The sequence below is a fragment of the Mustela putorius genome, unplaced genomic scaffold (genome assembly GCF_011764305.1).
Source record: "Mustela putorius furo isolate JIRA1106 unplaced genomic scaffold, ASM1176430v1.1 tig00000738_pilon_pilon_pilon, whole genome shotgun sequence".
Classification (NCBI taxonomy): Eukaryota; Metazoa; Chordata; class Mammalia; order Carnivora; family Mustelidae; genus Mustela; species Mustela putorius.
In genome coordinates, this window is record NW_025421463.1 from 4,239,788 (window position 1) to 4,353,482 (window position 113,695).

Genomic DNA, 113,695 nt, shown 5'->3' on the forward strand with positions numbered 1-113,695 from the left:
GACATTTAACTGACGGAGCCACACAGGCGCCCCTGTAGGACAGATTTTTAACATTTAAACACACTGTCCTAAGGGCAAGGAGGGCAAGAACCTGGAGATGTGTCTACTTACTTCCTTCTCACAATGATCCTGAAAGCTTGGTTTTATTTATCTGGGGGTGTAGATATTTATTTATTTGAGAATGGGTAGGGGTTGGGGCAGAGAGAGAGGGAAAGAAAAGACTCTCTGCTGAGCAAGGAGCCCTAGGCGGGGCTTGTTCTTAGGACCCTGAGATCATGACCTGAGCTGAAATCAAGAGTCAGATGCTGGGGCACCTGGGTGGCTCAGTGGGTTAAAGCCTCTGCCTTCAGCTCGGGTCATGATCCGGGGTCCTGGGACCAAGTCCCACATCTGGCTCTCTGCTCAGCGGGGAGCCTGCTTCCCTCTCCCTCTCTCTCTGCCTATCTCCCTGCCTACTTGTGATCTCTGTCTGCCAAATAAATAAAGAAATCTTTTTTTTTTTTAAATGAAAAGCAGCGTCCAGAGATCCTTGGACTTACTGCAGAGCAGGATTTGCTGAAAATGAAGATATCTAATCCCCGGCTCTCAAAAGATTCTAATTCAGGGGTGCCTGGGTGGCTCAGTCACTGGGCGTCTGCTTTCAGCTCAGGTTATTATCCCGGGGTCCTGGGATCGAGCCCCACATCGGGGCTTGTGTGCCTTCTCTCACTGTACCTCTCTCTGTCAAATAAATGAATAAAATACTTAAAAAAAAAACATTCTGATTCAGCATTTCTAACAAGCACCCCTTAGGGATTCTGATATTTCGTGGGAATTCAATCCCTGGGTCACCTGGGATAGACCCAAGATCGTGGGTTAAAGGCAGCTTCCCTGGAGATTTGGGGAAGTTGGGCGCCGGCATTTGGAAGACCAAGCTGGGTGGGAGTCCCAGCTCCCACCTCTTGCGGGCTGGGTGACTGTGGGCAATCTCACATCATCAACTTCCTCACTTGTAAATAAGGATAAGAATATCTGATAAATATACCCCCTGCACAATTTACAGTGAACCGCTCTTGACAATGGATCAGATTAGCCACCACTTGTTACCATCACCTCCGTGTTGTGGAGGAGGATGCTGAGGCCAGCTGGATCCCCACATCTTGCCTCAAATGAACTAGCTGGCCAGTGAAGTATCCCACCATCGCAAGTGGCCCGTAAAGGAACACATATCCTTTTCCTTTTCTTTTTTCCAAAAGATTTTATTTATTTATTTGACAGAGAGAGAGAGACAGCGAGAGAGGGAGGGAACACAAGCAGGGGGAGTGGGAGAGGGAGAAGCAGGTTTGAGCAGGGAGCCTGATGTGGAGCTCGATCCCAGGGTCCTGGGATCATGACCTGAGCCCAAGGCAAACACTCAACCCATTGAGCCACCCAGGCAACACCCTTAACTTTATTCTTTTTTTTTTTTTTAAGATTTTATTTATTTATTTGACAGACAGAGATCACAAGCAGGCAGAACAGCGGGGGTGGGGAGGTGGGAGCAGGCTCCCCTGAGCAGAGAGCCCAATGGGAGGGGCGTGGGGAGGGCTTGATCCCAGGACCCTGGAATCATGACCTGAGCCAAAGGCAGTTGCTTAACCAACTGAGCCACCCAGGTGCCCCCTTAACTTTATTCTTAATGCTTTTTTCATCTATACTATTTTTTAAAAATTCCTGTAAGTATTTATTAAAAAATTATTTCCAGATGCCTGGGTGGTTCAACGGGTTAAGCGACCGCCTTTGGCTCAGGTCATGATCCTGGAGTCCCAGGATTGGGCCCCACATGGGGCTCCCAGGTGAGTGGGGAGTCTGCTTCTCCCTCTGACCTTCTCCCCTCTTACGCTCTCTCTCACTCTCTCTCAAATAAATAAATAAGATCTTAAATAAATAAATTCTTTTGTTCCAGGCGCCCTGGAACAAAAGAATTTTTTTTTTTTTTTTGGAACAAAAGAATTTTTAAAGGAGAAAATAATTTACCAAAAGCATTTGGTATCAGGAAACTCCCCAGAAACATGAGGCCACAATTTAAGCTCCTCCACAGACAACATTCTTTTCTGTCTCACTCACCCTCGGATTCCAAGAGCCAGAACAGTGCCTGGTACATAGTAAATACTTGATTACTATTTGTGGGGGGAATGAATTATTTTAATTATGGTTATTTATCAAAGTTTAAAAAGGTCATGTAGGGGCACCTGGGTGGCTCAGTGGACTGAAGCCTCTGCCTACAGCTCAGGTCATGATCCCAGGGTCCTGGGATTGAGCCCCGCATCAGGCTCTCTGCTCAGCGGGGAGCCTATTCCCCCACCCCCCGCCTCCTTCTCTGCCTACTTGTGATCTCTCTATGTCTGTCAAATAAATAAAAATAAAATCTTAAAAAATTAAAAAAAAAATTAAAAGATCATGTATTCTGATGGGGAGCCCTGGGTTTGAACCGGGGGAGAATGTGGTTTGAGTGGTCTTTAACAGAATCATCTGTTAGCAGCAACTTCCCACCAGGGGAGCTGACCCTTGAGGGTGAGGGGGCAGACGACTCTGCAATGCTGGGAAGCCAGGCCCACCACCTTTCTCTCGGAGCCCTAAGCAAGCACCAGGACCCTGAAGGATCTTGGGAATTTCTCTCCACATTCCTCACATGTCCGGCATAATTCAGGCATTTGTCTTTGATCTCACTAAATGGCAAGTCTGCAGACTTAGTAGCTCTTAGTACCAGTATAAATATTGTTATTTATACCATTTACAATTAGTAATTAAGTTTGTTTCCAGGCACCACAATGGAATTTAAAACACTCAGTTAAAGTAAACCAAACTAATCAGAGGCAGCCTGCTTTTCTCTTCAGAACATCCTTTAAAAACAAAAGAACAAGAAGCTGCAAAGAGACAGAAAGGTCTCAAACATTCTCCTTTCCCCTTATACCCACCTCACACTCACAGAATGAATTGTTTTGCATGTGTGTTGAAAAGGACCCCAGAGGGGCGCCTGGGTGGCTCAGTGGGTTAAGCTGCTGCCTTCGGCTCAGGTCATGATCTCAGAGTCCTGGGATCGAGTCCCGCATCGGGCTCTCTGCTTGGCAGAGAGCCTGCTTCCCTCTCTCTCTCTCTCTCTGGCTGCCTCTCCGTCTACTTGTGATTTCTCTCTGTCAAATTAATAAATAAAATCTTTAAAAAAAAAAAAAAAAAGAAAAGGACCCCAGAGATCTGGCTTCTGCTCTTTTTTATCTTGGGGTACCTGGCTGACTCATTTGGTAGAGCAAGCTACTCTTGATTACTGGGATCATGAGTTCAAGCCCCACGCTGGGCATAGAGCTTACTTAAAACAAACAAAAAGACCTACTGTCTCTTGTCTAAATTACTGTGTAATTTGGGCAGGTCACCTAACCTCTCTGGTCCTCAATTCTTTGAAGTGTTGAAGATAGGCGTGGCCTGAGATGGCTCTGTCCATCTGTCAAAGGCTTTGATTCCATTTACTAGGCACAGCAAACTAGCTCTCAGGTGATACCTTGAAAAGGAGAGAGAGTGAGTTGCAGAAAGAGAAGGGATGACAACTGCGTTGCTTGGAAACACTGATGGCTCTGGACTCCTCTGACACTGTGTACCATTGTGTAACCTCCTTCTCCCAGTCTTCCCATTTTAAAGTGGTTTAAGACAGAATCTAGTTTCAGGAGTAACAAACAGAATCTGGATTGCTAAGGGGTGATGTTGGGCTGTTTTGGTGATTTTGAGTATAGAACATGAACATGTTCAGACAGAACATTTACTCTCCCCCAGGCTCTCATTACTTCCCAATACCTCTTTAGCCCTTGAAGGCTGTTGTTTCCTTTTCTCTCCCTTTCAATTAAGTAGAATGCACACCCCGCGTGGGGCTTGGACTCACTATCCTGAGATCAAGAGTCGCATGCTCTATGGACTGGACCGAGCTAGCCAGGCACCCTGAAGGCCATTGTTTCTGCTAAGAATTCCCTTCCAAACCTGAAAATCTTATGACGCATCAGTTAGGGGAGGGCAGGGAAGATCACCTAAGATGTTCTACCATCTGCCCTCCTGGGAGGTCTCTGTCAGAAGGTCAAGGAAGGCCTCAAAAAGAAAAACTGGAAAAGGGAGGCTGGGGATCACCCCAAGGAAAATCCAGACTGATTTGATCAGTGCTAGCTGTAATCGGCACAGGAATAGCATCAGGCCTAATTGGGAGCATCTCAGCCTTCTCAGATGATGACTCATTTTAAGCAAACATCCAGTGACCCTGACTGGAATCCAGCTCAAATGAGGGAACGTGAAGCACTTACGACAAGTGAATCCCGGAAAAGATGCTGCCAAGTTGGGTACAGTACCTGCCCCAAAGCTCTCCCAGGTTGACAAGGACGCTGCCAATAATATTATTAATGTTGTGAAAAAGCTCTCAGAGCTGCAAATCAGCCACTGTGGGGACTTGAAGCTTGCTATAGGGCCTAGAGGAAGGTGACTCATTCTGGACAGAGTGATGTAGAAAAGCTTCCCGGAGGAGATGGTATTTGCCATGGGCCTTATAGGCAGAATAGGAGAGGATGGGTGGAAAGAGGACCCACATCTCAGGAGTGGTGCGAACCAGGGTATAGAGCTTGTTTTCTCATCTCTCTGCTGGAAGGGGTGGCAATGATGCCCGCTTCCTTTGCGGTTGTAAAGATTAAATTAAGTGTGTGTGAAAAGATCTGGCACATAATATATTTAACTTTCAATTGCAGGTAAAGCAAAAATCATGTGCGTGGGCCAAGTTGTGAGAGGTGACTTTGGAGAAGGCTGCATATGTTGATGGTGATTATCTCTGGGTGCTAGAGTTTCTCGGGTAATGTTTACTTTTCTCTTTATCCTGTTCTATGTTGGTTGAAGTATTTATAGCAAACACATGTTATTTATATAATGGATAAAATGTTCTTTGCGAAAAGAAAAAAAGAAAAGCTATTTGTGTTCTGATACCTAAAAAATTAAAACCTAGGGGAAAGTAGCAGAACCGTTCAAAGAACCCCCCCCCCCCCATACCCCCTCACCCAGGTTCACTTATTTTGAACATCAGGCCACATGCGCGTGCGCTCTCTCTAAGTATATATACATTTTTGAACTATTGGTAAGTCAGTTGCTGATACCACACCCCTAATTATTTAAGCATACATTCCCAAGAACAGGGGCAGCCTCTTACATAACCCAGCACAATAATAACAATCAATAAATTAAAAAAAAAAGATTTCATTTATTTATTTGAGAGAGTGAGAGAGAGATGAGAGGGGAGAAGGTCAGAGGGAGAAGCAGACTTCCCGCAGAGCTGGGAGCCCAATGCGGGGCTCAATCCCAGGACTCTGAGATCACGACCTGATCCGAAGGCAGTGGCGCAACCAACTCCGCCACCCCGGCGCCCAACCATCAATAACTTGAACACTGACACAATGCTATCATCTAATATGCAGTCAGGTTTTGCTAAATTGTCTCCATATTGGCCTTTAAAGTAATTTCCTCCCCAGCCCAGGATCCAGTCCACGACCCCTGTTTGCGTTTAGTTGTCATGTCTTTTTTAGTCTCCTTAAATCTGCAACATTTCCTCAGATTTTCTTAGTCTTTCATGACACAGACATTCTTGCAAGAGTACAGAGCGGTTATTCTAACTGAAGCGGAAGAAACTGTAACTCCGTTGGGTTTGGCAGATGTTTCCTCAGGATTAGGTTAATCTTCCGCATTGCTGACTGCACGGTCCCATGCGTCCTTCTCAGTGCATCACTTCAGCAGGTGTGCAATGGACGTCAGTTTGTCATGTTACTAATGTTAACGGGCACCATTTAGTTAAGATGGTGTCCCAGGGGGCGCCTGGGCGGCTCAGTGGGTTAAAGCCTCTGCCTTCGGCTCAGGTCATGATCCCAGGGTTCTGGGATCAAGCCCCGCATTAGGCTCTCTGCTCAGCGGGGAGTCTGTTTCCTCCTCTCTCTCTCTGCCTGCCTCTCTGCCTGCTTGTGATCTCTGTCAAATAAATAAATAAAATCTTAAAAAAAAAAAAAAAGATGGTGTCCCAGGTTCTCTAACATAGGATAGCCATTTCCCCTTTTTAATTATCAAACAACTTGCGGCTATTTATGTGAAACCCTTCGAATGGCCTTTCAATTTCATGGGATTAAAAAGATGAGGCTTTCCTTTGAGGAAACGGATGCGTATTTCTTGCTGAACAGATCCAACAGCTCGCCTTCGGGACTACTAGTCTTTTGTCTATAAAGATAGGTGAGCGTGAACCTTTCCGGAAAGGCTGAGTCGCCTGGACCGCAAGGCTTGACGGGAATTGTAGTCTCTCTGGGCGCCCGAGGTTACACGCCGCCCTGTGGCCTCCTGGAGAAAGAGCCAGAAGCCGAAAAGGGAGGGCGCAGAGGGAGAGGGCGGTGGCGCGCTGGGACGCGGTGCATCACGGGACTGGTAGTTCGTAGGCGCACTCCTGCCGCGGACACCGCCCCCCGCGCAGGAAAACTCGACTACCATACCCGATAGGCCACGCGCGCGGGGGGAGGGGAAACCCGGCCGGGGCCTCGAACAAATCAAATCGAAGGAAAGAAACTGCCGGCTTTCAAAAATCCTCCTCCTCCGCCATCATCCGCCGCCGTGCGGGGAGCAGGTGGTGTCGGAGACGGGAGTGGCGAGAACTGCCGAGAGAGCTGACGGAAGAGTGGGCCGGGTATCGGGACCCGTGGGCTCGGAGGCGGCGACCCCGACCTGACCTGACCCGGACCCTAAATCATTTCCCGCCCCCGCCGGGCGGACGCGCGCGCTCAGGTCGTCCCACGCGACGGCGCCGCCTGTTTACGGTAAGGGTCGGGGTCCCTTTCCTTTTCCCGTCACCTGCCTCGGATGGGGGCGGGGGGGCGGCGCGTCCTTGCATCTGGGCGAGGAAGGTGTGGCGCTTCCGTGCGCCTTCTGGGTGTCTTCGCGGCCTTATCCCCTCCGCTTCCACGGCCAAGCGCGGAGGGGCTGAGAGAGGGGGTGCTGGGGGGGGGGGCACAGGCCCTTTTCCCAGATCGGGGAACTGAGGCTTGGAGAGGGCGTCTGGCGCAGTTGCCAGCAGTGGCGCCTCTTGTTGGCGTCGGTGACAACTGGGGGCGGTGCGCGTCCTCCGGGGATCCCGGATGGGGCTCCCGCGCCTCCCGCCTGTCATTTGAGGCCCGCACACGCGCGTCGCTCCCCTTTCGCCGCCTCCCCATAGCCCCACGCCCGCGGAGGGCCTGGGCTGGCGCCGTAGCCCCTGAGATCGCCATGAGTCACTGCCGACGCTTCGCAGAAACGGTAGATGTGCACCCGAGAAAATAAGCGACTTTCGTGCCCGAAAAGGAGAGGACCGTTTGTGTATTTACTGATCCTTTGCAGACCTAGGGCGAATCAAGCACCTCTCTGTGCTTCGTTTTGGCAGTCTTCAAAGTGCGTGTTGTGTCCGTATGGGACTGAGGAACAGGCCCTTTTCTAGCTGAGAAGTTCTGTGTTCCAGTAGGAGCATACCTGGGAGCCCCACCACCATTTCTCTTGCCTCAAATTGGCCTACCCAGAACTGCACGTGATGGCGGGGTTTCAGACTCATGTTTATTTAGTGTCATCTCTTCGTTTTTGGATCACCTTCCAGATGCCAGGCCTTAGGTTGCATTTAAGTGATCCTGTCAAAACGTCTGTCAGTGCCTGCTTTTCTCTGTTAAAAACCCACCAGTGGCTCTCCTTTTCACTCAGAGTAAAAGCCACACTTTTTAAATGGCCTTTGTGACTCTGGCCTCTTGCTAATTCTCTCTTCTCATTTCTTGCTTTGTTTCTCCTTCCCTCTCTGCCTTCCAACATCCCCCGCCTCCTTGCAATTCCTCTAATCTCCTCTCTTCCCCCCAACCAAGAGCCTTTGCTTTTGCTATTTGGTTTGCAGGAATGCTCTTCCTTCAGATACCTGCCTGGCCCAGACCTTGATATCCTTCAAGTCTTTGTTTCTTTCCTAATAATATCTTCTTTGGCCATTCTGATTTGTTTTTTAAGTAGGCTCTATGCCCATTGTGGAGCCCAACATGGGGCTTGAACTCATGACCCTGAGATCAAGACCTGAACTGAGGTCAATAGTCGGGGTCGCTTAACCAACTGAGCCACCAGGCACTCCTCTAACCAATCTGTTTTAAATTGCAACCCCCAGAAAACTCCTTTCCGTCTTCTCTATTTGTTTTTCTTCTTATCATTGTTTTAAGATACTACGTATCTTGTGGAGAACACATGTTCTAAGGGGTGCATGGCTGGCTCAGTTGTTAGAGCTTGGGACTCTTGATCTTGGTGTTGTGGGTTTAGACCTTACATTGGGCATAGCGATTACTTAAAAAATAAAATTTTAAGAGGTGCCTGCATGGCTCAGTCATTGGGTGTCTGCCTTCGGCTTAGGTCATGATCCCAGAGTCCTGGGATGGGCCTGCTCAGTGGGAAGCCTGCTTCTCCCTCTCTCACTCCCCCTGCTTGTGTTCCCTCTCGTTGGGTCTGTCAAATAAATGAATAAAATCTTTAAAATAAGTAAATATCCCCCTCTCTCTGCCTGCCTCTCTGCCTACTTGTGATCTTTCTCTCTGTCAAATAAATAAATAAATAAAATCTTTAAAAAGAGAGAAAGAACACTTATTTTAAGAAGGCACTCTTTTTTTCATTCACTGCTGTGCTCTGGTATCTGGAACAAGTATAGAACATAGTAGTACACAATAAATGTTTGTTGAATATATGAAAAGACGCCTCGTTACCCAGAAGAATAATTCATGCTTCCTGGTAAAGATAGACAAACCAGGGTGATCCGGGTTAAGTTAAAGAGAAGAAGGTGGGAAGCTGGCTGTCGGAAGCCCAGAGGACGCCTGGGGGGAATGAGAGGATTGGGGGCCGTCACAGTCGTATCTTAAGGATGAATAGATTGGGAAAGAACATGTTCTGGATAAGAAGAAGTCTCTATGGGTCAAGTTGTGTCCCCCATATCCATCTTCCTTGGTGTACCCTGATTACCTGCCTTTTCCTCTTTAGGAAAATGGAATGGTCCTTTCTGCCAGTGTGCTGAGTTCTGCCAGGCTGGAAGCTCCTTTCTTTAGGAACTCTGCCCTTGATCTATTGTGATGGTGGCTGTTGTGATGTAGAAACCGCTGGTCTCCTAGGAACCCCTGAGGTTTGGCTGCCATGGGTTGCCCAGTCTCCTGGCCAAGGTTGAAACTGGCTGTGCAGTGGGCTGACCCCTGTGCCCCACGCCCAGAGACATGCCAGCGTGGGTGGTGGGGCATTTCCTGGGATGGATGACCTGGATCCCATAGCCATCTTAGTTCTGTTTGAGGAAGGGGACCCTCAAACAGAGAGTAGCCAAGATGATCAGGCAGGTGTGTGCTTGGGGCTCTTTGCTGCTATTGGTCAGGGACTCAACTGCCATTCACAAGGGACCCAGAAAACGGGCAACTCACATGGCTCTGCTTGGTGTCCCAGCTGGGGCATTTGGGCAGGGGAGGAGTTAAAGTAAGGTAGTGACTTTCCAGAGGCTAAAATGTGATTTTACTACATTCTTGCCACTTTCTCCACCTTTCCAGAATTGTTCTTTCCCTAATGCTATTTTCATTTCTCCCAATAGTTTAGCTGTTGGAATCTTCATAGTGGGGGAAGGGGGTTCAAAACCCTGTTCTGCCCTGTCCTTCTCAGCTGGGGGGCCCCAGGAGACTCTCTCTCTATCTCTCTCTTTTTTTAATATATATTTTACTTATTTATTTATTAGAGAGAGAGACACACACACATACACAGTAAGAGAGGGAACACAAGCCGGGGGTGGGGTGCAGAGGGAGAAGCAGGCTTTCCGCCAAGCGGGGAACTCGATATGGGGCTTGATCCCAGGAACCAGAGCTGAAGGCAGACACTTGACGGAGCCACCAGGGCGCCCTGACTCCTCTCTTTTAGTGAAACTTTGTCCTGCTCAGTTTGCAGATTTCCAGGGGAGCCCAGCAACGTGGCCAGCATGGCCTCTGAAGACATTGCCAAGCTAGCAGAGACGCTTGCCAAAACCCAGGTGGCCGGGGGACAGCTGAGCTTCAAGGGCAAGAGCCTCAAACTCAACACTGCAGAAGATGGTGAGTCCGCGCATGGGCTGGCCCAGGGGAGGAAAGGGAGTGTGCTAACGACTACTTACTCTACTTGTGCTCAGGCTTATTTAGCTACATTATCACATTGTTTGTTCTAGTAGCTCTGTGAGATATCGCTTGGCCTATCTAACAGTGAGGCTCAGAGATGATGTGTCCACAAGCACGTACAGGCTTCCTTGCTGGTCGTCGTGTTTTTGGAGGCCATCCTCGCTGGTGACAGCTTAGGTTGGCAAGTGGGAAAGGATAGTAAACGATGAGGGGCCACGACAGCCTCAGGATATCGCCCCTGATGTCTTCAGACCTTTACCACCATGGTCCCCGGGCTGGGAGTACTGGTTGCCCTCCCCAGAGGTAGGGCCCTCTTGGAGGTCTGGTCCAGGTACCTGAATGCCCTTGGGAGAGGGATGGATGTTCTTGTCTGTGTAGAGGAATGAGGACTGGAGGGAATTAGGAACAAGAACACAGGCCCTGCCTTTTCATCCCTAGCCAGAGCCTGGCTAACACTCCTCAACCCGGAATCCGCTGGCGTTTGGAAGTGAAGGCGCCTATGTCAGTACCTGCGAGGCCTCTTGAGGTTCGAGTCCAACCAGGGAAACTGGTCTGGGCTTGCCTGGTTGTCAGGGAGTGTAGGCAGGCTTGTTGCCCTGCACTGGCTCGGAAGCCACTTGAGTCCTTGGGTTGGTGGGAGTGTGGCCATGCACATTCTTAATATCTCTAGAAGGCCTTAAAATTTATAGAGCTCCCCTGAGCTCTTGTCACTTTTGATCATGCACCATCCTTGGGGGAGGGAGGTGGAAATGTTACCATTTTATAAAGAAGGAAAAACAATTAGGAAGACCTAACTTGCCCAAGGTCATACAGCTGGTACATAGCAGAGCCAGGATTTTAACAGAGGTCTAGCTGAATTTCTGTTCCTGTGTTTCTCAGTGGACATTCAGCTCAGTTCAGGAAACACGAATTTGCTATGAAATGCCACTCGGTGAATGCCGAGTCGGCAGGCTCAAGTGCCATGCAGATGGAATCTCGTTTTATTTTCCTAAACGTCCTTGAGGTGAGTTTCATCCCCAGTTTGTAGGTTGGAAAATGAAAGCCCAGGGAAGTGAGAGATAGGACTTGCCTAAGGGCTCAGGTAGAAGCGGTGGAGCTGGGATTTGAGCTCAAGCCTGTCTAGCCTTAAAATCCGGGCAGATCACCACTTCACCGGCGCGGGCTGGACCTGCCGCCTCCATTTTGTAGGTCACCAGGGATGCCCAGCTACAGTCCCAGCCTCTGAGGAGCTTCTGCCCGGGAGTAGGGAGGGACGGGCTCAGAGAGCTGCCGGGGTGCGGCCGAGGGTGAAGGCTATTCTGAGTGACGTGAACAGAAAGCTGTGGGAAGCTCGGCGAGGGAGAGGGCTCATGTCTGGTTTCAGAGGGCCCTGGAAGTCTCCGTGGATGAGGTCGGGTGTGGACTGTTCTTAAGAGGGGAAAGGGCACTAGAGGCCGGAGAACCACGGGAGTGCGGCACGGGAGCTGAGACACACAGGGTGGGCTTGGGACAGAAGAAATCAGGATGCCAGAGGGAGTCCAGTGCAGAGGCCCTTGGATGCTGTGTGCGGGAGCCTGGCGGCTGAGTCCTGGTTCCAGAAAGGGCCTCCGTCTTGGCTGTGAGTGAGCCGGCCCAGTCAGGAGAGGGCACAGGCCTGTGTGAGGAAGCCGCGAAACTGATGATGAGAACAAGGCTCTTTTCTCTCCCCAGTAAGTCATTTAAGGACCAAAGAAAGGTCTTTCTGCTTCTCCTTGGCTACGTGGTGAACACCTGGAACCTGTCACTGTGTGAGGCTGTGGAGGCTGAGAGCAGGCTCTGCCGCCCGGCCTCCTGACCGCTGGTCTGGACAGCGCAGCCCTGGCCGCTGTTTGAGTCCCACACCTGGGCACGTGGGGGGCTCATCATGAAGCGTCCGCCTTCGGCTCAGGTCATGATCCTGGGGTCTTGGGATCGAGCCCCACATCAGGCTTCCTGCTTGGTGGGGAGCCTGCTTCTCTCTCTTGCACTCCCCCTGTTTGTGTTCCCTCTCTCGCTGTCTCTCTTTTTCTGTCAAATAAGGAAAAAAAAAAAAGAACCCCATTTGTATTGAAAACAAGTGAGAGAGGCCAGCCAGTGGTGACCTCCGCCTTCCCGTCCCTTCGCGTCCCGTGTTGATGCTTTTTCTTCCAGATCGAGTTGTACCTGTCACTCTCCCCAGGGCTGAACCCTCCATGCTAGCATTACTCGTACAGTAGAAGTCTTCCCTCGGGGCCCTGGCATCTCTGCTGCCTGGCGCTTCAGGACTGCCCAGACGTCCCCGTGAGCAGCTGTCCCCCCTCCTTGTTTGGCTGGCTGGTCTCCGGCTGTTGGGGGGGCTCCGTTTGAGAGCAAGTGGTCCGAGGGGCTGAGACATGATTTCAGCCCTCGTGCCAGCTACAGAGGACACCTGAGCACCTGGGGACCCGGCGCAGGGGAGGGATTGAGGGGGTGCGGTTGGGGGGGAGCGCTGCATAAAGTCCATGGTTGTGTGCCAAAGCAAGGATTTGGAGAGGAGCACATGGGTAGAGTTTCAGAAGACCAGTCTGAAACGTAGTTCTACCCTTTTCCTGAATTTCTGGGCAGAGATGCTTCATTCCTTTAAACCTCAGCTTCCCCTTCTAGAAAGTGGGAGGCTCATACCTGTCCAGCCTTCTGGTTGTGAAATGAGAAAAGGAAAATGAGTGCTGGTCACCACCTTCTGGCTGTGTAACCTCAGTAGGCGTGTACGTGCTCTCTGTGTCTCCGCGTACTCCGTTGTGAAATAGACGGAGCAGTGACTAGACGGTGTGGGGGGGGAGGAGGCTGAGCATTCCTCTCTGCGGGGCACAGCAGTGAGTGGAGGCAAAGTCCCTGCTTTCATGAGCTGGAGCTCATGGCCCAGTGAGGAGGGGCTTATGAACCCAGTCTCCATGTAATGATAAGTCATCACTCCGGAGAGTGTAAAATGGTAGCAGGCAGTGTCTGCGGGGAGACCAGGGCTGTGAAACCTGCCAAGCAGGATCTGACCTACCTGGGATGTATAGCAGCGCTTCCTGGGGAGGTGCTGCTGGCTGCTGGCGGCCTCAGCCTGGGGAGGGAGGTGTGTGCGCAGACCCCACCGGGACAGCTTGTCTGCGAGCTCCTTACAGGTTGCAAATCACCACCTTTCTGAAACCCTCTCTGTGGCCTTTGTCACCTAAAGGGTCAAGTCCAACTTTTCTCTCCTGTGCACATCTCCATCTCTTCCCCACCACCTTACCCCACTCTGTCTTGTGCCAGCCAGGCTAGATGGGTTTTGTCTCATGCATCTTGTGTGTTCTCGTTTAGGTTTTAAAATTAATACGTGCTCATTATAGAATATAGAAAGATTGAAAGAAGGCAAAAAACCCTTACCTTCATTATCTCACACCCCAGGATACAACTACTTTTAATTTTGGTGCGTTTTTTTCCTAGCTTTTTTTTCCTAGCTTTTTTCTAACCATAGCTGAGTTCCTTCTTTTTTTTCTCTCTTTCTTTCTTTCACAATTTGGATCATAATTAGAGATACTTTTTTTTCTTTTTTTTTTAAGGTTTTGTTCGTGTGTTTGACAGACAGCATGAGAGGGAACATAAGCAGGGGGAGTGGGAGAGGGAGAAGCAGGCTCACTGCTGCGCAGGGAGCCAGATGCGGGGCTCGATCCCAGTACCCCGGGATTATGACCTGAGCTGAAGACAGATGCCCAACAACTGTGCCACCCAGGCGCCCCAATTAAAGATACTTTAAAAGCTGCTTTATAACCTGATGTTAAGAATAAATTGAGCGGTTCATGAAAAAGCACAGACACAGCCATAATTGCAGCATCTAGAGATAAAACTGTTTTAACATTGGGTTTCTATCCTTTTAGAGCTTGTGGGATGTGTGTGTGTGCGCGTGCACGTGTATGTGCATGTGTAAGGTAGAATATATAGCATTTTATTTTTTTATTTTTATTTATGTTTTTTAATAGGTATAACATTTTGAAAGTGTGATCAGACCAAACACCCATGGAAAACTTCATTTCTCACTTGACACTGTGACATGAATATTTTCCAAGTCGGGCAAACACCTGTGGCACCATTCATAATGACGTCAGTAAAACTGTGTAATTTACTCTGGTGAATTAACCTTTTCATCATAACAAAAACGACACAGTAGTGAACGCCCCACACATGAATCATCTAACACTGAGAGCCTTTCTGTTACTGTACCTGCTGGAGTCTCACCTGGATGCTGTTTCCCTGCTTGGCCTCGTGCACTCCCTGTGCAGGAAGGCTCTGCCCACGCCACCATAGGGTGCCCCAAGCCCCTTCTTCGGCCCATGCAGCCAGCTTCTTTCTTCCTTTGGCTTCCAAGCCTTCCACCCCAGCCTGTTTGAGTACTCCGTACAGAGGAATTTTCTTTTTAGTCACGTCCCCTGCTGGACCGCGAGCCTGCCTGGTTCTCCTTTGTAAGCCAGGACCCGGCACACGGCAGGCCTATTACTGCTGTTGGAATTGTGAGTGAAGAGGTCGTGGCCGGAGTCTGTTCTGCCTCAGTTGTTCGTGAATCCCAAAATCTCAGTTTCTGTTCTTTGGTCCTTCACAGCCAAAGACGTGATTAAAGAGATTGAAGACTTTGATGGTTTAGAGGCTCTGCGCCTGGAGGGCAACACGGTGGGCGTGGAGGCGGCCAGGGTCATCGCCAAGGCCTTGGAGAAGAAGTCAGAGTTGAAGGTGAGGTCCGCATGGTGAGCAGGCCCAGAATGGTTGGGGCCAAGCTTCCACTCACGCCACCACAGCCCCTGCCTATGTCCAGACCCTCCTAGGTCCTGCCTTGTTGGTGGTCACTATAAACAGCTCTCCTTGCTCTGGACTTCCCAGAGCACAGTCCTGGCCAGGGGCCCTCTCCCTGTGTGATGCGTCCATTCGGATCCCCCGGTGACAGACAGGAGCGTCAGAGGTTCCTCGGGTAACACGCGTGAAAGATGAATGGGGAAGAAGCAGAACCGGACAGGGCGAGCCTGCAGCTAGCACTGCAGATTTGGCATCTGTGAGGAGGGAAGGGCCCAGATTTGGGCCGCCAGTGCCTTGGACAATGGGGCCTTTCTGGCAAGCACTGAGTTTTCCTAGCCGGGAGCTCCAGAGCAAACTGCCTATAGAAGAGTCACGTGTTGGGCCGAAGTGGCCAGGCCTCCGCTCAGCGGCTGGGGCTGGGGTGGTTGGGAAGGTGCTGTGCTCCTCATGCTCAACGGCGGGTTCTTTCTTAAAGGTTAGACCCAAGTGGTGCTCCCCTTTGGCCGGCACAGGGTTCCTTCTGTTCCATTCCTAAAGGGGGTCCCACTAAACAGCAGTCCCTCGAGATGCTCAGTGAGAAGAGTTGGGGTTTCAGGTGTTTCAAATGTCATGGGGGAGTCCCTGTGTGCTCTCCGCTCCCGGGAACCCCGGCGTGCAGAGGTATGGGCGGGGGACCCCCTTTTCTGGCTGCAGATGGTGCTCAGTGCACGCAGGACACGTGTCCTCAGGCCTTGGGGCACCCCAGATGAGAAAGACTGGGTATGTTTGTAAGTAAGTCAGGGGAACGGAGGCTCGGGGGAGCTGAGTAAACAGCCCAAGATCCTCGTACTGGTCAGTAAGCCGCGTGGCACACTCCGGAGTCTGCTGCTCTTTCCTGGCCCCGCTGCAGCGGCTGAAGGGAAGGGGTGCAGGGCGAGGGTATGTGGCGTGGATCTGCCCAGTGCGGCCCTGGAGCTGGCTCGTGCGGCGGCCCTTACCATTCGTTTTCTCAGGAGGATCATGGTCCTAGCTTAGTAGCTAGGGCAGTGGTGCGTCTTCTCTTCTGCCCACGGCCTGTCGTTTCCCTGAGCAGACACGGGGACATCTTCCTAGGAATAAAGACCCTCCGCACTGGCCAGTGAAGGGCAGGAACGGAGGAGATGTGGCTCCGGGCTGGAGCTGGCGTTTGTCATCGGAGGGTCTGGGTTCAAGCCCCGGTACCGCCACCTTGTGTTCTGTGGCCTTGCACCAAGTTCCGCTCTGAGTCTGGGCTCCTTGATGAAGCCATTTTCTTCCCTGTGAGGTTGCTGTGGTGAGCAGATGCAGGCTTGTGACACATGCATTTTGTGTCACCTCGTGCAGGCCCAGGGCCTTGAGTCACCCTGCCCCCGCTGGGTCAGGGCCAGGGCAGGTGGGAGCTACCCTTGACCCCAGTAATGCTCGCCAGGGTGCTGGGGCACGAGAAGATGCTCCGTCTCCTGTTGGAACACAGGCGCAAGCTAGGTCTTGACGGATGAGAGAGGTGAGGTCCACAGCCACACGGGTCAGGAGGGGCTGGGACTGGGCCCAGATGACAGCCCAGCCTCATCGCTCTGCAGTAACCACTCTCATTTAGAGACTGTTGGGGCCAAATGCTGTATTGCAGAGATGGGATCCTGGGGGTCCAAGATGGGGAGTGGTGAGTGGCAGGCCTGGAGTCAGGTTAAGTCAGAATTGGAACCTCATCCTTGTGCCCCCAAGCCCCATGCAGACCGTTGGCCCATCAGAGCCGGGTTGGGGAAGCTTCTGGGTGAGAGGCCAGTTGTTCGGGGTTCCAGTGCTCAGGCTCTGGCTGCCTGTCCTGGCCCTGAGCACCTGCATGCTGGTGTATCTGACTGAGCAGACCCATGTAGACTGTCCCCTAAGTCTCCATGTGTGTTGGTGATTTGCTTTACTGGAGGCCTCGAGAATTCTACAGAAATCGGTTTGCCTGGTACTTAAGGTTGGATTTAGTTTATACATTCCAAGGACCGGATTTTCAGGGGAAAGTTGCTTTCTCTGGCTTCCATCATTCCGAGATTCCCAGGAGAGGCTGGAGTTGCCACAATTGGAGGGTAGGGCTGGGTACTTAGAGACCAAATTCCGCTGACCTGCGTCATCTCACAGTCTAGCCATAGGGCCACCACCTTTGTGGCCTTACCCAATACTTTCTTTAAATCAGCTCACTTTGATGTAATTCAAAAGCAAACCTGATCCCTTCTGTAAATGGAAGATGGTATTCTTTACCATAAAAGTAACAAAGTAGCATTATTAAATTCTTGTCACCTAAAGGTTGTCACCTAAACCTTATGGGCATGAGGCCTGCTCACGCTTTGTTCAAAACGCAGACAAGGGGCGCCTGCGTGGCTCAGTTGTTGAGCATCTGCCTTTGGCTCAGGTCATGATCCCAGGGTCCTGGGATCGAGCTCTGCCTAGGTTTTCTTGCTTGTTGGGGAGCCTACTTTACCCCCGCCACTCCCCCTGCTTGTGTTCCCTCACTGGCTGTCTCTCTCTGTCAAATAAATAAAATCTTTAAAACAAAACAAAACAAAACAAAGAAACAAAAAAAGGCACTCGAGCCAGAAGTGGAGAGGTAGGCAAGATCCACCAGCCCCAAAGCAAGACCGCCCTCTGGAGGTAATCAGGAGGGCTGGAAAGAGTCTTGGGGGGCTCCTAGCTGGCTCAGGCAGTAGAGCAGGAGACTTTTTTTTTTTTTTAAGACTTTACTTATTTTTTGACAGGCAGAGATCACAAGTAGGCATAGGCAGGCAGAGAGAGAAGGGAGGAGGAAGCAGGCTCCCTGCTAAGCAGAGAGCCCGATGTGGGGCTCCATCCCAGGACCTCCACATCATGACCCGAGCCAAAGGCAGAGGCTTTAACCCTCTGAGCCACCCAGGTGCCCCGAGCAGGAGACTCTTGATCTCAGGATCATGAGTGTGAACCCCATGTTGGGCAGAGAGATTACTTTAAAAAAGCCTTGAAAAACGAGTAACTTCCTCGCTGCTGGTTCCTTGTATTGCTTGCTTACCACTTCTGCCACTCAAATCCTGTCCCCTGTCGCTTGGGCCCAGTGTATGGGAAACTGGTTTTAGAAACGGAGTCTGGCATATTGGCCCTGGCCCTGCCCCTGGCCTGCTTGGGGCCTGGGGCCAGTCTCTTCCTTCTCAGCCTGGTTTCCCTCCTAGAAAATGAGAGGGTTGGGCAGATCAGGGTTTTCCCCACACTTCTGTTGAGCCCTGTGTGGCCTTTGGGGCCTCCAGGTGCCCCCAGCTTCAGCCAGAGCTGGACCAGCCTTTTGCTGAGGAAACCCAGCTTCAGAAGTATTGTCAGGCTCAGCAGCCCGTGGCCGCATGGGTGCGGCGTCGCCTGCAGGCCACCTCTGCGAGCCTCCACTGACTCCTCTCTTCCTTCTCCTTCCAAAGCGATGCCACTGGAGCGACATGTTCACCGGGAGGCTGCGGTCCGAGATCCCGCCAGCTCTGGTAGGTGCACTGGGCCGCCATTCCCCTCCTCTGGGCACCGTGACCCCTTTGGTACCTCCCAGGTCTGTTTTCACACCTTGTTCACACCGTGGGGGACTGAGACGCTGAATGGAAGCCTGGCAAGTGCAGCGTCTGCCCGTGTCCTGACAGACAGGTGGATGTCCAGGCCGTGACAGAGCCAGAGGTTAGGGGCCAGTCCTCTGGGGACGCGAGGCCCAGTCACAGGCAGTGCAGCAGAGCCCCGGGGTCCTGGGGTTCATTCCCGAGCTTTGTGGCTTGACTCCACTGTGACTCTCACTCCCTCCACTCTTCTGTCTCTTACCTTTGCACTGCTCGTTCCTTCGCTTCTCACAGTGGGTGGCTTCCATCCACTCTGCTTTCCATTTCCCCATTCCTGGGACTCGGCTTGGCTTGGGTCCGGTTCCCAGCCTGGGGTTGGGTGGGTGGGTCAGGAGGGGGCGTCACTGAGCAGATTGTGGCTGGCCTGGGGCTCAAGGAGAGAGGCAGGTGATAGATAGCCTTTCAGTAACACGGGGCCCAGCCTTCAGGGTGAGGTTCTTGGCCAATTATTGGTATGAATGTCTGTTACTAGGTCTCTCACCCTGGTTGTGCTGGGCCTGCCTTCTTAGACCTCCATGCCTCTAGCCAGCACTGTGGTTCCCGAGGTGCCCAGGGACTCCCTTCGTTTCTAAATCACCTTAGCCTGGGGGCACCTGGCTGATTCCAACGGTAGAGCAAATGGCTCCATCTTCAGGTCAAGTTCAAGCCCCACCTTGGACATAGAGCTTCCATTTGAATGACTGAATGAGTAATGTATTAATAAGCTAATAGTTAGTATAATGATGATGATGATGATGATGATGCACCTCAGTCCAGTGAACAATTAAGGGTCATTCAGGGAGTGATAGGTGCCCTAAATGGGGACCCCAGAGGGAGGGCTCCTCTGTTGGGGGATTGAGGAAGCCCTTTGGGAGCCGGTTCCATTAGTTACCGGCCTCAAAGGGTGACCAAGAACAGGTGAGGGGAGGATTTGGGGGTTTATAAGAAGGATTTAAAGTTAGAAGAGGGGGTGAAGAAGATGCACTTGGGAGACAGGAACTGTGGGCCCCACACGCATCGTTTTACCTGATTTTTAACATTTAAATTTTTCCATCTTTGAGAGAGGGTTTTTTTTGTTTGTTTGTTTTTGTTTTAAGATTTTATTTGACAGAGAGATAAGGAGGGAACAGAAGCAGGGGGAATGAGAGAGGGAGAAGCAGGCTCCCTGCAGAGCAGGGATCCCGATACGGGGCTCGATCCCAGGACCCTGGGGTCATGACCTGAACTGAAGGCAGATGCTTGGCGACTGAGCCATCCAGGTGCCCCTGAGGGAGGTATTCTTACCTCCGTATTACCGATGACCAGAGTGAATCTTAGAAAGGGGGAAAGAGAATTTGGGGTCAGAGAAGGGCCGGAGCCGCAGGGAAGGTAGGGCAAACAGAGAGGCTTCTGCAGCTCTGGCAGCTGGAGGGCAGGCGGCCAGTGGGGCCAGGTGACAGGGGCTGGGCTTTCTGTGCACAGGGGCGGCCAGAGAATGGCCCTCCGTTGCTAAGGCCGTAGTGGAGAGGGTACTGGAAAGTACCCCTGCTTTCTTGTTTGTGGCTGAGGCAGGAAGAGTGTCTCTGCTCCCTGACTCTGTCCACTGGGAATCCCGTGTAGGATGCACGCCCAGGGCCACCTGTCCTCACCTGTCTCTCGTGGGGAACTGTAGGTATCCCCCGCCCAGCAGGTTGCCAGGAGAGCATAGCATCCTGCCATGTTGGCCTTGGGCTGCGGCTTGGAGATAAGCAGCCATCTGCGCACTCACCACCAGGAACCCTGGGGGCATCAGCGGGGCCTGTCTTCTTGCTGCACGTGCCCTGAAGTGCAGGCCTCCTTCCCTCTGTGGGACCTAGAACCGACCTGAGGCTGTTTCCTCTCTTCTGTCCCCCACAACCCTGGCCAGCCAGCTCCCTCCTCTGCTGCCTGGATCACTGCCTCCCACTCCTGGGCGGGCTCTCGGCCGCCAGTCTGCCCTCAGGTTTGGGGGATGTGTCTTCGGTAGCCCTCCCCCCCACATCAAAGCCCTCAGAGCTCTCAGGCTCAGGTTCACCGTCCTTGTCCTGCATCCAGGACTCTAGCCTCATGTGGTTCCTCTCTTCCTTCCAGCATCAGCCTCTTGGGGAGGCCACTGCTTGTCTCCAGACACGCAGTGGGCTGCCTCACGCTTATGTCTCTCTGTTCACGTTTGCACCGTTGGCTGGAATCTCATGCCCGGTTGACTGACTCTCATTCAGCCTGAGCTCAAGCGCCACCTCTGCTAGGAAGTGTTCTCTGACCACCTCCCTGCATACCAGACCACGCCCCACCTGAACTGGGAGCCTTCTTCAGAGTTTCTGGTCCCGGGTGTAACATAGGGACAGTCTGTACTGAAATGGTCTGTGTCTCTGCCTGGGTGCCCGCTGAGGGCAGGGGGGACCGGGCATAGAAGCTTCCTCCGGGAGGTGTCCATGAAACTGAGCCGAACCTTCTCTGTGTCCAGACCTCACTAGGAGAGGGACTCATCACCGCCGGGGCGCAGCTGGTGGAGCTGGACCTGAGCGACAACGCCTTCGGGCCTGATGGGGTGCGAGGCTTTGAGGCCCTGCTCAAGAGCTCCGCCTGCTTCACCCTCCACGAGCTCAAGCTCAACAACTGTGGCATGGGCATCGGCGGCGGCAAGGTGGGTGCGGCGGGCCCTCCGCCACGTCCCCTCCCTCCCTCCCTGCCTGCCTGCTCCCCTGCTGCGTTGGAGCAGGAAGTAAGTGCCTGTGGCCGCCATCTGGGAGGGCCGGCCCGGTGCTTTTCTCTCCAGAGGAGCAAGGCCTCAAAGGCAGCAGTCTGTGGCCAGTGGGGAGAGGAGGTGGAGGCTTGGAGGGTGGGGTTGCCTAGCAACCATCCCCAGTTCTCACGTTGTCTTGGCAACACGGAGGCAATGTCTGCTGGCTCTGCAGAGCGCCGGGCTGGGGCATCCCAGACCTGCTGTGCCCTCGGAACGGCGTGCAGAGCCACGTGAGGCCCGGCATGTACGTGGGGGAGAGAGCCCAGGAAGAGAAACCGCTTAGGCCTGGGCACAGCTCAGGACTGGGCCTTGCCCGAGGTGCCTCCCCCACCCTGCCAGCCGGTCAGCTGGTCTGTGTGGAAAGGTGTCTCTTCTCTTCCCAGAGCCTGCACTGAGGGAGCCCAGCCTAGCTGGTTCTCTTTTGTCGTTCATTCTGGCTGCTTTAGGCCCAGACGCTAGAAAGGCCAGTTCCCATCCTCCATATCCGCACTCAGCATTCTGCTCGTTCTGACCAAAAGGAGAAAAAGGCTGGGACACGGGGACCTACAGCGACTGGGAACGTCTTCTCTCTGAAGATGGCTTAAATGCATTACCCTGATTCTCCCACCCCCACCAAGAAGGGGGTGATGCTATTCCTATTTTTCTACCTGAGTGGATTTGGGGTTAGAAATCTTGGGTCAAGTCCCCAGATGGCGTCGCTGGGGTGGGACTGAGGGATTTAAACCTGCTTTCGTGCCCGTTAGAGCAGCAAGAGGAGCCGGTGTTGTGCTCCTGGTGCCCCAGCCTGAGGAGCCAGAGCGGCCTCCCCTGCAAGCGGCGCCTGCTGCCTCTTGCCCCACGGGAGGAAAGGCCGGCTCAGTCAGCCCCACGCCCCCCACCCCCGTCTAATTGGGCAATAAGCTGTGCACGTGTGTGAAGACGTTAAAATGTTGGCATCAGCACAGAAAATAGGTCCAGCCCACCCTAGAGCAGGGTGTGCTGAGGGAGCTGGAGACATGCCTGGGAAGTGCCCCAGCTTTGCCATCAGCTCTCGTCTGCCTCGTGGCCAGCCACGGGACCTGAGGCTCCTAGAGCTGCCTAGGAGTGTGGCATGGCGCGGGGACAAAGACTGAACCTTGTGGCCAGGGGAGCCTCCCTGGCAGCCCAGCTCCACTCTGGGTTTTTTTTGTTTGTTTGTTTGTTTTTTATTTTTTATTTATTTATTTTTTTAAAGATTTTATTTATTTATCAGTGAGAGAGAGGGGGAGAGAGCGAGCACAGGCAGACAGAATGGCAGCAGAGGCAGAGGGAGAAGCAGGCTCCCTACTGAGCAAGGAGCCTGATGTGGGACTCGATCCCAGGATGCTGGAATCATGACCTGAGCTGAAGGCAGCTGCTTAACCAACTGAGCCACCCAGGCGTCCCTGTTTTTTGTTTTTTTAAAGATTTTATTTATCTATTTGACAGGGATCGCAAGTAGGCAGAGAGGCAGGCAGAGAGAGAGAGGAGGAGGCAGGCTCCCCGCTGAGCAGAGAGCCTGATGCAGGGCTCGATCCCAGGACCCTGAGATCCTGACCTGAGCCGAAGGCAGAGGCTTTAACCCACTGAGCCACCCAGGCGCCCCATGTGTTTGTTTGTTTTTTTATTTAAAGATTTTATTTATTTATCTGACAAAGAACACAAGTAGGGAGAGCAGCTGGGAGAGGGAGAGGGAGAAGCAGGCTCTCCGCTGAGCAGGGAGCCCAATGCGGGGCTCCATCCTGGGACCCTGGGAGGATGACCAGAGCCGAAGGCAGATGCTTCACTGACTGAGACACGCAGGTGCCCCCCACTCTGGTATTTGTTTTTTTTTTTTTAAAGATTTTATTTATTTGACAGATAGAGATCACAAGTAGACAGAGAGGCAGGCAGAGAGAGAGAGAGAGAGAAGCAGGCTCCCTGCTGAGCAGAGAGGCTGATGCGGGACTCGATCCCAGGACCCTGAGATCATGACCTGAGCTGAAGGCAGCGGCTTAACCCACTGAGCCACCCAGGCACCCCCCCACTCTGGTATTTGACTTGTACTTGTCTTTACCGCCCATACTCTGATTCAGTGAGACCCTCTTGTCGCATCTTGTGGGTGCTGGCCTTGCTGACCTGTGTCTCCTGTGAGCTGCTAGCGCCAAGGTCTCCCGGTCCCGCGGAAGCTAGTCCCTCCCGCTGGAATGTGTTCACTGTGGCCTGTGTGCCACATACACGGAACGGCAGGGGCCCGAAGGACTCACTGGGAGTGAGATGTATCCCTGTGCTGGGAGCTCTTCAGACCCAGAGTCTCCCGGTTGGACTCTAGTAGGTGCTGTGGCCTTACCATGGTGGTCTCAGAAGGAACCAGGGAGAATGGGATCCCCTGGGGCAGCTGGTTCCTGCCTCCTCAGAGATTTCTTAGGAGGCTGGTTACAGCAGAAGTCCAGTCTTGAGCCTGTGCACAGCCCACCGGGAGTCGGGCTGGTGGTCACTCTTCTGGCCCTCCCTGCCCCCAGAGACGGGGAGCTGTGCAGTCAGGCCGATGCAGCCGTCAGTTGGGGCTCCCCTGCGCATTTGCCGTGGGACCTCGGCCGGCACAGTTACCTCTCTGAGCCTTGGCTTTCTTTCTAATAGAGTCAAGCCAATACCACCTGCTTCCTAGGCTCAGTTTGTGGTTGAAATGAGAAGGTGTGAAAGTACCTTTGTCGAGAGCGCGGGCCCTCTAGGAGGCGCGCTCCGAACGTTGCCTCTCTCCTGTACTTCTCGTGACTGCCCCGTTTTATTTACCGTGGTCTCTGGGTTCCCAGCAACCAGCCAGCAGTTTGCTCTGTGGGTATCACCAGGTACTCGCTATCTCCTGACACCTCCCAAGCCACGTGTCTGAGGTGCGAGACAGAGCCATGGTCTCGGCCAGCTCCCCCTAGGCACTGGGCGATGTGGAAGACGTGCCAGAAGATTGGGGCTCTGGTCCACAGTCTTCCACTAGTTTAACAACCACAGGAATGTCCCTGCCCCTCTCGGAGCCTGCAGTTCTTCGGCTGGAAAGTGGGAATCACCACCGTCCTCCCCACAGAGGGCTTCTGGCTGTACAGGAGCTGGCTTGCGGTTGGCCTCTCCGTGTTGGTTTCTCCCTTCCTTCCGGGTGTGTGTCCCCACCTCTCACCCAAGGCTAGATCCCACAGGGTGGTGGGACAGACACACGGAGCCGGCTGTAGGGTGCTGAGCACAGGCGCGGAATGACATGGTGCCTGTGAGCTGTTCTTTGTCCCCGGGTCTGCCACCAGTAGGTGGCACAGGATGTTGAAAAACAGGGCTTCCTGCCTCAGGGTTGGGCCTCTTGTCTTTCCCCCCACCAGATCCTAGCGGCGGCTCTGACTGAGTGTCACCGGAAATCCAGTGCCCAAGGCAAGCCGCTGGGCCTGAAGGTCTTCGTGGCTGGCAGAAACCGTCTGGAGAACGATGGAGCCACTGCCTTGGCGGAAGCTTTCGGGGTGAGTGGCTCCAGCACACCTGGCCCCGCCATGCCCCGAGACAGGCTGAGTTTTGCAGGGTGACAAAGCTGGTAGACATCCAGCTCTGGAGTCGAGCTGGGAGGCCTAGGGTGAGTTGCTTCCCCGTCTGCACCTGCTGGCTCCTGCAGCGGGGCCGAATTCCTGTGCACCGTCCTCCACTGCTGGTGCGTTGGTGGCGGCTCCCTGGAGTAGTGTGAGAAGGCTGTGGGGTTGCTCTGATCAGTGGGTGAGGTCTGCTGGGCTCAGAAGTGGCAGCGGGGTGCCCGAGCGGTGAGTGGGATGACAGCCTGGCACGGCGCTCGCCTGGGCTCGTGGAGGGTCCGTGTCTCTGGCCTCCAGTGGGTGGGGCACAGAGATGCTTTGAGAGGGGGAGGCGGGGAGCAGTGGCTCAGGTGCCCTCTCCCCTCTGCCTCCCCTCCCTTCACCCTTCACGGCTGCCCCGGTGCCCTGCCCCCCCACCCCAGGACACTGTTGAGACCCTGACCTTGAGCTCTGTGAGAAGGCCATGCCTGCCCCAAGGCGGTGGGAACTTGGGAGTCTTTCTTTTCTCTTAATTTAAACGTTTTCTTTGGCAAACAGTATCCTAGGCAGCATTCATCACACTCAGGCCAGAGTGGCATTCCCCACTGTCTCCCTGCCGGAGCTCATCTCGGGCAGAGAGGGAGCATGGCAGCGGAAGGTGCCCTGGGTCTTACTGGACCCCTGGCTGCAGGGAGCTCCTGCTGCCGCCAGAGCTGGGGAGCCCGGTTGCCATCCTTGCGAACTCTGTGCCGTTAAAGGTTACACCTTCTCTGCACCATCCCCTGCCCCCCGCCCGGTTGCTGTCTCTGGTGGGCTGGGAAGATGGTGTGCTGTGTGAGTGCGAGCCGCCGGCAGACGTCCTCCCGTGCCCTTAGAGCGGGGCTCTTCGCACAGGGTCCCTGGGCTGTCTCTAGTCTGTGGGTAGAATTCAGGGAGTCTTTGAATGTGGCTGGGGGAAGATTGCATGGTTGACAACCACTAAAGTAACTAAAATCTAGTGTTACCTTGAATCGTGAACATAGAATAAATCTCAGCAGCGTTCAGAATGCCCGTGATTGTGACAAGTATGGAAATCACAGATTTTTCACATCAAGTTACAGTTGTTACAGAGACGTTGGAACCTCTGTTTCCTGCTCATCGGCATCGCGGTGGCGGTGGGCTTGCCCGCGGGTACTGTTACCTGGTGCCTTTGTACTAAGGAGGGCATCTACTGCTGCAGCACACATTTGGGGTTTTTTCTAAATATTTTGAGGACTGTCTTTCAGTTGAATGGATTTCCTTTGTAGTTCTGTATTATTTATCTTAAAATTTTAAAGTATGTTCAGGAGGGAGCCATGGGCTTTAGCAGATGGCCCAAAGGGTCTGGTACCAGAAGATACTGAGAAGTCCTTACTGGTAATATTCCTTCACTGGCCTACCTGCCTGCATTTATCTGTGAACTCCCTGTGCTGTTCTGGGCACTGCGGAACTACAAAAGGCCCCTAGGTGGAGAGTCCTCGCGCGCCTGGCCTCAATCCTTGGTAGCAGTAGAGGCTGGAATGTGGCTCTCCTTGGGAGCTCAGAGGCTGGTGGGGTGTAGACAGGAAAGTGGCACCGATGGTTCAGGATGAGAAACACTGAGAGAGAGGAAGGACAGTGCTCTGGGGGCACAGAGAAGAGCTCTGGACCGTGCCTGGGGGCAGGGGGATCCTGGAAGCCCTCCTTGGGGAGGAGGTGTCCAAAATGAGAGCTATATATAGGAAGACAGCATAGGAGTCAGTCTATCAAGAAAATGTCCACAGATAAGGCCGCAGTGTTCCATGCAGAGCGAAGGAGGTGTCGGAAGATGGGGCTGAACAAGAGCTAGGTGGTTGGAGGAGATTCCGCGCTGCAGAGCAGCAGGGAACGTGCGGCACTGGTTGTGCTGTGTAAATAGCGCGGGAGAGCCCCGAGCAAGACCGGCACAGGAGCTGTGTGCAGTTTGCAGGGACGGACTGCGGCTGACCCCCGGGCCAGCGCCCAGGGTCCTTGCGAGGTAGAGGACACCTGTGTATGATGCAGGAACCTGTGTTCTGAGCGGTGTGACCCTGCATGAGTTACTTACTAGCCTTTCTGATCCCTAGTCTTCTCTGTCCAGGTACGTCTCCCTCCCGAGATTGTGGAGAGGATCAGATACGACCCTGCGCAAAGCTGTGCTTTGAGATCTGTGCGCCGCATAGCCACGGGCAAACCTGGGCCCGAGCTGACAGCAGCCCTTCCCCTTCTGCCCGCTGGATACTGTTGGTGCGGGGCCTATCCCTAGATAGCTCGGGAGCCCACCACCCTGCTCTGTCTTTCCTGCCCCTCACAGATCATCGGGACTCTGGAGGAGGTCCACATGCCTCAGAATGGCATCAATCACCCCGGCGTCACGGCCCTGGCCCAGGCTTTCGCCATCAACCCCCTGCTACGGGTCATCAACCTGAACGACAACACCTTCACCGAGAAGGGCGCCGCGGCTATGGCCAAGGTAAGGCGGGGGCGGCGGGGTTAGGGTGGGAATAAGCAGGTGTGGCTGCTGCCTTCTGAACACACCCATCATCAGGTAAGCCCCCTCTGCCCCTCCACCAGGTATGTGCCCAGCTATTTTGAACATTCCAGAGTGGGGCACATGTCACAGGCTTGCTTGTGCCATTTTCGGGCATGTAAATACCGCCTCCCTCTGAGCTGCTTCTACATCCAGCTGCTGGTGCTGGATGTGCTCTCAGAGGCTGCCTGGCTTCTATGTTTCTCATTGATTCTTTCATCAGCTGTTAATTGAACTCTGTACCTCGTGCAGGCCAGGCAGAGTTGAATCAGACTCTGCCTCCAAGGAGCTCCTAGTCCCAGGAGGGAGGGGAGAGGCCAGCGAGAGCGCAGGGCCCGAACCTGGCTGGCTGGCTGGCTGGCGAGACCTCACAGGGCCCCAAGCCCAATGAAAGGCTAGTCCCGCTGCTGGGGGCTGTTAGCAGAAACAGGGGCAAGGGTAGGGGAACACACAGGAAGTTCAAGTCAGACTTAGGGAAGACTTTCTGGAAGAAGTCACATTTTGACCAAGTTGTACAGGGCTTGGTCTGTCCACATGGACTGTGGACAGAGAAGAGTGTTTTGGGCAGAGGGATCCGCAGCGTGGGGGGAGGCCCAGAGGTGGGAGGGAGCCTTGTTCCATTGGTCCTGGTTTGAAATGACCAGGGTTCAGGGTGTGTCTAAAGGCTGGAGGAGGGGCGGGGAGTGGGGGGGGGTCTCTTGCTAACGCCGTGGCTCTCCCATGAGTAATAGGTGTGCAGGGTTTTAAGTTGGGGGTTCGACTTGGTCAGATTTGGGCTTCAAGAAGGTTCTGGCCGTAGCACAGAAGTAGGGTGGAGGGAGGTTCGCGAGAAGCCGGGAGGGAACGCGAGCTGATGAGGTTCGGGGAAGGCCAGGTGAGAGGGGCGGCAACAGTGTGAGGACAGACGGGGTGAGCCGTGAGCTCTCGGAGGCCCTCGCCCTCACCCTGGCCTTGGCTTCCTCCTCGCAGACGCTGAAGACCTTGCGGCAGGTGGAGGTGATCAACTTCGGGGACTGCCTGGTGCGCTCCAAGGGCGCCGTCGCCATCGCAGAGGCCGTGCGCGGGGGCCTGCCCAAGCTGAAGGTGCCGGTGCCGCCTGTGTCTCCCCGCGCGGGGCTGGGCTTCCCGCACGCTTGGGTTGCTGCCGTCGGGGCAGGGATGGGGTAGTCTTGAAGGCCGGGAGGGCCTAGGTTCGTGGCTCAGTCCTTGCACAGCTTCCCTCGTGCTGTGCAGTCCTGTCACCTGTGTGATAGGAGCCGCTTTCTTCATTTTTGAAATGGGAGGAGGGAGCCGTGAGGTCAGGAGGGTGTAGCACGAGAGAACGCACCCAGCGCCCGGCACGCCACGACGGAAATGGCATTATTTTTATCGCGAGCGTTACTCTGCCTGGCTGGAGGACAGAGCCTGCCTTACCCTCCCGTGGGGAAAACAGAGGCTTCACAGTAGGTCCCGGTCCCCCGGCCTGTGGTTCTGTTTGCCTCTACTCCTTCCTCTTATTTTTAGGAGCTGAACTTGTCGTTCTGTGAAATCAAGAGAGATGCTGCTCTGGCTGTTGCCGAGGCCGTGGCGGACAAGACCGAGCTGGAGAAGCTGGACCTCAACGGTAAGAGGGACGGTGGCCTTGGCCCAGGCCTGCCACGTGGGCCCTGCTGCCCTCTTGACCTTCCTTCCTCTTGTCTCCCCCTCCCGCCCATGAACAGGCAACATACTGGGAGAGGAGGGCTGCGAGCGGCTTCAGGAAGTGCTGGACGGCTTCAGCATGGCCAAGGTGCTGGCCTCCCTCAGGTAGGGGGCTGCGAGCCAGGGCGCCTGTGGTTCTGCGTTTAGTTGCTCCGAACCCGCTGTTGGAGCCCCTGTCTGTGCCAGGTGCTCTGCGGGGCGGCGGGTGCGAGGAGCCCGTGAAGGTCTCTGACTCCCGGCGTTCCGGCGGGGCGGGTGGGCCGGGGACTTGGATTAGCAGGTGTTCGGCAAGGAGGCAGGAAGAGCCTGGGAACGGGGCACCCTTTGGTGCGGGTGAGCCGGGGGCTTCCGAAGGGATGAGCTTTGATCTGAGCGACCGCTAAGGTGGGGAGCAGTGAAGTCCGGGGGCAGGGGCTGGGCTCGCTCAGGACTGTTTGTACAGTCAGACTTGGAGATGGGGTCTGGAAAGGAAGATGGTACAAGCGAGTGCGGGGTTCGGGGTTTGCGGGGCCGACGTGCAGGGGGAGCAGGGGCCGGGGTGGGCAGGATAGGAGCCGGGTGGGCCGTCAGTATCCAGTTGCCTCTGCCCTTCTAGCCCCCAGGACTCCTTCATTCACCTGCAGCCCCTCACTTGTGTCGCCTCAGGGCTAGGCTGGTGCTGCCGCTGAGAACCGGGGGCTCAGCAATGGCCTCAAGAGGCTCGTGGTTCCAGAAGCCCCCCCCTTCCCCTGTCCCCTGCAGCCGCAGCTTTCTGTGGGCAGTGAGCCACCGGTGGCGCATTCTTGGGATCTCAGCCCTGGGCAGTGTTCATGCCAAGTCAGCTGTGACAGACCATTTTCTTCTTTTTCTCTGTTTCCCCAGTGGGACTGGGGCCCATGTGGGACAGGGATGAGATCTGGTTCCTCGGTGTTCACGACATGGGCTTCCTTGGGGGAGCAGTGGGCTCTCTGCTGACCCACGTGGCCCCCCACCCCAGGAGCAGCTGCTCCCCCAGGCCTCTGCAGGCTCCCTCCCATGTGCCCGGGCCGTGTGGGGGTGTGGAGCCAGGCCTCGGCGCCAGCGTAGGCCACTGGGCAAGGAGGGTCTGCTTTAGCCGAGTCCCCTCCGCAGTGATGACGAGGGCGAGGATGAGGAGGAGGAAGAGGAGGAGGAGGAAGAGGAAGGAGAAGAGGAGGAGGAGGAGGAAGAAGAGGAAGAGGAGGAGGAGGAAGAGGAGGAGGAGGAGGAGGAGCCACAGCAGGGGCAAGGAGAGGAGCCATCCACACCGTCAAGGAAGATTCTGGACCCGAACAGTGGAGTGAGTTCCTTGTCGTTTGCCAGGGTCAGAGTCTGGGCCCTCGGATGTGAAATCCCGAAGCATCTTCAGGGGGTGGTGGGTGTGGAATCCGCTTAGGTACCCTGGGTGCAAAGTGTTTTTGAACACACACACCTGTGAGTAAAAGAAGAAAATCTCCGCCGTGTGGCTGTACTGCTCTCGGCTTACGCTGTCCCCGGCACAGGAGCGTTCATTTGTGCGCTGTGACGGGGTTATAGCGTGTGTTATGCAGCTGCACTGTTTCTTACGAAACACATTAAATATTTCTAAAAGAATAGGGTAAAAATCAGCACAAATAGAAACTCTTTTCCTATCCATTTAGGTGACCCGTAGGGACAGCCTCCCGTTCTGGAGACTGTGGCCCAGCTGGGACACTTGGTGTCCCGCTTGCTTCACTAAGAGGCTGATGTCGACAGGATGGCCGTAGTCTGTTCCCTCACAGACTCCCAAGTGCAGCTTCTGGAGAACTACGGGTTGGACAAGGACCCCCGCGCTCACGTTGAATTTCACTTTTTTCCCAGTTTAGGAAAGCATTTGAGCCAATGGCTGGGCACCTCTGGTGCTTCCCCGGGCTCCACTCGAGTTCCTGGTGGGGTCCCCTTCCACCCCCACATGCCTCCTGCGTCACTTCTGGGACATCGTGTGTCCCAGGGAGGAGCTCCTTGGCCTAAGGAGGGGGCTTGCCCCCACCGCAGAGGCTCCTGCACTAGGAGCCAGTCAGGGAAGCGTCTGTGGGCCCCTCAGCCTTTAGGGGCCTGCCTGTGAGCGGGAGGGAGAAGACTGCATTCCGAGCCATAGGCCCCCAGAGTGAGGGGTGCGTGTTCTGGGTGAGGAGTCTGGGTTCGGACCTGTCCAGAGCCATCTGTGCCCCCTGTCCCTCAGGAGCCGGCCCCCGTGCTGTCCACACCGCCGCCCGCGCTGTCCACACCGCCGCCCGCAGACGTCTCCACATTCCTGGCTTTCCCCTCTCCGGAGAAGCTGTTGCGCCTCGGACCCAAGAGCTCGGTGCTGATAGCCCAGCAGGTGCGTGACAGCGCCGCCAGCTGCGGTTTCTGGAGCCGCAGGAAGACGGGGACCAGCAGAGCCCGGGCTTTGGGGGGGGACGCTGCCAGTGGGAATGGGGGCTGCCCGGTGTTTGTGTGTGTGTTAGTTTCGGGGGCAGAGTTTAGTGACTCGTCCGTTGCACTGAACACCCTGTGTTCACGCAGTCAAGTGTCCTCCTTAATGCCCGCCCCTCCCCCCGGCACCCCGTCCCCTCCCCCACCTGACTCCGACAGCCCGCAGTTTGTTCCCGGTAGGTGAGAGTCTTATGGTTTGCCTTTCTTTCTCTTCTTTCTTTTCCTTCCCTTCTCCTGTGTTCATCTGTTTTGTTTCTTAAAGTCCACATATGGGTGAAATCATACATTTGGTTTTATCGGACTTACTTTGCTTAGCATGATATCTAGTTCCATCCGTCGTCGCGGATTGTTACAGCTTCCCTTTTTTGATGGCTGAGTAGTACTCCGTCTGTGTATGTCGCACATCCTTATCCCTTCGTATGTCGATGCGCAGCTGGGCTCTTTGCCTAGTTTGGCTACAGTGGCCCTTGCCACCATAAGCACTGGGGTGCAGGGACCCCTTCAAATCACTGTGTTTGTATCCTCTGGGTAGATACGTACACGTTTGTTTTTTTAAACCCACAAAACACGAGTGAGTATGACCCGCGTGTGTACCTCCCTCCGGGGGCTGCAGATGATGCGCTGCTGGGAACGCGCGCGGGCCACCGACGGGCAGGCACGCGGCACCTGGGGACACCTGGAGAGTTAGGGAGTTCTCCCAGGACGCTCTGGTGCGCACACACCTAGGCTCCGCCTCCCACCCTTGTCCTCCTGGGGCTCCCGCGGAGGCCACGTGCCTGCCAGGGCCCTGCTGCAGCCTCGTGTGTTGGCTCACTGCCCGGATCATCCGCGGCGGCTGTCAGGCACCTCCTGTCTGTCAGGCACCTCCTGTCTGCCAGGCACTGTCCTGAGTGTCCCAACATGGTTCTGGTATCGAAGCCTTTTGGCAGCCCACCATGTGGACCCTCTTACCGTGTGTAATCTGTAGATGAGGAAACAGTTTTGATGAGCATAAGTAATTCAATGGGCCCGCTCTCCGCGCTGGCTTGGCATTTTGGCTGATGTCCTTTTTACGTTTTATTTGTGTTCTGTTCTTCCTTCCTGTGATGCATGGGATGAAAGGTCCACTTTTTCCTCTAATACCAGCCGTCATCTGTTGAGATGCGTCAGCAAAACTGTCAGCAAAATCATTGTCCCCTCCGTGCCCACGAGTGGAGGTCACACTTAGGCCTGCGCTGTGTCTGGACACTCGCGTTCGTTCCCCTTGTCTCCACTTCCGTGAGATTAAGCTTCCTTGCTCGTGAATGTCGTCTTTGCATTATCTGTTCAGCTTGGATTATCCGAAGGGGCCCATTGGGCCATGGGAATGACCATGGTTGTGTGGACTATACACCGCTGTGGGCCAGGCCCCTGCCTAGCTCCAGGGGACCGCACGGGGTGAGGCAGGACCCATCCCTGCCCCCCTAGCCCCGGAGACCTTGGCGCGACACAGGCCTCCTTCAGCCCGCAGCGGTGTGCAGGCACACCTTCCCTGGAGCTCTGGCCGCTGGTGACCAGCCGTTGTCTCCTGTGTCCTCAGACCGACACCTCTGACCCAGAAAAGGTGGTCTCTGCCTTCCTGAAGGTGTCGTCTGTGTTTAAGGACGAAGCCGCGGTGAGGACAGCTGTGCAGGATGCAGTAGGTAAGGCGGCTTGGCCTGGGTGTGGCTGGCTCTGCCGCCCTGCTGCCTCCGGGCTCAGGTGACGTTTCTAGTTGCTGGAGCCCCTGGTCGCCGCGCGCGGACGTGTGCACCGCTCTCTGCCCTCTTCTGCCTTTTTGGTTGGGTTCTTGCCGTGGAGCAGGCTGGCTGCGGTCCCGTCTTACTTTTTACGGAAGGGGGAACAGAGGCCTTTCCAGAGCCGTACAGTTATGTCTAGTTGGATCTCATCAGGTGGCATCTGCCGTAGAAGGCCAGATAGTGACAGCCCCGAGGCCCTTCCAGGGGTGGCCCGCCCGCAGGAGAGGTCATGAGCTTTTGCCCTCATCTCTGAGCCTCCACACAGTCCCCCCACCTGGAAGCCTGCAGGATGCCTGCTTTCCCCACAGCGTTCCCAGGGCTTCCTGAGATCTCTCTCGTCCGGTCGTGACCCTCCCTCACCACCCCACTCCCTGTGCTGCTTCCGTGACAGCACGTGTGCCCTGCGCACCTTGAGCCCCGCCAGGTGGGCCAGGCTTGGCCAGGCAGGGAGGGGACGAAGAGCTCAGCACGGGAACAGGGCAGAGAGGAGTGGGGCTCCGTGTGGCACTTTGTCCTGGGTGGGTGCACTGTGGGCGGCATTGAGGCAGGAGGGCCAGTGGGGAGCGAGGCCGATGGGGGCGGCGAGGCCGGGTGGAGCCCCTAAGTCTGCTCCTTGTGGTCCCAGCCCCGTACGCATTGATGGGAACAAATTACCTGCATTCTGTTCCCCAGAACAGCTGCCCGGCAGCGCGCGGCCCCAGTGTCAGTAGACCCCCACCCCTCCTTTCCTGACCTTCTCTGCTCGTCCCCGCTTGCTTGCGTCCAGAGTGGCTGGAACCTCCCCCCGGGTGATCTGCCTCCTTCATCTCCACCCCCACCGCCCCCCACCCCCACCAGCCCCAGTCACGCAGGTTCCCAAGCCCCTTTTCAGTGTGTGAGGTCAGGACAAGAAGGGCAAGGTGTCACAGCGGGCGGGTTGAGCCTTTCCCTCGGTGCTGGCTGTCCCCTCAGCCTGGGACCCGTGACCGCAGTCTGCCGCCCTGTGTTGGGCTGACTCGTGCAGGAGGCGGGCCCCAGCCCGTGTGTGCCGGGGCTGCGTGCCCTTGGCCGGTGGGCGGCCGTTCGCTGCAACAAACTTGCTGCCCCATGGCTGCTTCTGCTTTGCAGATGCCTTGATGAAGAAGGCCTTCAGCGCCCCCTCCTTCAACTCCAACGCCTTCCTCACCCGGCTCCTCATTCACATGGGGCTGCTCAAGGTGAGGCTGTCGGGGAGGGAGGGGGGACACCAGGGGCAGCTCGGGCCACGCCTACCCACCCACCCCGACCCACACCAGAGTCCTGCTGGGGCCCGGGGCCGTTTAAGCCCCGTTCCTCCATGATGGGACTCAGCTCGACCTCAGCCACCCCAGGGGCCTTGTAGCTCACTCTGCCTTGTGCTGTGTGTTCCCCTCACAGAGTGAAGACAAGATCAAGGCCATTGCCAACTTGTACGGCCCCCTGATGGCGCTGAACCACATGGTGCAGCAGGACTACTTTCCCAAGGCGCTCGCGCCCCTGCTGCTGGCATTCGTGACCAAGTGAGTGTGCCCTCGCAGCCCCCAGGGCAGCCGCACCTCGCATATGCAACCCCTAGTCCGTGGAGGCTTCCCCTTGTGCGGGGCTCTCAGCATCTGTGTTTAAGTGTCCCCCCTCGGTGTCTTTTCCTGAGAGAGACAGAGGACACGGAATGGCCCCCCATTTTCTCATGAGGAAGCAGCACTGGAGAGTTGCCCAGGTTCTCTGTGTCTGTTCCCTTGGCCACAGGGCTGAAGCTAGAGGGCCTGTCACACCCGCACGTGGGCCTCCGCCTGCAGACACCAGATGCTCAGAGCCTGGAAACCTTCGCCTTGTCCTGCAGGAGAGTCATGGGCCGTGGTGGGGCAGTAGCCACGTTGGGCAACAAGGAGCCTTCACACCCCAGCGCCTGTGAGGGATGGGTCGGAGGGCTCGTCCCCTGTCCTCACTGAGGTCCTCTGTGGCCCCAGCCCCCTCCTGGCCTTCCTCAGACCTTAGTCTCCCTACTTGCCCACCAGGCTGTTGAATGAGGTTGTCTCTGGTGGCTCGGACCCTCCACAGTTGCTGGGAATCCAGTGCCTTGGGGAAGGCTGGCAGGGGGGGAGCGAGCGCAGCACAGTCCTTGCCTGGTGGAGGTGATGAGTGTTGCGGGGTCATCTGGCTCCATGTGGTGAGGATCCCCGGCCAGCTTCCAGGACTGTCGGCGCCACGGCCTCTTGGCCACCGTGACATCTTGGGGTCTGTTGTGCTCCTTGGGCTTCGTACTCTCGTATGTCTGCCCACCTGCCACCACCACACCTACCCCCCGCCGCCGCTGTGGCCGACACCACCCCTTCCGCGGCACCTGCACTGGCCATTGTGAAAAGTCTAGCTGTGGACGCCTGGCTGGCCCAGTTGGTAGAGCCTGTGACTCTCGATCTTGGGGTCATGAGTTTGAGCCCCGTGCTGGGGGAAGAGCTGAGTGTTTGGCCCTCTGCCAGAGTCCAGGGCAGGCCCTCACCCTGGCTGCAGCTGGATGTCCCTGCCCCCCCTCCCCTGCCCGGGTGCACTCTCCCCTGTGCCGGTTCCCACGGCGTGGGCTTAGTTCCGTGGAGCATCTACTGGCCCTGGCCCTGCCCGCCACCACCTGACAAAGCCCAGTTCCTTTCAGCCTCTAGTCAGAATTGTTCCTTTTGCCTTTCTGTTGCCCTAGGGCTGGGTGTGGACCCACAAGAAGAGACCCTCTCCCTTGGTGCTGTTGGTCAGTGGCACGGTGTGTGCCCCACCCCCAGCACAGGCTTTGTCTATTCCACTTAAAAGAGGGGAATTGGTAAAAGCTGTCCCTTAGGCCTAAGTGACAGGCACCTTTCCCCTCCCTCGACTCCTGGCCCAGTGGTCTGATACGGCGCCTGTGGGCCGCACATCCTGGCTGCACCCCCACTCGCCAAGCCTCCTTTCTTTCTCTGTAGTGAGATTCATGATCTTTTTTTTTTTTTTAATTTTTTTTAAAGATTTTATTTATTTATTTGACAGATTACAAATAGGCAGAGAGGTAGGCAGAGAGAGAGGAGGAAGCAGGCTCCCTGCTGAGCAGAAAGCGGGATGTGGGGCTCGATCCCAGGACTCTTGAGATCATGACTGAGCTGAAGGCAGAGGCTTTAACCCACTGAACCACCCAGGCGCCCCGAGATTCATGATCTTGACGGTGACAGTGGCCAGCCCGTTATCTGTGAGGGGCCCTGTGGCCGTTGGAAGGACCCTTGCACAGGCTGCCGGGTGGAGAGTAGGGCCTGGGTTCCCACCGCTCTGAGCTTCACACACCCCCCACCCTGCAGCGCGCAGAAGGCAGGCTTCTATCATCTCCCCCACAGAGTCATCGTGAAGGTCAGAGAAAGAGTCTGGCACATTTCTGGCCTCAGAAACAGCCCCGATTCCCCCCTCCACAGTGGGGATGGTGGCCCTGCTGCAGCCTGAGGTCTCCGGCCCGAGCTGTGTGGGTTCCCTCCCACCCCCTACACTGACTCTTCTTTCCTCACACAGGCCCAATGGTGCCCTGGAGTCCTGCTCCTTTGCCCGCCACAGTCTGCTGCAGACGCTGTACAAGGTCTAGGTGCGAAGCCAGCGTCCCCCCGAGCCCGCAGCCCGGACCAGTGACTTGGGAAGGGACGCGGATGAAGGACTCAAGCCAGCCAGAGGCAGGGAGGCTCTTTGTTGCTTGTGTCCTGTCGGTCCCCGAGTGCGTGTCGGTGTGGTGCGTGTGCAGGTGTGCGCTTCCTGTCAGGGTTGGGGTTTTTAATGTCTCCCTGCTGGACTGGCCCTGGTCCCACTGGAGGGGAGCTGGCCCCCCGAAAGGGCTGCAAGCTGCTCTGCCATTAAACTCCTTGCCGTCTGAGGGCGCTCTGCTGATCCGCGCCTCCAGCCCGAGGCCCTGGTGGCTGTCCTCTCCCGCCTTGCCTTCCCTGCCCTGCTGGGCTGCCCCAAAGCCCGGGCAGCTGCTGTCTGTCTGCCCGCCCTCCCCTCTGTGTCGCGGCTGGGCTGCGTTTCCCGCCCTGCCTGGGGCTGCTCACTTAGTGGCCGACTTTGCCTCCTGTCACTAAGCCCTGGTCCCGTGGCCACTGCCATCCACACTCTCCATCACGGCCGGGCTGATCTCTCCGCCTGGACTGCAGAGACTGCCACGGGCGTGGGCCCATGGGGCGGCCAGCAAAAGACAAGACTCCGGTTCCCAGGCCGTGTGGACAGGAAGAGAGGCCGGTGGCGGACCCTGGGGGTCTAGGAGCAGGACTTGCTGGGTGGATGGTGCGCGCTCCAGACCCAGTGGGGCCCGCGCCTTGCTGCTGAGATGTCTGTGACTGGCCTGGGGGCCATGCTGGGGGGTGCTTTTTGGTAGGCCCAGACCTGGTCTCCGGCCCCCGGGGGCGGGGCCCACAGAGCCTGAGCTGTGGCTCAGAGGCTCCTAAAGGACCAGGACAGGGTGGGGACTGCGCTGGAGCCGCCCCCCCCCACACTCTGTGTTTTCCCCTTTGCGCTCTTTGTGTGTCTGGGCTGTGCCCGGGGCTTCACAAATAAAGTCATCTGTGGCAAGCGTGGGCACTGAGCAGTCTTTCATCTTAAGGTGGGTAGTTGGGGCTTAGTACCTGGAGGCCCAACCAGTCCGGACGGGTTGGTCCATCCCCAGAAGCGCCCCTGCGCCCACCTTGTATCGTCCCATGGGGCACGGCGTGCCAGCTCACCGTGGACAGCTGGGCAGTTCATGCCCAGGAGCGGCGCACGAGTCCTGGGGGTCAGGGAGCGTGGAAGGATCTCTTCCTCTGGGTAAAGGGTCTGGAGCTGGGCATGTTGCAGCTGTCCAGCCTCCTCTTACCCTTCACCAAGCCTTTGGGCTGTAGCGCCCCCGGCCCCTGCACTGCTCCATCGATGGACCTGGCTAAGCCAGACCCTGTCCAGATTTTGCCACAAGCCTCACTGGCTGCACGGTCAGGACCCCCGGGTCTGGCTAGCAAGGTCATGTCACAGGGTTGAGCTTGGCTGGGAAGCACCCATGGGGTGTCTGGCCATAGGGCCTGGAGTGGAGGGCACCCCCTTGGGGTCCTTCCTTCCCTTTTGCCTCATGTGGTGGGAGGACAGCAGACCCTCCTCACCACCTGCCTGAGCCAGCAGCACGCCTGGGGAGCCCGTGCCTCCCACTGAATTCAAGAGGTGCCTCCAAGGGACGCCTGGGTGGCTCAGTTGGTTGGACGACTGCCTTCGGCTCGGGTCATGATCCTGGAGTCCCGGGATCGAGTCCCGCATCGGGCTCCCAGCTGCATGGGGAGTCTGCTTCTCCCTCTGACCTTCTCCTTGCTCATGCTCTCTCTCACGGTCTCTCTCTCAAGTAAATAAATAAAATCTTTAAAAAAAAAAAAAAAAAAGAGGTGCCTCCGAGCTTTCGAAGGGGCAGCATTTCCTTATTGGCTGTGGACCACTCAGGCAACAGGCACTCTCTCTCTTGGCTGGTGGTGGCAGAGATTCCCATGCCTTGGCCCCCTACCCCCTGCTCCGTGAGGTGATACGGCAGAGGCTGGTAGAGTTCTGACCGACCCCAACCCCCACCCCTTCGCCAGGCCCTGTTTTGAGCTCTGGGCCACAGGCACAACTTTTGGGGGGCTCCCAGTCTGGCACGCGAGACGAACAGTCATGGCCCAGTATAAGGGATGGTGGGCAGTGAGGTCAGGGAAGTCTTCAAGAGTTAGGGGTGCATGGGGTGCCCAGGTGGCTTAGTTGAGCCTCCGACTCTTGATTTCAGCTCAGGTTATGATCTCAGGGTCGTGAGCTCAAGCCCCACGCAGGCTCTGCGCTCAGCAGGGAGTCGCCTGAGGTTCCCTCTCCTTGTCCTCTGCCTCTGCCCCTCCCCCTGCTCCTGCGCCGGTGCTCGCTCTCAAATAGATTTTTTTTTCTTTTTTTTTTTTTTTCCAGAGAGAGATCATAAGTAGGCAGGGGGGCAGGCAGAGAGAGAGGGAGAAGCAGACTCCCCACTCAGTAGGGAGCCTGATAACGGGGCTCCATCCCAGGACCCTGAGATCATGACCCGAGCTGAAGGCAGAGGTTTAACCCACTGAGCCACCCAGGAGCCCCTCAAATAGATCTTAGATGGGATACGAGAGCTGAGTCTGGAGACTCCAGTAGAACTTCTCACAGGTGATCATTTAACAGATGGAGAAACAGCTTCACGGCTGGTTCTCCAGCCTGGCGCACCCTTCCAGGGTGCCTGGTGCCGGCCCTGTGGCCTCCGAGGTTAGGAAGGCACAAGCATCAGTTCAGACTGAGAAGTGCACCACGGATCTCACCGAACCTTGCGGGAGGCCGGTGCTGCCTGGCTGCTGGGACCCACACACCACAGAGGGTCCTGTTGGTCTCAGGTACAGGCCCCAGCCCCTACCCAGTCCCTCAGACCAGCTCAGGGTTCAAGACTCCTGACAGCCGCAGGTGCAGGGGAGGGCCTGAGGCTCAGCCTCTAACTCGGCCGCCTGTTGAGAGCTGTGTAGCCTTTGGAAGTTCCCCTCACTTGGCGCTTCCAAGACCTATAGGCAACCCTGAGATGACACAAGCCTCAGGACCCTGAGCACTGCGACGTGGGACCTGCAAGATCAGAGATGCCTCGGCTGAGACGGCCTGTAAACTGTGAGTACAAAAGGCCTGCTCAGCCCGAGGCTGTTCTCACTAAAGGGAGCCCAACTGTGGGCTTGGGGCTAAAGCAGCAATAATTCCCCCCCTTGTTTTTTTTTAAGATTATTTATTTATTTATTTATTTGACAGAGAGATCACAAGTAAGCAGAGAGGCAGGCAGAGAGAGGAGGAAGCAGGCTCCTGGCCGAGCAGAGAGCCCGATGTGGGGCTCGATCCCAGGACGCTGGGATCATGACCCAAGCAGAAGGCAGAGGTTTTAACCCACTGAGCCACCCAGGCGCCCCAATAATTCCATTCTGAAGCTCGACTAGAAAGTCCCCAGGAAGCACGGCCAGAGGTGCTCCCAGGCAGCACTTCCTGATCACAAGAACCTAGAAACGACTCAGGCCAAAAACGCATCAACTCTGGCTACGCACGTGCCGTGGGTGAATCAGGAAGGTCGCTGAGTGAAGAAAATCGGTACGTACCATGGGTTCAAAAGCTACTGTGTGTAGGCATGTGCGTGTGTGTGCTGAGCCCAGTGCTCAAGATAGCAGTTTGTCTGGGGAAGGCAGGGGACAGGACGGGCGGAGGGACAGTTACACACGGTCATCCACCAAACATTCAAAATGATCCATATTTATTCATCTAAGAGCCATATTTTTTTTAAAGGAGGGAGGTAAGGTAAAGAGCTTTTTTCTTTTTCTTTTTTTTTTGATGTCATAAAAGCACAAGGCATAAGGACATTTGCCTCTGTCAAGTTGAAAGTGAAAAACAATGACCAAAATTAAGAACTGGCAAGGTCAGAGAACGCTGGACTCCTCCGTCTGTCATGTGAGGGTTCGTGTTGAGAATCGTACATCTAGCTGAAAACTGGGCAAAGGATAGGAACAGGCAGTTCACCGAGGATGCAACCTGAGAAGCAAAAAAGATGTTCCCCTTCACTGGAAATCAAGGAAATGCAAAATAAAACCACAGAGATGCCGTTTCAGACCAGACTGGCAGATGGCACTAGAGGAGACCCCAGGAAAGAGCAGAGTCGCTGACATTCCGCTTGTTGCCGGAGGGATATCAGACTAATAAAACCATGTCGGAGAGCGATCTGGCCGGGACTCGGTGAAGACAAGTGTAGCCTGTGATCCCAAATTCCATTTATAAGGATTTTAGAGAAGCCCTTGTACATGGGCACAAGGTGACAAGTTAAAAGGGCAGTTTCATGAAAGATTCCAGAAAATTAGTAACGTCAGTGTCCACCAGGGAAAAAAATCGTTGATGACGGTATGTGAAGTGTGCAGTGAGGTAACGTGATGCAGTTACGGGGCGCCTGGCAGGCTCCGTCGGGAGAGCATGTGACTTTTTTTTTTAAGATTTTTATTTATTTATTTATTTATTTATTTATTAAATATTTTATTTATTTGACAGAGATCACAAGTAGGCAGAGAGGCAGGCAGAGAGAGAGAGAGAGGAGGAAGCAGGCTCCCCACGGAGCAGAGAGCCCGATGTGGGGCCCGATCCCAGGACCCTGGGATCATGACCTGAGCCGAAGGCAGAGGCTTTAACCCACTGAGCTACCCAGGTGCCCCGAGCATGTGACTCTTGATCTCAGGGTTGTGAGTTCGACCCCCACATTGGGTGTAGAGATTAAATAAAAACTTTAAAAATTTTTTAAAAGATTTTTATTCATTTATTTGAGAGGAGAGAAAGAGAAAAAGAGTGGGGGAGAAAGAGAAGCAGACTCCATGCCAAGGGGAGGGGGGCCTGATGTGGGACTTGATCCCAGGACCTGCAGATCATGAGCCAAAGGCAGAAGCTTAACAGACTGAGCCACCCAGACGCCCCTAAAAAAAACAACAAAAAAAATTTTTTTAATGCAGCAGTTAAAGTGTACAATACAAGAGATAGATGCAGGAACTGTCTCCATTCATGTGAATAAACCTTAAAAATGTTGGGTGAAAAAAACAAGTTTGCAAAACAGTATGTACTGTCATACATGTAGTCTAAAATTTTTAATGACACGTTACAGTGAAGTTCTATTGCCTCAGGAAAGTGGTTGCCTCGGGGGGGAGAGTGAGGGAAGAGAACGAGACAAGGTGGAGAAAAGGGGGCTTCCGACCGCCTGCGCTCCCGCTTCCAGTGTGTGTGCACCCCAGGAGGGAAAGCGGGGACCCCAGCCCGTAACCTGTAGGCCCGCAAACACAGCAGCATTACAAGAGTCAAGAGATGGACGCAGCCTAGTGTCCATTAACGGGGACAGATGAAATGTGATCACTACACATGGGGGTGCAGTCGGTTGAGCGTCCAGCTCTTGATTTCAGCTCAGATCTGATCTCAGGGTCATGAGATCGAGCCCTGTGTCAGGCTCCACGTTCAGAAGGGAGTCTGCTTGGGTTTCTCTCTCCCTCTTCCTCTCTTCTACCCGCTGCTTTCTCTCTCTTGCTAAAATAAATATATATCTTCAAAAATACACACAGTGGAGTACTGTTCATTCATAAAAAAGTGAACTTCGGACACGTGCCATGGCAGGGATGAGCCTTGAAGCAAAGTGCTCAGTGAAGAAAGCCAAACAGGAAAGGACGAGTAACACGTGATCGCACTGAGTAAGGCGTATCTCGGCGAGGTTACTAGGGGCTGAAGACAAAGGAGAGTTACTGTCTCTTGGGTGTAAAGTTTTTCTGTTTGGGATGACGAAAAGTGTCTGGAAAGGGGTAGTGGTAATGGTCTGCACAGCATTCTGAATGCACGGAATGCCACTAAATTGTGCAGTTACAGGGTTAAAATTGTAAATTTTATGTAATGTACATTTTACCACAATTTTTAAAATCTTAAATGTAGAAGACAAAACTACTGATCTTCAAGGAGTTTGCGTAGGTGAGTATCTTGAAGACCTTGGGAGTAAAAAAAAATTAATACATTAACCTGCATTTAGCCTCCTTGGTTTGCCACTGCAGGATATTCACACAATGGATACTGTGTAGCAGTGAGAACAGGACTTTGTTTACCACAAGGCATCATGGGGAGGGGGGCGTGTGGGTGGCATAGCCAGTAAAGGGACTGGCAGACACTCTTGGTGTCTGCACAGGTCATGAGCTCAGGGTCCGGGGATCGAGCCGCACATCCGGCTCCCTGCTCAGCGGGAAGCCAGCTTCTCCCTCTCCCACTGACCCCTGCTTGTGTTCCCCTCTCTCGCAGTATCTCTCTCTGTCAAATAAATAAAATTCTTAAAAAAATAAAATTATCATGTGATGCTATTATACTAGGGTGGCAAAAGTGCAAGACAGAGGAGAGCAAGCTCTGGTGAGAGTGTGAAGCCATGGCGCTCCTACACGGCTGGCGAAAGTGTAAATTGGTGCAAACCCTCGGACAAACTGTTGGGCACTATCCACTGAAGCTGAAAATAAGCACATCCTATGGCCAACAGTCCCACCCATCCGTCTGTCCCGACAGCGACGGGCTGCGCTGTGTGTTCTCCGAAAGACATGCAACGGGGGTGCCTGGGTGGCTCAGCCAGTTAAATGTCTGCCTTCGGCTCAGACCATGACCCCAGGGCTCTGGGATCGAGCCCCACTTCAGACTCCCTGCCCAGCGGGGCGCCTGCTTCTCCCTCTCCCTCTGCCCCTCCCCCTGCTTGTGCACACTCACTCACTCTCCTGCGCCCGCTCTCTCAAATAAAATCTTTTTAAAAAACAAAAACGTGCAAACATTGTAAGCAGCCCTCCTCATAACAGCCCCAGCCTGGAAACAGCCCAAACGTCCGTCAAGAGTGGAATGGATTCATTGCACCACGTGGTACCAAGAAGGCGGAGGTGAGAGTGGTCCACCGGAGTAGGGAGGAATATTTTAGCACCAGCGTTGTTTAGAATCACCAGCACGTGATGACAATGAAAAGCAAACCAACTGTGTCTCATTGCATTTAAATTCCCTGTCGATCGCACACCCCCTCGTTCCCTGCATCTGGGCAGATGGCTCCCTTGCCTCCCCCGCATGCCACTCTTGTGGAATACTTACGGAAGGGAGTGCTGAAATGCTATATGAAAATTAAATCTTTTAAATTTTTAAAATACACATCACAGATGAATGCTGAATGGAAAAAAACCAAAGAGTATACACACCGCCATGCCGCTGACACGAAATTGGCCTGTGGCATGGCACTATCTCTGGTCAAAACAAAAAAATCCAAGCAAACTGAATGCAAATCCACCAGAAATATGGATCTGAACAGTCACAGATGTATAAAAGTTTGCTATGGTTTACATAAACTGTTGCATTAAAAAAAAATTTTTTTTTTGGTTTAAGTAGGGTCCTTGCCCGGCGTGGAGTCCAACGTGGGGCTTGAACTCATGACCCTGAGATCATGATCTGAGCTAAGAGTCAGAGGTCCCCCTGTTGCATTTTTTTCGATTTTTTAAAAATTTATTTGACAGGCAGGCAGAGAGAGGGAGGGAAGCCAGCCCCCTGCCAAGAGCCCAATGCGGGGCTTGATCCCAGGACCCTGAGCCACACGGGCGCCCCAGAGTCCACCGTTCTTGAGCACCTATTATGTTCCCGCTGCCTATTGGACCCCCACAGCACCCCCGTGAGCTGGTTACTAATACTGGTTTTTCACAGCGTAGGGAATGAAGGCTCGGTGAGGGGCAGTCCCACCGGACAGCCCACAGCTGGGAGGGAGCCCAGATGTGGGACCCACGGGCTGCCCGGGCACGCCCCTCCCTGCCAGCCGGCCCAGCCCTGGCTGTCCCAGCCGGGCTCTCCACGATCCTGAGCCCTGAGCCGGCTCCGGGCAGGAGGCCCTGTAACTCCAGCCGCCTCTCCCACCACTGCCCGCCCCTCCTTCATCTCGGCCTCAGGCTGGGCTGCCCACAATGCCTCCCATTCAGCCCCGTCCCCGCTGCCAGGCCTGCGGGCCCGACAGGGGGGCTCCCGCGGCATCCCGGCTGGACTGGCAGTGCAAGGCGAGGCGGCATGGAGGGGTGAGTCTTTGGGCCCTGGGGGGAATCGGGGGTGTCTAGAGAAACTGAGGGGCTGCAGGCAAGCCCCTGGCCCTCTCTGGGCCTCTGACGGGTCGGGAAACAGGGGCTCTGGGATTTGCTGAGGGAGAGATTCTCCAGGGTGTCCCCGAATTGGTTTCTGAGGAAGGGGGTGAATGGGAGGGGGGCTGCTGCAGCGAGCCGCCGTGGGCGCGTCTTTCGGGGCTTGTCTGAGAGCGCAGCGGGCCTCTGAACCCGGACACTTGTCCCTGAGGGATCTGTTCCCACAGGGCCCCCCTTTCCCAGTCCACCCTGAGCCTCGGGAGGATGCCAGCAGCCCCGGCCTTCAAGGGGCCTGGGACCTCAAGGAGACTGAACACAGATGGTGACAAGCAGAGAGGAGGCTGAGGGTCGGGCCTAGCGCAGGCACCGGCGAGGCTGCCCAGGGGACGCTGTGCAGGCTGAGAACGGCAGGAGGAGGTGGGGGGCTTAGCTGTCACAGGCGGCGAGGAGGAAGCTGTGTCGTGGGAGCCAAGGGCGACCCTGGAGAATCTGGGCACACTCCAGGTGGCATCAAGAGTCAGGACTTGCCACCAAAGGCCGCGGGGAGATGCTGGAAGGTTTTCAGCTGGCGGTGTCAGAAGCCCGTCTGTGTCGTGGAACGTTCCCTTCGGTTGGTGGTGGTGGGCAGTGTGGGGGAGCCAGGAGAGCCCCGGTGGCAGCGGTCACCCCTGAGGCAACAGGCCATGGTTGTGCTTGAGGGGAAGGGCTCCCACTGGCTGATCTGATGGATGCCTAAGTTGGGGGAAGGACGGGGAAGGGGATGGAGCTACGCGAAGCGCAGCCCAAGCCCATCCCCTCAGCTGCCTGCATCCCAGTCCGGGCTGGTGCATGGCATCGGATGGACGAAAGGGGAATAAACCGAGGCCCAAGCCTCCTGCTCACCTGCCAGTGTGGCTAGACCGGCCAGGACGTCCCCTCGAGCCTCTCGGCCCCCACAGTACCTGCCCCCCCGAGACTTGCCTTATACACTCGGGCCCAGCCTGGGTGCCCCTCTGGCCGCAGGCCATCTTCTCACAGTAGGTGCCACTATGCTCCCTGCCACCACGCCTGGGGCACTGGCTGCTTCTCTCTCTGCCATTGGGAGGTCCGGGAGCCTCACCACAGCCTGGACACACCCTTTGAGCCGTCAGGTCACCCTTACATTCAGCACGGCCTCCCTGAGCCGAGGGGCAGGTAGCCAAAGAGACTCGCCAGGTCACCTATCTGAGCCTCAGTTTCCCCTAGTGTTAAACAAGGCTGACAATAGAAACTTTGCTGCATGGAGCAATGGTAATGACACCTTCACCGCGGCCAAAGGAGGAAGACATCCAAGGGGCTCTGGAAATAGGAGCTGGGCTTGGTAAGTGGACAGCATGGGACACTTGCCCCTGTGAACGACTGACCCTTCCTCTCTCCCAGGCCCCAGAGCATCTCCCTGCTGCTGCTGCTTCTGCTGCTGCCACTGGGCCCAGCCTGGCACGTAGCTGCCCAGCGCTGCCCACAGATGTGCATTTGCGACAATCCCAGACGGCATGTCGCCTGTCGGCACCAGAACTTCACTGAGGTGCCAAACGCCATCCCTGAGGTTAGCAGGATGACGGGGGCAGGGAGGACAACAGGAGGAGCCTGGGTTGGCACCAGTAGATCTGCCACTGCCTGGCTGGGAGACCTTAGCTTGTCACTTTTCCTCTCGAGCCTCAGTCTTCACATCTGTAAAATGGGAATAACCATCACCACTAGGAAAACAGCCTATTTAAAATTCTATATGATTGGAACAAGTAGGTGACTTATAAATTGGGGCGCTTGGGTGGCTCAGTTAGTTAAGCGTCTGCCTTCGGCTCAGGTCATGATCGGAGGGTCCTGGGATTGAGTCCCACATGGGGCTCACTACTCAGCAGGGGGCCGGCTTCTCCCTCTACCCCTCCCCACGCACCTCGTGCTCTCTATCTGACAAATAATCTTTAAAAAAAAAAAAAAGATAAATATTGAATTAATTACAAACCCTGTGAGAATATTGAATTAATTACAAACCCAGAGAGCACGGGGATATGCGGGACTAAGATCCGGTCTCTGCCCTGTGGAGTCAGGAGCGGGAGGGGAAGAGAAAGCAAATGCGCAGCGCGGGTCGATGTGCGAAGCGCCGGCAGCTCGGAGCCGGGGAGCCGGTGAAGAGAACAAGGACAAGGAGAGGGAAGAGCACCTGCGAGGGCTGCAGTGCTCGCGCCCCTCGGCACCCCCCAACCCCCGCCTCTCCCCGCGCAGCTGACTCAGAGGCTGGACCTCCAAGGCAGCAAGCTGAAGGTGATCCCCGCAGCGGCCTTCCGGGATCTGCCCCACCTGACACATCTGGACCTGCGCCACTGCGGGGTGGAGCTGGTGGCCGAGGGCGCTTTCCGCGGCCTGGGCCGCCTGCTCCTGCTCAACCTGGCCTCCAACCGCCTCAGCTCGCTGCCGCAGGAGGCCCTGGATGGGCTGGGCTCGCTGCAGCGGCTGGAGCTCGAGGGCAACCGGCTGGAGGAGCTGCGGCCGGGGACGTTCGGGGCGCTGGGGGCGCTGGCCACGCTGAACCTGGCCCACAACGCGCTGGTCTACCTGCCGGCCATGGCCTTCCAGGGGCTGACGCGCATGCGCTGGCTGCGGCTGGCCCACAACGCGCTCAGCGTGCTGGCCCCCGAGGCCCTGGCCGGCCTGCCCGCCCTGCGCCGGCTCAGCCTGCACCACAACGAGCTGCAGGCCCTGCCCGGGCCCGCCCTGGCCCAGGCCCGCGCCCTGGCCCGCCTCGAGCTGGGCCACAACCCGTTCACCTACGTGGGCGAGGAGGACGGGCTGGCGCTGCCCGGCCTGCGGGAGCTGATGCTGGACCACGGCGCCCTGCAGGCCCTGGACGCCAGGGCCTTCGCCCGCTGCCCGCGCCTGCGCAGCCTGGACCTCCGCGGGAACCAGCTGGCCGCGCTGCCCCCGCTGCGGGGCCCGGGCCAGCTGCGCCGGCTGCGGCTGCAGGGCAACCCTCTGTGGTGCGGCTGTGAGGCCCGGCCGCTGCTCGAGTGGCTGGCGCGGGCGCGGGTGCGCTCGGACGGCACGTGCCGGGGGCCGCGGCGCCTGGGAGGGGAGGCCCTGGACGCCCTGAGGCCCACAGACCTGCGCTGCCCCGGGGACAGGGCGGAGGAGGAGGAGGAGGCCGAGTGGCAGGCGGCGGCGCGGCTCCGCGGCCCTCCTGGCAACCCCCAGGAGGCCGACGGGGCCGCCCGGCCCTGCCCGCGCGCCTGCGTGTGCGCCGCCGAGTCCCGGCACAGCGGCTGCGAGAGCCGGGGCCTGTGGGCCGTGCCCCGCGGCTTCCCCAGCGACACGCAGCTCCTGGACCTGAGGCGGAACCACTTCTCGTCGGTGCCGCCCGCGGCCTTCCCGGGCCTGGGCCGGCTCGTGTCGCTGCACCTGCAGCACTGCGGCCTCACCGAGCTGGCGGCGGGCGCCCTGGCGGGGCTGGGCAGCCTGATCTACCTCTACCTGTCGGACAACCAGCTCTCCGGCCTCAGCGCTGCCGCCCTCGAGGGGGCCCCGCGCCTTGGCTACCTGTACCTGGAGCGCAACCGCTTCGGCCAAGTGCCCGGGGCCGCCCTGCGCGCCCTGCCCGGCCTGTTTTCCCTGCACTTGCAGAGCAACGTCGTGGACCGCCTGGAACCCGGGGACCTGACGGGCCTGCCCGCCTTGCGCTGGCTCTACCTGAGCGGCAACCGCATCACCCAAGTGTCCCCTGGGGCGATAGGCCCAGCTCCGGAGCTGGAGAAGCTGCACCTGGACAGGAACCAGCTGCAAGCGGTGCCCACGGGGGCCTTGGAGGGGCTGCCTGCCCTCCTGGAGCTGCAGCTCTCCGGGAACCCGCTCGGAGGCCTGGCAGATGGGGCCTTCCGGCCCGTGGGCGGGTCACTGCAGCACCTTTTCCTGAACAACAGCGGCCTGGAGCAGGTGCGCTGGGGAGTGGCTGGGAGGGGAGGCAGCATGAGGCCCCGGGCCGCATGCAGTCCCTCAGCAAACACTGCTGCCCCCGTAGTCAGGTCTGAGGCTGGCCCGGTGCCCCTGGGATGAGCCAAGGCTGTGCCTGCCCCCAGGGCGCTCTGGTGTGGGGACAGACCAGCTGGATTCCAGGGCCACACCGGGAGGCCGGCCAGAGAAGGTACTGCCACAGCAAGGAGGAAGGGGGTCCGTAGGGTTCTTGAGCACTTTGAAGGCAGGGCTGGAGCCCCAAGGGTTTCTGCCTTAATGAGGGTGTGTTCAGGTATAGAAAGAACCATGAACGTTGGGTGATGCACAAAGGGCAGGCGCTTTGGGATCAGACCAGCCAGGGTTTCCATCCCTGCACTGCCCTTTCTCCCTGGGCCACCTTGGGCTCTCCGCTTCCCTTCTGCTGGGGGAGCATGGGTCAACCTCCCAGGCCTTGGGGTGAGACAGGCCTGGCAGGAGCTCGCACCAACGCTTGGCATCTCCTCGAAGATTTCTCCCAGGGCCTTTCTGGGTCTGGGGCCGCGGCTGAGGAGCCTGCACCTGCAGAAGAACCAGCTGCAGGCCATACCCGCCCTGCCCCATCTCAGCCAGCTGGAGCTCATCGACCTCAGCGGCAACCCCTTCCACTGTGACTGCCAGCTGCTCCCGCTGCACAGGTGGGCACCTCCGCTGCTCCCCCCCACCCCGGGGTGGGCTGGGGACCCACCAGTGGCTCTCAGTCAGGCCCCACTCTCTCCCCAGGACACCATGGCCATGCGGCCGAGCATCTTCTGGGGTGAGGGTCCTGCCAGAGCCAGTTGCCGGGCCTGAGGGCGCCAGAAGTGCATGGAGGCTCGGGGTGGACTTCTCTGGGCCTGGCTTCCCTCACTCCTCCTCCCAGCCTAGGGGGGTGGGACCTAATAAATATTTGTGGGCCCTTCATTAATTTCATAAGAAAGCAACAGGAATCCTGGAGTCCAGCAGAGCTGGAGACTGACTCCGGGCCCCATAACTTCTCTGTGCCATTCCCTCATCTGTAAAGGAGATGGAAGAACCTGTGTCCACCTCATGGCGGTTCTTCGTGAGGATGACCCTGTGAGCTCGCATATATAGATTGATTTGAACAGTGTCGGGAGCACCCTAAGCTCTCTGGCATTATTATTGCTACTCTTCCCTTTTTACAGACAAGGGATCTGAGGATGGAGGGACTCCCTCTGAGTCCCCTAATTGGTGAGGGTCTGAGCCAGGATTCCCTCCAGAGTCTGTCCTCACCCACCAGGCTCCACTGCCCCCCAGTTCCCGAGGACCTCCTCACCGCCCCCTCCCCAGGAAGGCTCGGCACATCGGGTTCCCTGAACTCTCCCCTCTCCTCAGGTGGCTCATGGGGCTGAACCTGCGTGTGGGAGCCACCTGTGCTACCCCTCCCAGTGCCCATGGCCAGAGGGTGAAGGCTGCAACTGCTGTCTTTGAAACCTGCCCAGGCTGGGCTGCCAGGAAGGCCAAGTGGATGCCCGCCCCCAGGTCCATTGCCAGGAGAACCCCCATGAAGGGCTGACAGCCGAGAGCAGACAAGGTTGGCCTGGGGGCAGGTTGGGGGAGGCCTCGGTGGGTGGGTCAGTTTCTGAAGAGCCTGGGGTAGCAGGGATCTGACTTCTCTTGGTCCTAATTCCTGCGGTTCCAGATCTGGACAGTGACTCTGTCGCTTCCATTCTATGATGTCTGTCCCCGCTCCTCACCTCCTCTACCTCTGGCTGGGCCCAGGTGGGTCTGTGAGGAAATGACTACACTGTCCCATCCTGTGGGACAGTGGCCTTTCTGAGAAGCCACAGAATACCTGGAGCCAACATTCTAGAAGCAATGCCACTATTGCCAGATTTGCAGCTCATTGTTGATTCCAGTCCTTCCTGGACTCTGGGGCCTGGCTCAGCCCTGGGACAGGAGGAGCAGGGGTGCCGTCGCTGTGGCTACCGCCTCCTGCTGGCCCCTGCTCTGTGTTGTTCCATCACCCGCCTGACATTTACGTTTACTTGAGCCCTTGGTTGTAGCAAAATTGTGCAGCGCACAGTGGAGGGGAGGATACGGGGACCCTGGCCTGTGGGGACCCCTGCTGTGTGGTGAGGGCACCGGGAGGGTGTCTAGGGGAGAGGCCAGTCCTGAGAGGGAAACGGAGAACAGAAAAGCAGGTCCTGGCAAGACAGAGAGAGGGCTCAGCCTGGCCTGCCTATGGAGTGGCACCCCCAGGACCTGCGTGCCTGGGGACCGGAGGTGGTGTAGTTGCCTCCAGGGGCCGCTGTGACAAAGTACCACAAACTCGGTAGCTTAGGACAACAGACATTTTGGCTCGCTGTTCTCAGCAATCTAGATGTCCACAGGGCTGTGCTCCCTCTGAGAGCTGTGGGAGAGAGCCTTCTGAGCCCCTTCCAGCTTCTGGTGGCCCCAGATGGGCCTTGGCTTGTGGCCACACAACTGCAGTCTCTGCCTGACTTCACATGGCATCTCCCCCTGTCCCTTCACATCTTCCTGCAAGATTGGAGTCCAAGTTCCCCCTTTCTAGAAGGACAGGAGTCCAGTTGGATTAGGGCCCAACCCCATGACCTTATTCTAACACGATTACCTCTGTAAAGATCCTATTTCCGAGTAAGGTCTCATTCTCAGGTGTATCTTCTTTGGGGGAGGGGCACACAGCTCATAAGTGTTTCTAGTCAGGTAGACTGGGAGGAAGGAACCTCTAGAAAGACCCCAAGCTGAAGGTGAGCAGTTGTGCCTTAGAGGATGGATCTGGAAGCAGCATTAATGACAATGGCATCAGTCTTTGCGGACACTTTTGTGGCACCAAGTTCCTGTCAGGTGAGGTGCTCCAAATAGCACTGGAGTTAGAGGTTTTTTGTTTTCTTTTTCAAGATTTTATTTGACAGAGAGATCACAAGTAGGCAGAGAGGCAGGTGGGGGGGGGCGGGAAGCAGGCCACCTGCTGAGTAGAGAGCCAGGTGCGGGGCTTGATCCTGTGACCCTGACCCTGAGATCATGACCTGAGCTGAAGGCAGAGGCTTTAACCCACTGAGCCACCCAGGTGCCTGATTTTTTTCATTTTTTTTTTTTTTTTTTTTTTAAGATTATTTATTTATTTATTTGACAGAGAGAGACCACAAGTAGGCAGAGAGGCAGGCAGAGAGAGAAGGAGAGGGAAGCAGGCTCCCCGCTGAGCAGAGAGCCCGATGCGGGACTCGATCCCAGGACCCTGAGATCATGACCTGAGCCGAAGGCAGCGGCTTAACCCACTGAGCCACCCAGGTGCCCTGATTTTTCATTCTTTAAAAAGATTTTTATGGGAGACAGTACGAGCAGGGGGAGGGCCAGAGAGCCAGACTCCCTGCTGAGCAGGAAGCCCAACATGGGGCTCCATCCCAAGACCCCCAGATCAAGACTTGAGCCGAAAGCAGCCCCTTACCCAGTGGAGCTACCCAGGCGCCCCCCGCTATTTCATTTTTGTGGAAAGTAGCAGTTTCTTCCCAGGAATGCAAAAGAACAGAAAGATGGGGGCCCTGGGGTGCCTGGCTGGCTCAGTCGGTGCAGCCTGCAACTCTGAGCATGAGACTCTTGATCTAGACTCCAAGCTGGGCATGGAGCCTGCTTCAAAAAAAAAAAAAAAAAAAAAAAGACAAGGACCCTGACCTCGAGGATCATACACGGCTCCGAGCCCTGCTCCGGGCCGTTGCTCACCTTGCGCACAGCTACGGCTGGACCACGCATGCATCATGCTTTCGAGGCCCAACCTCTGGCGTGCTGTCTGGCCAGTGGAAGATGCTTCAGCAAGGACACCGAGTGAGGACTTACTGGTGGAAACATGGCAGGCCACCCTGGGTTTAATCCCAGTGCTGTCACTTAACAGTTGTGAATTTAAGTGAACAAGTTACTAAACTCTGATAAGGCTTTTTCTCCCCCATAAAGTGAAGTCAACATGTGCGTCAGGGTTCCTGTGAAAATCGACTGTGCACGCGTGGGTCCTTGAACCCGGTGTAGGAGGCCATTTCCGATGGCAGTCCCTGTGCTTGCCCCACCCCTCGGACAGTGTCTAGACTGGGGAGCAGTGAAGGAAAGGTGTGCGCATCTGCACTTGGTCTAATCTGCGCCAGGAGCCCCTGTAGGTCATGGAGCAGCGGGCATGTTTCGTCAGGGGCTCTCACAGCCGCCCCCCATCCCCCCATCGCCCCCCACCCATTCCCCCTGCTACTGGACTCCAAGGTCTCTGGTTCTCTCCAAGGGTAAGTGAGGTATAAAGCCGGTCCTGTGCCTGGAGTGAAAACCTCCCAGAAGCCCACGCTTCCGTCTGTGATCAATCAAGTAGATCTCTTGGCTCCAGCAACACAGGTCACGTATTTTCAGGTCCCACACTCATCGGGGCTTGTCCGCTGCAGCACGGGCTCCGCCTCTGGGGAGCTGAGGATCTTCCGCAAGAGAACAGCAGAGATGTAAAGGGTACCCCGGCGTGGTTGCTATGGAGACGGGGTGCTCAAACGAGGACATTTATTCCTTGTGCTTGTGGGTGAACCCACCCTCCGTAATGGATCCCATGAGGGGACAAACGAGAATACACTCAGCTCTCAGGCACAGGCAGGTGTCACTTCATTCAGGAAGAAGGAACTGAGGGTCACGTCACGTGGCGTACACAGTTTTCCCAGAAACTCCAAGTGGATTGGGACGAGGCACTAGCTTCCACCAGGAGCAGGAGCCTTCGAGAGCTCCAAATGCACACCCAGGACATCTTTCTCCCCTGGGGTCTGAGGCTACTGACCCGTCACCACGGCAGGTCTGGGGTGTGTGTGAGCGACAGCAGGTAAAAGCAGGGCCCCTGTCCTTGATCTTCACTGTGTTCTAGATCTAGTCACTTTTGGGGGGAATTCAGGCTGCACCTACCGGCCACTTTCTGGCCCTGGTGTCTATACCACGTGGAGCTTTCTAGCGCCTTTAGCAAAGGAGTGAGGCTCAAGTTCTCCCTGAAAGAAATGACTGGAAATCCGCTCCCTCAGGCTGGTCACCCCATCTCTGGGTGACATCAAAGAGCCTGGGTCCTGAGCAAATGCATGACCAGCGCCGCCCCCAGCAAGCGTGGGCAGCGGCAGCCTGACGGACCAGCTCAGAGGATGTAGCTGTCACCCCGGAGGGATGACAAGGGAACCCATCCGGCAGCGGGTCTCTACTCAAAGACAAGAACTAAAGGTCAGCCTGCCTCCACCTTCCCTTCCAGGAAGACTCACTGAAGAGACGGAAGGAGGAGACAGTTTCCAAGGGGACGAACTGGAAAAATAAAAGCAACTGAAATCTGGCAGACACTAGGGGAGCTTCTAGAATGTAATTTCAGAAAGGAGAATGGACAGGAAGGGATAGAGGGCCAGGAAGCAGGTGCTATTGTCCTCTTCTGGCTCCCTTAGGGCCACCTGAGCCAGCCCTGTGACTCGGGCAGCGCTGCATCTGGCCCCGGGGAACGGCGAGAAGGGGGCTTGGAGCGGTTAAGCGCAAAGCTGGCTGGTCTCCCTTCCAGCTGGGGCCTCCTCACAGCACGGCTGCTTGCCTTCCAGGCCGGCTGCCCCCTCTGCCACCGGGCCTCCCCATGTGGCATGGGGCCCCAAGCCCAGAGCAGACCCCACCTCTAGGCCACTGTTCTGTTTAGGAGATCAGGGGCAGTCCTCTTGCCAACAGAGAAAACAGGTTAAGGCCACCTCACAAGTCACCAGAACCTGCCTCCCAGTCATTGGTGCTTAGCTGCCTGCGCGGGGTTCCCTGGCCTCCCCCGGGTAGGGCAGAAGCAGAAGCAGAGCGCCAAGCCCAGAGGGGAGAGGCTGCTCTCAGGCACCCACACCGCTCGCCACCAGCCTCCCCTCCAGGGCGCGGCTCCAGGCCTGCATTACGGGACTTGTGGGACACACGTGTACACGCTTCACAGACTCGTCTTCCAGTGTGACTGGGGCAGCCCTCTGCCCGCTGGCAGCTGAGGGGTATGTGGGTGTGCGGCGAGGTTACTGCAGGGCGGAGGGCGGGAGTCCTTGGGGCCGGCCGTCGGAGCTCCTGGCAGAACTCAGGCAGAGAGGCGCCGTCTGCAGACTAAAGCAGCAGGGGAAGGGCGGCGGCCCCCAGGAGCCCGGGGCTGGTGGTGGGCAGGCTCAGTCGTCCGTCTCCTGTTTGATGCTCTCGATGGGGACAGGCAGCGCCGGACTCGGGGCTTTGTCGGGCGCGGCCGTGTCTAGATGCTCCTCCTTCACGCGCACGGCGATGACTGAAGAGGAGGGGTGGGGGGGGCGGGAGGACAGGGTGAGCAGGTGGGAAGCTCCGGGAAAGGCAGGGGGCCCTCGGGACGTGGCGGGGAGGTGGGAACGGCACCTTCCCCCTGTGGGGCAGGCGGCGGAGACGGAGAGGGCCCGGCTGGAGACGTGCGGGTGCGTTCAGAGGCGGGGGTGGGCGTTCGGGAAGCTCTCCTGGCCCCGGGGTCCGAGAAGGACTGCTTGGCGCCCGGAGAAGCCCCTTCACACTGGACTCTCCTCTTCTGTGCCCAGGTGGGGAAGGAGAGGGGCCGCCTCTGAGCGCCCGAGCAGGCCGGCCCTGGCTCGACCCCGCCCGGGAGGCTCTTACTCTCTTCTGGAGCAGGATCTGACCCGATCTTCTCTGCGGCCTGCAGGTCACCCTCCAGCAGGGGCTTCTTGGAACCCTGTCTGAGAGGCCGGGTCTTGGTCGGTGGTATTCTTTTCCCTTTGAATAAAAACAGAACGACACTCAGCACGGGCTGTATCCGTGGGGGTCATCCATGGGGGAGCAGAGGCGAAGGGGCCGAGGGGCAGGTGCCCCAGTCTCAGAGAGCGTCTCTCCGGGAGGGGTTAGTTCCAGCCACGCCCCCCCCCCCCGCCCCCCATCCCCGGTGCCTGCTGAGCTTCCCTCCCCTCTTCCCCTGCACGGTGACTCTCCCAGCCCCACCACTGCGGACGTGACCAGCTCCATACCCTCACGTCACCCTGATCCTGCCCAGGGACCCCATGCCTTCCTCCTTGTCCTGTTTCCAGAAACCAGCTCCATACCCTCACGTCACCCTGATCCTGCCCAGGGACCCCATGCCTTCCTCCTTGTCCTGTTTCCAGAAACCTCTCCTCTCCGTGGTGCCCCTTCACGGAGAGCTGCTCACTGCCACAGGCCGGCAGCTCGGAAGGACGGCTTTACCTCCCCTCCCTACCCACCCCACGGCCATCCCGTCCAGCTGAGCCTGCACAGGGCTCCGGATCTGAGTGGGCGCCGCCTAGGGAAATGACACCGCAGCTCCTGCCCCTGAGGGTCCCAGGGGAAGAACGACAGGCTTGAGGAGAAACGGCCAGCCTCCCAGACATCTGACTTTCAGACAGCAGTTGTGTCCGCCTGGGGGCGGACGGGGCCGCGCTGACTTCTGACCACAGGCAGCAGGGATGGGGACCCCTCCCCCTCTTCTCTCTTACAAATACCATCTCTTGCCTTTTCTCCCCGGGACCCTGACCGTTCCCAGAGACCGAAGCCTCCCTATTTGTACTTGGGTCCCTTAAGACACAGGCCGACAGGAGTCAGAGGGCAAGGGAGAGGAGACGGAGGGACCACGAAGAGTGCTACCTACCTGGTGACCACCCCCTGCTCCCAGAGCCAAAGGCCCAACTGATCCCAAGTCCCACACCAGCCCGGCCGCTTCGGAGAATCACTTACTTTTCTTCCCAAACTGTTTCTTTTTCTTCTTTGTGGCCTCTTTGGCCTTCAGAGGTGTGGTTGGCTCTGTTGTTGAAAGACGAGGGGAAGAGGTTAGAGGAGAGCTGAAGAGGGCATGGTACGGACACGCCCCGAGACGCCTTGCCCACACCTCACTAGCCGCCCTTACACACGGGGCACCCCAAGAAGGAAAGCCAGAGTTGGGCAATGAGAATGGGGGAGGGACTGGAGAGCAGCTGTCCCTTTTTCCCACCCTTGTCCCCCGGGCTGCTCCGAGGGGCCTGGGTGGTTTACCTGGGTGCACCAGGGCACGAGCATATGACAGAGTGGGCAAGGTCAAGGGAGGCGCTCCGCAGGCCAGAGGGAGCGGGAGACAGACACGTCAGGAGCGGGAGGTGGGGACACAAGGGCCACTCTTTCACTAGAAGCGGTCCAGGAGACTTCTCGGTCTCATGCCAAAGAATGAGGCAGGCCCGGCACAGAGGGAGTGGTTGGCAGGAAGGAAAAAGAGAAGGAAAGTCAAGAGTCCCCCGGGGCCGCGAGAGCCCAGACCTGCGGCCACAGGTGGCTGGAGCTGGTAGCCGGTGAGCTCACACCAGCCGACGGGGTAGATGTCCGGGGACTCACAGTCCACCCACTGGTCGTACTCGCTGTCCCAGCCGTCGAAGTGGATGCTGAGGAGCCTGTGCACCACCCGCTTCACCGTGGCCACGCAGATGAGCCGGGGCTCCATCAGGTCCACGGCCTCCAGCTTCATGCCCACCTTGAAGCCATGGTTGGGGCAGTCCTGGGGATGGGGGGGGGGGGGAAGACGCGGTGACCACGACAGCCAGCTCCCTGTGAGTACACGGGAGGAGTGGGGCCCGGAGTGCCTGTGGGGAAGGGTCCCTTGCCAGTGATCCCACTGTTCCCAGCACCAGCCCCTGCAGGGAAGGGAGCCGGCCGGACAGTCTGGCGGAATGCCTATGGCAGAGTTTGGGACTTCTCCCCTGAAGTGGCTGATCCCCGCGGTCCAGACTGAAGGAAGAAGGGGGGTGGAGTCAGCCCCGCTGACAGTGGGCAGGGCTGCCCCAGGCCCTGTGCCTCCCAGCGCTCCTCACCATGTTAAAGAGTCTCGATGGAGCTGCTTTCGACTTGGTCTTCTCTAAGTAGGTGTCCCAGCTGAAAGTGTGTGCCTCGTAGCCTGATGGGGCAGAAAATGTAGATGTGGAGGGAAAGCAGAGGAGGCGGGAGGGAGTCCAGGAAAGGCGCACAAGCCAAACGGGATAGCTGCTTCAGGACCCAGTCTAGAGTCTCCCTCCTCCCCAGCCTGGTACCCGCTACAGAAGACGATGGTCCTGTCGTACAGGTTGTTCACTGCCCAAAGGAACAAGTGGGAGCTCCGCTCACCCAGATACCCATGAGCCATGGAGCCAAGTCAGCCCAGTTGAACGGCTAGGGGTGTGGGCTTGGACAGGGATCTGGGCCCGTGGGCACACACTGCCCTTTCCAACTGTGAGGACAGTCTTTACCTTTCGGGGGTGTGAGCTCAATGTCATTCTTTTGGCAGAAGGTGGCTGGGAAGATGGCGTGGGAGGAGGCATGGTAACAGAACCAATCTGAGCCATCTGTGGAGGGCCCCCCATCCACGCAGATCATCAGGTAGCCGTCGAGGAGAACCTAGTGAGGGGAAGGGCAGGCAGACACCATGGTATCACGAATGGCACCCTCCATCCCAGGGTAAGGAGGCTACGGGGGACACGAGGCGGATGGAGCCAACCAGAGTTAAGAGCTCAGCCTTCCCTGAGCTTCTGCTTTCACCGGAACCCCTAGTTGTGAGGTTCTCTACCTTCCTCATAAGACAGCAAATGCTGTTCCCACAGGGACTACAGCTGTTTTTTTCCAGTATGTTTAGTGGTGAGTACACGGGCCCAGCCTGAAGACTGGCTAGATGCGCAAACCAGCATGTCCTGGAGGGCTTAGGCAGAGTCATTCGCTGCTTAGGCCACAGTCGCAAGGGAGGCGGCAGCATGCAGCGTGGTCAGCAGCTACGGCTCCTGGCGGGGCTGCCACCTGAAGACAGTGTGTGGCGGTGGGAAGGCCCCCCAGGGAGATAACAGGGAAGCTGATCCTGAGCAAGGAGCAGGTAAGACCCCTACTCACATAAGCACAGCACTCCCCGAGCAGCCAGAGCGGGGAAGGGGGGCTGGACGCCGAGTGCAGGGCTCTGCGCTGCCCTACTGGCTCCCAAAAGCCACGCTAGAGGCTGTGGGGCCGGTCCGGGCTTACCTTACAGATGGTTGCCACGCAGATGTTGCCCAGATTCAGGGGGTCAATAGCTTCCAGTTTCATTCCCTCCTCAAACCAACCACCTTCCGTGTAGACAGCTCGAACCTTAAAGGAATGGGGCAGCTGGGGAATCTGGGCGGCCCAGATGGAGGGTGGGGGGAGCTGGCCTCATCTGGTCGTCTGGGAAGGAAACAGGGAGGGAGAGGAACACCCCGGGGGCGTGAGGCCTGGCGCACACCATGACCGAGATGAGAAGTGCCCGAGGGCTGTGCCTCACCTTCTTGAACAGGTAAGGAACAGCGTCACAGTAGATCTTCCGGAAGGTGGGATGGTGGGCCATGTCACTGCGCCTCTCTTTGGGGAGATGGTAAGGGGAGCAAGGGAGAGAAGGGAGCTGCAGGCTGCTCACAGGGCCACCTCCCTGCCCTCCCCAGAACCGTGGCGCTGCCCTGCATAGGCTCTAATCTGTATCTGGGCACCCTGCGCCCTTCCACCCAGACCAGAAGACAGAACCTGTCAGGGGCTCTCTGTAGGGGCTACTGAACCCTTAAGATCCAGACGCTTCCCATGCCATGTAGGCTCCAGGTTCGAAGTGATTTAAAATCCTCACAAACTGAGTGACCTTGGTCAAATCATGCACACTCTCTGGACATCGGTACTAACACGCGCATGCTGGAGATGGTCACCCCCACCACACAGGGGCTGTGGGATGCAGAGATGCTCCTGCCCCAGCCCTGACAGCGGACCTGACAGCTTGATGCCGTGGCCGACTCGCCGCGACCAGCCCACTGGGTGGATCAGGGGGCTCCACATGTGGCACCAGAAGTCGTCATCACTGTCGCCATCTTCATAGAGGAGCCGAAGGCGACCCCCGATTACTGTGTCCACCACGGCCATGCGGGTCCGGGACACCTGGGACTTGTCCACCACCTCCAGCCGCATGCCTTGCCGGAAGGGGTACTTCATGCTCTCCACCATCTGCAACATCAGAGCACAAGCCTGCTGGGGTCCTGGGGCTCTCCCTGCCACCTCCCGTGCCAGCCCTTACTCACCCATCCCTAAGCCAGGAAGCTGGCAGGTGAGCCTTCGGGTCCTCCCAGGTTCGACACTGGCCCCCGATTCCATGATATGGAGGGACAGCACAAGGCTTCCAAGGTGGGCACCAAAATGCCAGTCAGTCAGTAAGATGGGAGGTATAAAACCCACTTCAGACCAAGGAAACAGGTGCCTCAGAGGGCTCAAGTGACTTGCCCACACCCACCCAGCTTCACCAGTGCCAGAGCTGGACTGTGAAACTGGTGCCAGAGTCCAGCCTTGCGCACGCTCTGCGCTCATGGCCAGACAGCAGCGACCCCTGGGGACTCTAGGTCTCATGACAGCTGTGAACCCGCTGGGCTACAGCTCTAAACGGCTACTGCACTCCCCAGGGGCAGGGACCAAGATGCCCACAAGCTGTTCTGGACAGCCCTGATGACAGGCCACGGATGAGGGGGTAGGAGGGTAGAGAGGCTTTCAGGTCACTGTCACCTCAGTGCTTCCTGCCTGGGGTAGGAAAATACGAACAGCGAGCTCTGTAGGGCTTTTCCAGCCCTGGGAAAACCAGCCCCAGCAAAACCAGCCCCAGCCTAGGCAAGATGAGGACTAAGCTGTGCTTTTTTTTTTTTTTTTTAACTTTTTTATAAAAAGAGTTATTTATTTGTCAGAATGTGCATACAAGCAGGGGGAGCAGCAGGCAGAGGGAGAAGCAGGCTCCCTGCCCAGCAAGGAGCCTGATGTGGGACTCGATCCCAGGACCCTGGGACCATGACCTGAGCCGAAGGTGGACACTTAAACCACTCAACTGAGCCTCCCAGGTGTCCCTAAGCTGTGCTATTTCAAAGTCCACCAGGAGGGGGAGCATCTCCAAGGTCACAAATCAGCCAACAGGCAAAGCTCAGAGTCCTAAACCACAGACCCGTCAGACATCAGCTCAAGGCCGGGAATATAAGCCCAAACCAACTGCCCGATTGGCCCATTTGAGAGAGAGACACAGGGTGAAGTCTGGGCCGGGGTTCCTCTGGGCTACCTTCCCCGCCTAGACTTTCCCTACATGTTCCTTTCCTTGCCGCCCACCCAGGGCAGCCCACAGCCCAACACCACTTTCGTGGCTTCTTTGTTTAGTCACACCCGGAAGCTGAGCTCCGCAGGGGTGGAGGTCAGGCTTGGGAGGACCCTCTTCTACAGGCCCAGCTCCAAGCACAGAACCAGGCACACAGCGCTCAATCAACATTTTTTTCTCACCTGACCAACACACAGTACACACCGGACCTTGGTGGTACTAAACATTTACACTGGGTGTACTAAACATTTCACTCCGCACTTATCACATTGTCGGCATCAAAGAAACTAGACTGGCTTTGGACGAGAGCTTCCTTTACAACGCTCCCCACCTTTTACCCTCTGCCCCCGCCCCCTCCTCAGAGGCCCTGCTTTTGTACCCACTGTAGGACTGCGTAAGTGACAGTGAGTCACCGTGTGCTTGCTGACTGGCTCACATGGAACCAGAATCTAGCTTTTTTTTTTTTTTTTTAAATATTTTATTTCTTTGACAAAGAGAGAGCAAAAGTAGGGAGAGCGGCAGGCAGAGGGAGAGGGAGAAGCAGGCTCTCCGCTGAGCAGGGAGTCTGGTGTGGGGCTTGATCCCAGGACTCTGGGATCATGACCTGAGCTGAAGGCAGCTGCTTAACTGACTTGAGCCACCCAGACACCCCTCTTTTTTTTTTTTTTTTTAAGATTTTATTTATTTGACAGGCAGAGATTACAAGTAGACAGAGGCAGGCAGAGAGAGAGGAGGAAGCAGGTTCCCCGCTGAGCAGAGAGACCGATTCGGGGCTCAATCCCAGAACCCTGGGATCATGACCTGAGCCGAAGGCAGAGGCTTTAACCCACTGAGCCACCCAGGCGCCCCTCCTCTTTTTTTTTCTTAAGTAGGCTCCATGCCTAGCATGGAGCCCAATGTGGGGCTTGAGTTCACAACCCTGAGATCAAGGCCTGAGCTGGGCTCTAGAGCCAGATGCTTAACTGACTGAGTCCCCCAAATGCCCCAGAATCAAGCGCATTTTATTTAAAGTGGAGGAGAGGCCAGCTTGGTAACACCGGTGGCCGTACCAACCCACAGTCACCTGCCTCATCTTCAGACAAGCGCCAGCTGGAGAAGAGTGAGTGCTCAGTTCCTAACTGATCTCCGATCTTAGTGCTTGGTTCAGAGTGCTGAATCTGCCCACTGGGCAAGGCATTATGGGTACAATTATAGTTTTGTTGGAAATCATAGTTTCAGTTGTACATTATAGTTTTGTTGGAAAGAGAGCGTGGGGCCTCCTGGTGGTTCAGTCAGTTTAGCATCTGCTTTCAGCTGTCACAATCCCAGGATTCTGGGATCAGACCCCACATTGCGCTCCTGCTCAGCAGGGAGCCTCCTTCTCCCTCTCCCACTCCCACTGCTTGTGTTCCTTCTCTTGCTGTGTCTCTGTCAAATAAATAAAATCTTTAAAAATAAAACAATAAAACATGGAAAGCCACAGAGAGGACTCGGAGGCACACTCCTGGTTCAGAACCCCGGCTATTTTGTGACTGCTCTGCTGGACTCCGTTTCCTCTGCCAGACTGCGGAGTCCTGAATACAGGCTCTGTATCCCCACAGTTCTTTGTATACAAGTACTTAACCAAATCCATGGAAGGAATGTTCCTGAAAAATGCTGTGAGCAAAGGTGAGGCTCTGGAGGAGGAAGCAGGAGACAAAGCAACGTAATCAACAAGGCTGGGGCAGAGTCTGGGGCAACAAGGCTGGAGCAGAGGCTGACCCTAGGCTGGGGAGGCAGAGAGCAACTGACATCCTTCCTGGAGAAACGTGAAGCTGCTGAAGACAGGCAAGCAAGGGCGTCTTTGAGAAAAAACTTCGTGAGTAGCAGGGACAGAGGAAATGAAGGGTGCAGGAAGGAGATCAGGGAGGAGACCCAAAGGGCTCGCTGCCAGACCTTGATATGGAAATCCACGGGAAGCGTCCTGGAGCCCACCAAGCGCTTCATGAGGTACCCCTTCCAGTCGGTGAACTTGGCATGGATGGCTGTGGAGACAGCAGAATCCTGGTTACACAGACGGACACCGCTCCCACCCACAGGGGGCGCCAGAGCCACCTAGTTAGGCCTTGTCTGGCCAAGGGGGTTGGCTACAGGAAGCAGGCTGGCAAGCAGGTTCTGCTCTGGTCTAACCTCAGACAAAGGGTTCCCCTCCCACCAAGGGCTCTGCAGAAACCGTGACAGGGAATGTTCTCATCAACTCACTCCGTGGGGGCACCAGGATCTTGCTGTTGATGGCACACCAGCCAATGGGGTGGACGTCCACTGTCCCAAGGTTGCACCAGAAGTCGTGGCTGGCGTCATTTTCAAAGCCTTCATACCGGAGCAGTACCCGGTACCCTAGAGGAGGAGGAGGGCACCCATGAGGGACGGAGGGAGGAATGGGAAAGGTGCAGTCTCACGCCTTCCCTCTTCTCAAGCCCAAACCCGACTCCTATTCTAAGAACTCCTTCCGGGCAAGAGGGGGTCCCTGTTGTCCACAACAGTCACAGTCAAAATAAACCCATGCCCTGTACTCGGAAAGTAGTATGGCATAGCAGGAAGAATGAATCTTCTGCAGCCTGATCGTTCCTGGAAAAAAACCTTAAAAAGGGGAATTTACAAACTTGCCATGCTTTGTGGCCTCTCTGAAGCCAGGAAGAGTAGAAACCCAAGAAGGGATTGGCAGAACTCTAGTAGGTGGGCCTTTTTGTTTGTTTCATGAAGCCAATTTCTGCCTGCAACAATCCCCACCCATGTGGAGATGTCACTCTCCAAACCCAGACCCTGCCGTGGCAGGAGGAGTCCCCACCTGCGGCCTGGATGACGGAGGCGATCCAGTACACCCGGCTGGGGAGCACCGCGTCGCTGTTGAGCACCTCCACTTTCATCCCCTTCATCACATCCTCCCACTGGTCATAGAGTGGGACCTGTGTGGGCACAAGAGCATTCGGGGGTCGGGGGGGCCGGTGAGCTGCCCAAGCGGACAGGGGAGCGACTGGCCTCATGAGCCATCCCGTCCTTCTCTGCACCTCGGTGCAGGTCACTCGCTGCATGTGGCACGCCAGGTATGGGGCTAGGGATGGAGGCATAAGACGAGAGGAGAGTCCCAGAGAGCGGAGGGAGGACTCTGGGGGTGGGTAGCAGGGGACGGGGCAGGAGGGCGGGGGCCACAGCCAGACATCCCGATTGAGTCGCCCCGAGTGCTGCTCTTAGTGGACCAGCTCACTCTGTCATCCCGGGCACCTCACACCTGTGCCAGTTTTGCGCCAGTGACGACACTGGCCTAACACCACCTAGTGCTCGCCACACGCGGGACTGTCCTGGGCACAAATACCACCTCTTTCGATCGCCACTCAAGCCTACGCAGTAGTCTCTAAGCTATCACCATGCTGGCACTCACGCACTACTTCTGGTACATTCTTTTTCCACCTCTCCAACCTGTCTTCTCTTGGGACGCACCAGCACACCCTTCCTGCTGGCCTTCCCCGTTATCTAACCCTCACTGGGCACCAACAGGACCTTGACTCTCCTTTGGAGAAATTCAGCCGTTTTTCCCTTCTCACCCTGGCTTGAGCTTATCAGGCTAACCACCCCACATCTCTGGCCACAGAAGGGGTCTCCCACAGAACCTAGAGAGGGCTAGGTCACCAGGCACACAAGGCCCCGCTTGGCAGAGCCTCCGGAATCAGGTCCGCTGAACGCAAGGACGATGTAACTCCCTGTGGTGAAAACTCAGGGTAAAAGAGTGCCGCACTGGGAAAGGGGGGTGCCTTCAACAGCAATGCGGAGAGGTCAGGAGAAGTCAAACTTCCCAACCTCCCACTGTCCACAGCGCTCCCCAGAGTTCAGCAGCAACTCGGATGGGACTCTGGCCAGAGGACTCCAAGAGTAAAGGGGCCTCCTCCTCCACTTCCTGGCTTGAAAGACCAGACGTGAGCGCTCTAGGTGGCAGCATCTCTGCCCGTCCTTCCAGTCCAGGCCCAGCCCCCTGGGGCCTCACTCTTCTATGCTGCTTTGGGCAGAAGGGGGGGTCCAGAAGGATCCCCACCTGCCTCCTGGGGGCCAGGGGGCCCAGGGCAGCTCAGAACAAGCTTTCAGTGGGAAAACAGGGAACAATGGGGAAGACAAAAAAAAAGAAAAAGAAAAAGGACTTCTAGCACAAAGTTCCTCAGAGGGAAGCGCGCTGCCAGAGAGCCTCCATGAGGATTTGTGGGACGCCGCCGGGAAAAAGCGGACAGAAATTTAAACCAGAGCAAGAGGCAAAGCTGGACTGCGCTCACCCAGACCTCACCACTGTTCTCTCCCTGGTGCCAATGCCCAGCCTGGAATGCTTAGGAGGCTGGTAGGGGTGAGAGGGGCGGCAAGTGCCCGAGTTCCCAGCTCTCCCTCCCCTAATCTCCAGGGCACTCACATGCTTAAAACAGCTGACGGGAGCAGCTTTGTAACTGTGATCCTTCAGGAACTTCCCCCAGTCGAAACCCAGGACAAGCGCTGCAGAGAATGAGAAAGAGTTTGAAGTCAGCAGCCCTGCTAGGAACCTGGCCCCCATAAGCTTATAGAAACAGGTCCTTCCCCACCGGGGCAGCCCCATACCTGCCCCACCAGGGGCCATCAGAACAGGGCTGGACCTTATCCAAAGGGTGACAGACTCTCAGGAGTAAACATTCGAGGGAAATGTCTGATCTTTCTTCCCCGGAAAAGAGAAGGAAATCCAAAGACCTTTGGGCTTAAATTCCTTAGACCTTCCCCAATCTTTCATTGGCCACAGTTTATCTGAATGGGTGGGCGGGGCGCACACCTCCGCCCCTCCAGCCTGCCCGTTGAGCTCAGCTGCAGTAAGAAACTCAGACCACCTAGAACAGAGCTGCTTAATGCTCATATGCTCAGAACACGCTGTATACACTCCAAGAGAAAGGTTCCTTTCCTTATCCCACAACCCCTCGCCAAACCAGAAAGGGGTCTCCACTGCCCAAGGGAAACATAAGTCAAAGGGCCAAAAGCAATACAAGAGAAAAGAAGCTAATTCTGGGTTTCTGAATTACCAAGAGCAGGGGTCCTGGCACTTGGGAGTGACTAAAGGGATTTCCTGGGGTAATTTCCATACCATTTACCGATGGGGCAATCCACGCGGGGCTTGGGCCAGGGCACTGCTGGCTGCCCCATCTTTCCCGTTCCTGGCTCCCAGGCAGAGCCACCCCACAACGGGCACCCCACCCCCGCTGACCCCCAGCAGCTTCCTGAGCACCAGTGCCCTGCCGTCTTACCGTCTTGCCCTGTCGGTGTCCCGTCTGCTAGCTGTCCTGTCCCTTGTGAGTGGAGGAAGGCTCCGATTTTGGCGGACCAGGCTGCCTTGTGCAGGACTTTGGCTTTCTTGGTCGGCGGTTTTCCCTGGAGGGAGGAGGACATGTGTGCGGCCCAAAAGCAGAGAACAGGGCTACTGCCTCGGTTCAAACCCTGGTTCAAACCCTGGTGTGGTTCAAACCCTGGTTCAAACCCTGGTGTTCGTCCAGGGACTCCTCTTTAGTTTTTTCATTTGTAAATCAAGTGGATAACAATAACAATATCAGCTCAGAGGGGCGTGGCCAGGATGAGCGGTCCTGCTTAACACCAACACTCAGTAAGCGCTTAGCTCTTGTTCTTTCGACAAGGGAGGACCCGGTCAGAGGAGCTACAGGACAGGGAGGGACACTCCTTCTATCTTTTCAGCCTCTGCTTCCTCTCCAGGAATTTTCCCTCCTGCCTTCAACTCTCGGCCATCTCCTTCCTCTGAGGCTCCTACAGACTTATTGCAGAGAGTGGGCTTCAGAGAGGTCTATGAACTGAGTCAGGAGGCAGCCTTTTGTACACATACAGGAATGTTCTGGAACAGGTCCATGGCTTTCATCAGGTGCTCCAATGGGGGCACCCCCATAGGTAAAAGGCCACTAGTCTGGTCTATAATTTGTTAAGCCCTGCTCAGAAAGGCCCAGAGAATTTTAATATCTATTTTATAGGGAGGGGGCAGAGAGTGAAAGTGGGGGAGGGGACAGAGGGGGAGGGAGAATCTTTTTTTTTTTTTTTTTTTTTTTGAGAGAGAGAGAGAGAAAATCTTAAGTAGACTCTATCCTCAGTACAGAGCCTGACACGGGCTCCATTCCACAACCCATGACCTGATCGGATCATGACCTGAGCAGAAATCAAGAGTCAGATGCTTAACTCACTGAGCCACCCAGGCGCCCCCCACCCCCAGATAATTTAAAAAGATCAGTGAAGTAAAAATGTGAGTTTAAATCCCACACTGACTGGGATCAAATCCTGGCCCTTCAATTTCATTTATATACCTCTGTGTAAATTACTGAAAATGTTTCAGCCTTAAAAATAGGAATTTAGGGGCGCCTGGGTGGCTCAGTCATTAAGTGTCTGCCTTCAGCTCAGGTCATGATCCCAGGGTCCGGGATCGAGCCCCGCATCAGGCTGCCTACTCACCGAGGTGCCTGCTTCTCCCTTTCCCACTCTCCCTGCTTGTGTTTCCTCTCTCTCTCTGTCAAATAAATAAATAAGTTCTTTAAAAAAAAAAAAAAAAAGGAATTTAAGGGACACCTGGCTGGCTCAGTCAGTAGAGCAAGCAACTCTTGATCTTGGGGTTGTAAGTTCAAGCCGCATGTTTGGTGTAGAAATTACTTTAAAAAAAATCTTAAATAGGAATTTTTTTTTTAAGATTTTTTTTTTTTGTAATTTATTTGGCAGAGAGAGAGAGGGATGACAAGTAGGCAGAGAGGCAGGCAGAGAGACAGAGGGGAAAGCAGGCTCCCTGCTTCCGAGCAGAGAGCCTGATACGGAACTTGATCCCAGGACCCTGAGATCATGACCTGATCTGAAGGCAGAGGCTTAACCCACTGAGCCACCCAGGCGTCCCTTAAATAGGAATTTTTAAAAAATCATTTTTAAGAGATTATTGGTTGGATTTAGTCCAAACGCTCAGCAAGTACTCCCAAATTGTAGCTATTAACAATACTATTATTAGCTCACTGAGGAGACAGATTTTTCCATGCCCTGACTAAAATCCACGCAATGAGGGAAACAACAAACAATTATCTCACAAAAGTGAGAGATAAATTATATGAATTACTAAGCAGAAGACCTGGCACACAGTGTGACTTCCAAATGTCAGAGCAGTGGGTCTCAAGCTCAGCTATGTATTAGTCACCCAGCGAGACCGGTCTATGTCCAGGGGTGCCTGGGTGGCTCAGTGGGTTTAACCTATGTCTTTGGCTCAGGTCATGGTCTCAGGGTCCTGCGATCGAGCCCCGCATGGGGCTCTCGCTCATCGGGGAGTCTGCTTCCCCCTCTCTGCCCGCTTGGGATCTCTCTTTTTCTGTCAAATAAATAAAATCTTAAAAAAAAATTTTAAAGTCCCTGTGTCCAGGAGGCACCTGGCGGGCTCAGTCAATGGAGTGTATGCCTCTTATGACTATTTATCTGAGAAAGAGTGAGCACGAGTAGAGTGGGGACAGGGGAGAGGCAGACAGCCTGCTGAGTAGGGAGCCTGCCCAGGACTGAGTCCCAGGACCCCGGGATCATGACCTGAGCTCAAGGCAGACGCTCAACTGACTGGGCCACCCAGATGCCCCAAGCATCAGTATTTTAAACACCCTCCAGGCGATCCAAATGTGCAGGAAAGTTAGAGAACCAGTGTTGTGGACAGTGGCCATAGTTACCGGGAAACCACAAAGTCAGGCACCTGCGATAACAGCCCAGTTCCAGCTCTGCTGCTCTTCCAACAGAACTACCTTAGGTAAGTCATTCTTCCTCTCTGAAACTCAGCACACTTCTCAGCTACTGTGTGGGTGACGAACACATCTCTTTAAGAATCCTTCCATTTATAGGGGTGCTTGGGTGGCTCAGTCCATTGGGTGACCAACTCTTGATTCTGGCTCAAGTTATGATCTCAGGGTCGTGAGACTGAGCCCTGAATTGGGCTCTGCACTGGGTGTGGAGCCTCAAGATTCCTCTCTCCCTCTCCCTCCGCAGTCCCCGCTCAACCCCCCACCACTCACTACTGCGGTCTCTCAACAATAACAACAACAACAACAACAAAAACAACAAAAAGACTTTCTAGGTAGCCGCCTATGAACAAGGCATCGACTTCCTAAACTCAACTGTGGTTGGTGAAATATATGCCTGTCTCCTAGCTTCCCTTCAGAGCATTCATGAAAGCTAGGAAGCAAGGACCAAGGGCATCGGCCTCCCCCAAGGCTCTTGTTTAAATGTACTAAACACATCGCACTCCGCCGGGAGTGAAGATGGGAGATGAGGGCCGCTTTAGAAATCTGCGATTCAACAAGCTCCATAAATGGATTCCTCTGCCTTCTAGATTGCAGAGCATAACAAATAGCAGGAAACCTACAACCTCAGACAGCCACAAGCAAGCTCCTCCCAAGCCCTCTTGGCCCCTTGCCATCAGTCAGCTGGGGGCTCCTGTCTCGGCTCCCAGGACCCCAGGAAGGGTCTTCCAAGTGACGGTCTCTCACCTGTAATCTGGCCAAGATACTGGCTTTCTTGGAGTTGGAGGAGTAGCTCCTGGAACAGGAAACGCTGCAGAATCTCTTAGTCTTGGAGAAGAAGGCCTCCCTTGTACCCACGATACCACACATCTCACAGACAGCTGGGAAGAGAACTTAGGACGTGACCCACCTAATACGATCACCCCAAATCAAACAAAATAACGGGCCCTTCAAAATCTGGAACAGTGCAATAACCAGGTGAGTCCCAGCCCCCCAGTCAGGCTGATAGGACTGGAACAGGAGCAGGAGGTGTGTGTCCGCCTGAATCTGTTTTGTCTAAGATCAGCTGCCTGGCATCGCCCAGCGATATGTCAACAGCGGAGCTAAGGAAAATCCACAGGGCCACAGTGAGTGTTGGAAAGTCCGTAAAGAGGAAAATGAGAAGAAAAAAAGTGCCTCCTTCACCTAACTTCTGTGGCTTTTCTTCTCATCTATAAAGAGACTGAACTAGATCAGTGTTTCCATCCTGACATCATATTAGAATCACCTGAGGAGCTTAAAAATTACCCAAGCCTGAGATTCTAATTAACTGGTCTGTGATGGGATATAGGCATCTGTAATCTTTAAAAGTTCCCCAGATGGGGCACCTGGGTGGCTCAGTTGGTTAAGCGCCTGCCTTCGACTCAGGTCATGATCCTGGAGTCCTGGGATCGAGTCCTGTATGGGGATGGGGGTGGCTGGGGGGGGGGGGCGCATGTCCCTGCTCAGCAGGGAGTCTGCTTCTTCCTCTGACCCTCTCCCCTCTCATGCTCTCAAATAAATAAATAAAATCTTAAAAAAAAAAAAAAAGCTCCCCAGGTGATCCTAACACACAGCCATGATAGAGACACCTGGACTCAATGGTTTCTAATGGTTCTAGTCCCAGAGTTCTAAGATTCTAAGAGAATGGCTGGAAGAAGGGAGAAAAGGCAGTGGCAGGGGTGGCAGAGTGGGTAGGGTAGGGGGGTAGGGGAACGAAGAGAAGATAGGTCGATGGAAAGGAAAAGTCAAGTGGCAGAGTATTAGATCATTCTTCTAAAGGCAAGCACTAGGGAGGCCTGGGTGGCTCAGTTGGTTAAGCAGCTGCCTTCGGCTCAGGTCATGATCCCAGCATCCTGGGATCGAGTCCCGCATCCGGCTCCTTGCTCGGCAGGGAGCCTGCTTCTCCCTCTGCCTCTGCCTGCCATTCTGTCTGCCTGTGCTTGCTCTCGTCCTCTCTCTCTCTCTGATAAATAAATAAAAAATCTAAAAAAAAAAAAAAAAAAGTTTAAAAAAAAAAAATAAAGGCAAGCACTAAGGGACAGGTATGTCCTCATAGACATCTAGCCTGTCTCTCCTCATAGGCAATCCATACATAGCAGGCCTGACACAGGGATCCAGCAGCTGTCCAAGCAGCACAGCGCAGAAATTCACTGGCTTCCAGATGCTCTATGGGGATTTTCATCAGTAATTCTCTCCCCAGGAAGTCACTTTACTCTGTATTTTCCACCCCACCCCCACCAACCACATCCAACCTACATGTTATTTCTTGTCCTTTCCCGGAGAGTAAATGAGAACATTTTAGGTGTTCTTCTCAAAATCTAGGCTTAAAAATCAACCAGCTATTCACACCAATGTAAAAGCAGCACCATATTAATGACTGGCATCTAACGTGTGCCAAGTAAGTATTAGTCGTATGAAAGACAAAGGAAATTGCGATTTCAAATCAGACTGCAGCAGGAAATGCCCCCTGGGGCACTTCTCTCTCTCTCTCATAGGCCCTTAGATATGAGATCAAACAGCTTTTACACCTGGACAGCTCTGCCCACATGGCCTATATCCTCCTCTTCCTCCCTCGCCTCTTGAAACCTTCCCGTCTTCAGGGGACACCCTAAAAGCACCTGGCTCAGAACCACTGCCATCCAAGGAGCGGGGAGTCCCAGGGCTGAGCAAATGCAGGGGGGAGGTGGGCAGCTCCCCTGCTTCCCGATCTTCATTTTCTGCTTCACTTGACTCTTCGAGGTAGGAGCTGCTCTCGCTGCCTGCACTGCTGTTATAGCTCCGGAAACTGTCATAGCCACCAAAGAGCTCCAAGTCGTCGTCCTCTTCCTCTTCCTCTTCCATAGGTTCTGAAGATGGAGTCTCCTACGGGAAGGATGACACAAACCAGGCAGGAAGAAATCAGGTCTAGCTAGTGTATGAGGAAGAAGGATGCAGGTCTGCTGTCAGCTCACTTTCCAATTCTTGGGTCAACACCTTTAGGCTAAGTATCAGGCAGAATCAAATACCCCTTTGGCAAACACCAGGATCACCACTCTCGTTTACACAATTCTTAACTGCAACTTATCAGAATAGCTTAATAAGACAGAAAATGGTGTTGGAATTCACCAACCTCCTCCTGTGGATTTGTAAATGATGACATTTTAACATGATTCACATAGAATACAATGATGTGAAAATACTCTAAGTTATCTCATGAAGACTTTCTGGGGGAGATGTATATTGGAAAATCATCCTTCCCTCTTCAGCATACGTGCACCAAAACAATCTCAATTCTGAAACAATTGCAGCCACAGAAAAGTTAATTTGGAATGCAGACTGCCCTAAGGAGGATCTGGGAAACAGATGACACACTAGTTAGAGCATAGTGGTATGTACCATAGCTCTGGACTTGGCTCTGATCCTAACTAGCTGTGGTCTTTGGGCAAGTCACTGAATCCCTCTGGGCCTCAACTTTCTCATCTAGGAAACAGGAAAAGTAGTTAGCTCACAGGATGTGAAATGTAAATGAGATATTGTGTATCAATCTACCTGGCACTTAGGAGAAAAGGTCCCAGACCAGGGCTCAAGTACCATCTCTAGGTGCCGACAAGCTGTATGATCTACAGCAAGTCAATCTCTCCCGCCTCGGTTTCCACATCTGTAAATGAGGATACCACCTCTTTCAGAAGCTTTGAGGGAGGAATAAGGATTAATGCAAGTATAGCGCTCAAAACAGTGACTTGCATGTAGCAAGTGTTTGATACATGTTGGCAATTATTACTGGCTAAAAGCCTGGGCTTTCAAACCAGATTTGCCTGGGCTTGAATCCTGGCTCCACCCCTTAACTGTGATTTTGTGCCATGTACGGAACCTTGCCTTCATCAGTACAACGGAGATAACAGCAAGCCTTCTTTAGATGACTAGAACGAAGACCGAGATATGTAAAGCCTAGTTCTGTTTCCAGCAGTTAGCGACAGCTCTAGAAGTGTGGACTATTATTCTTAGCCTCCATGTCCCTTATAGAATTTTTTTAGCTATTTCATTTCATGTTTACAACGACACGCCCAAATGTAGCAGAAAAGACACCGAATGTAAATGTAAGGTGACCAGAAGCCAAATGACTCAAGGATGAGTGGGGGACAGGTTACAGGACAGTGGGAGAAGTTCTGGAGCCTGCAAGACTGAGTGCCCATCTCCTTCGCTTTACAGCTGTGTGGCCTTCCTGGGGAGTCACCACCTGTCTGCGAGCCTCGGCTACTTTAACCGTAACAGCGAAACAGTGACACCGATTGTTGTGAGTACCCTGGGCGATTATGCACGTGAACGCTCCAGACACGTAGTTTTACGAAACCTTCCTCTCCCTCACGTCCCACCAGGATGTCACTGACCCCCTAATCCCCCAAGAAACGACCACGAGGGAGGGAGGACAAAGAAGATTCAGGAGCCCTCAGATCCTGAACCCAGTTCCCTTTCCAGGGAGGCCAGGGAGGCCAGGGAAGCTGTTCCGCCCTGAAGTGCCCGCCAGACGTCGGCCCCGGCAGGATGGGCGCAAAAGGCAAGGCCAATCGCCTCTGGCCCTGCTCAGCCTAACTACCTCAGTTTATCCATCTTTCCACTCTCCACCCTCCAGCCGTCGCTAAAAGACCTAAAGATCGGCCCCACGTGCGAGGTTCTCGGGGTTCCCTTTCCCAGTTACGATAAATCCCCTCCCTCTCACCTCGACGCCCCGAGTCTTCTCCATGAGACCTAACACCGTTTCTTCAACCGTCACCAGGTGCAGGAAGCCATATTGACCTCGCGGCTCTTCCTCAGCGCAGTCATTGGCCGCCTCCCAGAGCCGCGAGCCAATCACACTGCAGGAAGGAGGAAAAGCCGGTTCCGCGCTGGCCCGCGCCCCTGGCCCTAGGGGCGGGGAAGGCGCGGGCGCTTGTGGGACTTGTAGTTCTCCTGTGGGTGCGCGTGGAAGCGTACGTTGCTATAGCGATGTGAAAATCCGTGCGCGCTGGCCCTGCCCGCGCGGGGGCAGAGCTCATTTCTGTACGCTAACCTCCTCCTCTCGCCCCTACCCCATTCTTTATCAAACAATTATTGAGCACATAGGTGCTGTTCCAGGCACCAGGAATGACATCGCATTCTTCCTGATTAGAAGAATTTTAAGGTGCTCTTGGTCCAGGATGACTCGCAGAGAGACTCATTTCCAATTCAGGCAGAAACTGGAATGCTCTTATGCCCAGCGCTATGAATGTCTCTCATGCTCAAAATCCAGCCACGCTGCCCCTCCATCACCATCGCCTGACTGAAACCTTGAATATGAGGCACTCTGCCTCACTCATTTTGGACGTCCCACAACCTCCGTAAACACTCAGTTCTAGGTGCTTCGGTGAGATCTACAAAGAGCTCAAATCTGGAGACAGCCAATCACCCTATCAAAGATGAAACAGTAGCTCTTTCCGAGATCGCACACGTTTGCAATTTAAGGTTTAGCTCAAATTCTTTCCCCGTGCTATGCTCCGCTATAATTAATTAAGATCTAAATATAGGGGTGCCTAGCTGGCTCCGTCAAAGGATCGTGGGACCCGATCTCAGAGTGGTGGCTTCCGGCCTCACTGGGTGTAGAGATTACTAAAAACAAAACAAAAACCTTAAAAAAATAGACAAAGGAAAAAAAAGAATCTAAATGTAATAAGTGGAGGCTGAATATATTAAAAATATGTCTCAGTTTGCAGTCCACCACATAGACGTGAAAGTCTTTGATTTTTTTCTTTCTTCAACCCCTTCTACTACCAATCCCATATTCATGCTATCAATCAGCATTGTTGGTTCTACTACCAAAATACAGCCTGTACTCCAATACCACTACCCTGCAAATAGAAGCCACCAGCTCACTGCAACAGCCTTCCAACGGTCCCTGTTTGAGTTTTCACCTTCTTTAATCCATACAGGTGATCTTTTAAACCATAAGCCAGATCATGTTCATCCTCTTGCTAGAAACCTCTGCTAGCTTCCCCTTGCACTTTGAATAAAATTCAAACATTCCACCAGCCCCTGAGAGACCCTTTGCTTTCTCTTCAACCTGCTCCTGTGCTACCATCTCCACCTTTCACTGCGTCGGTCCACTCACTCCTTGTTCTGGACCGCCAAGCTTGAATTTGCCTTAGGGCCTTTGCACTCGATGTTCTTTGTGTGGGACATTCTTTCTGTGGCTCTCCTGGATGGATCTTCATTTTTCAAATTTCAGCTCAAAGTCACCTCCTTAGGGACCTTATTTAAAGTAGCTTTTTGGGGTGCCTGGGTGGCTCAGTGGGTTAAGCCACTGCCTTTGGCTCAGGTCATGATCTCAGGATCCTGGGATCGAGTCCCGCATCGGGCTCTCTGCTCAGCAGGGAGCCTGCTTCCTCCTCTCTCTCTGCCTGCCTCTCTGCCTACTTGTGATCTCTCTCTGTCAAATAAATAAATAAATAAATCTTAAAAAAAAAAAAAGTAGCTTTTCCCTCTCCTCACTCTGTATCCCTTCACCCATTTCATAGTTCTTTATAATACTTGTTTCTGTCTTAAAGTATCTTGTTCGTTTATTTCTTTATTGTCTATATCCCACCACTGGATGTAAGCGGCACAAGGGCAGGGACTTAGCCTGTCTTGTTCTCTACTGTATTTCCAGAGCTGAGAACAGATCCTAGCATATACTAGGATCAGTGACTAGAGAGATAGATAATAAGACTTATCTAGGTAAGTCTTATTAATAATAGATAAGAGATAATAAGACTTGAAGGATTACAACAGGATGCTTCTTAAAGGCAGAGCACTGGATTAGGTAGCTTGCTGTTCTGACCCTGGAGAACTGTTTTGTTTTGCCCCTAAAAGGGTTCTGGGCCCCATTCCTTCATGAGGAGACTTCAGCCTTCCCTCTTGGGCCTCACCTTCTTCATGAAATAAACTGGATTCAGTTAATCTCATTCAACTTGAAAAATTCCATGATTTCAAATGAAATATGAACCAAATATTTCAAACCAACCAGATTCAACATCAAGCATGAGAAACAGAGTCTAGGTTTTACTTTGTACAGTAGAAATAATAGGATCATCTCATTGGGTTGTAAGAACTAGAAATAAGAAACAGGCAGTGCCTGCCTTACACCGGGCGCAGTCAGTGGTGGTTATCATCATTCTTTTAGACACCAGAAGGGCAGCAACGAGAAGGATAAAACAGTCAAGAAGAATCTCCTTTATATGTTGCTTAACCTTTTATTAATTTAAAAAGTACAACCACAGGGGCACCTGGCTGGATCAGTTGGTAGAGCATGCAACTCGATCTTGGGGTCATGGGTTCAAACCCCATGTTGTGTGTAGAGCTTACTTAAAAAAAAAAAAAGTACAACCATAAACTTTACAGGCAGGGAATATGCTCATAGCAAATCATGCTGTTCAACAAATATTTATTTACTGCATGCCAGGCACAGTGCTGGACTCTGGGAAGACACAGGTGAACATCTCTGTCCATCCACATACAGTTCACTGCCTCCTGCAGGAAGACAGTGAAAACGTAATGTATGATTGAGCTGAGAAGGTACATGGCAGGGAGCTGTGATGGAGGCTAGAGAAGGGAGTGCCTAGAAGGGGTTATGACTTGCCTGATGAGAAGTAGCCAATTAGGATAGGAAGTTCATTGGGAAAAAGGCATTCTAGAGACACAGAAATTAGGGAGGGTGGCGAACAGCTCATTGGCAGAAGAATGTGATGGGAAACCTTTGAAGGTTTTAAGCGGGGTAGTAAATTGATTTGATTATGCTTTAAAAGACCATTCTCTGGTTGCAGTGTGGAGAATGGATTGGAGATGGATTGAGAGAAGCAGCAGTGAGAAGGCTCTTGTAACGATCCCAATGAAGGATGATGGGGGCTTGGACCATGGCAGACTCAGAGGACATGCAGAAAAGTAGAATTTTTGAGAAATGTGTTGGAGGCAGTAATTAACTGTACAGAGTGAGGAGAGTGAAGAATCCAGAATGACTCTTGGAAGGCATGTCAAATGGATAGATGCTGGAAGCATCATCTCTACTAGTTAAAAACTGTGGCATGAATGAATGAGGTTCTGTGGTTGAATAGACGGTATTAAGGATTCTACTTAGTCGGAGATGCCTGTGGGGAAGAGGGCAGGAAGGCAGTTGGACTTCACTGGAGAGCTCTGAACTGGAGATCTGTATCCCGCATTCTTTGGCACCCTCCAAGACTGCGTGAGAGTTCCCAGTTTTCACATCGTGATGCATACCTGTGTCCACAGTACAAGAGAGTAGAAATTTAAGCTTTCCATCAGTTTTAGAGCATTTCAACAAAAGAGTTTGAAGACTTTGGGAGAGGGAAAGAAGCAGAGTGTGCACCCCAGTAACAGGAACTGTTAGTAAGTTGAAATGACTGTTAATTAGGAATTCAGTTGAAACATCTTACTGAACACAGGTTGCTAAGCGACAGTGGCCCCTGGAACCATGTGGTCATTCCTTCTGCCACAGAGCTCTTGGGCCTGGGTCTCACGCTGTAGCACAGGTACTCTTTTCAGTTGGTTGGAGTCGTGCCTTTAACCATGCACCTCATATACCCCTCTCTTTCCAGGGCCTCCTATCCGTGAGTCACCATCTCTCTCTCTCTCTCTCTCTCTCTCTCTCTTGGGTCAGTTGATTTCTCTTACTCTGTTGGATCATTCCCAATAGCAACACAAATATGTCCTTATGTCCTCAACTATACAAATAAATCCCTCAAACCCACCTCCTCTGTCCCCTGCATTCCACCCCCAATTTTTTGAAAGTCTTGTCTGCACATACTACCTCCCCTTCTGCTTCTCCATCTGTCCCCACCCTCCACCAAAACTGTTGTCAAGTTCCCATACAACTTCTCCCCTGCACAGCCACACCTCTCTTCTCTCTGCAGCATTTGGCACAGATGATCATTCCAGCCTTCGCAACACGCTGTCCTTTCTTGGGATCCCTTTGGTCTTCCTCCTGCCTCTCTGGCCAGTTCTCTCCCCATTGTAGGGCCTGAACCTCAAGTATTTGCATTCTCCAGGACTCTACCCTGGGCCTGCCTTTTTTCACTTTACTTCTCACCATAAGTGAGCTCATTTATTTTTAGTATGGTAAATAGCCTTTATATGCCCCCAGTTCACATCTCCAGCCCATGTGTGTGTCATCTGAGCTCCAGACTCATAGACCCATCTTTACAGATGACAACTGCACATTGCATCATAAACCACACAATAGAACACTTTATTCCCTTACCCTATACCTATTTCTCTTCTAGTTTCCCCCACTTCAGTACACAGCACTACTAAACCACTCAGGGAACTTCTTGATTCCTCCCTCTCCATCCATCCTTTCTATCCGCCAGCAAATCCCATTAATTCTCCTAAACCCACCTCAAATATTTCTCCTTCTTTCTAGTCCTACTGCCCCTTAAGTCCATCATCCCTCCCCTGGATTCCGCTGCAGCTGGGCTCCTCTGGTATCCTAGCCCATAACTTAGATGGATTAACTCCCCTGCATCACCAATTTGCAGGCTGGGTGCTCTTTTCTATACCAAATCATCCACTTCTGCCTGGCCTCCCCCCCCCAATTACTTTACAAGACCTTTGGGGGAGGAGGCAAAAAGGGCGTCACAGTTCCTGTCCTCATAGAGCTTCTCTGCCAATGTGATCTAAAGGAAAGGAGCCCAACGCTTTCCGAGCCCCGGCCTGAGGCCCGCACGGTGCTAATCGCTTTGACGCCGGCCCGCGACCGGTGACTCTGGGCAGGCCTGAGCTCGCCTCCTCTGCAAAATGGGACGGCAAAGGGTTGCTCCGGCCCCAGGCGGTCCGCGCGCAGAGGTGCAGGGGCCGGCGGTGGGGAGAGGCGGTGGTCGCGGGGCGGGGCGGGGCCCTGGCCACGTGGCCGGGGGCGCGCGCCGGTTCCGAGCGCCAACCGCCGGCGCTCCCGCCCGCCCCGCCCCGCGGTCCGCCTCCCGGCGCGCGCGGCCGACCCGCCCGCCCCGAGGCTGGGAGGCTGCAGCCCCCGCCCGAGCGAGCCCGGCCGGAGCTGGGAGGAGCGCGGCGCGGGCTCGCCTGGACTGCGGGGCCCCAGCTTTGGGGTGGAGGGGTGGGGGGGACGGTCCGTGCCGGCCGCGTAGGACCGAGGCGCGGGGACCGAGCGGCCAGCCGGCCTCCGGGAACCATCGAGCTGGGGGTGGCGGAGCTGGGACACCGCCCTGGGGTTGCGCCCCTGGGGGCGGGGGGCGGCGAGACCCCTCCCCCCTTTGTCTTAGGTACTCGGAGGTGCGGGGCTGCGCCCGGGCCCGAGCCTCGAGCACAGAGCCCTGCCCTGAGCGAGCCCTTAAAGTGCCCCGGCTTTGATTGCAACCCCGGTGCGCGGGGGAGCGGGAAAGGGAGTGATGAGCTGGCAGACAAAGCGTAACTGCCATTATTAAGCACTCAGGCTGGCCGGGCGCGGTCACCACCCTTTTTTCTCGAGGCGGCCGCCGAGGCACACGGGACACAAAGCAGGTGCCCTAGGACTGTGGAAGAGGCAGAGCCGGGATGCGAACCTGGGACTTTTGGCTCTTGGCCCAGTGCGCCAGGCTGAGGAAAACGTGTACTTTGAAAACCGGGAAGGGTTTGGTGAGTGGCAGTAACTGAGCGAGCTCTGCCCTCATCGCCCTGGGGAAGACGTTTGATTTTTTTTTTTTTAAATAGGCCACACTTTCCTCCTCCGTAAAAATGTCCCGACTTAGAAAAACTAATAACCAATCTGTAAGTAGTGCTTTGCAACGCGGAAAGCACTTTCAGTTACGTTGTCATAGATAATGCCTCACAATGAACTCCCCAAGTAAGCTTTTTTCTTAGCCTCCTTGGACGGACGAAGGAATTGTGTCCTAGAGAGGTTTGTTAGGTCAGGGAGCAGTGACCCCTGCATCACTATTGAATAAATCAGAGGTTTTTCAGGATAACTGCCTTGGATGGGCATAAAGCTCAGAAACTCAAACATCCTGTGATCTCATCATCTGCTAGTCTAGAATGATACCTTTGCTGGATCTCCTAGCCCTCCCCAACTTCCAGCACCTCTAGCCCAGAAACCCAAATGGCCACTGTGGAGCTATGACTATGAATGTTTCTTTCAGGTTTGGGCTGGGCTATGCGGAGTCCTTTAGGCAAAGCCCAAACTGAGAGGGAGTTGTTGACTGAATACAGAAAATTTCAACTGTTTTGGGTTTTCTGAGTAATGATTATTCTGAGGGCATTGGTAACAAATAGTAATAATTTTGTCCTTCCTGTTGACAGGTCCACCTCCTAGCAAATCGTTTGGGATGAACATGAGAAATGTAAGTAGGGATTTTTGTATCCGTTAAAGGAGCCTAAATTGTTTATGAACTGATGGCAGTTAATTTGGTGATACCATTTCTGGGTGTATACAGTTAATTGGGAGTTAATTATCACACGCCCATTTTAAGGCGTGAAGAGGGGTCTACACAGGTCTGTCACCACGAGCGCTGACAAGTCTCCTGAGAGATGCTATTTTTATTTATTTATTTTTTCTCCCTCTGGGCCTGTGAAAGGGAAGATGGGCCGTGTGTTTCCTAAGGTCTGTGATGTGTGGCAGGTGTTTTCTGGCATAAGTGTTTTCCTTTATCCTGTAACCACCTTTATCCTCACAACAACCTTAAAAGGCAGGAGGCATTCTTATCTTTTTAAGAACTGAGGCTTAAGCTTAAGAAGACTAAGTAAACCCGTCCTCCCGGTGCCAAAACAACTTTTCACTAAACCACACCTTTCATGTCATTGACCCAGGTTCAGGGTCAACAGATACTTAATGAATGTCTACTTACCCCAGGTGCTTTCAAGTATTTTATCGAATCCTCATGACAACCCACCATGCCTTTTGCTCGCTTCAGCTGATCACCTTAAAATCAATTAGCAAGGCTTCTAAAAAAATAGCCCACTCCCTCTGGTGTAGGACAGGAGATAAGCATTTGTAAATCCATGGGAATGTTTATCAGCCCTCTTTCTAAATATGAGGGGTGCCGGGGGCCTGGCAACAGCAGCTGTTCCTGTGGTCCGATCCTGACGTCTCCAAAAGAGTGGTGTGAAGCAAAAATGTGGGACTTCCGTGGGCAAATGGAATTGGAGGAGCTTTTTTTTTTTTTTTTAAAGATTTTATTTATTTATTTGACAGAGAGAGGTCACAAGTAGGCAGAGAGGCAGGCAGAGAGAGAGAGAGGAGGAAGCAGGCTCCCCGCTGAGAAGAGAGCCCAATGCGGGACTCGATCCCAGGACCCCGAGATCATGACCTGAGCCGAAGGCAGCGGCTTAACCCACTGAGCCACCCAGGTCCCCTGGAGGAGCGTTTTCGTCTACTGATGACAATTAAGTCTGAAAATGCCATTGGTTTCCTGTGATAGATGCACACATAGGGATTAATATGGGACTCACCATTGATCCGATCCTTGGATCAAGTAGGTGTTACTTACGAAAAAGCATCAGGTGGAAATTCTGACATGGCTATAAGCCAGGCTGGATAGGTGGGCAGGGAGGGTTCCAAGTTTGAAGGGCCTTGGATGTTATTCTAAGACATTTGCGTGTTAATATGTGGGCAGTGGGAGCCACGACAGTGTTTGAAAGGGCAGGGAGGTGATAGGTATGTGCTGTAGGTGGGGGTCTGCGGCCCAGCGGAGGAGGGATTGGGGCAGGTGGAACGGAAGCAGGGAGGCCGGGAGAAGAACTGTTGCAGTTAGTTAATTGGAATGACTGTGGAAGTGTCCAGTAACTGATAAAAATGCTAACCTCTGTCATCCACCGAGCTCTTCCTGTGTGGCCAGATTCTCTGCGAGGGGCTTGTACGCATTACCTTATGTACCCTTTGAGCTAAATATTTTTATCCCCATTTTACAGGGTTAGGAGGCTATGAAGATGGCTTGTACGAAGTCACACAGTGACTAAGTGGTAGAGCCAGAGTTCAAGTCCACATCCATCTGATCTAAAGCCTTAGGGCTGCAAATCTAAGTCTGTCTTGCAAACTTAAACACCTGTGACTAGGTCTAGGCAGACTATCTGGATCTTTGTACAGCAGAACTTGCCATATAAAGTACCAGCCTAGTTGATCTGTATCTGAAACGTATCCCAAATCTGCCCTCTTACCTCCTTGGCTTGCCATGCCAGATGAGCGAACATGAGTTTCTGCCCGCGGTCCTAATAGATGTCTAACTATTTTCCCAGTGGCCTCGCTTGCCAGCCTAAAACCTATTTTACACATAATAGCCTGACTGATCTCTTTAAAATCTCTATTAGGGTGGGCACCTGGGTGGCTCAGTCAGTTAAGCATCTGACTCTTTTTTGATAGATCACAAGTAGGCAGAGCAGCAGGCAGAGAGAGAAGGGGAAACAGGCTCCCCACTGAGCAGAGAGCCCGATGTGGGGCTCGATCCCAGGACCCTGAGACCGTGACCTGAGCCGAAGGCAGACGCTTAACCCACTGAGCCACCCAGGTGCCCCCAAGCGTCTGGCTCTTGATTTAGGCTCAGGTAATGATCCCAGGTCCTGGGATCCGGCCTGACATCTGGCTCTATGCTCAGTGCAGAGTCTGCTCAAGATTCTCTCTCCCTCTCTCTCTCTCTCTGCCCCTCCCCTGCACTTGTGCATGCACTCTCTCTCTCTTTCAAATAGATAAAATCTTTCAAAAATATATATATTGGAATATATATTTTAATCTTTAGTTAATCTTATTTAAATTTTTATAAAATGTATATATTAGTCAAGGGTACCTGGCTGGCTCAATCAGTAGAAAATACAACTTCTTTTTTTTTTTTTTTTAAGATTTTATTTATTTATTTGACAGAGAGAGAGATCACAGAGAGGCAGGCAGAGAGGGGGAAGCAGGCTCCCCGATGAGCAGAGAGCCTGATGAGGGGCTCGATCCCAGGACCCTGAGATCATGACCTGAGCCAAAGGCAGATGCTTAACCATCTGAGCCACCCAAGTATCCCTAAGATTTTATTTCTAAGTAATCTCTACACCCAACATGGGGCTCAAACTCACAACCTTGAGACCAAGAGTCACATGCTCCACTAATGAACTAGCCAGGGCCCCATGTGCTCTCTGTTTTCTTCCATTGATCTGCGTGTGTGTTTTTGTGCCAGTTGCATGCTACTACAAGTACAACAGCTTCGGAGCCTATCTTGAACCCTGGGATTGTGATAACTCCTGTTTGCTCTTCTTCCTCCAGCAATCTGGGTCTTTTGTGGTTCCATACACATTTTAGCATTATTTGTTCTAATTTTGAGAAAAACAATATCCACCTTTTTTTTTTTTTAAAGATTTTATTCATTCATTTGAAAGAGACAGAGAAAACACAAGCAGGCGGAGAGGCAGAAGGAGAGGGAGCCCAATTCAGGGCTCAATCCTAGGACCTAGGATCATGATCTGAGCCAAAGGCAGACACACCCAACCACGTGGGCCACCCAGGTGCCCCAACAGCCACCCTCTTAATTTTAAGTGAAAGCAGATCCCTTATCTTGCCCTCCTCTGCTTCCTGGCACCTTGGACATGGCATGGCAATTTGAGGCTCTTAATAAAACTCATGGAATGAAAGACTCTAGTCATGATACAAATACAACTATATTATTATTATTATTATTTTTAAATATTTTATTTATTTATTTGACAGAGATCACAAGTAGGCAGAGAGGCAGGCAGAGAGAGAGGAGGAAGCAGGCTCCCCGCCGAGCAGAGAGCCTGATGCGGGGCTCGATCCCCACACCCTGAGATCAGGACCTGAGCCAGAGGCAGAGGCTTTAACCCACTGAACCACCCAGGCATCCAAAATACAACTATATTATTAACAAAAAGCTAGGATCTGTTCTCTGCCACTCACAATTCCTTCTGCAAATCCTGAAGCAGAAGTACTTCTCGCCACTAAATATATCCCCATATGTCCGCTTTTCTGCATTCCCACGGCTCCTGTCCTCCGGCTCCTGACTGGCTCTCTCTGAGACACCACGACCGCCTCCAAGCTGGTCGCCTAAATCACCGGCCTCAGGCCTTCTCTCCTGACTGCACACTGTTATCTGCGGAAGCAAAGAATGAGGTGTGTTATTAGGGCAGAAGGGTTTATTTAGGTTTATGATGTCTCCAGAAAATGTGCTAGCTGGCCCTCGTGTGTGCGTGTGCTAGTGTGCTAGGTTGCTAGAACAGAATCCCACAGATGGTGCAGCTTAAACAGCCGAGAGTTATTTTCTCGCAGTTCCCCGGGGGGTCAGAAGCCTAAGATTCAAGCGACGGCCGCTTTTCCTTTCTCTGGGGCCTCACTCGTGGGCTTGCAGATGCCGTCTTCTCGCAGTGTCCTCATGTGGTCATTTCTCTCTCTCTTCCTTTCTTTCTTTTTTAAGATTTTATTTATTTATTTGACAGAGAGAGATCACAAGTAGGCAGAGAGGCAGGCAGAGAGAGAGGAGGAAGCAGGCTCCCCGCCGAGCAGAGAGCCCAATGCGGGGCTCGATCCCAGGACCCTGAGATCATGACCTGAGCCGAAAGCAGAGGCTTTAACCCACTGAGCCACCCAGGCGCCCCTCATGTGGTCATTTCACCAAATGTGTGCACACATTTGTGTCCTCATCTCTTCTTACAAGGACACCAGTCAGACTGGGTGAGGGCCCACCTGCGGGACCTGGTTTTACCCTGACTATGGCTTTACCGGCCTATCCCTAAATACAGTCAGAGTCTGACATACTGGGGTTAGAATCTGATCACAGGAATTGAAAGGGGGCGGGACACAATTCAGCCCATTCCACAAAGGACATCGGTCTGATACTGCACAAAGCTGCGGGCTTGAGGCCGTTTCAATGCAAGCTCACATTACATTCCTTTAGATAACCTCCTGCCTGTGCAAAGCTGAGGTGGTGGTGGTGGTTGTGATAAAAAAAAGTTTTGTGCGGGGGCGCCTGGGGGGCTCAGTCAGCTAAGTGGCTGCCTTTGCTGGGGTCATGATTCTAGGGTCCTGGGATCAAGCCCCGCATCGAGCTCCCAGCTCTGCGGGGAGCCTCCTTCTCCCTCTCTCTCTGCCTGCAGTTTCATTTGTGCTTTCTCTCTGTCTCGCTGTCAAATAAATAAATAAAATCTTGAACAATTTTTTTTTAGAAAAGTATTGTGCCTAGATGAATGTGAAACAGGAAATGGGTCCTGCTTCCAAGGTTTGAGAAGGTGTGTGGTGTCAAACAGCCATTAAGTTCTTAGGACATAAATACTTATTGAATTTGTTTGTTTGTTTGTACTTAATCAACAGAACTAGTAGGTATTTCTGTAGGCCTAGGAGGTCATGAAACGATTATAGAAACACTAGATGTCCCAAGATTGTGAAAATTCGGGAACCTCCTTTACTTCAAATGGGTCAGTGGATCCCAGAGATCAGAAACACCAGGGAAGATTTTTTTTTTTTAAGATTTTATTTACTTATTTGACAGAGAGAGACACGCAGTGAGAGAGGGAACACAAGCAGGGGAAGTGGGAGACGGAGAAGCAGGCCCCCGTCAAGCAGGGAGCCCGACACGGGGCTTGATCCCAGAACCCTGGGATCATGACCTGAGCTGAAGGCAGACGCTTAACGTCTAAGCCACCCAGGTACTCCACCAGGGAAGATTTTAATTAAGCAGATTTCTCCAGGTCCCACCCTGGACCTATTGAAGAAATATTTGGGACTTGAGCCTTGGGTCAGTTTTGGGATCCACTGGTCTAAGCTAACCCCTTCATGAAGGCCTAGAAAGGGAAATAAATGTTTTGCCAGAGGTCATGCAGCAAGTTAGCGGCTGAGCTACACCTGGAATTGAGATTGTAATGAAACCAGATTTTCTTTCTCTTCTTGAACATTTCTCATATCCATACCTGCAAATGTCAGGGCCATCTGCTGCTTAAAGACATATATGATCCTGACCTCAATGACAGATGGAAATTACATGGAGAGACTTCGTGTTAAATACATCAGTTGCATTTTTAAAAAAGATTATTTATTTATTATTTGAGAGAGAGAGCACGGGGAGGGGCAGAGGCAGAGGGAGAGGGACAAGCAGACTCTGGGCTGAGCAGGGATGTGGGGCTCCATCCCATGACCCTGAGATCAGAAATGACCCTGAGCAGAAATCAAGGGTCGGATGCTGAGCCCCCCCAGGCCCCCCATATCAGTCACATTTAAAAAATTTATATCATGTAAGATCTATATGAGGAAAACCGTGAAGCTCTGATGAAAGATCTTAAAGGGGAATTAAGTAAATGGAGAGATAGTTCATGTTTTTGAATAGGAAAACTCAATATTGCCAAGATGTCCATTCTTTCCAACTTGGTCTATAGATTCAGTTCAATCCCAGTCAAAATCCCATAAGTTCTTCTGTGGATGTTGACATGTTCTAGAGTTTGTATGTAGAGGCAAAAAGAATAGTCAACTCAGTATTGAAGTGATGTAGGCAGGCCAGGTCTGAGAATCTGGAGGGGTCCTGTAGGACCAGCCAGGACAGTCCCAGGATACATTGAGGAGTCATCAAATGGGGACAGCATCGCCGGTGGGAGGAGAGTTTATTGAAAGTATAGAGACAGTGCGGGTACAGACAGAATGTCTGGGAAACTTGGAAAAGAAAGAGAGTCTCATCTTTGTTCAAATTTTTTCTCTGCAAAGGGGTGTTAACTGAGGATTATAGTCTGGTGTCTGTGTCCCCTTAGACAACCAGGAACTGGTTAGATGAGTCCTGGGTGCTCTTCCTTGGAACTGGGGAATCTTGGTGTCGATGCCTTGCACCAGTGATCTGGAATATGCATGTGATGGCTTGTGTGGTCCTTCTCACCTGGTCCTTTCTTAGATGTCATCTATTCTAGAGAAATTGTCAACTCCTTATCCCTTATAAGGAAGATATGCACTATTTGCCTTCTGAGGTTTGTGTAAAAGTAGGGGTGTAGGTCCTAGCAAGAATAGAAGCAGGATGGGCACTTGGGTGGCTCAGTGGCTTAAAGCCTCTGCCTTCGGCTCAGGTCATGGTCCCAGGGTCCTGGAATCAAGCCCCGCATCGGGCTCTCTGCTCCGCAGGGAGCCTGCTTCCTCCTCTCTCTCTGCCTGCCTCTCAGCCTACTTGTGATCTCTGTCTGTCAAATAAATTAATAAATAAAATCTTAAAAAAAAAAAAGAATTAGGAGAAAGTAATTAAAAAGAATGGAAGCAGGAAAAGGAGGAAAAAGCAGATTTCTCTGCAGTCTTTCAGTTTCCCTATCTCAAGAGGACCAACACTACCCAACTTCCAAGACTTCCTATAAGGCTATAGTAATCAAGCCAATGGTACTGATGAAGAATAGAGAAATGGGTCAGTGGAGCAGAATAGAGAGCCCAGAAATAGAGCCGCATAAAAACAGCTAACTGCTTGATCAAGGAGAAGAGGCAATACAATGGAGCCAGGAGTCTTTTTAACAAACGGTGCTGGAACAACTGGACATCTGTATGCAAAAAAAAATGAATCCAGACAGAGACCGATCACCCTCAACAAAATTTAACTTAAAATGGATCATAGATCTACAAGTAAAATGCAAAACTGTGAAACCCCTAGAAGATAACATAGGGGAAAATCTGGATGATCATGGAGATGGTGATGACTTTTTTTTAAAAATATTTTATTTATTTATTTGACAGACAAAGATCACATGTAGGCAGAGGGGCAGGCAGAGAGAGAGGAAGGGAAGCAGGCTCGGTGGGATCCTGACCTGAGCCGAAGGCAGAGGCTTAACCCACTGAACCACCCAGGCGCCCCAAGCTTTTTAGGTACAACAAAGGCATGATCCATGTAAGAAATAACCAATAAACTAGACTTCATTAAAATTAAAAAGTTTTGCCCCGCAAAGGACATTGTCAAGAGAATGAAAAGCCAGACTGGGTGAAAATATTTGCAAAAGACATATCTGGTAAAGGATTATTATCCACAATATACAAAGAACTCTTAAAATGCAATGATAAGGGGCACCTGGGTGCCTCAGTCATTAAGCATCTGTCTTTGGCTTGGGTTATGATCCTAGGGTCCTGGATCAAGTCCCGCATCGGACTCCCTGCCTGCTTGGTAGGGAGCCTGCTTATCCCTTTCCCACTCCCTCTGCTTGTGTTCCTTCTCTCGCTCTAATAAATAAAATCTTTAAAGAAAAATGCAATGAGAAGAGAACAACCTTTAAAAAAATGGGCCAAAGATTTTAACAGACTCAGAACAGATGGCAAGTAAGCACATGAAAAGATGCCCTACATCAAGTAACCCCAATGAAATAAAAACTAAAACAACAATGAGATGCCTCTTTACACGTATTGGAACCCCCAAAATCTAGAACACTGACAACATCAAATGCTCTCGAGGATATGGAGCATCAGGAACCCACATTCATTGCTGGTGGGAATGCAAAATGGCACAGCTGCTTTGGAAGACCGATTGATGGTTTCTCACAAAACTAACCATAATATAACCATACCATCCAGCAACTTTGCTTCTTGGTGTTTACTCCAAGGAGCTGAAGACTTACGTCCACAAGAAAACCTGCATATGGATGTCCATAGCAGTTGCCAAAACTTGGAAGCAACCGAGTTCTTCAGGAGGTGGATGGATAAATAAACCGTGGTCCATTCAGATAATGGGGAGTTTTTCACTGCTAAAAAGAAATGAGTTATCAAGCCATGAGAAGACACGGAGGAACCTTAAATGCATATAACTAAGTGAAAGAAATCTGAAAAGACTACCTGCTATATGATTCCGCTTGTTTGACATCTGGAACAGGCAAAACCATGGAGATAATAAAAAAGATGAGTGGTTGGGGCGCCTGGGTGGCTCAGTGGGTTGAAGCCTCTGCCTTCGGCTCCGGTCACGATCCCGGGATCCTGGGAGTGAGCCCCGCATCGGGCTCTCTGCTCGGCGGGGAGCCTGCTTCCTCCTCTCTCTCTGCCTGCCTCTCTGCCTCCTTGTGATTTCTGTCTGTCAAATAAACAAATCTTAAAAAAAAAAAAAAAAAGATGAGTGGTTGCCATGAGTTGGGGGAGGGAGAGATCAAGAGGACACAGAAGATTTTTAGGGTAGAAGATATTCTATGTGATGCCATCCTGGTGGATATAGATCCTACATTTGTCCAAACCCCTAGAATGGGCAACACCCAGGTGAACCCTCATGTCAGCTGTGGACTTTGGATGATAATGACGGATCAGTGTAGGTTCACAATGTAACAAGTGTCCTGCTCTGGTGGCGATGTTGATGGGGGGAGGCAATGGATGTGTGGGGGCAAGGGATGTAGAGGAAATCTCTGTACTTTCCACTCAATGTAGCTTTGAACCTAAAACCACTCTAAAAATTGAAAGTCTATTAAAAAGATTGTAGATACTTTTATACCTCCTAGATGTGACTACTGGGAGTTCATGCTATGCTTGTGTGAGCTGTACTACCCTCAAAGCTTATCACAACACTGGCACATGACCTGTCTGATGTGGGGGGAAAATCTGTCTAGAAGTCATAAACAAGTTTATGAATCCCCATTAGTAGCACAGTCCCATTTAGTGAAGCAAAAAGAGAATTGTATTATATTATATAATGCTAAGTAATCGAAGCTATTTTAATGAGTCATTACCAGGGACCTATTGAAAGACACAGGGGACAATATAAGGGAAATATAAAATGTTCCTGGGGCGCCTGGCTGGCTCATTTGGTAGAGCCTGCAGCTCTTGATCTCAGGTTTGTGAGTTCGAGCCCCATGTTGGATGTGGAGCTTACTTAAAATAATATTAATAATAAATCAGTGAGATCATACAATTGTCTTTCTCTAATTGAGTTATTTCACTTAGCATAACACCTTCTAGTTCCATCCATATCGTTGCAAATGGCAAGGTTTTTGTTTTTTGATGGCTGCATAGTATTCCATTGTGTGTGTGTGTGTGTGTGTGTATCACATATTCTTTATCCATTCATCTGTTGATGGACATCTAGGCTCTTTCCATAGTTTGGCTATTGTGGACATTGCTGCTATAGACATTGGGGTGCAGGTGCCCCTTCGGATCACTACATTTGTATCTTTGGGGTAAATTCCCCATAGTGCAATTGCTGGGTCGTAGGGCAGCTCTATTTTCAACTTTTTGAGGAAACTCCATACTGCTTTCCAGAATGGTTGCACAGCTTGCATTCCTGTCGGCACTGTAGGAAGCTCCCCTTTCCTCATTAACACCTTCCGTTTCCTGACTTGTTAATTTCAGCCATTCTGACTCGTGTGAGGTGGTAACTCACTGTGGTTTCGATTTGTACTTCCCTGATGCCTAGTGATGTTGAGCACTTTTTCATTTGTCTGTTGGCCATTTGAATGTCTTCTTTGCAGAAATGTCTGTTCATGTTTTCTGCTTATTTCTTGATTGGATTATTTGTTCCTTGGGTGTTGAGTTTGATATGTTCTTTATAGATTTTGGATACTGGCCCTTTATCTGATATGTCATTTGCAAATATATTCTCCCATTCTGTCAGTTGTCTTTTTGGTTTTGTTGACTGTCTCCCTTTTTTGTGCAAAAGTTTTTTTTTTTTTTTTTTTTTAAGATTTTATTTATTTATTTGTCAGAGAGAGAGTGAGAGCAAGCACAGGCAGACAGAGTGGAAGGCAGAGGCAGAGGGAGAAGCAGGCTCCCTAGGGAGCAAGGAGCCCGATGTGGGACTCGATCCCAGGACGCTGGGATCATGACCTGAGCCGAAGGCAGCTGCTTAACCAACTGAGCCACCCAGGCGTCCCAGTGTGCAAATGCTTTTTATCTTGATGAAATCTCAATAGCTCATTTTTTTAATGTTGAAGTTATAGTTTTTTATTTGCAGGGTCCATGAAGTTGTATTTAAAAATTATTATGGATCAAGAAATTATTTCAACCACTATTAGCATACTGTTGATGAAAACAAATGGGTTATATTATAAATTTTGTTAATTAGAAAAATCACATTTTTTATTTTAGATGCATCTTTTTTCAATAGATCATTTTTGCCCTTGCTTCCTTTGCCTTTGGCGATGTTTCTAGAAGGAAGTTGCTGTGGCTAAGGTCAAAGAGGTTGCTGCCTGTGTTCTCCTCAAGGATTTGGACGATTTCCTTTCTCCCATTTAGTTCTGTCATCCATTTCGAGTGTATTTTTGTGTGTGGTGTAAAGAAATGGTCCAAGTTCATTCTTCTGCATGTGGCTGTCCGATTTTCCCAACACCTTTTGTTGAAGAGACTGTCTTTTTTCCTTTGGACATTCTTTCCTGCTTTGTCAAACATTAGTTGACCATAGAATTGAGGGTCCAGGGGTGCCTGGTGGCTCAGTGTGTTAAAGCCTCTGCCTTTGGCTCGGGTTGTGATCCCAGGGTCCTGGGATCAAGCCCTGTGTCGAGTTCTCTGCTCAGCGGGAAGCCTGCTTCTCTTCCTCTCTCTCTCTCTGCCTACTTGTGATCTCTGGCTGTCAAATAAATAAATAAAATCTTAATTAAAAAAAAAAAGAGTTGAGGGTCCATTTCTGGGTACTCTATTCTGCTCCACTGATATATGTGTCTTTTTTTGTGCCAGTACCATGCTGTCTTGGTGATCACAGCTTTGTAATAGAGCTTGAAGCCCGGCATTGTGATGCCACCAGCTTTACTTTTCTTTTTCAACATTCCTCTGGGTATTCGGGTTTTTTCTGGTTTCATACAAATTTTAAGATTATTTGTTCCATTTCTTTGAAAGAAGTTGATGATATTTTAGATTGCTCTAGGTAGACATTTTCACAATTTTTTCTTCCAATCTATGAGCATGGAATGCTTTTCCCTTTTTTTTATGTATATATTTTAAAATATTTTATTTATTTATTTGATAGAGATCAGAAGTAGGCAGAGAGGTAGGCGGGGGGCGGGGAGCAGGCCCCCTGCTGAGCAGAGAGCATGATTCGGGGCTCGATCCCAGGATCCTGGGATCATGACCTGAGCTGAAGGCAGAGGCCTTAACCCACTGAGCCACCCAGGCGCCCCATGGAATGTTTTTCCATTTCTTTGTGTCTTCCTTTATTTCTTTTGTGAGTATTCTATAGTTTTCTGAGTATAGATTCTTTGCCTCTTTGACTAGATTTATTTCTAGGTGTCTTAAGGTTTTGGGGGCAACTGTAAATGGGATTGACTCCTTAACTTGTCTTTCTTCTGTCTTCTTGTTGGTGTATAGAAATGCAACTGATTGGGGCGCCTGGGTGGCTCAGTGGGTTAAGCCTCTGCCTTTGGCTCAGGTCATGATCTCAGGGTCCTGGGATCCTTTGTTCAGGGTCCCTTGCTCAGCAGGGAGATTGCGCCCCCCACCCCGGCCTGCTTCTCTGCCTATTTGTGATCTGTCTCTCTGTCAAATAAATAAATACAATCTTTAAAAAAAAAAAAAAGAGGTGCCTGGGTGGCTCAGTGGGTTAAGCCGCTGCCTTCAGCTCAGGTCATGATCTCAGGGTCCTGGGATCGAGTCCTGCATCGGGCTCTCTGCTCAGTGGGGAGCCTGCTTCCTCCTCTCTCTCTGTCTGCCTCTCTGCCTACTTGTGATCTCTGTCTGTCAAATAAATAAATAAATAAAATCTTAAAAAAAAAAAATAAAGAAATGCAACTGATTTCTGTGCATTGATTTTATATCCTGACACTTTACTGTGTTCCTGTATGAGTTCTAGCAGTTTTGGGGTGGAGTCTTCTGGGTTTTCCACATAAAGTATCATATCATCTGCCAGCTTACTTTTTAAAACAGTTTAAAAAAAGAACAATCATATCTTATATTTACCCACATACTTGCCATTTTCAGTGTACTTTTTTTCTTCCTATAGGTTTGCATTTTCATCTCTCCCTCCAGGCTGAAGAACTTCTTTTAACATTTCTTGGAGTAAGTGTCTGCTGCTGGCTGCAAATTATCCTAGACTTTGCTTATCTGAAAATGTTTATTTTATTAAGAATTTTTATATAATTGTGGTAAAATACCCATAAGATTGACCATTTTATTTATTTTTTATTTTCTTATTTTTAATTTTTATTTTTTCATGATTTACCATCTTAAAGTGTACAGTGACATTAAGTACATTCACATTTTTTGTACGACCGTCACCACCATCCATCTCCAGAAATTTTTCATCTTCCCAAACTGAAACTCTGTCCTCATTAAACATAAACTCCCAATAGAATAGAGCTCTTAGAAAAATACCCCTTGCATATATGGTCAAACATTTTGTTTATTTATTTGTCAGAGAGAGAGCACAAGCAGTGCGAGAAGCAAGCTCCCTGCTGAGCAAGGAGCCCCATGTGGGACTCAATCCTAGGACCCTGGGATCATGACCTGAACCAAGACAGATGCTTAACCAGTTGAGCCACCCAGGTGTCCCTGGTCAAATAATTTTCAACAAGGGTAACAAGACCTTTTAATGGGGGAAAGGAGTCTCTTCAATAAGTAGTCCTGGGAAAACTGGGTCATCCACATGTGAAAGTATTACCTTATACAAGATTTAACACAAAATGGATTAAAGATTTAGGGGATCTAAGAGATAGAACTATAAAGACCTAAGACCTAAAACTTCAAAACGCTTAGGGCCACCTGGATGGCTCAGTCAGATGAGCATCTACTCTTGGTTTTGGCTCAGGTCATGATCTCAGGGTCATGAGATCAAGCCCAAGTTGGGCTCCCCACTCAGTACAGACAGAGTCTACTTAGGACTGTCTTTCCCTCTCTCTCTGCCCCTCCCCACCCATGAGCAGTCTCACTCTCAAATAAATAAATAAATAAATAGGTTTTATTTTGTTATTATTATTTTTTAAAAGCTAAGATAGTCTTAAAAGAAATCTTCATGACTTCTTGGTAGTAACTTCTTGGCTAGGACACTAAAAGCACAGGAAAACAAAAGTTAAAATTTATCAACTGGACTACATCGAAACTAAGAATTTCTGTTTATCAAAGGACAGGATCAACAGTGAAAAGACAGACTACATGCGAGCCTGGGTGGCTCAGTCAGTAGAGCATTCTACTCTTTTTTTTTTTTTTTAATTTAAATTTTAATTTTTTTTAAAGATTATTTATTTATTTATTTATTTAACAGAGAGAGATGACAAGTAGGCAGAGAGGCAGGCAGAGAGAGGGGAGGAAGCAGGCTCCCTGCTGAGCAGAGAGCCCGATGCGGAACTCGATCCCAGAGAGCTCAATGTGGGCTCAAACCCACGACCAGAGCCAGAGGCAGAGGCTTTAACCCACTGAGCCACCTAGGTGCCCCGGGGATAGAGTTTATTAAAAAAAAAAAAAAGGCCACCTATGGAATGGGAGAAAATACCTTCAAGTCATATATCTGATAAGGGTTAACAACCAGAATATATAAAGAACTCCGACAACTCAAATAAAACAAAACTCCAAATAACCCAATTAAAAAATGGGCAAAGTATTTGAATAGAACTTCACCAAAGAAGATACACAGATGGCCGACAAGTGCTCGAAAAGATGCTCAGCACCGCCTGTCCTCACTCAGGGAAATGCAAATCAGAAGCACCACAGGAAATAACAAGTGTTGGCAAGGATGTGGAGAAATCAGAGCCCATCTGTATTGCCGTTGGGAATGAAAAATTATACAGCTGCTATGGGAAATAGTACGGTGGTTCCTCAAAAAACTAAAAATGGAAAAAAGCCAGACATTTTACTTCTGAGTATATACCCAGAAGAATTGAAAGCAGGGTCTTGAAGAGATAATTATGTATTTATTTATATTTATTTTTTAAGGATTTTATTTATTTGAGTGAGAGAGAGCGAGAGAGGGCATGCGTCGAGGTTTGGGAAAGGGAGAGGGAGAAGCAGGCTCCCCACTGAGCAGGAAGCCCGATGCGGGGCTCGATCCCAGGACCCTGGAATCATGACTTGAGCCAAAGGCAGATGCTTAACTGACGGAGCCACCCACGTGTCCCTTGAAGAGATATTTATACACCCATATTTACAACAGCATTGTTTGTAGTAGCCCAAAGTACAAACATCCAAGTGTCCATTGACAGATTTAATAAATAATCTGCACATACATATGTATATTCATATATATAATGTGTGTCTATACAATATTTCAAAATGTGTATATACACATATTTTCTATGTCTATTATACATATATTACATAAAACACATATATATTTGAATGTGTGTGTCTACGTATACACAGAGGATTGTTATTCAGTCTTAAAAAGGAAGGAAATTTTGTGTTATAGATAAGTGATGAACCACTAAATTCTCCTGAAACCAGTCTTAAACTATATGTTAACCAACTAGAATTTATTTATTTTATTCTTTTAAAAGATTTTATTTATTTATTTGACAGAGATCACAAGTAGACAGAGAAGCAGGCAGAGCGGGGGGGGGGGGAGTAGGCTCCCTGCTGAGCAGAGAGCCTGATGTGGGGCTCCATCCCAGGACCCTGGGATCATGACCTGAGTTGAAGGCAGAGGCTTTAATACACTGAGCCACCCAGGTGCCCCAACCAACTAGAATTTAAATAAAAATTTGGAAAAAAATAAAAAAGATCAGATACATGCTACAATATGCATAACCTTATATTAAATGAAATAAGCCGCTCAGAAAAAAGCGAACACTGCATTATTCTGTTTGTATGTGGTACCTAGTCAAATGGGTAGTGACAGAAATTAGAAAGGTGCTTGCCAGAGGCAGGTGAGGGTGGGGATGAGTTCTCATTTAGTGGGTACAGAGTTTCAGATTTGCAAGATGAAATAAGTCCTTGTCAGTAGTCCAGTAGTTGTAAGACAGCGTGAATGTATCTACCACTATTGAACTATACACATAAAAACAGTTACATGTTTAATTTTTTTTTAAGATTATTTATTTATTTATTTGACAGAGAGAGATCACAAGTAGGCAGAGAGGCAGGCAGAGAGAGAGAGAGAGGAGGAAGCAGGCTCCCCGCCGAGCAGAGAGCCCGATGCGGGACTCGATCCCAGGACCCTGAGATCATGACCTGAGCCGAAGGCAGCGGCTTAACCCACTAAGCCACCCAGGCGCCCCACATGTTTAATTTTATGTTATCCATATTCTATTACAACTTTTAAAAAATCTTTGGGAGAGGAAAAAGAACACTAATTCCAATGTCCAGGTTTTAGTAATTATGAACAAGGCTGCTACATACATTCTTGTACAGGTTTTTGTGTGAACATAAGTTGTGCTGTCTTTGGGTAAATACCTAGAATTAAGATTGCTCAGTTACAAGGTGAGTAAGGGTATGTTTAACTTTTTTTTTAAAGATTTATTTATTTATTTATTTGACAGAGAGAGAGAGAGATCACAAGTAGGCAGAGAGGCAGGCAGAGAGAGGGGGGAAGCAGGCTCTCTGCTGAGCAGAGAGTCCCATATGGGGCTTGATCCCAGGACCCTGGGATCATGACCTGAGCTGAATGCAGAGGCTTTAATCCACTGAGCCACCCAGGCGCCCCTCCTGAAACCAGTCTCAACACTATATGTTAACCAACTAGAATTTATATATATATATACACATATATATATACACACACACACACACATATATATATATTTTAAGATTTTATTTATTTATTTGACATGCAGAGATCACAAGTAGGCAGAGAGGCAGGCAGAGAGAGAGGAGGGAGCAGGCTCTCTGTCAAGCAGAGAGCCCGATGTGGGGCTCAATCCCAGGACCCTTGGATCATGACCTGAGCCAAAGGCAGAGGCTTTAACCCACTGAGCCACCCAGGTGCCCCATATATATATATTTTTTAATTTGACAGCAGTGATCACACATAGGCAGAGAGGCAGGCAGAGAGAGAGGAGGAAGCAGGCTCCCCGTCAAGCAAGGAGCTTGATGCAGGACTCGATCCCAGGATACTGGGATCATGTCCTGAGCCGAAGGCAGAGGCTTTAACCCACTGAGCCACCCAGGCACCCCAGGGTGTGCTTAACTTTATGAAACTGCCCAGCTGTTCTTCATAATGGTTGTGCATTTGCAGTCTGCATACATACCCTCATTCCATGTTCTCACCATAACCCTATACCAGGTTCGCCCCATTCTAATAGGTCTGTTGGAATATCTCACTGTGGTTTTAATTTTTCATTTCCCTGGTGTCTAATGATATGGAGTCTCTTTTCCTATGTTTATGTGCCATTTGTAGGTCTTTTGTTGGCAAAGTGTCCAGATCTTTTACTTGTTTTTGAAAAATTGGGTTGATTGGGTTGTTTGCTTTGTTTTGTTAACTTTTGAGATACAAGTCCTTTGTTTTGGATACTAGTTTTTTTTTTAAATTTTTAAAAAGGTTTTATTTATTTATTTGACAGAGAGAGACAGTGAGAGAGGGAACAGAAGCAGGGGAGTGGGAGAGGGGGAAGCGGGCCTCCCGCAGAGCAAGGAGCCTGATGTGGGGCTCCATCCCTGAATTCTGGGATCATGACCTGAGCCAAAGGCAGATGCGAAATGACTGAGCCACCCAGGAGCCCCTGGATACTAGTTTTTTTTTTTTTTAAATCAAGATATAATTGACATAAAACAGTATGCAGCATTAGTTATAGGTACATAACATAATGATTTGATATAAGGTATATTTAGTAAAATAATCACCATAAGTCTAGTTAACAATCATCACATATAGTTATGAATTTTTTCTTGTGATGAGAATTTTTAAGAACTATAGTTTTAGCAAATATGCAATATTGTATTTTTTTAAAGTTTTTATTTATGTAAGTAATTTCTATACTCAATGTGGGCCTTGAACTCATGACCCCAAGACCAAGAATCGTACTCTTCCAACTGAGCCGGCCAGGCACCCCTGCCATACCGGACTATTAACCCGAGCCACCGTGCCATACATTATATCACCAGGACTTGTTTATCTTATAACTGGAAGTTTATACCTTCTGGCCCCCTCCACCCACTTTTTGCTCCCCACCCCCCCATCTCTGTTAACCACCACTTTGTTCTCAGTATCTATGAGTTCAGGTTTTTTGTTTTGTTTTTGTTTTTTTTTTTGGTTCCACATATAAGTGAGATCACATGGTATTTACTGTTTTCTGTCCGACTTATTTTGTTTAGCATAATGCCCTCGACGTCCATCCGTGTTGTTACAGATGGAAGGATTTCCTTTGTTATAGCTGAGTAAAATTCCATACCTATATATGTATGTGTGCGTGTGTATATATGTGTATGTATATGGTTGAGTGCATTTTCTTTCTGTTCATCCATTGAAGAATGGACATTAAGGTTGTCTCCATATCCTGGTTATTGAAAATAATGCTGTTATATTATAATACAAAATACTGTGAAATGCATATACTGTATATAATGATACTATAAAGTACAATGCAAAATATATTTTTTTAAGATTTTATTTACTTATTTGACAGATCACAAGTAGGCAGAGAGGTAGGGGGGGCAGGGAACAGGCTCCCCATTGAGCAGGGAGCCTGATGTGGGGTTTGAGGGCTCGATCCCAGGACCCTGAGATCATGACTTGAGCTGAAGGCAGAGGCTCTAACCCACTGAGCCACCCAGGCGCCCCACAAAATATTTTAAATAATGCAGTGAACATGGAGGACAGATATCCTTTCAAGTTAGTGTTTTCATTTCCTTCAGGTAAACACTTGAAAGTGGAATTGCTGGATTACATTTTATTTTATTTTATTTATTTACTTTTAAAGATTTTATTTATTTATTTGACAGGCAGAGATCACAAGTAGGCAGAGAGGCAGGCAGAGAGAGAGCGGGAAGCAGGCTCCCCACTGAGCCACCCAGGCACCCCGCTGGATTATATTTTAGTTCAATTTTTAGTTATTTGAGGAACCTCCATAATATTTCCTAGAGTGGCTACACCAGGTTACATTCCCTCCAACAAGGCAAAAAAGTTACCTTTTTTCCTCTCCACATCCTCACCAATACTTGTTATTTCTTATTTTTTTAAAAAAAATTATTTTTGGGGTGCCTGGGTGGCTCAGTGGGTTAAAGCCTCTGCCTTCAGCTCAGGTCATGATCCCAGGGTCCTGGGATCCAGCCCCACATCGGGCGCTCTGCTCAGTAGGGAGCCTGCTTCCCCGGCTCTTTCCTTCTGTCTGTCTCTCTGCCTGCTTGTGATCTCCGTCTGTCAAATAAATAAATCTTTTTAAAAATTTATTTTCATTTAATTACTGACTGACTTATTTTTAAGTTATCTTCACACCCATTGTGGGGCTTAAACTCAAGGCCCCGATATGGAGATTCACATGCTGTATTGACTGAGTCAGCTAGGTGCCCCTTTTGTTTTTATTTTTTAAATAGATTTGTTCATTTGAGACAGAGAGATACAGACAGCAAGAAAGAGAGAGCATCAGCACGGGGAGAGGCAGAGGGAGAGGGAGATGCAGGATCCCAGCTGAACCAGGAGCCTGATGTGGGGCTTGATCCCAGGACCCTGGGATCGTGACCTGGACTGAAGGCAGAGGCTCAAGCATCTGAGCCCCCCAGGCGCCCCCCTCGTTTTTTGATAGTAACAATTGTAGCAGGTGGGAAGTAATGTCTCACTGTGGTTTCGAATTACCATCTGTATGTCTTTGGAAAAATGTCTATTTAGATGCTCTGCCCATTTTTATTTGGATTTTTTTTTTAAAGAATTGAGTTATATGAGTTGTTAATCTATTTTGGATATTAACTCCTTCGGAGACATAGGATTTGCAAATATTTTCTCCCATTCACTAGGGTTTTTTTGTTTGTTTTGTGTGTGTGTGTGTGTGTGTGTGTGTAAGTAAACTCTACACCCAGCGTGGGCCTCAAACTCATGACCCTGAGATTCAAGCCTCTTGTTCTACTAACTGAGCCAGTCAGGCACCACATAGATTGCTTTCTCATTTTTTTACAGTTTCCTTTGCTGTGCAAAAAACTTTTTAGCTTGATGTTGTTCCACTTATTTCGTTTTTCGTTGCCTTTGTTTTCTTGGATATCAGTTTTTGTTGTATATGTGATTTCCAGATATTTTCTCCTAGTCTATGACTTGTCTTTTCATTCTTTTTGCAAAGTAAAAGCTTTAAATCTTAGTTAAATCCAATTTATGATTTTTGGAGTCCTGTGAATAGAGTCCTGTTTAAGAGTTCTTCGCCTAACCCAAAGACATGATGATTTTCTCCTGTGTTTTCTTTTTTAATTTAATTTTAATTTTTTAAAAGATGTTATTTATTTATTTGACAGATAGAGATCACAAGTAGGCAGAGAGGCAGGCAGAGAGAGAGAGAAGAGGAAGCAGGCCCCCCCGCCGAGCAGGGAGCCCTATGCGGGGCTCGATCTCAGGACCCTGGGATCATGACCTGAGCCGAAGGCAGAGGCTTTAACCCACTGAGCCACCCAGGCACCCCTCTCCTGTGTTTTCTTAAATGAGTTTTGTAGTTTTATGTTTTACATTTAAGTCTATGGCCCATTTTGAGTTAACTCTTGTAGCCGATGTGGGGTATAAGTTGAGGTGGTTTGCGTGTGGGTATCCAAATTATTTCCGCACCATTTGTTGAAAAAACTTTAATTTCCCAGGGAATTAGCCTTTGTGAAACATCGATTGACCATGTTTGTGTGGATCTATTTCTGGAAGCTGTTCCATTCCTTGGATCCATGTCTGTTCTCCAGAGCCACACCGTGTTGATTACTATGGTTTACAGTAAGTCTTGGCATTGGGTGGCATGGGTTCTGAAGTTTCGTTCTTCTCTTTCAAAATTGTTGACTCCTCTAGTTCTTTTGTCTTCCCACATATATTTAGAATCAGCTTCTCTATATCTATGGAAAAACGGCACTGTAATAATCATTGGGAGCGTGTTAAATCTGGAGATCAATTTGGAAAGAACTGACCTATCTACGTTGAGTCTACCAATCCATAGATATGGCATTTCTCTCCATTTATTTAGGTTTTCTTCAATTTCTGTCGTTGGTGTTTTGAACCTTGCGGCACAAAGATCCTACATACATTTTATTGGATTTGTACCTAGATATTTCTCCTCCTCCTCCTCTTTCTTTTTGAGATATTGCAAATGGTACTGTAAAAGATCTTATTGTTTTGGGGCACCTGGTGGCTCAGTTGCTTAGCTCAGGTTTTGATTTCAGGATCATGAGTTCAAGCCCCATGGATCCTACTTAAAAAAAAAATCTTTTTTTAAAAAAGATTTTATCTATTTATTTGAGAAGGGGAGAGCATGAGTGGGTAGGGGGTAGGGTCAGAGGGAAAGAAAAGCAGACTCCCCACTGAGCAGGGAGCCTGATGTAGGTCTTGATCCCAGGACCCCAAGATCATGACCTGAGCTGAAGGCAGATGCTTAACCAACTGAGCCATCCAGACACCCCAGTTTTGTTTTGTTTTTTAATTTAACTGCCAACTGAAACTAATAATGTGTGTTAATTATATTTGAATTAAAAAAATAATTTGCCAATTCCAATCTGTGGTGGTCTGTGTGCCTATTTCTGTTGCCTGGTCATTCTTTGTGGAGTAGATCACATTTTCCTATTTCTTGTATCTCCAGCAGTATTTCATTGTGTTGCGGACATTATGGATGATAGGTCGCAGTGACTCTGGGCGGGTTGAGTTATGTTTTAGCGGGTGGTTAAGTTGCTGGCAGACCACTCTGATCTTCTGGCTTGGGGCAGCTGATCTTGGTTTTACCTTTAACGATACAATCAATCCCTTAGTCTTGAGATGTACTCTTCAAGCGCAGCTCTTCTCGGGTGCTAGTAGAAAGCCAAGCTGTTTAACAGCCCCTCTAACGTGGCAGGACTCAGACTCCAAATTGCTGTTCCCTGTCGTAGGTTGCCGCCGAAACCTCTGCCAGGACTTCCAGCCTCCCCCTTGGGCACCAAAGGATCTTCCCGCTGAGTGCAACTCCGGAGTCAGCCAGTGGCTAGAAGGGAGCCATTCACGCACTCTTGGGCACCTTTTGTGGTTCCCTCCTTCCTAGGATCCCCCAGCCTGCTCAGTTTGTAGCTTCTCTGGTAGCCCCAAACTCTGAGCTCTGACTGCTCAGGCTATTAATATTAAGATGGTTAATTTCAGCAGGAACTCTGGCCCCTGCCTGCTCCATGGACTGAAGCGCTTTTGGGGAGAAAGCCATGCAAAGTTGGGTCTCACCCAGGGGTGGTCTGTTTATAAAAGGGTAGAGTTTTCTGGGGGAGTCTGGCTGGCTCAGTCAGTAAAGTGTGCAATCTTGATCTCTGAGGTGTGAGTTTGAACCCCACATTTGGCGTAGAGTTTATATATTTAAAAGGGTAGAATTTTCTCCATTTTGCCTGTTTTTTGTCCTTCTTCAGACTCTTCAAAAAAAATTTTTAAGGTTTTGTTTATTTATTTGTCGGGGGCGGAGCAAAGGAGGGGGAGCGGCAGGCAGAGGCAGAGGGAGAAGTAGGCTCCCCAGTAAGCGGATCAAGTACGGCCAGGAGTCCCATAGCTGTACTTGATCCCAGGATCCTGGGATCATGACCCGAGCTGAAGGCAGCCGCTTAACCAACTGAACCACCCCGGCGCCCCCAGTGTCTTCCAGTTGTTAAAAATATTATTTTATATATATATATATATATATATATATATATACACACACACACACACACACACACACACACACATAAATTATTTTATATATACACACATACATGTATAAATGGATTTGTTATATACATATATACATATGTAAATATACACACACACATATAAGAATTTTCTCTTACTGGGAGTAGGGTTAGTCTAATACGAGGTCCGCTGCCATTACTAACAGCTGGAATCTTCACTTATTTTTAATCTGTGACCCTTTTTTTTTTTTTAAGATTTTATTTATTTACTTGACAGACAGAGATCACAAGTAGGCAGAGAGGCAGGCAGAGAGAGAGGAGGAAGCAGACTCCCTGCCGAGCAGAGAGCCCGATGTAGGGCTCGATCCCAGCACCCTGAGATCATGACCTGAGCCGAAGGCAGAGGCTTTAACCCACTGAGCCACCCAGGCGCCCCTCTTCTGTGACTCTTTATAAAATATCTCATCTTTTGGGGGACAAGATAGGATACAAATTTAAAAATACACATACACCAGGACACGTGCTCCCTGCTGACGAGCGTGTCCCAGACATCCTGTGGCATCCCCTGAAGGAAGGGGCGTTCCCTGTGCGCTTGTCTTGCCCACTGCTCGGATTCCAGCCCCTTCCTCACTCCTTGTTCCCAGCATGGGCCACCGGCTCCTTGCCCGGCTGCCATCTGATTTATCTGCCTGTGCGCGCCAGCTGCAGAGTGACGGGCAGGCCACCGTTCGGGTTCGCGTTGGCTTCGAAATGCTCATGGTCTGTTACCTTCCAGCCACTTCGCTCTTCTTTCGTGGTTCTTGGACTCTCTGCCTTCTTTCAGCAGGGCGTCCCCAGAGCCCCATTCCCTGTCCACCCCTCCTGTTCTTTTCCTCTTATTCCCTGAGACTTTCTCTACCAGGAGAGACTCGAGAGCAGCTTAAGCAACAATGCAGCAAGTAGCGGAGATGCGGATGCCCGGTGTCTGTCCTGCCTCGCGCCTCGCAGCTTGCCACGGCCATCTGAGGTGTGTGGCTAACTCAGCTCCTGTTCTTTCTGGATGGACCCTGTCTGCCGCAGGTCAGACCCATCCGCTGGCTTCCTCCTGCTCCCTGAGCTCTGTCTCTCGTTCTTCTTCCTCTCCCTTATGGTCTTCTCTTGTTCCAGGTCACATTAGAACTCCAGCCCTCGGGGTAGGATGCATTGAGTTCACGTTCCCCCAGCGGATTTTCTCCCCAGGGGAACATTAGTTGTTCATTTAATAACTGCCTACGGGGCGCCTGGGTGGCTCAGTGGGTTAAGCCGCTGCCTTCGGTTCAGGTCATGATCTCAGGGTCCTGGGATCAAGTCCCGCATCGGGCTCTCTGCTCAGCAGGGAGCCTGCTTCCCTCTCTCTCTCTCTGCCTGCCTCTCTGCCTACTTGTGATTTCTCTCTGTCAAATAAATAAATAAAATCTTAAAAAAAAAAAATAACTTTGCCTACAGAGGCATAGATCAAAATACCATCCACACTAAATCCAAGAGGGCTGTAGGCCTTCCTTGTCCCCAGTGATGTGCTTTATGCAGTCCTGCCACGTGCAAAGTTCCTGTGGCCAGTTGAGCGATACTTCAGCCCGTGAGAACCCTTCCTTGCACAGAGGGACACGTGTGCCGGCTGCCACCAGCTCATGGCGTCCAGACAGCCCTGACATCCAGTCCCGAGCCCCAGAGGAGATGCTAACGGAGTTTTCTCAGACACCATCTCCTGTGTTCCTGCTCCTCTGAGAGGTGAGCCTCTCTGTTCCAGATGAGGGCACTGTGGTACAGAGGAATTCTTGTAATTCCGTCACTAATTCCCAGTCTGACTTCAGACAAGTTCTTTAATCTTCAGGCGGCTCAGCGTTCTCAGGTGTAGAGCTGGAGTAACCGTAGCTCTTACCTCACTGGGATTTGGGGAGTATTAACAGAGTTTAGTGGTGCCTGGCAGGCCACAGCTCCTCAGGAACTTTTTTTTTTTTTAAGATTATTTATTTATTTATTTGACAGACAGAGATCACAAGTAGGCAGAGAGGCAGGCAGAGAGAGAGGAAGGGAAGCAGGCTCCCCGCTAGGCAGAAAGCCCCATACGGGGCTGGATCCTGGGACCCTGAGATCATGACCGCAGAGGTGGTCATAAGGCAGATCATAAAGCAGAGGCTTTAACCCACTGAGCCACCCAGGCGCCCCACTCCTCAGGAACTTCAGCTATAATTTTTATTCCCGATCAAAAACACAGAGCTGGTGGGTAGTAGAACCAGGACTTAAGCCAGCCACTGGGATGGAAGCAAACTCTAAACAGGAAAAATGGGGCGCCTGGGTGGCTCAGTGGGTTAAGCCGCTGCCTTCGGCTCAGGTCATGATCTCAGGGTCCTGGGATGGAGTCCCGTATTGGGCTCTCTGCTCAGCGGGGAGCCTGCTTCCTCCTCCCTCTCTCTCTGCCTGCCTCTCCATCTACTTGTGATTTCTCTCTGTCAAATAAATAAATAAAATCTTAAAAAAAAAATAAAAATAAACAGGAAAAATGACAGTGAGAAGCTTCTGGGGAGCCTGGACACAGGGCAACGGGCCAGACGGCAGCCATGTGCCTACTGCAGCCTGAGTCAGGAAGCCTGTCGAGGAGGTGACGTTTTAGTGGGGAGCCAAAGGTCATGGGCAAGGCCCGGCCAGCTCAAGTGCACGCACGCCTTGACGCGGGTGAGCGTGGTGAGCTCAGAAGGCAGGCCAGCGGGGCACAGAGTGGGCAGGAATGTGGTGGCGTGTGCCGCAGGAACAGTGTGTGACCAGATCTTGGGTGTGCTGTGGCAGTGAGGGCTCCGGAAGTTGAGTAGGAAAGGAGTCTCTGTGGGCAGAGACTCAGGGCAGCTCTGGGAGAGGAGGGCCTTGAGCCACCGCCCTGTGCTCCCTGTGCTCTAGGCCCCCCTGGGCTATGCTAAGGGGCAAGGTCGGTTGCAATTCAAACCGGAAATGAGGCTGGTGGAAAAGCTGGGGGGCGGGTGTGACAGGGAAAGACCAGCAGGTGTGAGACAGATTACCACTAGGGGACACGTGTCACGCTAGCAAGTCTGCTGTAGTCTTCGGCCAGGAGCTCTGCCCGCAGGCTCAGAAACCCGACCCAGCCCCGGGGAGGACACTTCCTGTCCTCAGCTGCCCTCCGTGATGAGCGGGTGCAGAGGCTGGTGGAACAGCCTCTCGCTCGTGGACTTACACAGAGAAATTGGGACTCGATTGAGCACGCTCTCCTGGGAGGCAGGCCAGATGGGACTCCCGATTGTCATTTGGCCGTTGCGGTGGGACTCGTGCAATGCCAGTTGGTTGGCAATGAGTGTCCTTAAGCTCTGGGAGCCTGAAGACTCATGGGTATGCCTGGGCTGACCCTTTGGGGGGCTGAGATGTGTGTTTGAGATGACACTGCCTTCCTTCTCTCTCAATCTCTCTCTTTCTTAAGGATTTTATTTATTTGAGAAAGAGAGTAGGGGAGAGAGAGAGAGAGAGAGAAAGCATGAGCTCAGGGAAGGCCATAGGGAGAGGAAGATGTCAAGCAGGCTCCGTGTTAAGTGCGGAGCCCGACATGGGGCTCAATGTCACAACCCTGAGATCGTGACGGAGCCAAAGTCAATGGTCGGATGCTTAACCAAGGGAACCCCCAGGTGTCCTGACGCTGCCTTTTCTTGATGGAGCAGGGTGGGTGTATCTGGGCATCCTTTATTCTTTTTTTTCTCTGTAAAGATTTTTATTTATTCATTGGACAGAGTGTGAGATCACCAGTAGGTCGAGAGGCAGGCGGGGGCAGTGGGGGAAGCAGGCTCCCCGCTGAGCAGAGAGCCCAATGTCGGGCTCGATCCCAGGACCCTGCAATCACGACCCGAGCCGAAGGCAGAGGCTTAACCCACTGAGCCACCCAGGCGCCCCGGCCATCCTTTATTCTTTCTCGCTGTTGTTGACCGGCCTTTTTTCTGACCTATTAACCTCAGTCATGGATGTCCGTGCAGCCTCGGGACCTGCTGTTTCTTGTGCTTTGTGTCATCGAGCTCATCCATTAGGGGACATTCCATTTCGCATTTCTCTTTTGCTCCCTGGTGGTTGGGAGAACCCCAACATTTCCCCTGTGTACTGATGCAGAGACCTCACAAGAACTCTGGTTCGCTCACAGGCAGGATGTGGATTATCATGGTCCTCCCTTCGGGGACACCTAGACTGCGTTGTGTGATGTAGCAGCCACTGGCCACGTAGGACTATTTAAGTTTAATTAATTACAATGAAAAACTCAGTTTCCTGTCTCATCGGCCCCTTTTCAAGTGCTCAGTCCCCCCCACCCCCAGTGGCCGGTGGCTCTGTTCTGGATAGTGCAGAACTGCAACATTTCCACGGTCACAGAGTGTCCTCTCCCGAGAGTTGGGTGAAATGATGTGTAAAAACACAGTGCGTGGTGCTGAGTTCAAGTGGTTGTTGGGATGGGTTGTTGCTGGGGAGTTCTAGAGAAGAAGTGGCCTCTGGCCAAGAGGTTTGCCTAGATGAGGTAAGGTGGGACATGTCTGTGAATCCACTCAGAGAAGGTCATAGCAGACTAGAAGGGCCTGAGTGAGTTGAACGATTCCTTCTAGACTCACTGAAGCTTGAAGAGAGCCGAGAAGAGACTGAGAACGTCTGCTGGGCGTGGGGTTGGGTGGGCTTCACAGGGACGCTGAACCTTGAGTTGGGCCTTGCGTCAGTCCCTTGAGAAGGAAACCATCCGGACTTGTCCTCACACCTCCTCCTCCTCTTTTGTTGCTCCTTCTGACTTCAGGATTTTTCCTGGAATTCATCAAATTTCAGGGGAAAATTAAGGCTCAAAGTTCTGACTTTGACCCGCGGCTGCCCTCGTTGAGGTTCTCTGCGCTCCCACCAGCTGGGGGAGGAGGAAGAACAGTGGCGATCTGAAGAGCATCAAGCTCTCCAGAGCTATTTGTGCAGTCAGTCTCCTGTTTCCATGACAACTGCTTGACCAGGCTGACATTTCATGATGCTCGTACAAACATTTTCAGTTGTTCATAAAATATAACAAGAAGGAAAAAAAATCACAGGAATATTCAGAAGGAATGAATTCAAAGTGAGGTGAATGTGTGTATATGGATGCATAGTGTTACCAAATAGAAACCATTGGGGCCAAGAGCTTCCTTTGTTTCTCCTTCATTTAATCGTTCATCCATCCATCCAACCTTGGTCCATCCATCCGCCCATCTACCCATCCATCCATTCATCCATCATTTATTGAGCAGCTACTCTGTGCCAGTCACTGTGTTCTGTGCTCTAGGCCCAGAGAGACAAAGATGACTGACACTCTCTAGAAGTTCAGTCCAGAAGGAGACACACCCAAATGGAGAAAGTTCTAACACAATGTAATATGTGCTCATATGCTGGAGTCTGGGCAGAAGTCGAGTTCTTTAGGAACATGGAGAGAGGGCTGGAGCATGCTCGTGGAGCAGGAATATGGAGCTGGGTCCTGAAGGATGAGCGAGTATTCCAGACAGAGGAAACTCCGTGAGCCCAGGGAAGAGAAAATACAACAAAAGCATTTTTTTATTAAATCTTTTTTTTTTAAGATTTTATTTATTAATTTGACAGAGAGAAATCACAAGTAGATGGAGAAGCAGCCAGAGAGAGAGAGAGATAGGGAAGCAGGCTCCCCTCTGAGCAGAGAGCCTGATGCGGGACTCCATCCCAGGACCCTGAGATCATGACCTGAACCGAAGGCAGCGGCTTAACTCACTGAGCCACCCAGGCGCCCAAAAGCATTTTTTTTTAAAGATTTTATTCATTTATTAGACATAGATCACAAGCAGGCAGAGAGGCAGGCAGAGAGAGAGGAGGAAGCAGGCTCCCTGCTGAGCAGAGAGCCCGATGCAGGGCTTGATCCCAGGATCCTAGGATCATGACCTGAGCCGAAGGCAGAGGCTTTAACCCACTGAGCCACCCAGGCGCCCCCAAAGCATGTTTTAACGAGAAATAGTGTGATACTCTGCATGTTGGAGTTATGGCAAGATGGTGTTGGAAGGTGGCAAAACTGGGGAGGGGAGCAAGACTGGATTGTGAATGCCATGCTAATTTGGACTTTGGAATCTAACCAATAGGTAATTTATGTTCTAAAAAAGTTTTTAATTAAGAGGATGACAAACTAGTCTGGCTGTGGTTAGGGGGATATATTGAGGGAGAAAGTCTGGAGATTGGTAGACTAGTTTGTAAGCTACTATGATAGACTAGGAAAGAGAGTCTCTGAGGGCTTGACCCAGGCCAGGGCAGGTGGCCAGAAGGGCCAAGTTCATGAGTGATTAGGGGATAGAATAGCCAAGACTTGTACTGGAGAGAGGAATCAGGAAGACACTGTGGTTTCCTACTTGAGCAGCTGGGGGTCAGTGGTCATTCAAGGTATGTTTAGAGAGCAGAGTGAGTCCAGTATAGGCCATTTGGAATTGGGAATGTCTAGTATATTCCAAGAGGAGCTGTTTCTCTTGCCTTTGGGGAAAGTGTGGGCCCATGGCTTAGGGGGCAGTCCTGGGCCCAAAATAAAGGTTCTTTTTTTTTTTTTTACAGGAAGTTGGATTTATTGGTGGGTATGAATATGACGGGAAGGGGTAGTGCCAAGGTTCTCATGAGTGCAGAGCCCTCCATTTGTCCAAGGGACCATGGTTAGGGATATATTTGACCCCACAGCCATCTGGGATAAGCTGCTTTTCAGCCACCATGCCTTCAAATTCATCCGCATTGAACTTAGTAAAGCCCTACTTCTTGGAGAGGTGGATCTTCTGGCGGCCAGGGAACTTGAACCTGGCCCTGTGTAGGGCCTCAATCACATGCTCCTTGTTCTGCAGCTTGGTTTGGATGGACATGATGACTTGGCCAATGTGGACCCTGGCTACTGTGCCCTGGGGCTTTCCAAAGGCACCTTGCATACCTGTCTGCAACCTAAATTGGAGATAGTCATGAGGTCAGACCCCAGCATCCACCAAAAGGGCTGTCTCCAAGGTCCCTTAGGGCAACCCATACAATCAACAGTCTGCATCCACTACCGAGGAGGCTACTGTTTGCAGCCATGGCACACTGGCAAAATAGAGGTCCTTAATCAATATAAAACTTTGGAAGTGGAAGAGGTCAGCCAGGGAAATGTGTTAAGAGAACATGCAGAGGGGCGCCTGGGTGGCTCAGTGGGTTAAAGTCTCTGCCTTCGGCTCAGGTCATGATCCCAGGGTCCTGGGATCGAGCCCCACATCAGGCTCTCTGCTCAGCGGGGAGCCTGCTTCCTCCTCTCTTTTTCTCTCCTGCCTCTCTGCTTACTTGTGATCTCTGTCTGTCAAATAAATAAATAAAATCTTAAAAAAAAAAAAAGAGAGAACATGCAGAAATCTGAAAAAACAAAAACCAAAACAAACAAACAAAACTTGGGAAGTTGGCCAAAATTATGAAACCTGTCTGGGAAAGGTTGAAGGCCTGTGATTGGAGGAGGAGGAGGAAAATCAGGCGAGATGCTATTAAGGAAGTCGGAGTGTTTTAGAAGCAAGGAGTGGCCGACATCACATCTTGCAGAAAGATGTAAGGAAATAAGGGAAAAATTAATTAAATGTCTTTTAAGTCAACTTTATTTTGATATGATGCATAAACAATAAAATACATCCATTTGGGGCGCCTGGGTGGCTCAGTGGGTTAAGCCTCTGTCTTTGGCTCAGGTCATGGTCTCAGAGTCCTGGGATCAAGCCCCGCATCAGCCTCTCTGCTCAGCAGGGACCCTGCTTCCGCCACCCCCTGCCTGCCTCTCTGCCTGCTTATGATCTCTATCTGTCAAATAAATAAATAAAATATTTTTTAAAAATACGGCCATTTTAGGGATCTAGTTCAATGAGTAACCCCCACCCCAGACAAGCATAGAACATTTCCACCATTCCAAAGAGTTCCTGCCTATCCTTGGCAGTCATTCCCGCTTCACCCCTGCTATCCTGCCCCAAAGAAATATCAGGAAAAATCCTGATTTTTCCTACTAGAATTCCACATACATGGAATTATACAGTATATGCTTTTGTATCTGGCTTTTTTCACCCAGCATGAAGTTTTTTATTTTTGCCCATCGTTTTGCATGTATTAGGTTGTTTCTTTTCATTGCTGAGTCGTATTTCCCCTGGCAACATTTAGGTTATTTTCAGTTTGGGGGCCATTGTGAGTAAAGCTGCTGGGAATGTGCATATCCAATGGACAAGTGTATGGGATAAGTACCTCGGAGTAGAATTTCTGGGTCTTACAGTAAGTGTGTGGTCATCTTTATAAAAAGCCATCAAACTGTTTTCCTAAGTTTGGTGTTTCACGCATCAAACAGAAATTGAGAAGAATTGTAGTTGTGCCAATGCTTGGCTTGCTCACCAGCACTTGGTTTAGTTTAATTTAATTTGAGCCATTTTAGTGGGTTTATTATTTATCTTACTGTCATTTTAATTTCCATGTTCCCTGGAAGATTAATGCCATTAAGCAGTTTTCATTTGTTTATTAACCATTCACATATGTTATTGTGTGGATTTTCTGTTTAAATCTTCTGATGCCTTTTTAAAATTTTTATTATTTTAAAGATTTTATTTATTTGTTTGTCAGAAAGAGAATGCGACAGACTGAGCAAGAACAGGCAGGGGGAGCGGCAGGCAGAGGGAGAAGCAGGATCCCTGATGCAGGACTTGATCCCAGGGCCCTGGGATCATGACCTGAGCTGAAGGCAGACGCTTAACCGACTAAGCCACCCAGGTGTCCTCCCACTTTTTTTTTTTTTTTTAAGATTTTTACTTATTTATTTGACAGACAGAGATCACGAGTAGGCAGAGAGGCAGGCAGAGAGAGAGGAGGAAGCAGGCTCCCTGCTGAGCAGAGAGCCCAATGCGGGGCTCAATCCCAGGACCCTGGGATCATAACCTGAGCCACCAGCTGCTCCTTTATTTCTTATTTTTATAAAAATTTGCTTATTTTATTTTTATTAGAGATAAGATTATTAAGATTTTTATTTATTCATCTGAGAGAGAGATTGAGAGTGAGAATGAGGGAGAAGCTCCAGCAGACTCCCTTGTGATCAAGGAGCCCAACACAGGGGCTCGATCTAATGATCCTGAGATCATGACCTGAGCTGAAATCAAGAGTCTGATGTTTAATCGAGTGAGCTACCCACATGCCTCTAATTAGGCTTTTTAAATTTCTTTTACTGGTACTTAGTACTTTTCACGGTGTTGGCTTTTTATATGTTTTGTTAGATTTATTCTGAAGTATTTCATATTTTAATGCTGTTATAGATACTACTATTAAAAAATAATTTCCTAGGCTTCTGTTTCTGAGAGGATGGGGTAGACATAATTTCACTATTTCCCCTGCTAAGTACACAAAAAGCCCTGGACCCTGTATATGTGGAAACCACATATTGAACGAACAAGAAGATTCTGAAAGGCGGAGACAAGACCAGACCAGATAGGGCGATTTGGACCCAAGGAATGACATGGTGGTGAGTTCCCAAGTTTCTTTTTGCCTCACACTTCCCAGACTGGATCTGGAGAAGCCTAGACTCCAGAACCTGGAACGTGGAACCATCACCAGGCACAGACAAAAAGAAATCCTCTAGCCAACAGGAAAGGGGCAGCCGGGCAAGATAGGAACGAAGCAGAAATCAAGACATTCTGAGAAGCAGAAGACTAACAGTATGTGTCTCCAGCAGACCTACCCTGAAAGAATGACTAAAAAGAGTTGGCCAAACAGAAATGAAATAGTAAAAGAAATGAGATCTTACAACATCAGAAAGGAAAAAAAAAGAACGAAAATATGGGTAAATACATAGACTTCTCTTTTTGAGTTTTCGAGAGTATATTTGATAGTTGAAGCGACAACTTGACTGTTACCTGATGTAATTCTCAACATCTGTAGAGGGAGATACTAGAATGAGGCAGGACAAAGGGTTGTGAGTGGAGGTAAGCTTTCAGTACTCTATTCAAACTGGTAAAATGTCAACACCAGAAGATTTTTACAGGTTGTGTGTATATAATGAAATTGCTAGAGTAAACACTGAAAAGCGACACAAAGAAATGCATGAAAAAACACTACAGGTAAATTCAAATGGAATTCTGCAACTATTCAGGTAACTCACAGTAAAGCTGGAAAAGTAAAGGAGAAATGAAAAGCAGAGAGAACAGACAGAAAATTTTTAAAAAAATGGCAAACTTAGGCCTTAACATCCTAACTATTACACTAATGGAAATCTTCTAAATACACCGATAGGAAGAGATTGGCAGAATGGATTTATTATATATTATTTTTCATTTTTTAAAAGTATTTATTTATTGACAGAGAGAGAAGAGCACAAGCAGGGGGAGAGGCAGGCTCCCTGCTGAGCAAAGTCCAATGTGGAATTTGATCCCAGGAGCTGGGATCATGACCTGAGCCAAAGGCAGAGGCTTAACCCACTGAGCCACCCAGGTGCCCCAGCAGAAAGGATTTAAAAGCATGACCCAGGGGCTCAGTCAGTTAACTTTATAATTCTCGATCTGAGCTCAGGTCATGATCCCAGGGTTATGGAGCCCCCTGTCAGGCTTCCCTACTCAGTAGGGAGTCTACTTGAGATTCTTCCCCTCTACTTGCCTTCCCTACCCCTGACTCACACTCAATCTCTCTCTAAAAAGAAGGAAAAGAAAAAATCATGACCCAGTTAAGGGTGCCTGGCTGACTCAGTCATTGGAGTGTGTGACTCTTGATCTCAGTGTTGTAAGTTCAAGCCCCACTTAAAAACCTTTAAAAAAATAAAAAACATGACCCAATTATATGCTGTTTATTTATTTATTTTTTTAAAAGATTTTATTTATTTATTTGACAGACAGAGATCACAAGTAGGCAGAGAGGCAGGCAGAGAGAGGGGAAGCAGGCTCCCCGCCGAGCAGAGAGCCTTATGGCGGGGCTTGATCCCAGGACCCTGGAATCATGACCTGAGCTGAAGGCAGAGGCTTTAACCCACTGAGCCACCCAGGTTCCCTGAGAGAGGGAATCTTAAGCAGACTTCCCTAGTACAGAGCCCAACAGAGGGCTTGATCTCACAACCCCAAGATCATGACCTGAGCCGAAAACAAGAGTTGGACACTTAACTGACTGAACCACCCAGGCACTCCTATATGCATTATAAGAGATACATTTTAAATATCACATAATGGATATTAAATATCATAATTGTAGATTGAAAGTAAAATGATAGAAAAAGAAATATATGCAAACTAATAAAAAAATGACTATTAATATTAGATAAAGTAGAATTCAGAATAAAGGAAATAACAAGGGACAGAGAGAGGTATTATATAATGATGACAAGGTCAATATGTCAAGAAGACAGAATCCTAAATGTAGGGACACCTGGATGGCTCAATTGTTTAAGTGGCCTGCTCTCGATTTTGGCTCAGATCATGATCTCAGGGCTGTGAGACTGAGCCCTGTTTTGGGCTCTGCACTGAGTGTGGTGCCAGCTTAAGACTCTCTCCCCCTTTCTTACTACCCCTCCCCCTTCCTCCCTGGCTCAAGGTCTCA

At 51.9% G+C, this 113,695-nt stretch overlaps 3 protein-coding genes, 1 long non-coding RNA gene and 2 other non-coding genes across 11 annotated transcripts; 4 read left to right on the forward strand and 2 right to left on the reverse strand.

The window, feature by feature from the left end:
- The first annotated feature begins 6,563 nt into the window (after positions 1 to 6,563).
- RANGAP1 (Ran GTPase activating protein 1) lies at positions 6,564 to 37,741 on the forward strand. 5 transcript variants are annotated; one of them, XM_004771261.3, is made up of 17 exons: positions 6,564 to 6,824; positions 9,031 to 9,169; positions 9,960 to 10,109; positions 14,749 to 14,876; positions 18,356 to 18,415; positions 20,976 to 21,155; positions 24,593 to 24,727; positions 27,099 to 27,257; positions 28,284 to 28,397; positions 28,818 to 28,917; positions 29,015 to 29,099; positions 30,105 to 30,291; positions 31,192 to 31,332; positions 32,986 to 33,088; positions 34,292 to 34,380; positions 34,580 to 34,701; positions 36,698 to 37,741. In XM_004771261.3, exons 3-17 carry the CDS (start codon positions 9,998 to 10,000, stop codon positions 36,765 to 36,767), a joined length of 1,785 nt encoding a protein of 594 aa, XP_004771318.1. In that variant the 5' UTR covers positions 6,564 to 6,824; positions 9,031 to 9,169; positions 9,960 to 9,997; the 3' UTR covers positions 36,768 to 37,741. The 5 variants fall into 5 exon arrangements, 4 of the variants coding, with proteins under 4 accessions (XP_004771318.1, XP_004771317.1, XP_044939728.1 ...); XM_004771260.3 differs by lacking the exon at positions 9,031 to 9,169; XM_013045171.2 differs by lacking the exons at positions 6,564 to 6,824; positions 9,031 to 9,169 and adding an exon at positions 9,192 to 9,374.
- Positions 37,742 to 44,526: 6,785 nt separating this feature from the next.
- CHADL (chondroadherin like) lies at positions 44,527 to 55,554 on the forward strand. The gene is made up of 6 exons (XM_045083794.1): positions 44,527 to 44,769; positions 46,228 to 46,393; positions 47,071 to 48,771; positions 49,297 to 49,463; positions 50,161 to 50,359; positions 55,335 to 55,554. The coding sequence occupies exons 1-5, from the start codon at positions 44,762 to 44,764 to the stop codon at positions 50,339 to 50,341; spliced, it is 2,223 nt and encodes a 740-aa protein (XP_044939729.1). The 5' UTR covers positions 44,527 to 44,761; the 3' UTR covers positions 50,342 to 50,359; positions 55,335 to 55,554.
- L3MBTL2 (L3MBTL histone methyl-lysine binding protein 2) lies at positions 53,294 to 73,472 on the reverse strand. 2 transcript variants are annotated; one of them, XM_004771263.3, is made up of 17 exons: positions 73,340 to 73,472; positions 71,262 to 71,505; positions 69,370 to 69,503; positions 66,124 to 66,247; positions 65,271 to 65,350; positions 63,669 to 63,786; positions 63,083 to 63,217; positions 62,777 to 62,865; positions 59,511 to 59,742; positions 59,042 to 59,118; positions 58,765 to 58,869; positions 58,008 to 58,155; positions 57,597 to 57,679; positions 57,049 to 57,283; positions 56,497 to 56,562; positions 55,411 to 55,527; positions 53,294 to 55,057 (listed from the first exon to the last, which is right to left on the reverse strand). In XM_004771263.3, the coding sequence occupies exons 1-17, from the start codon at positions 73,361 to 73,363 to the stop codon at positions 54,945 to 54,947; spliced, it is 2,124 nt and encodes a 707-aa protein (XP_004771320.1). In that variant the 5' UTR covers positions 73,364 to 73,472; the 3' UTR covers positions 53,294 to 54,944. The 2 variants fall into 2 exon arrangements, with proteins under 2 accessions (XP_004771320.1, XP_012900626.2); XM_013045172.2 differs by lacking the exons at positions 69,370 to 69,503; positions 73,340 to 73,472 and having other exon boundaries at positions 71,262 to 71,394.
- Positions 73,473 to 78,641: 5,169 nt separating this feature from the next.
- On the forward strand, positions 78,642 to 92,475 carry LOC101686533. The gene is made up of 3 exons (XR_006607835.1): positions 78,642 to 79,254; positions 79,915 to 79,955; positions 92,442 to 92,475. It is a non-coding gene; the product is annotated as an uncharacterized LOC101686533 (long non-coding RNA).
- LOC123393119 lies at positions 88,998 to 89,104 on the forward strand. Its single transcript, XR_006607849.1, has one exon. It is a non-coding gene; the product is annotated as a small nucleolar RNA U13 (small nucleolar RNA).
- A 16,653-nt stretch (positions 92,476 to 109,128) lies between the features above and the next one.
- Positions 109,129 to 109,257, reverse strand: LOC123393114. Its single transcript, XR_006607844.1, has one exon. It is a non-coding gene; the product is annotated as a small nucleolar RNA SNORA70 (small nucleolar RNA).
- Between the last annotated feature and the right edge of the window lie 4,438 nt (positions 109,258 to 113,695).

Coding starts and splice junctions, on each gene's coding strand:
- RANGAP1 (XM_013045171.2), top strand. CDS start 9,290: ATGGATGACCTGGATCCCATAGCCATCTTAGTTCTGTTTGAGGAAGGG. Junction 28,398..28,817: donor GGGGCCTGCCCAAGCTGAAG/GTGCCGGTGCCG, acceptor TCTTATTTTTAG/GAGCTGAACTTGTCGTTCTG. Junction 34,702..36,697: donor CTGCTGGCATTCGTGACCAA/GTGAGTGTGCCC, acceptor TTCCTCACACAG/GCCCAATGGTGCCCTGGAGT.
- CHADL (XM_045083794.1), top strand. Junction 46,394..47,070: donor TGCCAAACGCCATCCCTGAG/GTTAGCAGGATG, acceptor CTCCCCGCGCAG/CTGACTCAGAGGCTGGACCT. Junction 49,464..50,160: donor CAGCTGCTCCCGCTGCACAG/GTGGGCACCTCC, acceptor CCCTCTCCTCAG/GTGGCTCATGGGGCTGAACC.
- L3MBTL2 (XM_004771263.3), bottom strand. CDS start 73,363: ATGGAGAAGACTCGGGGCGTCGAG. Junction 62,866..63,082: donor GATCCTGGTGCCCCCACGGA/GTGAGTTGATGA, acceptor CTGTCTCCACAG/CCATCCATGCCAAGTTCACC. Junction 56,563..57,048: donor CCAGCCACCTGTGGCCGCAG/GTCTGGGCTCTC, acceptor TTTCAACAACAG/AGCCAACCACACCTCTGAAG.